At 57.0% G+C, this 141,696-nt stretch overlaps 1 protein-coding gene across 1 annotated transcript; it reads right to left on the bottom strand.

Moving 5' to 3' along the window:
• Positions 1-42,087: 42,087 nt before the first annotated feature.
• On the bottom strand, positions 42,088-131,863 carry ANOS1 (anosmin 1). The gene is made up of 14 exons (XM_045855804.1): positions 131,633-131,863; positions 105,988-106,035; positions 79,612-79,674; positions 68,998-69,220; positions 63,146-63,330; positions 60,717-60,846; positions 58,048-58,253; positions 55,457-55,601; positions 52,073-52,219; positions 50,851-50,948; positions 48,241-48,424; positions 47,153-47,382; positions 46,072-46,216; positions 42,088-44,618 (listed from the first exon to the last, which is right to left on the bottom strand). The coding sequence occupies exons 1-14, from the start codon at positions 131,837-131,839 to the stop codon at positions 44,560-44,562; spliced, it is 2,070 nt and encodes a 689-aa protein (XP_045711760.1). The 5' UTR covers positions 131,840-131,863; the 3' UTR covers positions 42,088-44,559.
• Between the last annotated feature and the right edge of the window lie 9,833 nt (positions 131,864-141,696).

Raw genomic sequence — 141,696 nt, 5'->3', positions numbered from 1 at the left:
GAGCAAGGGGATGACCGAGTCTAAACCCTGAACCCTCGTCGGCACTGAGGGCAGGGGGCGGTGAGAGAGACGGGGAGAGAGCGGATGTGGCTGGACGGATGCAGAAAGCGCGGTCATAGGCACGGAGAGCCGGGAAACGGGTGGAAAGCAGACCCTGAGGACAAGCGTTGCTTCAAACGCTGCAAAGCTGAGCGGGTTAAACGTGGTGAGAAAACTCATCTGGTGAAGCACACGCCCTACACCGCTTCAGGTCTACAGTAGAGATAGCCTCCGAATCGCAGGACGTGAAGCGTCTGGAGGAGGGAAAGGAGGAGGCGTTATGGACCCTCGGATGTTCTTGGACAATATCACTGTTTCCTTGAGGAGGAGGAGAGCGAATGTGAACATGTACACAGAATGGTGGAATTGAGCTGGGATGCTTTGCACGGTCGAGCAGGCCCTCACTTGGGGGGGAGTCAGCAGCGGGAAGGGGGTGGGGGAGGAGAGCCAGATGGCCGGGCCAGCAGGACTGCAGGAAGGTCCACGGAGCAGGAGAGGAGGGAACAGATGTGGGTTTTGTGTCCACGCAGAGAGGGGTTGTGAACTCTGCTCCCGTGTGAACGCAGGGGGCCCAGTATGGGGCACATCTGAGCTGGAGGATGTGCTAGATAAAAATCGTAACCTTAAAACGCTAAGTTCACGTATGAAAAATCCAGTTCTAGAGCCCTGGCTGGCGTAGCTCAGTGGATTGAGTGCGGGCTGGGAACCAGAGTGTCCCAGGTTCGATTCCCAGCCAGGGTACATGCCTGGGTTGCAGGCCAGAACCCCCAGCAACCACACATTGATGTCTCTCCCTCCCTCCCTCCCTCTCTCTCTCTCTCTCTCTCTCTCTCTACCCCCCCTTCCCTCTCTAAAAATAAATAAATAAAATATTTGAAAAAAAAATCCAGTTCTTATGGGTCAGAGACATGTGCAAAACCAGAAAAATTTGGGGATAAAAACTACATTCATTTTATACTCAAAACTGAACAGCAATGATTAGCACCATATATTCATGTATTTATTCCATGATACAAAACTCGTTTGTTATTATACCGTGAAAGAAGATATAAAACAACATACGCTCACTTAAAAATTAGAAATGCCGGCCCTGGCTGGCATAGCTCAGTGGATTGAGCTCGGGCTGGGAACCAAAGTGTCGCAGGTTCGATTCCCAGTCAGGGCACATGCCTGGGTTGCCGGCCACGGCCCCCAGCAACTGCACATGGATGTTTCTCTCTCTCCCTCCCTCCCTTCCCTCTCTAAAAATAAATAAATAAAATCTTTTAAAAAATTAGAAATGCCAAGAAATGCTGGTAAATATTGGATTTCTTCAAGCACATTATTAATTTTTCCAGTTGATATGGTAAGAGCAAGCAGGAGTGGGGAAATTGGCATAGTTTCTGTAATAAAACGTTCAGATGGTGTGGAATTTTTTGAAAGAGCGGAACTAGATAAAGTGATTTTACTTCAATGTTCAGAAATATATGCTTAGTCTTTCAGCCGGCTGGTAGCAATAGATTTTGGTTCATTACTGCTAATTTGCAGGAATAGTCATGACCTGGGACAATAATGAGACTCCAGCACTCGTTAGAAAGAGAATCAATAATGCACTGCACCATTGAACGTGAGCTTGGAGAGAGCAGTTAGTGACCCCGCAGCCTGGTGCGCGGGAAGGCCTGTGGTACAAACCCCTGCCTTACCCACCTGGCACGCGGTGGACCTGGGAGGGTCGTGGGCCACACTGACCCATCGGTCTTCCTCGGGAGGACACAGACTCACACCCAAGACACAGAATTCTGTCCTCTTCAGTTATCCTGGGAGAGGAGCTGCTGCATGTCTTACCCATTCAAAAGTCTCCCAAGAGACTCCTTTATTGCATTTCAACACATTATGTTTCATAGGTTAAAACAAATTCTAAACTCGCTCCCCTCCAAAACAATGAGGGAGCAACACCCAGAAAGTAAGAGGCTAAGAAGATATTCTGCAGTCACATTTTTTCCAGACAACTAGGACTATTTATTTTTATTTTCCTGTTTATTTTTCTCTGGAAAAAGTGCATTTCATTCTTGAAGGAAAAACAAGGCTTAAAAATGTCATCGTTTCTGTGAAGTGAAGGAGTTGGAAAAGTCGCTTCTCATTTTAACTCGAACGCTAACAGCATCAGATTGCAGATTTAGAAATAGTAACTGGATATGGAAGGACTGTCATAGTTTTTGTTCTCCCGCAACGTTGCTCTGGAAATCTTTGCTTTTATGTTGTTTGTCCTAATTGCGTTGCCTTCTGGAGGAGTTTGAACCCCAGCAAATACCATTTCAATCATTAGCATGATTCCAAAATTAGGCCAATCAAAAGGCTCATGGGTGATGAGAGGGGGGAAGGGAACCAGGCACAAAAGGAAAAAAGGTTTCAATTTACTTAAAAGGATGGCATATGGCATGATTCATTCCGCCTAATTTTACATTAGTTTTCCTCATTAAATTCTAAATTTGCAGTGCTTTTAAGGCATGATTATAAGTTCCATTTCAAGTTATGCATATTTAATTCAGAGAGTTTTAGGATTAAATAGAAACCATAGTATACTCTTTTCTCTTTTATTATTGATTGTATTCCAGGCATAATTCTTGATGGCTTTACAAATATCGTAAAGATATGAAGCATTGTACCTACATTTTAAAAAAAATGTATTGGGTTGGCCAAAATGTCCATTTAGGTTTTTTTCCATAAAATAAAAGGCATGTTTTCCCCTTTCACCAATAACTTTATTGATTTGGATATTTTGAGTATGGTGGAGCTCTCCCATGTAGGAAAACATTGATTTTTTTTCTCAATTAATGTCTCGATTTCATTACCATCAACTCCAACTGGTCTCCTGGACTGTGGAGCACCGTCCAGCGAGAAACCTCCAGCACAAAACTTCGCAAACCACTTTTGACACGTCCAGTCAATCGTAGTACCTTCCCCGTACGCACACTACACAAATCATTTTTTGTGTTTCGGTTGCATTTTTACCTTTCTTGGACAAAGCATAACATGCAAAAAATGCTGTATGTTTTCTTCCATTTCTAATATTAAAATGACTACACAAAAATTCACCAATTTTGATTTTTTTTTAAGCACGCTGATAGGACAGCTGTCACAATGCAATCTGACAATGTTGTTTTAAATGAAATTAAAGACAACTAAGCGCTACCACAGCCATCAAACGGAAAAACAAAACAAAAACTGAATGAACGTTTTGGCCAACCCAATGCATGAACAATTGGCTTTTACAGCCTTTCAAGGAGGTCCAGGAAAATCCATGAATATTCAAATATCAATTTTATTTTTGGGTCAACAGATAGGAGGACATCTGTGCCCACTTTTAAATTATCCCACCCAGTCAGTAAGAGGTGTTTTTCCATTCTCACCAAAGAGAGAAGGTAAGTCCCTTCCAACCTCCTGGGGAAGGACACTAAAACTGGCCTTGTGGCTTCTGGCTTTGAAAAATAACATGTGGACCTGGCTGGCGTAGCTCAGTGGATTGAGCACGGGCTGTGGACCAAAGCGTCGCAGGTTCGATTCCCAGTCAGGGCACATGCCTGGGCTGCGGGCCACGGCCCCCAGCAACCGCACATGGATGTTTCTTTCTCTGTTTCTTTCTCCTTCCCTTCCCTCTCTAAAAATAAATAAGTAAAAATCTTTTTTTAAAAAAAGAAAAATAACATGCGGACATTCCGATGCGACAGTATGGCGAACAGTCCCGTGACCTGGCTCACACAGACAGTAACATCTGATGTTACTGCGGACAGTTTGCGTGGCTGTGTGGTCTGGCTCCCAGTCCGCCTTTCCTCCGAAAATGCCAGGGATTTCTAAATAAAGCGTCAATCTGGTTTTTGCTTCACGATCCACTTTCCATCAAAGCCTAGTAACAGCCCAGGCAGCTGGACAAGGGGGCTCTTGTTCATGTCGCATGCTTTGCTTTACTTTCCAGAGACAGGAGAAGGTGTTTGGCGATCATCTGGTTACTCTGGCGGGACATGTGAACCGCTGCGTAGGTAGCATGCTAGAGTGTGTGCCGAGGAGAAGCACGTGTGCCTTCTTAGGTTTGGTTTCCCTGTGCATATGGGCATGTGTGCGTATGTATTGCATGTGTTTTTGAGAGTGCAGTTATGCATTTGGTGAGTGTCCTCAGAACTTCAAAGAAAAAGACCCGGTAACATCCCTCAACTGCGTGATTCATGTGCCTCCTTTTCCTCCACATAAAAACCTGCCGTGGATGTTCACAGAAGCTTTGTTCATCGTTGCCAAAATTTGGGGGCGACTGGATGTCCTTTGGCAGGAGATGGACAAGCTACGGTGCATCCAGGCCGAGGAATATTACTCAGCGCTAAAAAGACACGAGCCACCAAGCCATGAAAAGACATGGAGGAACCTTAAATGCATAGGACTAAGTGAAGGAAGCCACTCTGAAAAGCCTGCATGCTGTGTGATTCGAACTCTACGACGTTCTGGGAAAAGGCGCAATGGTACGGAAGGTCGGTAGTTGCCAGGGGATGAACGGCGTGGTCTGTGTGACCCTCCAGGGGTGGACCCCTCTCGGGGTACATTTGTCCAGACCCACAGCCTGCACAGCAGCAAGGGGCACCCCGCTGGCAACTAGGGCTTTGCAGTGACAGTGGTGATGTGTCGGTGCGGGCTCACTCGTGGTAAAAAATGAACTTGCGTGAGGGTGTTGGTGGGGGGGGGGAGGCTGCACAGGGACCCAGGCAGGGGGCGTGTGGGGAATCTCTCTACCTTCTCGCCTCATCTTGCTGTGAACCTACAACAGTTCTACACGATAAATCTACCTCAAAATAGAGAATTGTGTCTGTTTTACAAAGGGAGACAAAACGACAGCTTTCTAGGTCATGGTAATGAAATAATAATTTATTAAGAAGACAAAACAACCTTTGCTTCCTGATGGAGATTTGGGGAGGACGCAGGCCAACCCACCTCGATCCGCTGGCTGATTCTGAGCCTCTGTACATAGTACATTTTGCTTCATTTCAACATGTATTGAATTTGAAAACGCCGTGGATTAAATATATTCTGGCCATTTTCTTTGCCAAACTTCCCTTTGGCATTTAGCTATAGAATCAGGGGCAAAGTTCACAGATCAGAAACGGTTGCCCAAGTCTTTGATTTTTCGATAATCTTGTGGAGATTTTATTAATAGTTTTTTTTTTTTCCTGCAAGTGGAAGACAAGTGTTTTTGCAGTGTTCTGAAGTGTTACCGTCTTTGGGAAGCAGGTGGATCGTTGACTCCTTCTTTCAAGAGTCGGTTGTTGCCAGTGAACCCACCAGGGGATGATGAAGGTGGCATTGGCGCTTGGTGGTCGCTGACTGTGGACGCCCACCAGAACAGGAGCTCTCTGCGTCAGACACGCCCCACCGACCCCCACATGGCCCTGGGTTCCTGGCTCATTCAGCTGTGGCACCCAATCTACTTTTTTGTCTATTTATCCTCACCCGAGGACGTTTTTCATTGCCTTTAGAGAGAGGGGAAGGAAGAAAGGAAGGGAGAGAAACATCGATGCAAGAGAGAAGCATTTATTGGTTGCCTCCCATATGCGCGTGGGTCAGGGGTCTTCGTGCCTGGACCAGGGGGAGAACATGCAAGCTTTCGATTACGAGATGGTGCTCTGCCCACCTGAGCCACACCAGCCAGGGTGCATACCCAAATACTTGGGTATATAATTCTCCTGACAACATCCCTTGGCAGTAATTGATGGTCCCGTCTCTTCCCTTGCCAGTAGTCAGTGGGTTTTTACAAAAAGGCTGCTCTGAGCCCTAGGATACACCAGTTCACGCCCGCACTGCCTCGCTCATCCTTGCATGCATCCAGCAAAGCGAACTTGTCCCGTGAGCAGGCATTGCCATCTTCCGTGAAGGTCACGGCCGTGAACGTGACGTGCCGCTGGCCTGGAGAAATGTTTGCTCTGATAGGAGACCAATCGTATTTCAAGAAGCAAGTAGTCCTACTCCGTGGCCGTGTCGCCTTCCCCAGGGGGGTCAGAGCACCCCCCACGGGGTGGAAATTGGGTCTCAGAGGTGAAAATTACGCCCTTTTTTATGTACGAAATCAGTACGTGTACAATATATAAACAGATATATGGAACGTCAACAGTATTGAAGTGTCTTTGGGAGTGGTCATTAGAGAAAAGAATGCCTACAAAGGTTCCTTGGGCTGGTAATAATGGGAAAAATAGTCTAAGAAACACCAATTTGACCACTCTGCCTAGAATCAAAAGGCCCGTTCCAACAAAATGACCGACCTGGATTATCAAGGGTTAGTCCCATGGTTCGCCCGGGTATCATCATTTTTGGTACCAATGTCCTGGGCTGGGTGGCAGGATAAACAATGCAGCAGTGCGCTGGTTTTAATGAATCTCCATGGTCGGAGGAGCTCCCTGTCCCCAGAGGTCGTCACCTGGCCTCAGACCCCTGGCCAGGGGTGGGGAGGTCAGACCCAGTCCACGCACGGGCGGAAAGATAGGCCTTGGAGGACCGTGTCTGGGGAGTGCACTCGGAGCTGGACTCCCCATGCCCAGCAGCTGCCTTGGTCCTGTGGGTGCAAAGCTCCCAGCTGTCCGGCTGGGTTCCATTCACAGACCAGAGGACGAGCGCCCTCTGTGTGCGTCAGCGGCCTCGCACGGCGCGTTGTGTCTCTTGAGCGTGGCACACCGGAACGGAATGCACACTCGCTTACCGCTGGACTTGGCTCCCTCGGAGTCTCTGTTTCCCAGTGTCACTGCTGCCCGTGTTCCTGACGCACCGCCCACTCCGTGCGTTGCAGTCGAGTGGACTGCGCACAGCCAGGGAGCCACGGCTGCACCCGATCCTGCCGCCAACTCCACGCTCGGGGCGAAAACGGGCATGTGCGCGTAACTAGTCGTCTTTAAGTCAGACGCCCCTCCAGTTGTTATATCACGTGAGCCCGCACCCAGCGCCTTTAAGATCTGCTGTCCCTTACATCGTGTGGACATTACGGGACACCCCCTTGGAGACACGGGTCCAGCCTCCTCCCTGGACCCTGACGGATGAGTGAGGCCCGTCCAGCACCATCAACACACAGCAGCAGCGCCTTTGAACTTCACGGAGCTGATTCCCAAATAGCTGAGTGAGATTTGAGAACCCTGATCCGTGTTTTGTTTTATTTTTTCCCAAAACTGTAGGTTAGATTTCGGTATTCGTGAGCACGTATTATCTTTGCGGGGAGGAAAGGGTCTGTTTACCCTGACCACTCATTTCCCAGGTGAGGGAACTGTGATCGAGCAAGGTGCTGGAAAGTAACCTAGGCCATGACATTTGGGGGAGATCATTGCGACGAGCAGACATGATTTCCTGCTTCAATCTCACGGGGATTTAAAAGCCGTGACGCCGTGCTACGAGGCACTTGAGTGGTGGCTCCCTGTCATTAGGCATCTGTCAAACCCCGTAGGCTGCACACCTCCAGGGGTGGCCCCCAATGGGGCCTGCGGACTCGGGGTGACAATGGCGCGTCCATGAAAGTTCAGCCTCTGTGACGCAGGCACGGCTGTGGCGGGCGATGCCGGGGCACGATAAGGCTGTGTGTGTGTGTGTGTGTGTGTGTGTGTGTGGTGCCGAGTGACATGGGACCTCTCTGCACCTGCCGCTCGGGTCTCCGCTGAACGTGCCACAGCTCAGTAAAATGAAAGAAGTCCTTCCTGCGACAGCCCGCCGCCCACCACGTACGGGCTGCGTGGTAACCGCGTGAGCCGCTGCAGCAGAGCCTGGGGCTCCCTGGATAGTCCTCTGGCCGTCCCGGGGGCACCTGCCGGACGGCTTCTCCACCCGGTCTCGGCTCCGGGCCTGCGCACCGGCTCTGCCCGCCCAGCGCCCCCTGTGGCTGCAGGGAGCCCTGCTGGCTGGGAAATACCGGGAGAGGCGGCCCCCTGCCCAGATGTCCCCACCGTGGAGGGAAGGAAAGCAGAGGTTGAGATCGTAGCTGAATGCAGATAGGATGCCGTCGCCTCCCGCAGGGCTTGCTCCCCGGATGCGGCCCCTCCGCGTCAGACTGTCCTCTCCCGGCGGTTTGAACTGGTTCCCCTGGACGGGGTCCCCTCCTCTCCTGTGAACGTGGTGCGCGTGTGCGACCCAGAAAGCTACGCCCCCTAACTGAGTGCCTGGGGCACCGCTGAGGCTGCCGCCGGCCCCGTCTGAAACGCACGGGCGGCCTCTTGCGGCTGAAACCTAGCGCGCAGCAGTCTGCTGGGGGCCGCATCTCAAGCTCTCGTGCAGCTTTCGGAGCGTGGAGGGCACATCCTTCCTGCCACAGTGAGCCCCCGAGTCCCCCTTGCCAAGGTCTGCAGGGAAAGCAGGAACCGCAGGAGGCCACTGGCCGGGGCCCCTCCTCCTTTTCAGTCGCTTAGGTCACACTCAGCCCTCCGTGGTGTGCACCTCTGTGAGAAAGGCTGCCTTGTAGCGTCTCCCTGTAAGGAGCCGCACCTGCATTGTCGCAGACGGGCAAAAGCAAAACAGACATTGCTCTCGACGGAAAAAGGCGTCCTCCTTCAAACTGCAAAGCAACTCTCCTTTCACGTTTCTGACGGAGAAGGAGATGGAGGCAGAGCAGCCCCGGAGACGGCCTCCTGGGCCAGCGGCCCCCCCCTGCCAGCAGCGCGCGCCCCGCAGACCAGGACACAGCCCCGGGCGCGCCCTGCATGCGGTCTCTTGGGACTCCTCATGAATCAGACCCGGTCGGTGTCGGACCCTGGCCTGGGGAGAGGCCGGCTCCCCGGGCCCCAAACCGAGAGTGTGTTCACAGCCTCAGCTCTCTGCAGCCCGAGCACGGGCCTCCCTGGAACCTTGGATTGGACGCGAGCTCCTTCGACTGATTCTCAGGAGCCACCTGCCACGCGGGGCTGTTGACGGGATAGGTGGGTCATGCGCGTTTCAGGGACGTTTTTCTTTCTTTTTTTTTTTTTTCAATGTGTGTGTGTGTGTGTGATTTCATTCTTTAGCCGCCAGGGCTGATGCTGTGTGTGTGGGCATTGCGTCCACATTGCAAATGATTCCCATCAGCAGATGCTCAGCGCACTGGACGCGTCTTCTCCCAAGGGACGATCTAGTCGAGGCAGTAGGTGTCCGTCAGAGGGAAAGACCCACCCACAGACCTTGGTTATGGGCGTAAGGATGATACCCACTGCGTGTACGTCTGCCCTATGGGGCGGGAACCCTGGCCCAGGAGGGTTCTCCTCCCCCCACCCCAGCGTCCTGTGTCTTCACGCGCGCGGACGGGCCCGGCCCACGAACAGGCTGCCCATTCAGCCCTGGAGCCCCGTCCCGTAGGCCAGGCTGCAGCCAAGATGAGAGCCTGCACCCCGGCGCGCCCCTGCGAGCGCCCTCCAGGAAGCCCCAGCACTGGGTGGTCACCACGACTGACCGGCAGGGTTGGTGAAGGCCTGTTTCCGTGCCATCCGCCCGCTCCTGCTCCCAGAGCTCACTGGGCCTTTGTTGCGACGCCGTCACCCCAATGGAGATTTAACAGGGCGACGGGAGTCCAACTGGAGTCCTTCCAGGGGCCCGGCGCCGGCGTCGGCTGCCCGGTGGTCGTGTGGGCTCCCCAGCCTGCCTCCCACGGATCCCCGGCCCCCGCGGCCGCCAGCCCTGCGGCCTGCAGCGTCCCCTTTGGAAGCGGAGCTCTAGAACTCGGTGTTCTCGGCGGCCAGGTCCTCTGAATCGGCTCTGTGTGTCCAGCTGGCACGCCGCACGGCGTCCTTTGACATGCTGATGAGAGGTGCTGGACAAGCGCCCCTTTCATGCACCACAAAGACGCACAGTGTGCGTGGGAATGGCCCCCGCGGGGCCCGGGTCGGACCAGAAGCGACGTGGAAGGTGGGAGACAGGGCCTGCCGAGGAGCGGACCAGGGGAAGACAGCTGGGTCGCGTCCAGGAGGCGAGAGGTGGCTTCATGCAGCGGGTAGGTGCGCCAAAGACAGGGGGCGTCTTCTGGGAGTTGGCGCTGAGACACAGGAGGACGGCAGGGGTGGGGGGGGGTCCTACAGGGCGGGGTGGGGCAGTGCAGCAGGCGCTGATGGGTGGCTTTACCTGGGGCTGTTTCCAAAGGGACTGGTGACTCCGGCCAGCTGCCGTTGGCAGCAGAGTCCTGGACACAGCACTTCCAGGCCCTAGAAACTGATTCTCCTTCTCACGTCCTAGAATCTGGGGCAGAAGACGGCCCTGCATTCTAAGCAAACACTGTGTTTGTGACGTGGCCGGTACAGGCTGCCCACGGCCGAAATGTCACAGCGCCTGCCGGTTCTGGGTGCTGTAAATACAGAAGGGCCAGCTCCCTGTGTCCCTGCCTCCTGTGGAGGTGTGGAGGCACCTCCCTGGAGCTGGGCTTTTCCTGGAGTTAGCCAGGGCTCAGAAGTGTTTTAATAAAACTTATTCCATGAAAAGGCCGTGAGGAATAGTTGATTCTCAAGAGTTTCTCCTGTGGATCTCAACGCTGCCTGCGGTTTCCAAACAAAATGGGTTAAAAAAACTTAGAGACCATAAATGATAATATGTCTGCATTTGTTGGTTCCTGTGGAAATCCTGGCATTTATTCAAACGAGGAATAAAGCCCTGGCTGGCGTCGCTCAGTGGATTCAGTGCAGACTGCGAACCAAAGCATCGCAGGTTCGATTCCCAGCCAGGGCACATGCCTGGGTTGGAGGCCATGACCCCCAGCCACCGCACATTAATGTTTCTCTCTCTCTCTCTCTATCTCCCTCCCTTCCCTCTCTAAAAATAAGTAAATAAAATCTTAAAAAAAAAACAAAAACGAGGAACAGATATTGGCAGCCACCCACTCTGAATAACTACTCTTACTCATTTCTTTACGCTGAAACAAACAGTGTCTCCCATTCCCGTCCATATATAAAGATCTTACACCTTTTTAATATACATAGGCATACATATGTCTATAAAATTTGTATACTACGTATATAAAATATGTATGCTACAGGTGCATACTATTTTACTGTGCAGCTTCTCACGGTTCCCTTAGCAACTCCTGTTCGTGGACACTCACTGTCAATCGTCGGCAAGTGCCCAATATCGCCTGCCTGTGGGGGAGCCATGAGAGCTGCTGTCCCCGCCCCCCAGCAGTTACGGTGTGTTTGGAGCTGGCGTGCGAGCTGTCCCTTCTAGCGAGCCCCCTGCAGTGTAACTCGTCGTCCTCCCCCGACTGCGGAGACGGGCGTGCAAAGGAAACGCAGATCTCGCTCCGCGACTCCGTCCGGTGTCTGCTCCTCCTCCGTGGGTCTGAGGGTTTACGTCGCGGCCAGCTGGTTTGGAAACCGCGGAGGGCGTGCAGCGTGCGAGGCGACTTCCCTTCCCGGGCGGGCCGAGTTTTACGGAGGGCGCGTCCTGCCCGCCCCCCTGTTATTTTTAGACGTGCGAGCATCCTGTCGCACGTTAGCGCGTCCGGGCCCATCTTCATCCAATTTGGAGGCGGGAAAGGCCTGCCTCCCGTGCGTTCTAACGCCGCCTGGAGTCACGGGTTGGGAGGGAGCTCTGGGGGCTCCGTTCTCACGGAGGCTGGTCCGTGCCACTCTTTGGTTCCCTGTGAGTCCTTCACGCCGGAAGCCGCCTGGACTGTCAGCCCTCGCGTGCGTGCCTCTGTCTCCCGATTCCCCTCCACAGTGTACCCACTGAGCTCAAAATTCAGCCCGGGCACAGCAAGAGGGAACCCCCAGCTGCTTGGGACACTCACAGCCGACCCTTGAGTGGCCCGCGGGGGGTGGGGGACCTGCCCTGGGCCCCAGGGATTCGGGTCACTTCTCAGCGAAGAGTTCCGAGAAGGAGTTCTTCGGTTTCCGTGTGGCTGTGAGGCCGTCGTAGCGGCTGCACTGGGGCATCGTCAGCCACGTGTCTTGCTGCTGCCTCACGACGCACGTCCGTTGTCAGACCTGGAAATGGGTGTGAACTTCTGTTTCCCTTTCTCTTTCCATTTCGATGTCTAGTGGTAGACTGTACATATCACCGCTACAGGGCTTTGCACCCTGTAAGACAGTGCAGATGCAGGTGCTGATGGGGCATGGATCTAGGAAATAGAGAACATGAGCTTAGGGTATCAACAAGTACAAGTACAGTATAGTACGGGGCTGTCTGGGGTCCCGATGCAGGGATGGAGGGCTTCCCAGGGCCCCCAGTCTCTGCCTGTGGGATCAGCGAGGCACCGGCCGCTCGGCCAGGACCTACCTGTGCAGCAGGGAACAGCATTGCACAGCACTGCACAGCTGCTCCTGCAGAGCGGGAACTCCGGGTCTCCTGTAGCACGAAGAGGATATAGGCTCTCTTGCTCACACACACGTGACTGTCATGGCCCCTGCCAGCACACAGCAGGTGGCATGGCAAGGGTGGCATGGACAGTGCTCTCCGTCCCTAAAAGACCCCGGAGGCCACCTCTGCTCTGGCCGAGAGCCAGGGGGAGGCCCTTCCCTTCCTGCAGCCGGACGCGGTTCTCACCCTGCTCACAACCCCACCCACGAGCCCAGGTAGCGCCCACGGAATGTCAGACGGCGCACACGCAGCCCAGCTGGTCCGGGCCGCACACGTAGGAGCCGACGCTATGACTCCGGTCCCGCGAGATGATGGGCGTGCATTTTCTTGGTCTGTTTACAAGTAGTCTTCTTTACAAGGCCTGTCTGCTTCCAGGCACCATGTGCACGACCCCCCCAGGGTGCACAGAGTTCCCACGCGGAGTCGTGCGAGCGGACGAGGGAATGGGGTGCTCCGAAGCCCCTTGGCAACGTGACGGTCACCCCCAAAGTGCCCGGAACTGTGTGCCCCAGACCTGTGCAGTGCATGGCCAGGAAGTCCCGGGAGCCTGGTGCACCGAGCACTTGGGTGCACTTGCGAGGAAGGGACAAGAGAGCACGCCTCGCTCCCACGAGCACCCATGGTCCGGGGCTAACGGAGGCTGGGTGATGACCGTTCTTCCGTGTCCGTGGACGCCGGGAACCCTGCACCCCGAAGGAGTCATCCTCGGCTGTTGTAAATCTCTCAACAGCCACCCCCCTCCACGCCAGGCACAGCGGTGCTGCGTGTGGCTCAGATTCCACGCGTCTCGTCACGGCCCCTCCTTGGCACGGCCAGCAGGTCGGGAAGGGAGACCCCAAATCTCCCCCCTCTTACTTACTCGGTGCCTGTCTCTCGACCCTTTAGACAAGGGCTCTGCGTCCACACCACGAGACCGCTGGTGCAGTTCTCTGCACGTAAGAGAACCACCTTCCTCTTCCTCCTCTGCTGGGGGACAGAGAGCTGTCAGTCCCCATTGGCTCCTCGTCTCTCTCCTCCCGGAAAACGTCAATGGATACGACCTCTGCGTGGCTGTAGGGGCAGGTGAGAGAGAGAGGGCCATACGGTGACCCTGCCTCGTCGATGACTCTGTATACATCCTCGTCAAGCATTTGGGGACCCTTCTCCGGGGCTGCATGGGTGCTAACCTGTCCCCTCGCAGAGGCAGGGGCAGCAGGCACAGGAGCGCAAACTCAGATTGTACCTGGGAACCAAAGCAGCCACAGCAGCTGCTGTGGGAAGATAGACCATGTGCATTTCCCATAAAATGACGTGAAGGAACTTCTGAGCCCAGGCTCCTGGATCTTGTGTCTTTTTATAGGAGGGTCATTTTTTTTTCTTTCTTTTTATAGGAGGAGCTGTAAAGCGAACGCATCTCTTCTTGCAAAAACAACATTTCATCGTTGTTTTCTGGGCTACACGTCGGGGCCCGGTCTACCTCCAAGGACTGGAGAAATACGCCGTTCCCATTGGAATTGGGGGGCGCTCTCTCGGGCCAGGAGGCAGACTTCCTGTCTTTTGCTTGAGGACGGTGGAAATTTGGGCCGTTCAGTCAGCCTCCAATTATAGTAGAATCACCTTTGCATTCTCGCGGCTTCAAATTCTGCCCACTCTTGGCTTGCAGCACGATCCTCAACGGTCTAGCAGGATTTAAAACTTTCAAACAAGGCTCAGATGCGAGGAATGTTTGACTGAAAGAGAAGCCGTAGAAACTGCCCCGGGTGAGCTATATTTTCCGAGGACGTTCAAGTGAGGGGCCACCTCCGAGCACCCCCAGTTTGGGATTCCACGGAGTAAGGCACGTGGCTGCGAGGTTGTGAACTAGCAAAGGCTGTGGAGTAAATCCCGAGCTTTGGGAGCTGCTCATTGAACTGTGACTGGACTCCCAGTGGGTCTCGATGTGCGGCCGGAGTGCAGACACCGAGGCGTGAAGCGGCCGCTGCAACCGGTCCGATGCCGATGCAGTCACTTCTCCTGGCTCAGGGGCGCTTCTCCCTCGCGCGGGGCCACGCGTCAGAGCACTGGGCTTCAATCAGTGCCCGAGCCAGCAACGTGTCACTTCGCCGGGCGACAGGATGATGCTCAGGGAGTTATGTAGCAAAGTCCATCACTCTGCTGCATGCACGGGGAGAACAGAGTCCAACTAGTCGTATTTCATGTCACCGATGTGTCCCTGAACTATTGTGGGGCCCAGCCACGGTCCTTAGGGGTCCACTGTATGAAACGCAGGTCTGGGTGCAAAGGTAGGAGCGTTCTGAGGACCGGGAGTGAGGAGGGAGGCCTGGGTGGGTGGCAACGTCCCCCCACCATGCTGCTCTCCGGCAGGGCCTGGGGCGATGAGCCTGGCGTGCGACCCTGCGGCCAGCCGCTGGGGAAGGGGTGGCAGGTGTCTCATCTGCTCCTGGCGGGAACCCGCTCACGGGACACGCAAACCGGCTTTGGGGCCCACTCAGCGCGTCACTTGGGGGTTGGGACGGGTGCGGCCCCTCGGCTGAGGTGTCCCGGCGGTCTCTCACCACGCACCCATCGGTGGCGCTGATGTTCCCTGAGACACTCTCGTGCACACGCTGCTGTTGTCGACGCCCCCGGCGCGTCCTGGGTCCTGGGTCCTGGGCCCCGCCTTGCAGGGCCAGCAGGAGCCACGGTGTGACGTGCCCGGTGGCCGGAGACCGTGCCGAGGAAAGCAGGCTCCCGGCGGGACGCAGCTGGGGCATGGCGACGGGGGAATGGAGGTCTCCAGGAACAGCCAACAGGGGAGCCACGAGGCAGGCGTTAACGGAGGAGGAGGAGAGAAAAAGTGAGGGCGTATGGAGGGCAGAGAGGGGGCGCTGGGGACCCACTGAAGGCTCCCACCCTGACGTCGCCGAGAAGTGCTGGGAGGGTTTGAGCCCAGAAGGCATCCAACTTCACTGACCTTTCCACGGGTTTCCTGCGAGTTCGGGGCAGGGAACAGGTTGAATGCAGCAAAGGTGGTCCCGCCAGGGCCTGGACCCCCGCCCCGAACCCCTTCCAACTGCTGACAGAGCAGACACTGAAATGCGTCCGCGTGAAGTTGAACGGGAGAGAGGAACCTTCCGCGAGCACATTGCAAACAGGGAGACAGAGAGAGAGCTGTTCCCAGCGATGTGTGTTTTGGCCGTGGCTGCTCTTGTCCAAAACACACACACACTCTCTCCCACTCCGAGTTCCAACACCGGCTACATTGCTTTCTGTACGGTTCAAGTGTAAACTCTCTGACAACTGAAACGTAAACTGTGGAATCCAGGGCGCCTGCAGATGTCTCGAGTTCGGCCATTCGAATTCACTTAACGCCTTCTTATTAGCTATCGTATGTTCTCGGAGTGGGTCTTAATACTGGCAGCATAAACCTGATCTCTCTCTTTGGGGATTGAACTCACAGCCTCGGCAGGCGCCCCACACCGGGGCTCAAACCTGCAAACGTTTTGGTGGAGGGAGGGAGGGAGCTCCACCCAACTGAGCCACCCGCCAGGGTGCTGGGACCACTGCCCCCCCACACACGCCTTACCCCAGACCTCTGCTGGGGGCTTTGCCTCGACTGTGGCCAGCGATGCAATTCCTAAACAGGAATTAGCACCTTCCGCTGGAAGAACGAGAGCGCAGCTGGGTTTGGGCGTGAAGGCAGCGCCTGAGCTCCGTTTCCCTCTGGGTTCAAGGCCGAGCATGCAAGATGCGTACCTCGGGCGTTTTCTGAGAATTGGGTGCCTGGGGCGTTGCAGGCCCTGGGTCCCGCGTGCGCCCAGGGAACGGCTGCATGCGCGTGCTTCCTGTGCGTTCGCCCATCCTGTGCGTTCTCCAGACGAGCCCTCCAAACGGGGGCAGTGGTGTGACCATTGCGTATTGATTGACATTATGCCAGAAGCGCAAGCGTACCGTTCCTGCCTAACAACTGTGAGTCCATAGATCATAATATAGGCAAGTGTATCACCTTGTTTCTGGGAAAGAAATGAACGTCCACACTGAACAGTCAGTAATGCAGAAATAGCGCTGGGCATCGCTGAAGGTTTGTTACGGGAGACGCTTCCTGAAAGTACGTTGGCGTTGTATGAACACCGCGCGCCGCGGTTGGGAATTCTAGCACGGCCGGATTGCGCGGAGGGTTTGTGGGCGGGGCGGAGCTGAGGCCCAGCCCATAGCTCGGGACTCGCTGGGTCCAGGCGGGACACCCTCGCTGCCGTGAGAAAGGGCCCCCGGGTGCTGTCCACGCTGCTGGTCTGGTCCACATTTTTAAAATTTATTTTTAGACAGAGAGATGGGAGAGAAACATCCATGTGTGGTTGGCTCTCTGGCGCCCCCTACTGGGGACAAGATCTGCAGCCCAGGCATGTGCCGTGACTGGGAATCGAACCAGTGACCCTTGGGTTCACAGGCCAGCACTCAGTCCACTAAGCCACTGCACCCAGGGTCACTGCATATTCTAGCACTCAACGTACATGTGATTTACAGTTATTGAGACGTGCAGCTAAAATCTGAAAGAACGGACTCGTTTTAAGAAGAAGCACATCCCAATGATTAAAATAAAAATAAAAGAAAAAAAAAAGAAGCAGCACATCCAGGAACAGAAAGCTTGTTACTGTGAAACAGGTGTCTATTAGACGGAGCAAGTCATTTTACCCAAAACAAATTATTCTAAAAAAATGAAGTCACCCCAACGTTGCTTTTATGGCCGGCTTTGAAAACGTTTGCGTGTCCCTCCAGAGAAGCCAAACCACTTGACATCTTTCTCCCATAACAGATGTTCGCGGGGAGGCTTAAGAATCCGTGAGAGCCTCCCATCAGGCAAGCGAAGGGAATGTAAATGTTTTCGTGATTTGTGTAGAGTCTGAAAGTAATCCAATAGGGCCCTGGTGTCCCAAGAACGGGGGCCGGTGTCCTGCCAGCCCCTCGTAGCCAGGGGCCGGCTGGGACGGCACCAGCAAGGGGGCGTCGGAGCTGGGGCGGCCCCGCTGCAGGACGGTGGTGTGATTGGCAAGCACACTCCTCTTTGTGAGGAGCACAGGACGTGTTCCTCTTCAGAGCCAGTGGTCCGTGCGCCCTGACAATGAAGCAGGACTGCCCAGAAAGATGCCGCGACGACCAGTTTGAGTCCCCGGCCCTGCGTCAAGGACGGCGGGTCGGCTCTCCCCCACAGAAGCCGAGCGCAGCTGCCCTGTTAAAACGGACACACAGTCAGAAGGCACACGATGCAGCCGTAATGCACATGCTCATTTTCTGTGGCTGCTTCTCAGAGGTTAGGGAAAGCGGGTTTTTTTGTGTGTTGTTGTTGTTGTGGGTCCACTTCGTCACGTGCTCATCGATCGACTGTCCCGCGTTCCCTGGCCAGGCACGAAACCCACATCCGCGCTGTATGGAGAGACGCTGCTCTAACCCACTGAGCCGCCCCCCCCAGGGCCAGGGCCCACAGTGTCAAAGGCAGCTTTGCGGAGAGCTGGGTGTGGGCACCTCGTCTCTGGGCACCCCGACACCACACAGATGCTCACCCTCTGTCCACGTGCGTGCTCCTGCGCACGCTCCCTGGTTTGGTTGTCCAGGGGCGCTGAGAAGGGAGTCGCCTGGGGTCCGCGGCGGGAGGCGGCGGCTCAGCGCCCCCTTCAGGCTGGTGCGGCACGCAGACGTGTGTGTTTGCGAGAGACGGGCTTCTGTCGGCGCCCGGTGGGTGCAAGTCAGGATGCTCCCAGGTGTCCCTCCCCGCACAGGACACCACACAGGGACAGTTGCAGGGGGAGAAAACCTATCCTAGCGGTGGGCTGGCTCTCGCCGTCCGAGGCTGTGCCTTCTGGTCGGCCACGCCCACCCCGGCGGTGACCGCCCCCCCGCCCCCCCACCCCCCTACCCCCAGCCTTCCTGGAAGGCGCCGGTGGGAGTCCAGGCCTACCTGCTCTGCACGCAGCCCAACCGCAGCGAGAAAGGCCCAGCACGCTGCACTCCAACTGCGTCTGATGTCGCGCCAACGCGGCCCCGAAATCCCTGCGCGGGAGCCCACCCGAGTGGAGCTTCTCTGTGCCAGACGCGGCTGTGCAGCTGGGGTTTCGCTCAGGTTGTTTGGGTCAAAGCTGGGGCCGTCGGCCGAGTCCTTGCAGGACATGGGGAACTACTTACGTGCACGGACTCCCCAGCGGATCTGTGTTGCTGTATCGTTTTCACAGAGGGAAAGGAGCTGGCCGAAGCAGGGTCTTGGCAGAACAGACTTAAGGATTTTTAAAAAAGATTTTGTTTATTTATTGTTAGAGAGGGAAAGGAGGGAGAGAGAGAGAGAGAGAGAAACATCCATGTGCAGTTGCTGGGGGCCATGGCCTGCAACCCAGGCCTGTGCCCTGACTGGGAATCGAACCTGTGACGCTTTGGTTCGCAGCCGGCGCTCAATCCACTGAGCTATGCCAGCCAGGGCCTGTTTTATTTTTTAATGTTTCTACGCCGATGAAATTTTTTTTGGCCTGGGACTGAACACCAGACGTTGAAAAAGGCACTCAAGAACGTCATGGGGACACCCGATTAATCTCTTTGTTTTTTCCCGAGCAAAGAGCTTTGCCCTAAAGAAGTCCACTCAGGGTGACATCAGGCACAGCCCTGACTCAGTTTTGTCAGCCTGCAGTGCATGGGTCAGGAAGAAACAAATAATGACACTCTCGTGAGTAAGGAAAGGTCCACCAGGAAAAAAAAAATGAAAGGATGATATTTTAAAGCCTCAGGACATCCGACACTATCCCTTGCAAAATACGTTCCATGGTGTTATTTTGTGGAATGCTCAGCATTTTTTAAAAATGATTTCATGGGGGAAGCCGCAGACACGCAGATAGTACGAGCTCCAGAGACAGCGCGTGGGTATTTTCCCCTTCGCTGGGTTTACGTACAGCCCCGGGCATTCCTAGCGTGAGGCGTCGTTCCAGTGGAACAACTGGTTCTGCAATAAAAATGTCCTTCAAAATCGCCAACTGCTGTGTATCATCTCCGGTGTTTGTGCTCCCCTCCCTCCCCCCAAAACTGCAAAAGCGGCGGCATCCCAGCCCCCGAAATGAATTACAGCCAAAAGTGGCCTTCAAAGGATCTCCCTCCCACCTAATCTCTCTGCTAAAAGGCGCTCTGTGAAAGCCCCAAATCCCGCAGGGATCCCACAGCCCCGAAGACATAAGTAAAGTCTGAGGCGCCTGCCAGGAGTGGGCAGACCTGCCCTACGGGTGTTCGGCGTGGCTGGGGGCTGCCACCCACATGGGTTCTGAGTGTCGTGTGGGGTCTACACCTCCGACGACGGCCAGGCCGCCAGGCTCCGGCTCTGTGCTGCGTCTCCTGAGGCCGCACATGCACCGTCTCCCAGCGTCGCCCGTGCAAACCGTCTGGGCTGCCTGCCCTGCTGATGATGCTCTAAGTTCAGGAGTGAGCTGGGGGACGTGGGGGACGGACGGATGGACAAAATCGACCTCTTCTCCTCGGTGAAAAGGGGCAACCACATGAGTGGCTCAAGAATTCTGACTCAAGGCGGGAAAAAAAACATTTCTTGAAACCACCAGGCCTTGGGTTGGCGGTGGGGTGGGTAAGGGTTCGTCGGTCCCCAGGCCAGGAAAGGGTTCTGTCATCTTGAGTTTGCCTCAGGCCATGTGGTCCTGTCTGTGTCCTTCTGCATCCTGAGAAACCAAATGCAATTCATGATTCACAGCTTGCGTCTTCGGTTTCCATGTGCTGTGGAGGAGAGGGGGCAAGTGCATGCTGGGAAGGGAGTCTGGACCCCGGTCCCTTCCGATGGCTGCTCACAGGGCGGACGGCGCGTCCTCACTCCCACGGCTGGAAATGCAGGCGTCTGCGTCTCCTCTTTGACGTGCCTTCTTTGAAGGACCGTGTGTAAGTGTTTGCTTTGGGGGTGGGCTTCCTTCCGTGAGAAAAGGCAGCTCTGACAGCCACCCTGAAGATCCACTCTCTAAAGTAACAAAGATGCTAGATTTTCACGTGTACCCGGACTTGGTGTGTGCGACGCCTGTGGTTTCACTGGAAGGATGCATGTGGGTGTAGGGACAGGCGCAGGCGTGCTAATTATGTCACAGCGTTCACGGTGGACTGCTCACGTTTTAAGGAAGGAAGAAAATGCCCACGTATTTACCATAATGCTCCAAATGCCTTATCTGCTTTAGCCCTGAAAAAAGTCCACCCTGGAGTTAAAGGATGGGACATAGGAGCAAGAGTTACAACCACAAACTATAGCACGAGATTGTGTTCACGTGATATTTGCTGTGTGACCTCTGGCAAGTGTCTTAACCTCTCTGTACCTCAGTTTTTTTTTCCTGTGCACAACAAGGCAACGCCAGCACACCTGCCCGCGGGGTTGTTGTGAACACTAAACACAGACCACGAAAGGGAATATTTCTCCGTCCCAAGCGCAGATTCATGCTTTCCACTTCAGCGAGAGACAGCGACAGCAGACGGCTCGGTGTCTGGAGTGGGCGGCGCAAAGAGGCAGGATGGGTTCAGAAATATTCTAAGGCCAACCTGCAGTTTCCAGGCAGGTAAAAAATAGTAACCAAACCCCAAATTTGGGGTGCATACCCTGATCTATTCCTGGCAAACGTAGCCTTCTGCCTGCACGGCATCAGATGTGAGCAATTTCTGGACATGAAGTCGCTGATAAAAAAAAAATATTCTCCGAGTTGAGCGAGGCAATGAGCAAGAGCCATACGATATAAATTTCCTGAAAATCCTCTGGAGTGTTGAAGTCAAAGGAATTTTGACTTTGGCACCGAACGTCTCCCAGCGGCCGCAGCCAAACATATTTCAGAGACGACGCGAGTTTGCCGTTAACCCTCAAACATGCCTTTTTCCACCAGCCTCAAAACCATGTCTTGTTTTACCCAGAAAGTGCAGCTCTTTGCCTCCCACGGGAACTGTACATGGGGACACACGTGGAAGGCACGGGGGCGGGGAGGGGGTTTCGGTCGTGGTGAATGATCTCTGAAATGTGTCTGTCCCTGGCTGGCATAGCTCAGTGGATGGAGCGCGGGCTGCGAACCAAAGCATCGCAGGTTCGATTCCCAGTCAGGGCACGTGCCTGGGTTGCAGGCCACGGGCCCCCAGCAACCGCACATGGATGTTTCTCTCTCTCTCTTTCTCCCTCCCTTCGCTCTCTAAAAGTAAATAAATAAAATCTTAAAAAATATATCGGCATCCCGTTGGTCCAGAAGGATCTGCTGGGTGCACAGTCCCGCCCCCAGTGAATTGCTCCGCCCCTTCTCCTGATTCGGTTCCCTGTCCAAACGGCTGATCCTCCCGATGGGGCTGGGTCCACGGGTTCTGGCCGACTCTCGTCCTGGTGTGTGCTGTTCTTTCTCGCTCCGTGTCTTTTGCAGAGACGGTGTTCCCGGGTCAGGTACTGCGTGTCTGGAAACGTGGTAAACTCGGCTCTTGGCACGTGGTCGCCCGGATGACCTGGGCTCACCTGCGCCCTCGCCCTTCCCGTGCGAGTGTGAGAAGTCGGCTTCTCGATCGCCGCAGAAGGAAAACCTCAAGGAATGTGGATACGGATTTCATTAAACCTGTACATCACCCTGGCAGACACGGGCACCTTACAAACAGGCATCCCTCAATCTGTAAACATGATCCATTTCTTTATTCAGGTCTTCTTTGAATTCCTGCAGCCTTGCCTGTCGGTTCCTATGTAAAGATTTCACGTCCTTCCACCACGCCTTGGTGTTTAGTGCCTTTTTTTTTTCCTGTTGCCTATTCCGTGTTGGCATGTCTCCTTGCACGCCGAGTTGTAGCTCGCTGCTGTCCACATCTGTCCCGGCCTTCACCGACCCGGGGAAGAGCTGCGTGGCCAACCCCGGGGGCGAGCCAGTAGCAGCCGCAGGAATGTTTGCGCTCTGCTCTCGGCGCACGGACATGCATCGAGATAGGGAGACAGCATCCTGCAGGCACCTGCTTCTCTGGGCTCGCTCGGCTCTCCAAGTGTTGCAGACACGGTGTTTCTCAGTGAGCTTTCCTTGCGGTCCCTCTGGACGCCGCCCGCCCAAGCTCACATGCTCCGACCGCAGTCCACCGCCGGCTCAGTCCTCGTCCAGCCTAGGTCGCACGCACCCCTGCATTTTCTCACCGGACCTCCGTGGCGTCCGCGTAGTCCCCTCTGCCAGAGCTCCTGCGTCCAGCTTGGTCTGTGTCTTCCTCCAGGCATCATGCATGTGCCGAATCACACCGTCCACCGGAACACACCTGAGACACGGCCTCTGTGCGGCAGTTTGGTGCTCCTGCCCCTCCCTGCACACCTGTCCCTTCCCTGCGCGTCCTCGAGAAAGTAGAGATTGCAGCTGGGTTTAGATAAGATGGGTGATGAGCTGTCAGCCCCTTCTAAGCAGGTGCTGCGTGGAGATCAGGTCATGCTGTGCCCTCTGGCATCTTGCAGCGCACGTGGTTCCGTGCACGCCGTAGACCGCTCTCTGCAGATGTCCCCAAACTTCTGACATCATTCAATCCGACTGTGTGTCCCCAACAGCTCCCTGCACGGTCTTTGGCTGACACTTCATACATCGAGTTAAATGCAACTTCAGCAAACGCACATAGAAACCCGCAACGCCCTGTGCTGTCTTTTCTGAGGTCTCCCCTCCCTCCCCCGCCGTGGGATCCTGAGAAAACCTTTTGAAGAGGTAAAACAAAAAGTAAAGCAAAACTCCCTTCTGCTGTGGCTAGACTATCATTAGAGAATTCTGCGCCTCCCCTTTTTTTTAAAGCATATAATTTATGTGCATTATAAAACAACGCTCTGTTTTCACACGCCGACATTCCTAACGCGAGCTGTCAAAGCGCCTTCTCAGAAACCGCTTTGATGAACGTGCCAGCCCAGTCTGGGTTTTTTTTTTTTTCTTTCCTTTTTTTTTTAAGGGGAAGAAAAGAAAGAAAGGAAAAAAAAAACCCACAATGTTTGCAGCAGCAAAAGAATAAAGTAAACAGAGCAGGTCTAGACTTTGCTACATAGTTTTACATCCAAGGTTGCAACTAATTTGGCTTCACAGGCTCCGTGAGCCAGGCTCTGCCTCCCAATTTGCAATTCAAAAGCTCCGTTTCTGTTTTCTGGGAGATACTTAGTGCCCATGGGAGCGTCTGCCCGGAGTAGCCACCCACGAGCAGGTCCCGCCCGAGCACGCACAGATTTGGTGTGATTCTAAGTGTACGGCGCGGAAGGCAGCCCACAGCTGACACCGCGGAGCCCAGCCCGCGGAGGTACCGCTGCAGTGTCTTGCCCCTGCACAGCCACCGTAGGGTCGCACCTGCAAACCAGTGCTGGGTCTCGGGGAGCTCTGAAATGACTGGTCTGTATGCAGGGGTTGCTGCCGCTCCTACGGCCGAGTCACGCTTCCTAGACCGCTTACCGCAAAAGTCTTCGCTCCCCTCCCCCTCTGGAGGCGGTGGGGTGTTCTGTGCCAATGTGGAAACACAGGGCGGCAGGGAGACCCGTGTGCTGTCTCTGTCCTAACAGGAAGTTTTGATGCACTGAAACTTAGTCTTAAAAAAAAAAAAAAAGCAAAAGCCCTGGCTGGCGTAGCTCAGTGGATTGAGCGCGGGCTGTGAACCAAAGTGTCGCAGGTTTGATTCCCAGTCAGGGTACATGCCTGGGTTGCAGGCCATGGCCCCCAGTAACCACACGTGGATGTTTCTCTCTCTCTCTCTCTCCCTTCCCTCTCTAAAAATAAATAAATAAAATATTAAAAGAGAGAGAGGGTAAAGGAAGAGGATCCGTGGGTTTTCGTTGTGTGGACACGGTTCATCCTGGTGACATCTCCCAGCGCATGGCTGGGTACCCGTGTCAAGCAGACATTTTCGTTTTCCCCCCCGTTTTCCCACCAGGAAAAACCCCCACCGTCTCAGGGCAGCGGCCCAGCTCGGGGTCTCAAAGCCGTGGCTCGGAACTCGTTTCCGAAGTGCAGGGAGCAGCCGCAGGTGGGTGCCGGGGTTTGGGAACCATCCCCAGGAATCAGGCAAGGGTGGGGGAGGGTCCTGGGAGCCAGGGGTGGTGGAAGGACCTGGAGCCCCGGGCCCATCCCCTGGCAGCCCGCAGGGGGCGCACCGCCGGGCACGCCCTCCATGCAGCGATGCTTTTCCATCCCCCTGCATCGCCTCTGGTGCCTGCGGGTCCCTGCGGTGGAAGAACTGCAGACGCCTTCCGTGGAGGTGGCAGGCTTCTCAGCATGCCAGGGGGAAGGGGACAGAGAGAGTGTCACTTTCAGGAGCACACGGGCTGCTCAGCCCTGCTGCCCCCTGTCACTGCCCATCACAGAGCCCGGGTCAGCCTGCCCAGGTCACCTCGGCTGCCTCTCAGGCCTGCAAGGTCAAGTTCACATCCTCCCAAGCACATCCTGCCCCCAGGCAGGACGCCAGCCCCTCTTTGGATCCTCGACCTGCAGCCCACGACGGCCCCACCGTCATCAGAGCCCGTCAGAACGTCCCCCAGCCAGGCCCTTGACCCCCCCCCCGCCCTTCCATAAGAGGGCTGCTCTGCACGCATGCCCCCTGACCCCCAGCACCCACCCCGAAAGGTGGGGAAGCCCAGGAGACCGGTCCAGCCTGGCCAGCCGAATGGCTGTCACCGGGCGACTTGCAGCCTCGTCTCTCCGGAATGAGGATTTCTTTAGAAGAGGGTGTCGCTTCCCTCTGTGCGGATACGAGATGCCGGGTGACACGAGGTGCCGGATGGCCGAGGGGTTGCCTCGGTGGAGCGGTGCGTCCGGACTGAGCGGCCGTTTCCAGAGGGGCAGAGCGAGGAGGGACAGGCAGGGCCGTGGGTCTCTGGCCAGGACCCTCTGCAGCTATTAAGCCGGAATGGCCCACACCTTGACACCTCGGAGGGCCGCCCGGGGGTCACCCAGTGTCGCTGAACTGGCACCCAGGGCTCCATGGATGTTGCCGAGTGTTGCGCTTACAGCACCCAGCGATGGAAATGAGCTTTTCGCCCCCCTATCGGGCAAACGCCGCTCGAGGGAATGAGCAGAAACGAGTCCAGGTGGGAGCGCACGGGCGTCCTGCTGCGGTCACGCTGCTCTGCGTGGCAGGACAGCGGTGCCCCCGCGGCCCTCCCGACCGTGATTGGGGCAGGCCCGGGGGCAGACACAGGGGTCAGGGCGGGAATGGATGGCCGTGGGGTGGAGCATTCTTATCCCCCTTGCACTCGATGGAACTCAGTCCTGGGGACAGACACAGGTTCCCCAGGGGTCGTGGAGGTGGCGGCAGCCTGCTCTGGACCCACAGGCACCCGCCCCAAGGACGTCCCGCAGTGACACTGGAGGACCAGCCAGGCCAGCCCCGCCCTCACCCTGCGCAAACCCATGGAGCCTCCAGGAGTCTGAGGCTCACACTCTCTCCCGCCCTTGCCCTGCCCCTGCTCATAGGGGGCTCATCCTTCCACGTAGGTGCAAGCTCCAGAGGCCGGGGCCATGGCTTTGTTTTATTTAATCCCCCTTGAGGATATGTCTGCTGATTTTCCAGAGAGAGGGAGGAGAAACAGAGAAACATCCACGTGAGAGAGAAACGCCGACTGTCTGCCTCCTGCATGTGCCCCCACCGGGCATCGAACCACAGCCTAGGCGTGTGCCTGACCAGGAATCGAACCCACGGCTGTTTGGTGCACGGGATGACGCTGCAACCCACTGAGCCTCCCGGCCAGGGCAGTTCTGGTTCATTCGCTACAGTCCACCTGCCTTGTATACATAGACCCTCCTTTAGTGCCTACTGATGTGTTTTCTTTCTTTCTTTCTTTCTTTCTTTCTTTCTTTCTTTCTTTCTTTCTTTCTTTCTTTCCTTCCTGCTTTCTTTCTTCTTTTCTTTTTTTTCTTTCTCTTTCTTCTTCTTCTTTCTTTCTTTTTTTTTCTTTATCTAGGCTTTGTGGTTTGCTTGTGAGGGGCCCCTCACTTGAAGAAATTGGGAAAACCTGCGACAGGCTGCACCCACACCTATGCCGCAATCCCCATGGCGACGCGTGGCCAGGCAGGTCCCCGAGATGCGTTCCTTCTGAGCGTGTGCGCGTGTGGCTTGGGCCCAGCGTGCCCTCGACGTGACCTGTGACCTCAGCGGTGGCCGGACTTCTCAAGCCCAAGCAACTGTCGACAGCGACGTGTGCTGTGGCCGCAGCACCGCCACAGAGCGCCGTGGAGACTCCTCCCGCAGGACGCCCAGGGAACCCAGGCGGGCGCGCGTCTGGGCGGGTGCGGGGCCCTGTCCCGGCTCCCGCGGACCCGGTTCTGGAGTGTGGGCCGCCTCGGTCAAGTGGGGCTCGTGTTGGCCTTCTTCAGGCTGTGCTGGCCTGCGTGCTTCACATGGTCCCTCGTGATGAGTGTTTGCCACATACTTCGGCTTCCTAAGATTCCTGCACGGCCCGGGAGTGTGGCGGGGGGCAGCTTGAACGCCACCGGGGCGAAGGGCTTTGCACATGGGCAGCCAGGGGGAGGGCACTTCGAGGCTCAGCCGCGGCCAGCCCGCGGCACAGGCGACTGGGAAGCTTCTGTGTTTATAGCTACGGCCACTGGGTGGGCCTCTTGGGACCCAGTGAAACGCCAGGGGCCTCAGACCCTCCCATTAAAAAGGATTAGAAAGGATTACCTTCGCTGTTGCTCCCAGCGTATCATCCGTGATTGATCTGTGGGCGGTGAGCTATCCAAAACCTTATCCACTTTGGAATAGAAAGCGCTCGCTCTGATCAAACAACACATTTCTCCTTCCAAACCCCATGGCTTCTGGGGGGTGAAAAATGCTGAATTTCTGCTGGAATACTAAGATGTAAAGAGGCCTTTTTTCAATTGCTCCACTGGAAAAGATTCGTTCCCCAAGGGGTTGGAGGTAAGCAGTGCTGTTATATGAGTAAACACAGGTCCTCAGACATCCTTTTATCTTGGGCATTTTAGCACCTCGCAAGATGATTCACAGAAGATTAGCCACGGGCTTAAGTCAATACTCCTAACGAGCCGTGCATGAGTTCGTAGATCTGCAGCAAACGCCCCGAGTTGGTTCAGTTGCTGATCAAACAGAGACCAAACACTCATGTATTCATGCCGCGGAAACATTCTCTGTTGGACTCCGGGGAGGGCACTGGGGGGCAAGTTCAAGTTCCAGGGGCCTGTGTATGCGATGATGTCACCGGAATGCGGTCCGGTTTGCTGCTGCAAAATACGGTGCCGGAGACCCCAGTGCCCAGGGAGGGAGGCTGGGACCACGTCTGTGTTCTCGCAGGGATGGCATCAGCCACCCGGAGACGGACACCCGTAACACTGGATTACAGGGGACCCTCCACGTGTGCCCGGTTTGAATGAGTTTTTCCGTGTCGTGTGCCCATTCGCTCTGTGTGTTTAGATCTTGCATGTGAGGGACATCGTGTGGTGTTTGTGGACCTGGGCTCGATTTATTTCCCTGAGCGTGACACCCTCTCAGCCCCTGCATGCTGTCCTAAATGGCCAGCTTTCCCTCTGTGTTGTGGAGGAGTGGTATTCCCTTGTCTATAGGCACCGCATCGCGTTTATGCGTCTGTGGGGGGGCTCCACCCACAGGGCCCCCCCCACCCGGCCACCACACATGAGAATAAGTCCACCAAGACATGGTCTGCTTGGGGAGGAAAGGTGGCCAATATCTCAAAGGAGAAGGACCAGGAGCCTGTTCCTCAGTGGGCTTTTATTGGGGTCATTTGCACAGGAGTTGCAGGTAAAGCTCATTAATCATTGCCAGGCAGTGAGGGTCAAACAATAGATAACAAAGAACTCTGAGGGCCTATCCTGAGTCAGAGTCTATTAGCTAAAGGGCTACAAAACTTTGGGAGACAAACTCATTTCCTGCTTGGACCTTTATCAGAAAACGGAGAGTACTTTTACCAAAGCAGGTTTCACAGGATTTTACATGTTCTTTCTTAGGCCTGATGGCCCGGGGAACCCGCCCTTTCCAGCACAGGGCTGCACCGCCCTCTGTCATCGTTTCAGGCTTAGGAGGAGCAAGGGAAGTAAGGCCGCCAGGAGATTAGGAGATTTTTGTCTCCTTGGTGGCGTAGGTCCAAGGTCACTCCCTCAGCCTTAGCCTTGGCGGAGGTTACAGCTTCTGAAACCAGGCAGGGCGGTTCCCAACATGCGTCCGCCTATCTGTGGACACGCGGGTTGCTTCCATGTCTCCGCTACTGTCAGGAATGCTGCAGTGCACATACGGATGGTTGCCACGTGGGAGAGAAGTGGGGGAGGGGGGAGAAGAGGGAGGGAGGGAGAAGGACGAAGGGACAGCTCTGAAGTGGCCTCGGGAATGAGAAGCACAGCACACGGAACGCAATCAATAATATTGTCACAACTGTGTCCGGCGCCAGGTGGGCACTAGATGTACCAGGTGACCCCCTTCTTAAGGTAAACGTCTCATCACGGTGTTGTGCCCCTGCGACTAAAATAATGTCGGATGCCAACCGTAATTGAAAAACAGATTGGAAACAAAAAAAGAAAAAACAAGCCAGTGGGTTACAGGCAAATGTACATGATTTCCTCGACTGTGGTATTTTATTTATGTGCAGTATCTACCCATCACCTATGTCAGATACGATCTCATCTCTACACACCGACACAATTTCATTCCTGGGGGGCAGCAAAAGAGACAATGTGGAGGACCAATGATGTCGAAAAGGCGAGCCAAAGGCTCTGAGAGGTCAAGGGCACTTTCGTCCCCCACGCCCTGCTGGGCAGTCAGCACCCCCCACGTTCGTAACTGCCGGTAGCGTATCGGCAAAGGTCACGTGTGCTATAATTCCGGGATTCCGTTGCGGTTGTCAAATTCTGAGCCCCATCGCCGGCCTGACCCCAATGAGGCCGTGTGTTCCAGAGTGTGGTCCACGCTGTCACATGCCGTCACCCCCAGCAGGAGTCCTCGGGGAATGAAACGCAGACAGGTTCAGAGAGAGCAGGTTCTCACGGTCCCAAAGCAATGCCAAGACGTGGTGTAAAGCTAGGGAAGGGAGCGGGCTGGCAGCCACCACTGAAATTCTCACCCCCGAATACGAATCTCCAAAAACCTAAAAGAAAGCTTCCAAGACCTGGCTCCATTCAGTCTCTAGAGAGGCCAACACAGCCCCTGACCAGCAAGAACTGATGATTCTGGCTATTGCAAGGACTGGGACGTTTGAATTATCGTTCAGGAAGGGAGTCGTAAGGGCCTGCCTAGCGATTTGTTTCCCATGTATGAAGTCAGCGCGTTTCGACATTGTAAACGCCGTCAGGGTCAAAAACGTTTCTAGGTGCAATAACGAGTGACTCGTGACCGAGAGAGGAATGAACCACCTTTTCTGCGTATCTTCATTGTGTCTCCAAGACTCTTTCATCATCTCCGTCCACTCCTAGTACTTCGCCTACGTCCAAAGGATGCACGCAAGGGCTGTGCTGAATGTAACACGATGTTACTGTGTTCGTCTGTCTACGCTGCTGTTTTTGTAAACAACAGACCTTTGCTTCTCGAAATTCTGCGGGCTGCAAGTCCAAGATCAAGGTGCCAGCAGATGCAGTGTCTGGTGAGAGCCCACTTCTGGGTCCATGGATGACTGTCTTCCCACGGTGTCCTCACAGGCCGGCAGGTACGAGGGGGCTGCCTGGGGTCTGCTTGCTAAGGGCATTCACCCCATGTCTAGGGGCCCCAGCCTTACGACTCATCCCCTCCGGAATGAGGTCGTTACATTGTTACTCTTTCTGATAGGTGTGGCTATCCTACAGGACAGACGCAAACTCAGATGCTACCGATTTTGAAAGTGGGAGTGCCTGTGAGTTCATTCACTGCCCCACCAGGTACACAGTTCAGAACGGTTTGGAGGCCCGGAGACAACCAACACTGGGAGACAAAATAAACGTGCTCACCCCTCCCTTTCGTATTTCCAATTACAAATAACACTGTGGGCTGATGTTCGTGTAAACAAAAAGCGTATGAACATGCACATTTCAGAAGCGAAGGCTATTTACTTGCTCCTTGAAATGGGAGACACGTAGGCAGCTCGCCGTACGTGGGCTTTGAAAACCGTGTGGTCCGTTGTCTGAAAACAACATTGCTGACGTTATTTCCTCAATGCGAAACCGTAGCGGCTGTTTTAAACAGTTAGGATGCATTCATTCCCTTCTGCATTTTACAGGGAGCCCTTCTGAAACACGGACCGTGTGCCAAGGGTTGGGCGAAGCCCTGGGAGAAACAACAGCCAGCAACACGAAACTCCAAACCGATGTCATGCCGCCTGCCTCCAGGAATGTATTGTCTCTCGGTGAGGACCCATCTATGGTAAGCAAATGAGATAAAAATTCGAATTCTGTATCTTTTCCCCGAGTTGGAGGAGTAAGTCACGGGACAGGCACTTGGGGCTCAGGGACTCATCTTCTATGGGAGTAACACTGGAGTGGAGATGAGGAGTCATGTGCCGATCTCAATGTCACGGCCAAGTCGGGTCAGCCAAGCCCGTCACTACACACTGAAGACGGTACAGTTCTAATGTGGCTAAACGACAAGACGCTAACCCCTGGGGTGGAGGCGTTAGCCACCCAACTCCAAGTTCAACTAACTTCCCTCCCCTCCCTGCCCGGTTTTCTCTCCCAATCCACTTCATTCAAGAGAAGGTTTACCATGTTTTATCAAGTTGCAATTTCTCTGGCTTAAGCTTGGAAATTTTCATTTGATTTTCTTCTGCGTAGATTTAATGTTTACGTGTGCTTATCACTTGATGGAAATACATGATCACTTACTCAGAGTCAATTAACCTAATCCTTTAAATAACCCTCTACATGGTTTCATATCATTTAAATACACGCTGTTAAAATAGCAGAGGAAAACACGTCCTTCGGAGAGAAATCACAGCTGAGAATGAACTTGACCTCCAGAAACACATTTGAGAGTGCTGCAATAGGTGTCGTAGCTATTTTTCCCCCTGACAAGAACAATGACACAGTTATCTAGAGATTTATTCACACAGCATGCTTTTGTGGTGAAATGCCCCTGCGCCTAACCTTTGAGATTTATTCAAAAACCAAACAAGAAGCTGTCCGGTCAACCTCTGACAAGTTAGAGCATTTTTTAAACAAACAACGTGCAACCCCAGACGCTCAGTCATCTACGTACGTGTGAGGTGACTCAGCGTTCTTCAGCGAAAGGGTGTTTAGTTCTGCTGCTGCAATGACACTAAGTCTGAATTGTAAAAACTGGCATTCTTCAGCATGAAACATATACTTCTGCTTCTGACCCTGACAGCACAGGAATGGCGAGCGCAGTTGAACTTGGGGCGTCAGCAGACACATCCGCTTGTCCATCTCACGCTCTGATCAGCCACTGGGAGTGGCTTAAGAAGAGAGAGTGCAGGGAAAGCACGGGCCTCGTTTTCCTGTTTCCGACGGACGTTTTCCACGCAGGTGATGGCGTCTCGCTGTGCTGGAAATCCACGGCCGGCTAACACCCAGGTGCAAACAGGACGGCAGGCGCCCCCTTGGTATGCACGCTCAGCCAGCCGGTGCCTGTGTGCAGAGACAGCACCATCGCATTGAAAGCACAGCCGTCTCAGAGTGGCGTGCGAGTGCCAGACTCTGGATGAAGGGACGTGTATTCCGAGGCCTGGAGGGACCGGCCGGAGTCCTCTCCCGGGAAGCTGGCCGGTTTCCAGTGGAAAGGACATAAAAGGAAACGCAATGTCCTCAGGGGGCCGCCAGGAAAGGAGGAAGCAGCAGCAGCACGCTAAGGGGTGTGATGTGCATGCCTACAGTTCAACGCCAGAACTGGAGACGTCTGCGCGTTTGCAGGCCACGGGAGGCCGCAGGGACTCGCTGATGGTCCCCGCTGCATTCCTGCTGTCGATGCCAGCGTGCCTCCCACAGCGAACACGGGCGCAGGGGCCCACCGGCAGGTTCAGAGCGCTCGGCCCACGGGAGCGCTTGCTCTCAGGCAAAGAAAAGCGCAGCAGGCGGACGTGCCAGCGACTGGCGCCCTCGCCCTGGTTCTCTGCCAGCGCCAGCGACCAAGCGTGTCGACAACTTCAGTGCGTCGGTGTTGACACAGATTAAGGTCTAGCTTTGCTGGGTTTTAGGCCATGAAACCTCAGGCATCTGAGCACCGCCCTCCTGCAGCTCCTCAGCGGGGCGCATCACAGCGCAAAAACGTGTGGGCAGACCTCCCACGTTGACATCGATGTTGCGGCCCATTTCTGTCCGGGTCCCTTTAAACATGCGACTGCACTGGTGTCGGGGGCTCCCGTCTCCCTGTCGGGGCATGACCCACAGCAGAGATGAGTCATTTCCAGGAGGCTATTGGGCCAAGCAATGTCCAGTGGGGAAAAGGAGTGTTGGCAGTAGGGGCTGGGCCATGGACAGTTTGCAGGCAAGGGTCACTGGGGGACCAGCGGCTGTCCGTGAGATCCTTTCACGCTGCAGGAATGACATGCAGCTGGGAAGTGTGCACGGTGCACCATCACCTGTCTCCTGGGAGACACCCTCTGCTTCGGGGAGTCTGCCGGTTTTAGGCGCCACACCTATGTGAGAACAGCACGTATGTGTACCGTATCTACTTCTCGGTTTGGGCGACGTGTATTTCGGCAAGCAGACCCGGCTGTCTTGGTGATCGTTGTCTCTTCGAGGAGAAACGGAATGTATTTGCTGCTCCGTGCTAGGCATTTTGCAAAGACCATTACTTAAGAAGGAGAAAATGGATCACAGTGAGACATGACTATCTTACTATCCTCCAGGGGAATAAGCGGCAGGCTAATAACACAGAGCACATCATACGTGCAAGAAAGTGACAACTAGTTGGACACCGGCAGGGGCGAGCCGGATGTTGAGTATCTTCTGTAATTATTGCACAGCTGCTCGGATGATCCCAAATGGCTTGGGAGTCTTGTCCTAGAATGTTCTCCAAGAACTAAAACCCATTCCTTTCAGTGAGCACTTGCACACAAATCTTCTGCAGATGGGTTGGGAATTCTGACAAATGTCGTGTGTTGTCGGAAAACAATTCCGTGAGGGGAAGAGGGTGGGGAATACGACCCAACAATAATCCGTCTTTCCCATGAGGAAGCAGAGCTGTGTTTGAGGTCACCACGGGCCATCGGGGGTCGAGTCATCGTGTTTGCACGGTCGCCGCTGCCGTGCCCCGTCAGCAGAGCTGACCCACGGGGACAACACCTGCGTGTTCGGAGCCCCCTGGAACCCGGGGACCCTGGACAGTTAGAACCAGGCGGGGCCACAGAGGCTGTGTTGTCACAGAGCCCCTTGTTTTAGACGAGGAGACGGAAGCCTGGGGTGGGGTGGCCAAAGGGCTTTGCAGGGCGGGAGTGAATCGGGCTGCAGTTTCGAGGAGGAGCTGAACTCTCCCATCCCCCCACTCAGTCCTGCGGGCAGCTGTGCAGAAGCCGAAGGCCGAGCTGGGACGAATATCTGCTCTGTGGGACGACCCACGCGTGACAAGGTCGTAGCTAAGACATGGGCGCCGACCGGCGCTGGGGGCGTTGCCACATGTTAGCTGTTGTGAATCACACCACGGTGGACACGGGTGCCCATAGTCTTTTCACTGGTGTTTCGTGTTTCTCTGGGTGCCTTCCGGAAGTGCCACCGCTGGATCGTGAGGCATCCCCATGTTTAACGTCTCTGAGGAAAGGCCGTGCCGTTTCCCACCGTGGCTGCAGCAGTCTGTGTTCCCACCCGCGGAGCAGGGGGGCTCCCCTGCCCCCCATCCGGGTCCTCGCCAGCCCCTGCTGTCTGTGGATTCACTGGCAGCTGCGTAAGGGTCTCCCCGAGCACCTGCCAATGACTGGATGAGCAGCCTCCTGGTTATTCTCCACCGAAAGTAGCAAATGGGATGGGCACGGGCGCCGTGTGGGGCGGCACAGGCCGTGTGGGCAGCACCTGCGTGGGGTATTGGGAGCTCCAGTTCCGACTCTGCATCCCAGCCAAGTCCTGTGTATCAATCAGCATGAGCTCCGCCCAAGGGCCACCTCCGTGCAACACTGTTTAACGTGCAACCGGGAAAACCACCTTGGACCCAAGCCCGTTAGGAGAGAAGCTTCCAGATTCCCAGGCAAGCCTGACGCATTTGGAATCCTCTTTGCTCGCGTCACGTGCGCGAAGGACAGCCCCCCTCCAGGGAGGACTCGGTCGGCAGGGAAGCTCGGGGTCCAGAGCCCGGGGTGCCTGGAAGTGTGTGGCGCCGGCCCCGGTGGCGACGGGCCCAGCCAGCCGATCAGTTCGCTGCCCCTGATGTCACCCAGGTCTCCCGGGGGCTCCTGCAGTGGTGTGTATTCCCAAACAAACAGACCTGACTTTGTTGTCCTGGCAACCGCGTCCACGTGTTCGCAGTAACACAAAACAGATGCGGGCGCACTTACCTTGCCCAGCCCGCTCTTGTGGGAGAGGACGCATTCCTTTGGTGTCTGCCTTTCTCACAAAAGGTTGCCGGGTCTGCCCAGCATCCAAGACCTTGCTCTTGAGGCATGACCTCTGGACCCCAGGAAATCCACAGCAGGAGAGCCAATCACCACCCCACACCCCACAAAAAAAAACAGTGCACCTGCTTAAACCATCTGCAGAGCCCAGACAGAATCAATTTCCCTTGCACTTTCTTCATGCAACAGAACTCCCTTGGGTGAAGCTGGATTCTTCCGTCAACACATCCATGGGACACGGCCAGCTCCTCTCCAGCTAACCTGCGCCATTGCTGCCCACACGCACTGACACCCGTGAGAACCTCGCACCGGTGAGCTCATCTCAGGAATGAGGGATCCAGAGCATCAGGCCCGAGGTCACCGGCAGGCAGAACTGTGGGGTGTGTGCCCAGTACTCATGTCAAATTGCTACTCTCAGCCCTGGCTGGCGTAGCTCAGTGGATTGAGCACGGGCTGAGAACCAAAGCATTGCAGGTTCAATTCCCAGTCACGGGTACATGCCTGGGTTGCAGGCAACAGCCCCCAGCAACCGCACATGGATGTTTCTTTCTCTCTCTATCTCCCTCCCTTCCCTCTCTAAAAATAAATACATGAAATCTTTTTTAAAAAAAAGCAGAAATCAGGGTGCACTCCCATGGCTGGAACTAGGAAACAGACTCGAACATGATGCTTTTGGGTGTGATTTTCCAGAAGATCAGCAGCTGAGACATATTTTTACGTACATTCATTGCTGTAGAGGTTGCATCAAGAAGGTGGCCTCTTTGGAAATAAAGCCGCCTTAGTCCTGTAACATTTCCTGAATGCAAAAAGGCAAGGGGTTTGTCTGAGAGGAAATGTCACCAGAGTTTTATGGAACTCCTTAATGAGCCTCTTCACACGTTTTGGAAGTGTCAAGATGACAAATCAAACTTCTGTTTTGTTTGTTTTGTCTTGGATCCCCCTTCTCTTTTCCTAGGATTTTCTTATTTGGATATAATCTCCCAAATTGAGGGCAAATCCCTTTTTTTTCTGTCATTTGGAATTGTTGCTAAAGGAAAGTTTCATTTTTTAAAAGCGTTTCAAGACATTCTGCTCTGGCTGGCGTAGCTCAGTGGATGGAGTGTGGGCTGCGAACCAGTGTCACAGGTTCGATTCCCAGTCAGGGCACATGCCTGGGTTGCAGACCACAGCCCCCAGCAACCGCACATGGATGTTTCTATCTCTCTCTCTTACTCCCTCCCTTCCCTTTCTAAAAATAAATAAATAAAATCTTTAAAAAAAAGATAAAAAAAAGACATTCTTAGAATCCCAAGCTAGGTAAACGGATAGAATTCATATTAACATAAATATCCACAATTCTTCGAAAATGCTTCCAAAAGGGCATTTTTCACCAAAGGTATCCGTGACAGAAAACAGAGATCGCTTGATGCAATGGGGAAGAAAATTACGTGCATCCTTGAACTCACGCCGACGGGTGTGCAGGATGTTTGTTTAACAGGAGGCTGTTGCTCGGCGCTGTCCGGCAGGAAGCTGGTCTGGTGTGACTTGTAACACCCGGAGAGACCCTTGGGAGACGTTGCACACAGATGTCTGGTAGAGCACACAGACCCGGGAGCGCCGAGCGCTCGTGAAAGGTCCACACACCCCTTTTCCGCTCGCTGCAGATTTACGGCTCCGGGGCCCAAAGACAGGAACACCGGTGTCACTGCCGTGGTGACTCGCGTGTGTGAGAAAACACCGAGGGAGCCGGCGTGCAGGCCGGCACTGGGGGTGCTGGGTTGGGCATGAATGAGCTCACCTTCCCCTCTGGCAGGTGTGCAAACCGCTCAGCGTGGCCCATCCCCCACCCCTGTCTCCCCAGGAGGCCGGCAGCTGGCTGCAGCACGGCAGCAGGCAGACCACAGACAAAACCTGCCGAGGTGGCAGGGCGAGCCCTCCTCTAGGAATTGCCTGGTTCTTTATGCACGCCATTTTCAGTGTTAGGCAACAGCGGGTGTGTCCTCGTGGGTGTGACCTTAAGAATACAACATTCTCAGTGCTTCTATTCTAGTAAAATACATACGTGATCCCTGGCTGGTGTGGCTCAGTGGACTGAGTGCCAGCCTGCAAACCAAGGGGTCTCCGGTTCAATTCCCAGTCAGGACCCATGCCTGGGTTGCTGGCCAGGTCTCCAGTAGGGGGCGTGCAAGCGTCAACCACACATTTCTCTTATTTCTCTCCCTCTGTTTCTTCCTCCCTTCCCCTTTCTCTAAAAATAAATAAATAAAATCTTTTAAAAAAAGAAATAAAATACGTGCCATTAAATGAAGAATAAATCCTGCAGTTCTCTGCGTCTCTGTGGAAGCACTATTTCTATTTTAGATTTTAAAAGTTTATGGTAACAGAAGGAGGCAAGCGTGCGAAGAACTCCGTGGGCAGCCAGCCCGGTTCCCAGTGACCACGGCCCAGAGAGGTTCGTGGCCTCGCTGTGATCTCCGTGGGAAACGTGGGAACTGCCACACCCACACCCCACGGGAACTGACATCGACGTGACGGGTCCTTCTCGGGTTCACGTGTCCGGGTCCGGATTGAGGCGGCGGGCACGCTGCTGGAACGCAGGGGAGGCTTCCGTGGGCGAGCCAGGTTCGGAACCACAGCCACCTGCTCCGTGCCCTGTGCCGTGCCCACACTCGGCCCTGGCTCCCAGTGCGGGGCAGGGGTTTCAGACAGTAAGGAGGGCTGGGGGGCTGGGGGTGCGGTGGAAATCTGTCAGGGTTTTAACGGCACCATCCAGCCGTGGGCTGTTCGTGTTGGGGGCTGCATAGCTCACCGTCACCGCTCTTCTGTGGCACCTGGGCGCCGTGCGGCTCACTAAAGGGCGTTTTGTATTGATTACGGGCAGGGCTCCTTCCTGCAAACGCCCACAGTGCTCCTCATCTGGATTCGAACAGCTGTCACAGCGGGTCAGCTCTCCCTCCACACGGCAGCCTCTCGAATATTTGGAGAGAGCTCCTGTTGCTCTCGGCCCGCACCTCCGATTCCGAAGACGGCCTTTCCTATCGCTTTGTTCGTCTCCACACCACCTGCCCCGCTCTGCCGCCCAGAAGGTGCCCGTGCCGATCTGTGGCTCTGACTTTCCGGGCTCCTGGGGTTCCCAGTTCTTTCAAAGACAGTGCTGCTGTTGACTGTTACTGTCTGCCAGGACCACAGCGGGTGGGCGGCGGCTGGTCGCCTGCCCCCCTATCCTGGGAAGGGGGACGGGTGCTCGGGGTATATGGTCAGGTGAGGTCTGGCCAGGCCAGCGTACGTGACCTTAGACGGGACACGAAATGAGTCTCCTAGTGCTACCGGCGTGGAGTGCAGACCCAGGGAGGGCGCCCTGGCAATGCCAGCGCCCACGGGGGTGACGCTGCACTGCTCGCATGGTGCATGACGACAGATTTCCCTACGCCCATGCAGAGGGGTGCCGGAGGAAGCCGTGCAGGGAGTGTGCGTGAGGCCACAGAGAGCAACGCACGTATTGAGAAAAGCCCTCGGACCCTCTTCCAGTCCCTGATTCAAGGGGGCGGAACCAGAGGGTGCAGTCAAGTGTACCGAAAGGTCAACGTGGTAGCCGGGGGCGGTGCCGTGCTGGGGTAAGGCCTGCCAGTTGAGCCGGGGAAAGCACGGGATTGGCTGGGGGAGCTGAACAGAAGTTTGCAGCCAGGGAGTTCCACATCAGGAAGGCGGAGACCCCTGTGGCTGGCACAGTGGCCCCCTGTGCACACGGCCAGCTGCAGCGGTCCGCAGGGGCCAGCAGCAGCCCCAGGACCCGGGCCTAGGAAGCCACGGCGTGGTGATGGCGGCACCAGCCCCACACGCAGCCTCCAGGGACCGTGAGGCCGGAGAGCCGTCCACCGAGCAGGCTCACGCTCTGAAGTGCAGATAAGGACGGACCAGGGCTTCTGGGCATGGTGTTTGGGTTTCAGTCTTTTGGGGGAATGGATGGGGTTTTTCTTCTGTGTTTGCAGGAAGAGACTGGCCTGGAGTCAGGGAGTCCCCCGCTCCCCCAAACTGTGCAATATCTAAATAAAAACCCCTTCTCTTTTCCACCAACCCTCATCTTCCCAATATGCTGGCGTCTGGATAGGTATCCGAGACAAACTTTGGCTGTGAACTGCGTTCGCACTATGCCTCCGTGCATTGCACGCACACCCAAACCCACACCCGTGTCTCGATGTGTGATTTACTCAGACACGTGGTTGGGGGGAGGGACCTACAGTTCACCGGGGTGCAATGAAACCAGGTGGCTTCTGCACGACTTTTAACCCCTTCGGGTGTGCGAGCAGGAATGGGCATGCCGCATATCACGCCGTGTATCTCTTCCCAGCTGGGAGGACTGGTTCGCACATATGTGAATTATCTGGGGGCTCTCTCCAGCTCCAGCCCCACCTGCAGGAGGCTAGAGTCACTGCTCCTGCTGAGAGCTCCCCTGGGCACCGAGAGGCAGCCGGTTTTGCCAGCGCGTGACCCGGGGTCAGGCCGACCATCAGAGGCAAAGGTTCAAGAGTCGATCTGCAAAGTGTCACGTCCACCCGAGACCCCACGTCACTTCCCTGCTCCCCTGGCAGTGACGAATTTCCTGTTCTCACTTTCTTCCTCGAATCCACTTCCCGACAGAAGGGCGCACGGGCATCTGTCTCCGCTGCGGAAGCGACTTTTCCATCCCCCCGATTTCCCTGAGCACATAACGTGCACTTCGTGGGACAAGACAGACCTCTCTGGGCGGACTCCTGAGGCACGCGGTGGTCGTGCGGGGAATTACCCCCTGAGTGAGCGAGACCGTAGCGGCTGCGCATGGAGTCGACCGCTTCCACAGCACTGAAGGTAACACCAGCCTGCAACAGGCGCGCCCACCTGTGGGCCCCGTGCGGAAATAGGCGACGCGCCCTTTACAACGCATTGAAGTCATCGGGAGTCTCTGAAACGGTCTGCTCGCGCTCAGTGGCATGCACACGTGGTTACAAAAAATGGCATAGAAACACACACACACGGATGTGCGAAGTGTACGAGTGTGTGAGCCCGAGCCCGGTGCGATCGGAAGGAACTCTGCGGGGGGGGGGGTGGGGGGCCTGGGGCCCGTTTCATGCTCCCTGTGCACCTCGGACACGGAAGCCTTCAGCTGGCTGCGTAGTGTGGGAAAAACAGACGCCGTGCGCTCTCACAGATGATGGCTGGTGAGCGCTGCTACAATGTAGCGTTTTATGGATACAGCCCGGGGGTCCGGGTCGGGGAACTTGAGGTTGCAAACTATGGATACAAAATGCACCACCCATGCATCAGCACCGAGAGTCGCAGGTGTGGTTCCGGCAGCCTGAGGTCCATTTGGTCGGAGTCCAGCACCAGCACCCTGTCCGCAGAGCGAGGTGCGTCTTCCGGCATTTCCCAGGCCCGCGCCGCGGCACTGCTCACCCTGGCGGGAAAGCTAGGCTGTTGGAATCCCCCCTGGCAGCCCGGGAAACGGTTCCTCTTTCTTGTGTTTTTTAGGCAAACAAGAAAAATGAGCCAGGTCCGGTGGGCAGGCTTCGGGACCCTTTATTACTGGATCAGCACGTACAAACGCTGCCATGAAAATGCTGTGTCGCAGAATCTCAGGCTACGTACAATACGTTTTTGTGGGGTTTTTTTACAATTTTTTTTTACAAGAGGACGTCTCTGAATAACATGTCAGATACACACAGAGAAATCAAACGTTTAGCACATACATAAATAAATATGGACTCCCAACGGCCCCCGGAAGGGGCGTGGTGTCTGCGGACCACGGGGATGAGAGTGTAGCGTCTGTTATCTGAGCCGGGTCACAGAATGAAGCAAATGAAAATAGTTCTCTTACATGCAGACCCCTGCTAATCACCTGTCTCACTCGCCAGAGCTTTCCGGAGAGGCACCGAACTCCGCCTGCTACGCCACAGGCGAGACGCCCCACCTCTCTGCCCCCTGCGGTGTTCCCGTGAGTTTGGAAGTGCACGCACTAGACGTGTGGCGTGTGCATCGCGGCCTCCACGCGCGAGTCTGCGAGAAGACGGACAGACACCTGGGGGCGTGGCAGGGAGTCTGTGCACAGGGGTCGGAAAGGGCGGGGACCAGCCAGTCGCTCCCACAGGGGACCAGGACAGGTACGTCCGACGTTCCTAGCTGCGCTTGCATGGGGCACACCCACGTTACAAATGCCACCTATTAGGCAGGTGTGTCGGTGGGCAGAAAAGACACAGTTGGGGGCTCTGAAGCCCCATGGAATAAGCTCCCGGCTGTCCCCCCTGCCCGGTGGGGGGGTCCTCCTACAGGGCAAATGCTCTTCTCACCGCTACGATGCAGGGGCTGCAAACCAGGGGCGACCGTCTCGCCCCACAGCGGGGGGAGGCGTTGGCAATGTCTGCAGGTGTTGTGGTTGTCACACCTTGGGGGGTGTGCTTCCTGGCTCTGGTGAGCAGAGACCAGGAGTGGTGCTCACCACCTCGCAATGCACAACGCCATCCCCACCGCGCCCAGGGCCATCCCTGCAACCCCCAGGGCCGTCCCTACAGTGTCCAGCACCTTCCCTGCCATGGACACCCGTCAGCCCCGCCACACATCAGCAGAGCCGCGGTGAGAACCCTCGCTGGACGCTTGGTTGCGGGTTCTGGTAGGTGTCCAGGACGCAGACGCCCTGGTGACCTTGGAATTCCGTTGGGCGAGCATTGGAACATGGGACCTGTCCTCACTGTGGGGTCTCCAACGGACCCCACGGAAGCTGTGAAGGGTTAGAAAGGGGGCGTGCGTTCCATTAGGAAAATCGCTCCGCGTGGCCGTACTTTGGAGGAGAGGGACAGGCGGGTGCATCCGCCGAAAAACGCTGAGGGTTGTGGGTGAAAAGCACGCCCACAGGTGCCCCGGGGATCGAGTCGGCCCCCGTATTGGGCGCGTTTGTGGTTGGACGGGCTCGATTTCTTTCCAGAGCAAAGGCTGTTCCTGAAGATACGAGGTTGGGCAAAAGCAGGTTTCCAGCCGTGAGGACACAAAACCAAGTTCATTCTCGTATCGTTTCCCACATGAGCTGCCGACCTGTTGTTGCCCAACCCAGTACTTCTTCATATGAGAAATGCACCTACTTTCCATAGAATGTATTAGAGATTTCACCGTGAAAACTGTTTTTATGAAAACATAGATGTTCATCCCTTCATGGGGGCACCTGGATTTTTATAACTCAACACACTGCAATTAAGGCCCTGGCTGGCATAGCTCAGTGGATGGAGCTTGGGCTGCGAACCAAAGCGTCGCAGGTTCGATTCCCAGTCAGGTCACATGCCTGGGTTGCAGGCCACAGCCCCCAGCAACTGCACATGGATGTTTCTCTCTCTCTCTTTCTCCTTCCCTTCCCTCTCTAAAAATTAAAAAAAAAAAAACACTGCAATTAAATTTTTTTTCTCACTTGACTACTACGGATGACTCCTGAAATGCATGAAAGAAGCTTATGTTTCTTTTGTTGTGTAATTAACAGCATTTTTCTTCCAGTAATAGTAGTGCAGTTTAATTGTAGTGTAATTACTGTCTATTATAGCAACATTAGAAGCCGCTAAGAGGACCTTGCGATTCCCTGGGGAAGATAAAAGCTTCAGACCTCCATTAGAACGAAGCATGTATTTGCTCAGTGTCTATTACGCAGACAAAAGAAACATCATTAAGTTTTATAAATTTAAACTTATATAACAAGAATATTTTTTTGTAGCCATGCACACACGCCCGCATGGTAAACTATACAAGTCTGCGAAAACTCGCTGGCAGGAATTCTGGGATTTGTTTGTGACAAATTAAGGGGGAAGATGACCTTGGGAAGTTGATCAGGACAACTCTTCATTTCCCAAGTCCTAGGAGTCAGAGATCCGGGCGCTGGTCGTGGCGGCAGGATACACGGTAGTGTCAGAGGCGCGCCTCTGTGCCGTGGACCGAAGATGGGGTGGGCGGCGGAGGGGTGGGGCATTTAAAAGAAGGCCCGTCCTGCTCTCCGGGGTAAAAAGGGGTCATTCTCGGATGGGCTGACTTTGCACCCCTTGCAAGAAGCACATCCCAGACCACGTTCAGGTCAGAACGGGCACCCGCTGCCACTCTGAAGTCCCCCTCCACGGCGCCCCCTGCAGGCAGGCGCACCACCATGAATTTGGACACGTGGGGCGTGGTTCTCTGTCTGCTCTCCGGCCGCCAGCTCCGGGGCTGCGTCCTAGAGACGACAGGGCGGGGCCCATGGGCCCGTGGACAGCCTCTCTCTGCCATGTGTCACACCCGCAAGGAGACGCCAGCCGCGGGTGCTCTGAGCAGGGGTTCGGGGGGGGGGCTGCATCCCCCACGTGCCTGGGGGCGCCGTCACCAACTAGGACCGGTCCTACCGCAGAACCTCATGGGAAGGTTCCCGAGAACGTCCTCGATCCTGGCGGGTGGGCCAGGACACGAGGAAACCGTTGTCTTCCAAATGCGTCCTTCTGGTAAACCGCTCTTTTCTCCTAGAATGGACACGGGTGGGGAAAGTGGGCTGTCCGTGGGGCCTGTGGGAGAGCTGTGTGTCTTTCTGCACCGCCGGGGAGCTGCCCAAACGATCTCCTCAGGGTGCACGTGGTATACCTCCACCTGTGTGTGTGTGAGTAGACACACGTGGACACACGCCTGTAACTGTGCAGGCACACTCATGTGCTTAGGCCACACCACGTACGTGGGCATCATCATCGCCTTAACAAACAAGGCTGCGACTGGACATTTCTGGGACGGAGGTGGCCTCACTACACACGGACAACACGCTACGACACGTGTTCCTGCGGTCACGCACGGGGTAGCTGGCAGCCTGGGACACTCGCCAGCGGGAATGTGGAGCAGGTTGGGGGCAGCAAAGGCTGGAGAGAGGGACACAGCTGTGTTCTCGCGAGGAGAGCCCCCTCCCCGGGGCCTGCCACGGAGACCACAGACAGGCTCAGGGCGCTGGCCCAAGGCGGGTCTCGGTCAAGACTGGGACGCTCTCACGCTCAGCAGGAGGGTTCGTCCGCTTTCACACGCGTGAGGTGGAGAGCAAAGCGAAGCGAAGCAGCAGCCGTGTCCATGAAGGAAAAGGGGAGCATAAATAAGAAAGCGTGCCCGGGGGAAATCTCTCGGGTTATGGGTCGAGACAGGAGACAGCGGCCCAGAGAAGCGCTTTCGTTTCCGCAAGGTAAACCCTGGACACCGGCTCCTTCCCCGCGTCCCTCCTGCTTTAGACGGGGCTCAGCCATCGTAATGGACCGACTGAACTCTCAACGGTCTTTGTATGCAAGAAACCATGCGGTATTTAAAGGGGGGACACTTTTAGATGCACGCGACCTCGGCACACTTCAGGTTAAAATTTTCTGCCACCACCCACGTGTAATAACAACCACCTTGGGCGACACTCGACGAAACAGGGCCTGCACACGGCGTCGCCTCAGCTGGCCCTGCAGCCCCGATCAATAATTTAATCGGACGCCTGTGTGGATGCACAGCAGGCTGCATCTGCGTGTGGCCTGTGCGCAGGCCACGCGGATGCGTTCTGAGATCTTGCCGCGTGCGCGCGGGACGCAGGGGAACGCCCGCTCTGTGTTGGCTCCGTGGAGACGAGCAGACGCGTCCGTGGAGGTGGACAGGAAGCCCCTGGGCAGCTGGGCTTCGTCTGCGCTTCCCGTGCGCTGCCGGAGCCCTGCAGGCCTCGCGGAAGGAGACGGGTGACCTGGGGGAGGGTGGAGCTGCGGGAAGGAATCGCTGGGCTCCTCCCAGTGCGAGGCGAGCCCCACGTCCGTCTGTCCGGGCGGCGGCCAGCGGGCTGGCTCCTGGGCGCACGCGCCTCTGCGGGCGGGTTAGTGTCTTTCTGGGGGAGACTTGTGAGGGTGGGGGTGGCGGTGCTTCAGGACGGGCCCTGCGGACACACGGGAGACACCGCAAGGTCACCGCGCCTCCTACGCGCGCGCGGTCCTGAACTTCAAGGGACGCCCCCCCGGCGGCTCACTGTCCCTTCCTCCAGTCCCTCTCCCTCTCCCCTCCTTCGCGGGGGAGAACCACACACCCCAGGAAGAAAAAAGACTGCTCCTGCCCCGAAGCTCACAGTTTCTATAAGCAACCCGACAGGAGGAAGGACCGTGAGCCCTCGGCCACAGGGGTAGATGTCGATTTCCTTCAAATTCTAAACATTAATCAGCATCGGGGCCTACTCCATCTGTCACTTTTAAAAAAAAAATCAGAAGTTAAACTAGGATGACTTCTCGATTATTTTATGAACACACAAACCATTCGATGTGGCCTTTTCAGTTTATGTATTCATCCTCACCCAAGGACACGCTTAGAGGGGAGAAGGGCGGGAGAGGAAGACGGAGAGAGACATCCATCGGCCGCCTCTCTCACACACCCGACTGGGGATCGAACCCACGACCCGGGCATGGGCCCAGACCGGAATCGAATCCCTGACCGTTTGGTTTTCTGCATGGCGCTCCAACCTGCTGAGCCACCCCAGCCAGGGCCAGAGATGTGGCATTTTAAATGTAAGCTGCATAAAAATAAACAAAATACTAGCCCTGGCTGGTGTAGCTCAGTGGATTGAGCGCGGGCTGCGAACCAAAGCATCGCAGGTTCGATTCCCAGTCAGGGCACATGCCTGGGTTGCAGGCCATGACCCCCAGTAACCACACACTGATGTTTCTCTCTCTCTCTCTTTCTCCCTCCCTTCCCTCTCTCTAAAAAGACAAATAATAATAATAATAAATAAAATTTTTTAAAAATTAAAAAAATAAACAAAATGCGTCTTTAAAAATCAGCCCGACGCTACTAGTTTTTGTACAGCAGGTAACACTTCTTTTTTTTAAAGAAAATGTTACTGGATTTAGCCAGATGGATTGGGGTTATAGTTTAAAAAGAACTCATGGGATATATTCCCTTATAATATGTGTACGATAAGAAAATACGTTCCTTAGCAAAAGAGTGTGTCCTATAGTGTCACTTTTGAAAATGCAAATTTTGAAAAAAATTCCTGATGGATAGGATTATAGATTTTTTTTCCCACATGCATGTATGGTTTGAAAGAGAAGGAAATGGCCTCCACGATATACAAAATCCATGGAAGGAGAAAGAAGAAGGGAGGAGAGAAAGAAGAAAGGGGAGGAGAGAAAGAAGGAGGGGTGGAGGGAGGGAGAAAGGAGCAATGAGAACTCAGCCACGCGACTTCTGGCAGACGGAGGCCCCGCAGGCGGACGGAAGCGGGGAGGAAGAGCCCTGAGACAGAGAGGACCCCGTGGCCCAGGAGCCTGCGCTGACTTGGGTGAGCCTTGCACCCCACCCACTCTCGGTCGGTGGGTCGGGAAGACGCGGCGGGCTCTTACTGTGCACCGCCGGCAGCAGTGGCGGGTCGGGCGTCCGGAAGGTCCTGACGGTGGCGGGCCCCTCCCCGCCTGTGGTCAGCACCTGCACCTCCAGCCGGTACAGGGTGGACGGCCTGAGGTTGGACACCGTGAGGACATTGTGGTCCTGAGGGGACACAAGACGAGAGGCGGCGGGTCGGACGGTTGGAGAAACGGCACACGCAGGGATGCGTATTTGGGGACCAGTTCTCCCCCCACACCGGACCCCCGTGGAATAGTGGGGACACCGTGGCTCCTACACGCGTCCATTGCGCGGTGTGTGGGCAGCCAGCCCAGTCCCTGGTGGCCTGAGACCCCAGGCGGAGCCCCGCCTTGGGGGGCGCCAGATCTCGGGGCTCACGATTCACTCCTTTCTGCCAGTCTTTCCCACGCCCCCCGTCACCACTGGCAGACGCCATGACATGCATGCTCGATCACCCCGATTTCCGTGCCCTTCGAAGGCACAGTACCTGCCAGAGCCTTCGGAAGCATGTGTGTGGGGGCCCGCACCCATCGACAGAACAACGGCTTTCTCATCTCATGGAATCTTTCCTTCTGGGGCTTCAGTTGTGTTTTATTTTTTTTTTCTCTTCCTTTCTGGAGGCCAGACTAGGGTACAGCGAGGGCGTTTGGAAGGAGGGCGCAGGCCCACACACACACACGCAGGGGGCGTTTATGTCCGAGCCGACGCATGAAATGGCCGGGACGACCGGCCGCACGGGGCCCGGGCAAATGAGGGGAAGCCACGAGGTCACTTTTAGCTCTTCTCTCCCCAGTGGACACTGCTCCCCGGGCATGCCCGCTTGGCCTCGAGGGACGGAGGGCCAGCAAAGGCCGCAGAGACAGGGAAGGGACTTGTCTCCAGTGGAGACGGGCCCCGGGCTCTACGATCCGGAGGGGAGTTGGTTCTGCTCCCCGGGAGAGCCTGGTCGGCTCTCTTGCAAAATCAAGCGTTTACGAGGAGAGACGGCGGAACTCAATGATAACCCGGCGTGTGGTGACAGAGAGCGCGGACGCTGGCGGTCCCTGGGCGCAGCCGGGGAGGCAAGCGCAGGGCACCTACCGCGGGCAGGACCTGGGACCGGGACACGACGCTGTTGGGCAGGCTGTTCTGCCGGCTCTCCGCGGTCGTCACCTCCGCCCACGTCACCTGCAAGCCGGTCCGCGGCGGGGACGGGGACGGGCCGGCCGGGGCCAGCGCCCAGGAGAAGCGGCCCGTGACGTTTGCGTCCCGGATGGCGAAGGAGGCGGACAGGTTCTCCGGCTTGGCCAGCACTTTGGGCGGGACGTGACCTGCAGGCATTGAAGGGGGAGGAGGAGCAGGGTCAGGTTCCCGGGGACGGAGCGGAGGCGGCCCCTGTCTGACGCTCCGGGCAGCAGTGCTGGGCAGAAGCCACGAGACCTCGGTGGTCCCTCTGAGCAGCTCCAGGCGCTCTGCTCTGTCATGCACGGATGGTGGGTGAGCAGGACCCCTCCCCACCCTCACTGCACAGCTTCCTGCCAAGGGCTCCTAACCGTGTGGGGCTGTGTTTTAGAATCCGGCCGTGTGGAGGGGAGACAGAGGAGGGATTCTGAGGTCTGGTGAGGCCTGGCCATTGCCAACAGAACGGACATGACCACCATGGAGAGTGGAGAGACTGCGGTTATTACGAGTTACTAGGGGAGCCAAGGGGACTCGGTGCTTTGCAGGGGCCTGGGAAGGTAGTCCTCACGGCTGACAAGGCCTTTCTCAGGACAACGGGATGAAGGGGAAGGCGAAGGGTGTGGACAGTGTGGATTGACAGCCCACACAGGGAGGGGCAGGATGAAAGTGGAATCGCCCCCGTAAAGCACGCCCAGACACAAGCAGCCTACCGGCATTAGTCTTTGCATGTAGAAGGACCACATCGCCGGCCAAGGGTGTCTTTGCAACACTGTAACCATTGTGGAATCATGCATCACATGTACATATGCATTATTGGTTACAGTGTTGCAACCATTCATAAATGTTTCATATCCATCTACGGAAAGCCTCCACACTGGGCTGTCGCCTGGCCATTCAGACACTGGGGTACTCTCTGTCCAGGGGTGCTGTGAAAGCACACGGGACACGTTTGCAGAGTGGCCAACAGACACCGAGGCCGGGTGCTCAGAAGCCCAAGCCCGACGCACCTGCGTGTGCGTGTCCGTGTGCGGGGCAGCTGGCGTGCCCGCGGCTTTTCCCCTCCAGCGCGGAGCAGGGCGGCGTCCTGAAGAAGACCGTCTGTGCCTTCAGGCGCCCCTTCGGCCCCGCGGGCTGCACGGCGACCTTGTACTTGCAGGAGAACGACAGGTCTTGCAGAATGATGTAGTTTTCCTGGAGCAGGAGGGAGGAATGTGGGGGCAGTGAGTGTCACTGGGGGTGAAGGAAACACTGGCAGGCGATGAGGTCGGCTCCAACAAGGACATCTGCCTACACATGCCATGGCCGCAGTGTGGCTCTGATGACGAGGACGCAGGAGGCCCTGCCCACGCTTTGAGGAGCCAGCCCTGGGGAGCCGCCTCCCTGGCCGGACCCGCCGGGCAGGATGAAACTGAATCGCAGGAACCCGCCTCAGAGCAGCCACGGGAACCCTCGCCGCCAGCGCGGACGGGGCCGGGCAGCCCTGAGGACCACTCTCAGTATTTCCGGGAGCCAAGAGCCACCTCCGGCTTCTGCCAGACACAGCTTTGCTTGTCTGCTGATTTTTCTTTCCGGAAAAACGAAGGCACGCTCTCGCGCCAAGTTCTCCCCCTTTGGGGAGGGCGGTCACTGAGGAGGAACCGCGGAAGCGTGCCGAGGGGAGGGACTGGCCCTCTCCCCACAGGTGACGCAGGTGAGGGGAACGGACTGCAGTTAGCAGCCAAGAGGGACCAGGGGCCACTGTGCCTGCCTCATCTCTCCCTCGTCAAGGGTTTGCACTTTATGGAGGAACATACTGGAACCCTGAGTGAGGGGCCGATACTGCCTATGCTACATCGATGCTCAGGAAGTGGTCACGGTCATGTCCAGAGTCTGTGAGGATGGTACACCCAGGGTGTCTGGCCCCTGGATTCCTCCTTGTCCAACGTCAGCTCCTTTCTTTCTTCTTTCTTTCTTCCCCGCCCCCCGTGTCTCTGTCTCTCTCTCTCTCCCCCTTTCTTAGTCAAGGTCACAACTGATAGGAAGAGGTTAAGGATAAATGGAAAGAACATCTTAGGTAGAACAGCTCAAATCCAGAAAAAAGAAAGAAAAAAAAGGTGTGCATTTCTGCAAAGCCAGTGACGAGTTTTGTCCTACCATCTTCAAGTTATGTGGTAACATGGGATTCTCAACATACTGCACTTGTTGCTCTAGAACATGTTCGAAAGAGAAATGTCACCCTGGTTGGCGTAGCTCGTGCAGTCGATGGAGCACGGGCTGCGAACCAAAGCGTCACAGGTTCAATTCCCAGCCAGGGCACATGCCTGGGTTGCAGGCCATGGCCCCCAGCAACTGCACGTGGATGTTTCTCTCTCTCCCTTTCTCCCTCCCTTCCCTCTCTAAAAATAAATAAATAAAAATCTAAAATAAAAAAAAAACTTCAGAAAAAGAAATGCCATGGTTCAGTATCACCCATCAATCCGTCGTTCCGAAGGGGCCGTGCCTCGGGGACGGGAAGGGGCCCTCCCGTCCCACGTGCAACTGGCTGCCGTCACCCCATGCACTCAGTGTCCCGCTGAGCCTGCCCATGGTTTGCTGACGCAGCCCGCAGCTCCTGCCCCCACCCCACCCCCAGGCATTTGGAACAGTGCACCGAGCATGTCACATAGACTCCCAATCTCCCTGGAGTGTCATGGTCTCCTGAAGTCGAAGAAACACAGCCGCACGGGCACGGGACGGGTGGCGTCTGTTCTTCCTGGGGGGGCTGGTGGCAGCTGGGCGTGCAGCCAAGGGAGACACTGAATCGTGGGATCACCTAGAGCTTTGCTGGGAAATAATACCTTTGGGTCATGGTGCCAGTTGAAACTCAGGAAATAATTCAGAGCTTTTGTCCAGTGAAGATGAAGCACAGAGACCAGAGCAGCTCCCTGAGACCCGGGTGCTCCCTGAGACCCAGCTGCTCCTTGATACATGGGTGCTCCTTGATACATGGGTGCTCCCTGATACATGGGTGCTCCTTGATACATGGGTGCTCCCTGAGACCTGGGTGCTCCCTGAGACCTGGGTGCTCCCTGAGAGTCCCCCTGGGTGCTCCCTGATACATGGGTGCTCCTTGATACATGGGTGCTCCCTGAGACCCGGATGCTCCCTGAGACCTGGGTGCTCCCTGAGACCCGGGTGCTCCCTGATACATGGGTGCTCCCTGAGACCTGGGTGCTCCCTAAGACATGGGTGCTCCCTGACACCTGGATGCTCCCTGATACATGGGTGCTGCCTTGAGACCTGGGTGCTCCCTGAGACCCGGGCGCTCCCTGATACATGGGTGCTCCCTGAGACCGGGGTGCTGCCTGAGACCCGGGTGCTCCCTGAGACCCGGGGGCTCCCTGACACCTGCACTCGGCCCCGCTGCATGCCGACAAGGCATAAGCTGTCGAGGACGGTGGTGAGCAGGCGGAAGGCAGAGGGGGCAGGGGGACCGTCACGTTTCCCATCTCCCTCGAGTCGCCGGTTCCACAGCGAGTCTGTGAGCTGGAGGCGCCCACGGGCCAGACCACGGACACGCATCCCGCGGAGCAGTGTTACGCTCAGACCCCGGGAGTGCGCCGACTGCTGGGAACGGGGCGGCCTGAGCGCGGACTCACCTGCGTGGTGGCCGTCGAGGACTCCGGCCCGGCGGCGGTGCGGTTGTGCGCGCAGACTTCCGGGAGCCAGTGCACATGGTAGCGATTCACGCCGGCATCTGCAAGGTCAGGACACAGCGCAGAAACAGCGGTCAGGAACCCCAGGCCACTCAGGGCCACGGTCTCCACGCGGGGCGGCAGGGAGAGCGAGGAGGAAGCTCAAGTCCTGCCGGGGGTGCCCCCCCCTGCACCCACCCCCCAGAAGGGGCACGCACTCGGGGGTCCCGCCTCCTGGGTACCGTTTCGTCAGTAAGACTGGAGTCAGCCACAAGTGTAACCCACTGAGCCCAAAGAAACCCTTTGCAATACGAGAACTAGATAGAAAAAAGTTATTAGTAAGTCTTAGCAAAATAACTCCACTGATGTGTCTTTTTTTAATGCTCACCGGAGGACTTGCTGGTTGCTTTCAGAGAGAGAGAGAGAGAGAGAGAGAGAGAGAGAGAGAGAGAGGAGAGAGGGAGAGGAGAGGAGAGGGAGAGACAGAGAGAGAGAGAGAGGAGACAGAAGCGCCCTGTGCTCTGTTCTCCAAACCATTTCTGTTGTGGGCGTTTTGGAAAACAGACACTTCACGGAAAACAGCAATTGCAGGGCCGACGGATGGGCACGTCGCCCGCTGCGGGCGCGAGCCCAGCCTCGGAGAAAAGAAGAGAGGGTCGCTCGGGAGCCCTGGCGGCCAACACTTCCGCCGTGAGTGCTGCTGGTCTCAACGGGTGGCACGGACTCCTGGGTGGGAGAGCCCACTGGCGCTCCAGAGGAACAAGGCTTTCAATTTATTTCATTATTTTATTTTATTTTATCATTTTTTCATCGCTCAAGGATGTTTTTATCATTTTTAGAGAATGAGCAACAGAGAGAGAAAGAGACAGAAAGAAGGAGACAGAAACATCCATGGGTCGCCTCCGCGTGCACCCCCGCTGGGGACAGAACCCACAGCCCAGGTGTGTGTCCTCACCGGGGTTCAACCCCGCACCCTCCTGCTGCACAGAGGGTGCTCTAACCCGTGGAGCCCCCCGGGCAGGGCAGAACGGCCAGGCATTCAACACAAGCCAGTGTCCTATCCAGCTGCCGCTCCCCCCCCACCGCTGAATCCACGCCGCGTGGCCCGACCCCAGCTCCCCCAAAGGACACGCCCATGCCCGGGGGCATCAAAGCCCGTGGCGGACAGCCGGCGCCCTGGGCATACCTTCAGTCTTCTTCCAGTACACCTTGACCTGCAGCTGGCCATCCTGGTAGAAGGGCGCGCCGATCTCCAGCAGGCGAGGGGGGCGGCGTCCCTGCAGGGCGGCCTGTGCCCCCAGCACGCCCTTCCTGCTCTTCCCGGGGTGTCCTTCTGCAAGAAAGCACAGCGCTCTGGTTTCCTCAGGGGGTGGGGGGGGAAGGATCGCAAGCCCTGCCGTGGGTCCCAGGGGATGCGACATGCCGGCGAGTCCTTCCCACTCACTGCCCGCACCCTGCCGTCCGATGTGAGGCCCCTGCCTGGGAACCACCCTGCAGGACCCACAGTTCTCACAGATGCGACCCTCCGAGAGCCCGAGGGCCCTCACTGTATTCCCCGGCGCTTGAGGGAGGCCCTCGCTGAAACCACAGGTACGGGCAGCGTTTCTTGTTGTACAGTTTTTGCAGCGGGGAAGGCAGTCAACCAAGGGGTATGCAACACCGTTTCCAGAAACGGTAGAGAGAGGTTCTCGCAGAAGTGCCGTCAGCAGCCGCCCTTCCCAGGTACCCGGCCCTCGGTGGGAAGGTGGTTCAAGTTGGTGACATTAGCCTCAAAGGGCAGAAGTTCCATCAACCCAGTGGCTTCGTGAGCAGCCTCAGCAGCCAGCAGCCGAGCTGGGTGCTGGTTGGAGAGTGACAGACACCCACACATGGAGTGGTGTTAACAAGAAATATTAGCCCTGGCTGGCGTAGCTCAGTGGATGGAGCTCGGGCTGCGAACCAAAGCGTCGCAGGTTCGATTCCCAGTCAGGGTACGTGCCTGGGTTGCAGGCCACAGCCCCCAGCAACCGCACATTGATGTTTCTCTCTCTGTCTCTCTATCTCCCTCCCTTCCCTCTCTAAAAATGAATAAATAAAATCTTTAAAAAAAAGAATGTGAAAACAGTCCCTTGGTCTCACACCGCTCCCTCCCTGCCGCCTAGTGCTGCAATTGCACGGTTAGCAATTCTGCCCTGTGGCGTAAGAGTCCTGTGCTTGGCGAACTCCCGGTGGCCCTTGGAGAGAGAACAGGGTGTAATCTTTATTACGAAGGAGATAACTCAGCACCGGCCAGATGGGAGAGGCCGGGGCAAGGAGTGTGGAAGGGGCAGACGGGTAGCAAAGCTCCGTGCCCATCTCGGGCACCCCACTCGCCCCAGATCTCACGTGGTCAGCAACCCCAGACGCTGCAACCCCGCCCTGGCATTCTTATGGGGACTTCATGACACAGGCCTGATTAACCCCGGTCCTTGGAGATTCTCCCCGACATCCAGCCCCTCTCGCCTCCCCAGAACGGGGTGGGGGGAGGGACTGAGAGTGCCCACCCTCTCACCGCACAGCAGGGCCGCCCACTCCCGTCTTTGTTGCCTCCGGAAGCCAGCTCATTGCCACAGCCAAAAGCACCTTCGTCCCTCTCCAACTTAGGAAATTCCAAGCGTTTTGGGAGCTTGTGTCCCGAAAGCATGACAGAGGGCCACACACAGATGAGTGACTCTGAACCACCGACCCCGGCCATTTGTACTTGGCAGAGGTGGAAGAATACTCCAGTTACAGGGGGCAACTCTACAACCCTTGGAACCTGTCCACAGTGGAACTACCCCTCTTGCCTCCGAAAAAGCAAGGTGCATTTGCACAAAGACAGTGGGAGGCCCTTCTCCCCCCGGGGCACCGTTTCATGAAAGCTCCCACCTTTCCCCGCACGGGACTGTTTACCAGTAAAACACCCAGCCGTGGCCGGCGCACCTGGAAGGGCGTGATTCGCTACGCCATTTCCGTGCTGGCATTCACGGCTCTGCCTCCCATAAAGTGTAACGCCCCTGGCCGATGCCGTAAAGCGGTAATGACTCCTCATTTCCAGCCGGTTCCCCATGACACACGGAGTGTCCTTGTACCGGTCGTGCCCTCGTGTTTACGAGGCTGTAGATCGCCGCACGGCTGTGAAACCCTGACGTGTGCTCAGCTCCACCCTGCGTGCCCCCGGTGCGCAGCGGGCCCCTTCTGCGGGCCCCCCACCCCTACCCCCAAGACCGGAGCGATGTGTGTTCTGGCAGGGGCTTGGAGCCCCGGGTTCTGTTTTTCATTTCCTTCTATTACGCTTCTGATCTGCGTGAGAGGAGTCGGTTCATCTTTACAACAGAACGGTCTTGGAGAGGTTAAGAGGGTTGGAATGTGACGGAAACACTAAGAATGAGCCTAATCCTGGGGGGGTTGGCCGAGGTTGCAGGGAGGAGGGGCGTAAGTGGGTTGCGGCTGCAGGTAAGAGGTGAACCAGGTGGTTGAGGCCGCAGGTAGGAGGAAGTGAAGAGTGAGCGACAGTTTCGCACATGCCTATAGGGGCCATCCTGTGGACGATGCACAGGCTGAGGCTGCAGGTAAGACATGAACCAGGTGGTTGAGGCTGCAGGGAGGAGGTTAACCAGGTGGTTGAGGCCGCAGGTAGGAGGAAGTGAAGAGTGAGCGACAGTTTCGCACACGCCTCCAGGGCCATCCTGTGGACGACCACAGGCTCGTGCTCCACGGAGGAATGCACGAGGTGCACCCAGACAGACGGTCCGTGCTCTCTGAGCGACCCGAGAGCTCAGTTCCGGGGATGCAGTTTTCCGAGCAGGAAAGAGGTACATGAGGCCCCACACATGGAGCTCCCACCGTGCTGTGGAGAAGGGAGGGTGCCGCCCCTCACACCGTGGAGCACCTCACGGGGTGGGGGAGGGGGCGGGCCCATGTCCTCTGACGGGTCAAGGTGAGGGGGAAGGTTCCTAACCGCAGCCGAGAGGCTGGGAGGAGAAGGGCTCAGTGAGCTCACGGGGCTGCGTGTACACACTGAGTGGTGGAGAAAGAGCAGAAACAAGGCTACTGGTTCACAGGTCATTCCAGCTGCATAAGAAAGCGGTGGCCTGAAAGGGGAAGGACGGGGCCGGCCCCACAGAGCACGAGGACTGAGGGACAAAGGGGGTGTCTGGAGAACCGGGTCTGGGAGCGAAGGGAAGGACAGGGAGGAGAATGGCATTCCCATCTCAGCTGCAGCGGAACGTGGAGCCCGGCGCGGTGGTGGGGGGACCTGGGCCAGGACCCGGTGTGGGAGCGAAGGAAGAGTTTGGGGACGGTGCACTCTGGTCCCTGTGGAATCGTGCTCACACGTCTGCCTCCCAAGTTCAAGGGCAGGGACGTGGAAGGCCCAGGTGGAAATGAGTTTAGGGCTGGCATGATGGCGTGTGTGTGCGCGTGTGTATTTGCACACAGGTGTGTGCTCACAGTGAGAGCACCGGCTGCATGAAGTCCCCACATCCAGCACCCCCTCTCCCCGCACCGTCCGCCGCCCGATGGCTGGCCCCGTGGCACATGGGACACCGGTGAATCGGAAGAAGGCACTTACTGTTGCCGGCAGCGTGTGAGGGGGTGAAGCGCAGGGCGACCTTGGCACTCTTGAGGCGCGTCTGGCCCCAGTAGGCGACGGCCTGCAGCTCCGCCGTGTACTCCCAGCCCGGCTGCAGGCTGTCCAGGACCACGGAGCTCTGGGTCTGCAAACGGAGGACACCCGGCCCGCCCTTGAGAAGTCGCGCCCCAGGCACCCTGGCTCCTCCCTCCCGCTGGCCGCCCCTCCTCTAAGCTCACATGCGTCTCACTCGTGCTGAAGACCTGAAAACCCCATTTAGCTCTGGCTCCGAATGAGTTTCCTGGAAAGGTTGTTGGAGATGGTGTTCCCAGCCCTCTCGAGGGGCAAGGGCCACGAAGCATCCTGGCGATGCCCCTTTGCAGAGGGCCCGCCTCGCAGGGACAGTGGGGCTGCCTGGGGTGAAGTCACAGAAGCTCAGCTTTACGATGCCGCTCCCAGGAGCCTCGGAAACGGGATTCGCTGTGGGACGGCGGTATTCTCTCCCAGTCCCCTGCGGGCGCATGTCCACCAAGCGCCGAAGGAAAGCGTCAGCCTGACAAAACGCTTTCCCGCGATCCCGCCACCATCTCTGTTCGTGTCTCAGCATTTGTCCGATGTTCTTCATCTTTTAAGCTCCGGCGCTCCTGCAGACGGTGCCGGTCCTGCATCCTTCTGGGCGAGGTTTCTGCTCGGGCTGCGTACCCCTCTCTGTGCACGGCGGTCCTCAAACAAGGGAACTGAAACAACCCACTTGAGAAAGAGCATCTCCTTGGGAACCTGTCCTCGTGGTTACCAAGGACGTCAGGGTGGTGTCTCGGCCAACGAGAAGCCACTGATTGCCAGGAAGAAAATGCCATAGTTTCTCAGATTCGTTGGCATCTTCCTAATTTCTTATCCTGATTCTCCTTTCTCGAGATGTCAGTGTTGGGGACATTAGTGATTCCCGGGGCCTGCAGCAGCCTGCCTCTTGTGGATTGATCGCAAAATTCGTCCTTCATGAGGCGGTGACGGGTGGTGTGTGCCCCTCTGCACCCATGAACAATCCAGGTGAACTGTGCCGTTCACGTCTGGTCTCGTTGGTGTATCACAGGAAGACACTGCAAATTTCCCTACTGATTTCCTGATGGTGCTTGGTTCGTAGTGCACATGGCATCCGGCAGTATGCTCTCATGGTGTATCTTTCTCTAAATTCCATTGATTGTGGCCCTGGCCAGGCAGCTCAGTGGGTTAGAGCATCGATCGTTCCGATACATCAAGGTTGCAGGTTCAGTCCCCGGCCAGCAGGGCACATACAACAATCAAGTGATACATGAGTAAGTAAGTGGAACAACAAATCAATCTCTCTCTATCTCTCTCTCTCTCTTTCTCAAATCAATCAATATATAGATTCTTGTGATGGCAGGAATCTCTTTCTAGATCAGCGTGTGTTAACAACTCTTATGTGCGGCAAAGTCCATCCAAGGTGCAACTGCCGTTAAGTTTCTTAAAAATAAAACCTCAACAGCCTGGCTGGTGTAGCTCAGTGGACTGAGTGTGGGCTGCAAACCAAAGTGTCGCAGGTTCGATTCTCAGTCAGGGCACATGCCTGGGTTGCAGGCCACAGCCCCCAGCAACCGCACATGGATGTTTCTCTCTCTCTCTCTCTTTCTCCTTCCCTTCCCTCTCTAAAAATAAATAAATAAAATCTTTAAAAAATAATAAAAATAAAAAATAAAACCCCAACAGGATCACAGCTAAATATCAGCGATGCCTTTGGGAGACATGTTTTACAATCCTGCATGGCACAAGTCACAGAATCTTCCGTTCCAAAAAAAAAAATTTTTTTTTGGCTATCCTTTTTGAGACACTTTCAAACATGTACCTACTTACAAAACTGAACTTGAGAAATTCGGGGGGGGGGCAGGTGTTCAGGTCAGCTGGAGAACGACACGATAAAGGAGGGTATCCCGAGAGGAAACCTGCTCACTCCCTCCACGCCCAGCATTTCGTGGGGTGCCAACTGGTCACGACCCTGCCGTCCATCTCCCTGGAGAAAGTGTGGCCATGGATATTTTATCTCTCAGCCCCCGGGGACGACGGCCTTCCGCGTTCTGTTCGCCGGCGAGAGAAACGTGTTGTCGCACGCACACGCGTGTCCTGCGCTCTTTCCTGTCCTGCTGATGGCATTACGGTGAAGGCATCCTGCAACACGGAAGCCAGGGAGGTCCGCCCTTCGATCTCCAGGGCTCTCCCACCAATGAGGTCGACAGACCCGCGTGGGAGGGACTTTGTGCACCGTATCCTTCTCCACGACCAGACGCGTGAGGTGAAGGTAAGTTTCGTTCCTCTGGTTTCCAGGGTCCAGACCGTCCTTTGGACGTGAGTAGATCCATGGGCCCCATTCCATGGGCTTCAGAGGGTTTGGGTGCCTGGCACAGGGCTGCGTGCCAGACCCTCCCGGCTCCCGATGGGAGGCGTGGGACCCGGCCTACCATCCACTCCCTGTCCCAGCTCCACACACGCCCCAGCTCGGACCCTCCACCTGGAGGTCGCGTGCCCCCCTCCCCCCAAAAGACACCCCCTTCCCCCCACCCCCTCCAGCTCTCACTCACGCCATCCGCGGTCTTCCTCCGCTTCTTCCTCGTGGGGACGAGGGCCTTGCTGCCCACGGTCCAGCTCCAGAACACTTTGTAGTGGTGCACGGGGACGTCTGCCTCCTCGGGGACGTCCCACGCCAGGGTCACGGTCGCCGTCCCGTCGCTGTGGGTGCTGGCGTTGGCCAGCCGCAGGTTGGCCGGAGCCGGAGGGGCGGATGGGTCTGCAACCCCGGGGCGGGGGGGGGGGACACACATGTGAGGGCCCAGGGCGGCACACACAAAGCACACGTCTCTGCGCGTGTGCTGACCACGGGGTGCCCGCACGGCGGGGCGCTGCCCTTCCCGGGTCCCCCAGCCGCGGACAAGCGGGAAGGAGGATCTCCCTTTCAGCCTCCAACTCACAGGCACTAGAACCCTGCCGCGCATGTCCACCACGCGGCAACCCAGCCAAAGCAGCCTGGTAGCAAAAATAGACACATTTCTATAAACACGGTAGAGTCCAACGTAGGCCGGTTGGCCTTCAATAGGCAAGCAGGGTAGCCTAGTCTTGTGAGGGACGCCACTATTTCCCTTTGTACGTAAATGGGGCAAAAAGTAGGAAGGGGCACTGGTGCGTTAGGCCGTGACAGGACTGGCCATTTCTTTTTTTTAATATATTTTTAAAGATTTTATTTATTTATTTTCAGAGAGGGAAGGAAGGGAGATAGGGAGAGAGAGAAACATCCATGTGCAGTTGCTGGGGGTTATGGACTGCAACCCAGGCATGTGCCCTGACTGGGAATCGAACCTGCGATGCTTTGGTTTGCAGCCTGTGCTCAATCCACTGAGCTACGCCAGCCAGGGCTAGGACTGGTCATTTCAATTTCTTCAGGCTGAAGCCAGTTTTTCTCCTCCAGCACAGGGTCAAAGGCAACAGAGAGAGTTTAAGTAAGTGACTGTTGAAATTACCCCAACCTCTGGCCTTTTCACTGCCAGCAAAAATGGACTGATTTTACCCACTCTACAATCGTGCATTTTTTTTGCCCCTGGGGAGAGGTAAGGGTAACCAATAAAGAGCATCCAAAAATAGTATTCCTCTTGAAAAGAAAAAGCATGAAAGCAAGTTACCAATGTATGAACAACTCCCAAGTTTCTATAAAAATAAGTCTTTGAAGGCGTTAGGATTAAGCTTTCAAAAAAAAAATAAAGGCGTTAAAAGGAAATTAACTTACTTGGTAGCCAACCCATCCTGGCTGACCACAGGCTAATTTTGTGTTTCAACCTCACCGCCAAGGAGAGAATTACAAGAATTTTGGTTTTTCCATGAAAATCAAAGCCCGTGATTACAGCAGCGAGCCGAAACTTAATGAAACCCATTTCACCGAAGCGTTTTTTCTTCTTCTACTTCATTTTGCGTTCATTTTCAGAGGTGTTCGCGGTAGGCGGAAAACCTCCCTTTCCGCCTCCACGGAAGGCGGAAAAGTCCCCTTTCTGGACTCCGTCTTTGAGGATGAAGGCAGGTGCCCTGCCCACCTCAGATACACAGAGAGAACTGCTGACCCCTCGGGCAGAGGATTATTTTCGAAGCAGGAACTCTGCCTCCCAGCAATTGTAAACCACCAGGAGCCTTCGAACGGCTATCGTTCCACTTCTGGCCCACAGCAGGGATAGATGGGCTTTTATTGCATAAAAATGCACCATGTAAGCCCTGGCTGGCGTAGCTCCGTGGATTGAGCATGAGCTGTGAACCAAAGTGTCGCAGGTTCAATTCCCAGTCAGGCCACATGCCTGGGTTGCAGGTCAGGTCCCCAGCAACCGCACATGGATGTTTCTCTCTCTCTCTTCCTCCCTTCCCTCTCTAAAAATAAATAAATAAAATCTTTAAAAAAAATGGCAGCTTAGAGCAGCCAGGTGAAACCTTCCATCATGAAAGGCACGGGAGTGATGTTGTGTCTCACGGTGTTCATTAATATCACGGCGCGTCCTGTTTCAAATACAGCTAAGTCTGCAGGCAGGCGAGAGGCTGGCTCCCAATCAGGGAGCAAACAAGTGATTCAGTTACGTCTCCGGAACCCGGTCTTCGCAGTCAGCTGAGCAGCTGGGGGATGCACCCAGAGGGCTCACGGGCGTCTAACGCAAGGGGACGGGTAAACCTGGGGGCATCGTGACTGCCACACCCAATACGTTCAACAATCACTGGCTAATGGAACAGATACTTATCAGATTCCACGGAAGTGTTGAAGTAGCCAGGGAGTGGGAACTTAATAAAATGATAGCAATAATGTGGTGCTGGAGGGTTCTAGTTCTGGATGCAATGTCATAGAAGAGATTAATTCGCACTCAATGTGACCATAGCTTCGAGAAAAGCTACGTAGCATCATGTCCCACGGCCCAAACTAAACCTTCCTTTCCAAAAACCAATGGGACAGTACTTGGTGCAGACTACCCAAGACATAGACTCGCAGGAGCTCATAGTGGCAAACCGCGACGCCAAAGCTGGCAGCACCCCTTCCTAGCATCTCCTGCAACGTCCTGGAGCACCAATCCCCACGGCGCCTTCAGACACAGCGGGTCCCTCGCGCCAGGAACAGCAGAGCCACCTGCCGGCCGACCGTAACCACGGACGCGGGGACACGACGGACCGACCCCACCTGTGCCGGGGTGGGGGTGGGGAGGCGCGGGCTGGGCGGGCATCCGACACTGACCTCTGGCGGAGCGGAAGTGCTTGCTGGGCGCCGTGAAGCCCCGGGTGCCGTGCACGTTGACGGCGGCCACGCGGAACTGGTACCACCTGCTGGGCCGGAGGTCGGTCAGCTGGGCCCGCTCGTCGGTGGTCTGGGGGCGGGGGACACGGAGCACAGAGAGACCTTTCGTTCAGACGCGACGGTGGCGTCTGCTTTAAAAATACACTCGCTCACCGGCCGAGGCGACTCAGCCTTGACCTCCCCCGACCCTTCCGGATGAGGGGTCCCATGCTCGGTTTAAGGGGAGCCATCAGCCCTCGGAGAACTTGTGGGGGAAGTTTCAGTCGCCCCATTCTGTTCACTGATATTTCACCCCTATTCTGTTCACAGACAGTTCGCCCCAAAGACTGGTACACTCAGGGATCTCTGCACGTCAAAAACCTTTTGACAAATGCTAGGGCTATTTTTAAACCTGAGGACTGAATCAGTCAATTATTCACAGGAGCGAATATACGTGTGAGCTCATCATGACATCAGAGACAAGAAAATGAAATCGCCTTCAGCTTACTCAAAGGAAGTGCTTCTTTAACTGGAGTGGCTGGTATAACTTGGGACGTAGGTATGAGAAGCCAGGCACTAAGACAGTGCTAACCCTTGCTGGAACTCCACTGCAGCCCAAGACTTTTTTTTTTTATTTGAATATATCATGTAAGGAAGGCAAGGTGTATTCCTATACCTTCATCCAATAAAAAGTCCAAAGATAAAAGTGGGCCCTCGGGGATGATCCATGGCCTTTGCTCTCTATACCGACACCGTCCCCAGCAATATCAAGTACTGGTGGCAGTGCCCCCGCACCCCACCTGCATCAGGCTAAGGGGACAGGCACCTGCTTCCAACACGTTCTATACGGCACGTGACAATGTGGGCTGTGAATCCCAGGAACCAACAGCTCAGTGATACTAGTGCTGAACTCGACGTGGGCTCGGGGCATGAAAATGAGGAGGTAGAATCGAACTCAACCCTCTCTCCATTTGTGGTCACTTACTGAAAGGGAAGTCACGTTTGCTTTCGTATCTCAAGGAAGCTAAACATTTCCGAGACCAGAGAGACGCTAGGAACCCTGAAACTCGGGCTTTTAGCCTCATTGGCCAGGATTTCAGATAACACCATCACCGGCTTCACCATTCAGAGTTTCAGCCCTGAGTCTGAAACCTGAAGTCAGCATGATAGCCACAGCGCTGAGCAGCCAAAGAAACAAAGTATCCCACGTGCTAACTATCCAAAACAATGGATACAACAATACTTCCGGATATTTTTCCCTCTCTGGAAAAACACAAGGGATGAAAGAGATATCACCAGTTCCTTTCAGAAGTCTTAAAAGAATTTAGAAATGTACAAATGATATTGGCCCATTGCTTAAGGGAGTCTACTGTGAAAATCGACTAGAGGTTTAGGCTGAATTCTGAGCATCTGTATGTTTTACTAAAGCCATTTTTTTTCTTTTACAAACCACATATAGAATGACTCAATTCATTTGACCAGGGGTCCCCACCCCCCAAGAACTGAATGTATCTCTTTTACACCCAACTTCTCATTTATCTTGGGGTCTTTAAATTATTGTAGTGTTTATCCTTTTTGGGGATGGTGTGATTCATAAAAGCACCAAATTTCTCTCGTAAATAGCGGAACACTGAAATTTACTTTCTATTTCCTGAGACACGAGCGTGGGAATGTAACCCTCGGGGGAAAAGCACGTGGGACTGTTCCCGGCAGAGGCCCGTGTAGAGAAAGCGTTTGCGTTGTGGACAAGCACGAAGCAGTTTCCTAGGGAGAATTTATTCTTTCCCTGTCTCCTGCGGTTCCCTGGCAGCTGGTAGTCCACTTAACAGCTCTTAAAAAGAAAGACAATATTTTGCTTTTCTCCCCACCACACAGAGAGGAAGCGGCTGCTGAGGTCGCCGCGGGGTGCCGCGGATCAGGTGGCCCGCTGCCCGGGACCCGATGGAAGCCCTCGGCACAGGCGTGTGAGCTGCCGGCTCCTTCCCACCCGCTCTGCGGCGACAGGAATCTCACCCACGCCACTCACGTCCTTGTGTGGAAGGAATAAGGGCTCAGCTTAGGAGGAAGGGAAGGAGTCCTTCCCGTGATCAAATATCACACGGACTAAGGCCCAAGTGGCTTGCATTTCCTTATCTCCAGCTCTCGGCCGGAGTTCATGCGAACGCTCAGATGAGAAAATGATCTCCTTTCAGGCAAAGCCAGCCGATGGGCAAGTCTCTAGGTGTATCGGGTTCTGTGTACGGGGGTCACACTGTCTTCCGCAGACGTACTCACGATAAGCCCCCGCCGGCGTCATTTCAGGCCGTTCTGGCTGTCGTCCAGCTCTCCAGTTTCCTGTCTGCAGGTGTGCAATGGACATGACCTCCCGGAACAGCGCACCAGGCACTCACCTGGGCCACCGTCTGCCAGGGCGTGGCGTCATCCTCACTGGGGTGGATCCCGTAATTCCACCGCCTCTGCACCACGTAGATCACGGGCTCGATGGAAACGTTGAATTTGGAGGACCACCTGATCTCCAGCGGCCCGGTCTGCAGCTCCGCAAACCGTAACTCCTTCCGGGGCTTCAGGGGCACACCTGCAAGAGGACCACCTGCGTGACCGCCACCTGCACGGGACGCACGCGGAGGCGCGGGGGCGGGAGGAGGAGGAGGAGCTATGGACGGGTCTCCCCCCATGACCAGGATGCTCAACTGGCTTTCATAAACGTGGCTCCTCCCCTGGCTGGCGTAGCGCAGTGGATTGAGCGCGGGCTGCGGACCAAAGCATCGCAGGTTCGATTCCCAGTCAGGGCACATGCCTGGGTTGCAGGCCATGGCCCCCAGCAACCACACATGGATGTTTCTCTCTCTCTCTCTCTTTCTCCCCCTCCCTTCCCTCTCTGAAAATAAATAAATAAAATCTTAAAAAAAAAGAAGTTTGTAAGACAGAATAGTTTTATTGGTTGACAGTAGAACCTCCCGCAGTGGAAAAACCATTTCTGGTGAGAATTCCAGATACGATGAAAGTCCCCAAAGTTAATGGAGGATCGGTCTTAATCCAGAAGTAGCTCTCTATTCCTTTTAGGCCAACGAAAACAAAACTTGCCCAGAGGGATGAAAGTCCACCGTCGTGTGCACAACACGACGATCCTGTGTCACTCTTGCACGCTAGGTGGGCAGGCGGCCACCAGACGCACATTTGCACCAGCAGGTGTGCACATCGGGGAAGCGAGGGCGGCCCGAGCCCAGTGCCTGGGTCACCCGCTTCCCGTGGTCGCAGTAAAAGGTGACCGCTTGCCTGTGTGACCTCGCCCGGCACGCTCCCCGAGAGGGCACGTCCGTCTTTCCCATCCGCTGTCCCGTGAACCATCCTCCCGCGTAAACCCAGGCCCCGCCCACGCCCCAGCTGCGGAGGGGGCCGGAGCGCGGCAGGCGCAAACCCACACGGCTGAGTCCCGCGGCTCCGGGGGTTTCATCTGGAATCCCCACCCACCCACCCTTGAGAGCCTTAATGGACTGTGACCAGCATCAGGGCAATGTCAGCTCCAATGTCTTCATCTGAAAATCTCCTTAATTGTGACGAGCCTCGATCCTGCGATGCGCGGGTGGAGGAACGGTCCATCTGCTTCGCATTAGCTTCCTTGATTGCGAGGAACTCCCGCTCTCGGCGGGAGTCACGTGCAGCTGGGGCCCAGGAGGCCCCCCCCCAGGCCGTGCCCCCCCTTCCAGGCCCCACGGCGCAGCTCCCCACCGCGTCTGCCGGTCCCCGCCAGCATCCAGATTACATAAGCAGATGTGCGAGGTGGAGCACTCCGCAGCTGCTTGCCAGGAGGTCGCGGGCCCGAGCGGTTCTTCTTTATTACTTCTGAGCACATCCATCATCCGCAACCCAAACTCTTCCGCGCAAGAGTCAAAGCTACTGTTGCACAGCAGACCACGCCACGTGGAGGACACAGACGCAGTGTTTTCCTCGAGAGGGCGGCGTGCCTCTTGCTGAAACCCCAGGGACAGGAACCCAGTGCTTTCAGAAATGTTGCAAGTTCTACTGATAGCGCGGAGAGAGGATAGGCCCCCGGCAGTTGCGGGTCACCAGGAGGCTCCTTTATGTGTAGCAAAATCTCTCATACGATGATACATGTTACAAAAATGTAGCAAGACACAGTGTTGCGAAGGCTCAGCAGTTAAGGATTCTCTAATATTTCTCCTAAACATAGCCACGACTCCAGCAACTTGGGTTTTCATCACACAAACGCATTTTGCCTGATCACTTTAAAAATGTTAAACGTCCTGGCTGGCGTAGCTCAGTGGATGGAGCGCAGGCTGCGAACCAAAGCATCGCAGGTTCGATTCCCAGTCAGGGCACATGCCTGGGTTGCAGGCCACGGCCCCCAGCAACCGCACATGGATGTTTCTCTCTCTCTCTCTTTCTCCCTCCCTTCCCTCTCTGAAAATAAATAAAATCTTTTAAAAAAATGTTCAACGTTAACTGGTGAAACGTGGTCTGAGTCCATCTCCCAAGGCCTGAGGTTTGAATGTTTCCCGTATTAAGAGGTCACAGGCACATTAAATCAACACCACTGCAGGTTCTTTTTGAGAAGAAACACGCGGATGCGTGATTCGTCCTGGGCGTGGGCACCACAAAGGCCAGGTGGACATAACCGAGAGCCACACACGGACGTGCATCTCTCCACTTGGCATTTGCACTTTCCTCCTTCCCTCCCCAGACCCAGGGCCACGGCTGGGTCTCCGGAGAGGCCGCCGTCTGGGCAAGAAAAGAGTAAAAACGCATCGTCCTCTGGACGCAGGAGAGTCTAAGCCACACACCAGAACGAGGAGAGGAAAGGAGGGAACGGGAGGGAAGCGGAGTCAGCCAAGGGGCAACAGTTGATGGTTTACCTGCGTGAGATCAGCCTTTGAACCCTGCACACGGGCCCAAGGCGTGCGCGCAGCCGCACTGACACGCTCACGGCTTTGAAGGCACTGCTGCTGCTGCTGCTGCTAACTTCCCGTGCTGGCAGAGTCAAGAAAGGGCTCCCTTTGCCGTGCCTTTCCTTTGCCGCAGGCGACGCCCCCAGCCTACAAAGCGAGCTCACGGGAAGGCGTCCGCTGAAGACGGTGATGATTGCAGACACCCCCAACCCCAGGCTCCGACCTGACGGAGCAGTGGGTGGGTCCTCTTATCCAAAAACGCGCTTGGTTTTCCAAGCTCCCGTGTCTGGCGTGGGAAGCTGTTTGCCGCGGTGCCGTGCACAGGCCCCCGGCCACCCTGCTGCCAACACGGGAGGCCACATGGAAGGCACGTGTGGGTCGCTATCTGGTGGCATTTTCTCCGAGACGAGGAGCAGGAAGAAGAGAAACCGGGCGGGGGGTGCTGCGTGTTTGTGTCCTGCGCAAGTTAAAAGCATTTTTACGCATGCAAGCAAGGGTCGTGGGTCTGACCCCTGGATGAGGAGCGAGCGCATAGCATGGGGGGCGAAGTCCCATTGTCTCGGCACCCCCATTTACGTGTCGAAAACCAGCCACACGTCCGTGATTTTAGCAGATGGAAGTGTCCGGTGGGTGCTGAGACCTCTTTCAATGGACCTGCACTCCATCATCCGAGGACGCCCGAGGGCCCTGGATGTTTAGGGTCCCATTTGCATCCCTCCAACCACCACGGAAAATAAAAATGGCAGGAGAGCTGCCTCACGGAGGGCCGGGGCAGGGGGGCGGTGGGGGGAGCTGTGTCCCTACGTCCGACTCCCAGGTCCCCTGAGACACTGTGTGCAGCCTCAGCTCTGCGCTGGTTTAGCGGAGAGCAGGACCGATCACTGAACCAATAAGCAAGCTCCCCTCCCCTCTGAGCAGGTGCACTGCGCGGACCTGGCGCGCAAGCACCGAGGAAGGCGAGCTGAGGGCACAGGTGTTGTTTGGGGCACTGGGAGGTGGCAGGGACCGTGACCGCCGGGATTGGCAGCACAGAGCTGGGCGCTGGGTCAGAAAGGACCCTCTCCTCCCGGAGAGCCAGGGAGCCAGAGGTTTGCAGAGTGAGCCAGTCGTGTGGCGGCTCCCAGTCAGAACTGCGGTGGGGGCCTCCCCACGGCTCAGCAGCGAAGACTGCTGTTGCAAGGAGCCTCCGGGTTGCACGCATGCGCTGAGTTGTGGGGAGGATGTGAATCCTGCCCGACTGCACCGGCTACTGTCCCGTCAGACAGTCTGTGTGTGTGAGTGTGTGTGAGTGTGAGTGTTCAAAATAGCAGCCAATCTTCCTCTCGCTCATCACGCAGAAGGCACGCTCACGCCAACCGACTCTGCTCCCTCCCTCTGTGGTCAGTGCTCCGTGCGTGGCCTCTCTCTGCCGAAGTCCAAGTGTACCCCCCTTCTCCAACAGCAGCACCTCCAAAAGCATCCGTGCGGGCTTCAGTGGAAGTATCTGTGACAGTGAACCACGGGTGCTGGCGGGCCGTTCGCGCCGGAGCTCCCGTAAGCTCCGTGAACCTGGCATGTTGGAAAGGCACCCTGCCCCTTCCACGCTTTTATAGACAAAGCCTGTTTTGAGTCCCATTCCCTCGTCCACACACCCACCTTTTAAATCGCCGAAGGCTTTGCAAGCGCGGGCTCAGCGATCATTCTAACAGCATCCCCGTTTTATGGTAAATGCTCGTGCTTGAGTAACCCACTATCTGCAATAACCGAACAGGTTTCGCCGTAATAGACCTACACGTTCAGTGGCGGGAGATTCTGCAGAAGCAATTTTCTCCAGTGCGTAACCAGAGGCAGGGAAACGACGTAACTGGAAATCCATTCAAGGAACATCCGTGCGTGAGAGGGGCAAGCGGGGACGCTTTTGAACGTGACACAGGGTGCTGAGGCCCAGTTTTTTTTTTTAAGGGAAACCGCGGGGATTACGTCGCGTGCAGGGGAGAGGGTGTCCAGGTGAGACCCGGGCGGAAGTGGGCGGAGCCTGACTTCCACGGGACGTGAAGGGTTACGTGGGGCGATGCCGTTTGATGCATCGCTCTCTGTCAAAGCTCGCCTGTGTTTGGAAATGATATGCATGGGTGTCTGTGAATGCACGGGCGAGAGAGAGAGGGAGAACTGGGGTGGAGATATTGCATTCTACCGGCAGTGAATAAACAAATAGCTAGCGATGGAGTCTCCCAGTTTCTTTTTTTTTTTTAAGATTTTATTTATTTATGTTTAGAGAGGAAAGTGAGGGAGAAAGAGAGAGAGAGAGAAACATCCATGTGTGGTTGCTGGGGGCCGTGGCCTGCAACCCAGGCACGTGCCCTGACTGGGAATCGAACCTGCGACACTTTGGTTCGCAGCCGGAGCTCCACCCACTGAGCTACGCCAGCCAGGGCCTGAGTCTCCCAGTTTCACTCTGCACAGTAGGCTCCGACGGGTAGCCAAGTGCTCCATGCCCCCTGCTGCGCTTTGAGGCCGATCAGAGCGGCACGGGCTACAACTGCAGCGGCTGGGCGTGCAAGAATGCCACTGCTCTGCGGAAGGCAGCGGACACACACTCAGCACAGAGGGCAAAGGGGTCCAGGAAACTGCCTGTGCGTGGGAGCTACCCCCTGGGCTCCGCCGTCCGGTAGACTGAGTCCAGTCTCCTGCAAGAGCGCCAGCCCTGCTTCTGGGGTCTCCTGATTCTCACCGGAATATTTAAAGTCCGCGTGATGCCACTCGTGGGCTCAGCCTATGCTGAGAGGAAAACACCAGCAGACTGGGGCACGGAGCAGGTTTTATTCAAGGGTGCCTCCGCCCAGCCTGTTTCCTGTGGACCCGAACGTGTGTGATTTCCCCTGTATCCGTGCAACCTAACCGATTCCTTCTGGCCAGAGAAGGCCATCTAAGATTTCCCTGGTGGAATACTGTCCTTCCTTCGTGTTACACTTGGAAGTATTAATAGGAAGTGTTGGCTCTGCTCCAATAGGAGTTCCTTTCCCCACTATGATTTTTGTGGTCTGTTAACCATGTTTTGGAAGTTGGGACTTACTGATTTTTAGAGAGAGGGGAAGGGAGGGAGAAACAGAGGGAGAGAAACATCCATGTGAGAGAAAAACATCGACTGGTTGCCTCTCGCACGTGCCCCAGCCGGGGATCGAACCCGCAACCCAGGCTTGTGCCCTGACCGGGAATCGAACCGGCGACCTGTCCCTTTTACAGGATGACGCCCAACCCACTGAGCTGCGGCGGCCAGGGCTGCTGGTCTGCACACGGGAACCCCGGGGAGCGTCAGGGTGCCCCCCCTCCACCCCCCGGGCCCGGCAGGCTCTCACCTTTGTACAGCGTCTTGGGCACCTGGCAGGTGTGCCCGCAGCCATTGGAGCAACACTTCTTCACGCCCGAGCACTCGCCGTCCACCTCGCAGCTCTCCACGCAGGCGGCCGCGAAGCCGCTGGCCCTCTCGGGCGCGGGACAGTCGCCCTGCTTGACGGCCAGGACGTACTGGAGGAACTCGCAGCTGGTCAGGCACTCGTAGTTCTTCTTGGGGAACCGGGGCTGCGGGGGACCAGGCACAGTTGTGCTGGGGACGGCGGAGAGCAGGCTCCGCACGGGACCCTGGGGGTGGCTCACAGACGCAATGTATCTGCTTTCCCTCCCACAGGAGCACAAGAGTGCGCGCTAATTTCCGAAAGCATGGTGAGCCCACCAGTTACAATGTTGCATGCAACACACACGGCACTCACAGCTCGTTACATTGTAACCGAGTTCACGGTGGTGCCAAACCACCAAAGTTCAGCCGTTGAAAACAAGCTCCGTGGGCTCTATGGAGGAGAATCCCTACCCCTGCATTCTCCAGGGCGGGGTGGGGGGTGGTTTCTGGAGGCCGTACACCGTAGCACCAGCCGTAACCCTGCAGAACCTGGGCATTGCTTCAAAGCCACGCCCACGTGGACATTTGGTGACCCAGGGGCGTCAGCCTCCGGGAGCCGAACATGGTTGAGTAACACCCGGAGTTTAGACTCGCTGGGCACGCGGGATCTCTGGTGGAGATGGAATCGCAGGGGAGCGGTGCCGTGGAAGTGTGGGGAGGCCTTTCAGGGCCACGGCACAGGCACTCCCCGGGACACCGCCGGGCTGGGAGGAGCACCGAGCGGATGACCTTTTGGTGCAGCTGTGGGCCACCTAACCGGTAGTGAGAGTGGGGATGCCTGGACTGGCAACAGGAGCACTTTGAGGGCCGGGTGTGGCTCACACACACGATCCCATAGCACAGGGGTCAGCGTGTGGTCATCGCCAGGACGTGTGTGTGGCAGGTAGCGGCCACGGGCTGGCTGCGGCACTGCCCGGGGGAGGGGCTGAGGCTCCCGGTGGCAGCTCTGCTCGGGTGAGGAGGGGAAACACTGTCTCCGTGTTCTGGTCCTTAGGTGCCCGACGTCTCCCCTAAGCCTCTTGGAAGGGCGTGGCCTGGCTAGCTGCCCTGCCCCAGTCACGCCCCTCGGAACCCATTCGCACCTGCAGCACACCTGTCTGGCCAGGGGACATCCCCCACCCCGGGGCTGCGCCCTAGCTTGGGTGGCGAGTGGTCGCTGGTGGGAGGAGGAGTGGTGCCACCGTGAGGCCCGGCCTGTGGGCAGTGCGGGGGGCAGGGTGGGGGGGGGGGCGAGGCCACAGCCCCAGGCACGAGGGCAGAGCCACAGGAGGAGAGGGGCGGGACGCCCACGACAGAGAGAGGACGGCACCGCCAGCAGCCTGACGATGGGTGGGACTCGGAGATGGACACAGAGGGCGCTTTCTCTTTACTGGGCGTCCCGTCGGGTCGGTGACACTAGAAATACACGGCGTGGCGCTGCCGGACACAAGCCCCGGCAGAGAACAAGGGTATCTGGGGGCTCGAGGCCAGCAGGCTGCCTGCGGCTCCACGCTGCTGAGTGCGAACGCCTGCAGACACCTGCGGACACTGGAGGACACTTATGGACACCTGCAGACACCTGCGGACACCTGCGGACACCTGTGCACACGTGCAGACACCTGTGGACACCTGCAGACACCTGCAAACACCTGCAGACACCTGTGGACACCTGCAGACACCTGCAAACACCTGCAGACACCTGCAGACACCTGCAGACACCTGCAGGCACCTGCAAACACCTGTGCACACCTGCAGACACCTGCAGACACCTGTAGACACCGGCAGAATCACACCTGGGAACACTTGCCAGTAGCCTGCTTGCAGCTTCTCACTGACGGCTGAACAGGACTCTCGGCCACCGGGTCCCACCTGGGTCCCACCTGCTCACACCTGCTCCTACCTGTGTAACACCTGAGCAGCACCTGGCAAGGCCTGCTGGTGTCCTGCCTGCTGCTCCCAGTGGTGACAGAGTGTGTCTCCCCACCATCCGGGGACACCTCGTAACACCTGCCCACATGCCGCCTTGCTACTCCTCTCTGCTAATGGATCGTAGGACCCCCTGGCCAGATGGGCAACACCTACGTGGCCCGGCAGGAGACAGGCTCGGGGGAGGGTTGGGACCGTCACCCAGAGAGCCGTTCACACGAGGCTAGAGACAATGACGGTTTAAAAAAGGAAAATAACGGCCTCCCCATGACCCACGTCCCCGTGGGAGGAGGAGGGTGCAGGGGGGAGGGGAGAAGATGAGAAATGTCTCCGACTCTATCCCCAAAAGCGGGCGAACCACAGCGCAGTATTTCTCCAGCTGGCGATGGCTGGGTGAGCCGCAGGAAACTCCGAAGAGGATGGCATCCGCAGGGGCACGTCCCAGTGATCAAGGGAACCCTGGGAACCCGTGGAAACCCGCAGAAACCCCAACACTAGCGTCAAGTATCCTCCCAGAATCCTCTGGTTCCTCTCTCCACACCATGCTGAATCAAAAACCCTGCATGTGCGTGAGCGTGGAAAACATCATGTCCTGCATGTTCGACCACCAGTTTTTAAAGAGCTATGCAAGCGCAAGAAAGGGCTGTGTCCCTCGAGCTGTGTTCGGCGCCCCATAGTGTTCTCTGACAGCCACGAGACTCCTTCTGACGTTGTACATTTAATGTAGGTCACAGCGGCCGCGCCCAAGGACAAGCAGACACAAGAGAAAGAGTTTATGCTGTTCAGCTAATGAACAACAGGGGGAAGCGTCCAAAAGCTACCTGGAAAAACTATAATATCCCCAGGTGTGAGTTAGCACTGTGGAGGTCAGATAAAACTGATTGTTCGTAATCGCTTATAAAATCTGAAAATGACATCGACTCACTGCGCTGGAATGGTGTCTCCATGTAAGGATTTTGCAGGCAGGACGTAGAAGAAAGACCTCAGCCTCTGTACTGAATTACCTCAAATGTGCAACTAGTTATATATTTTTTTAAAAATCTGTATAAACATTGAAAGCATCATTCGAGGCGTTCCTCCCGTGCTCAATTTCACAGTTCATGTTTCTGTTAGCTTTGGAACTCCTCAACTCAGGTCGAAACCCCCGCTAGCAATCAGGGAGGCACGCGGCGGGACCTGTGACCAAGGCCTGGCCAGCTTTCCCCGTGCCGCAAAATGTGCACATTGCGGGTACTGGAAACAGCCCTTCGTTACCAGACTCCCCGGCCCGTGACCCTGGGCTGAGATTCCCAAGGAAACCATCGGACGAAACCTGGCCAGCCTTCCGGGCTCGCTGACTTGGAAACGCCAGTGCCTGCGTGTGCTCCAAGGTATAATCACAGCAGTTCCGTCCAAAACGTCTTCTCGCTGGAAACAGGGCGTGACTGCAGGCTCACCGACAGCAGCACGGGGCCAGGGGGTGGGGGGGGCCTCCGTCCTCGTGATTCTAATTGCCTAGTCCCTGCCAAGCACCGCACCCTTCCTCGGAGGAGGCAGAGAAGGGATCTCCTCCTCTTAATCACCGGCTGAGCCAACGGGGCCACATTAAGAAGGAAAAAAAAAAAAACAAGCAGAGACGGGCTTAGGCTGGCCACAGGTGCTCCGAGAATGTGCAAAAGAAGCATCGTCTCATTAGTGCCATCGCGCCCATCTCCCAGGCGACCCAGAGCTGGCTGGGTGTCTCTACTCACTATTCTCCTGTTTGGCATGGGTTCCACAATGGGGCATGACGGTCGTGATGGTGAGGGCCGTGGAAGGAAAAACGGTCCTCTGGGCACGGGAGCTCTCCTCAGGCGACACGTGAGCGTGAAAGGATGTTTTTAAACACTCATGAGGCGTGTTACGTGAGCTCATGCGTACAAAGGGCTACGTGCTGTTGTGTGACCTGGCCCACGGCAGCTCCTCAGTGGGAGTGGAGTGAGCGGTGTCTTCCCCACCCTCCTACAGTGCTACAAGTTTACTGTTTAATGTTTCTTAGTTAACTGGGTTCTCGGTTCTACCTACTGAAGGCAAATTTCGCTGCTTCCTACAATGGCCTTGGGTAATTCTCGTGAGCCGGGCTGAAGGAATACATCAGTGGTTTGGGTGTCACTGGAAAACATGTCGTGTCTGCACACGGGACTTCCGCCATGCCTTCAGTGAAAGCTTCGTGAGCATTTCCCAGCTGAACGGAGTGAGGACCAAAATGCACACAGGTCAGAGACAACGAGGGAATAGGAATATTGCAGACCTAGAGGAAATGGGTAAAGGGGTCCCTGGATAGCCCGTTGGCCACTCTGTCATGAACTAAAGGTCATGTGGGTATCAGAAGACAATTGTGACCACTGAGGATGCACTATTTCCTGCGATGTGAGAAGGGAAGCGCTCGCAGACTTGTGGGGAGGGAGGGGTGCCCCTGTTTGGGGAAGCTGAAAGTTCTTGGAATCATTGTGAGTATGACGCCCATGGACTTCATGGTAAATACAAATACACATGGCAACACAGACGCGTGTCTACAATATCCAGTTCCTTGTTTATCCAAGGATGTCCGGTCTATTAGGGCACGTTATTCATCACGAAATGGATGGGACTACCATTTCTTGGTAAAACTATCCCTCGGGACCATCCCACGAATCACATCAATGGCAACTTTGGCCAGCTCGCTGGCTGCAGTTTAAAATGGGGACACACTGTGGCTACGATGGTCATGAATTTTTGCTTTTTCTGCCCTTGCTGCATGTGACACAAAGAATGGGATGGACTTCAAAGATTGTGTATTTTTCTAGAGTCGTTAGTATGTAACGGGTGTCATTATGCACCCAGAGAAGTCAATAAAACTAAGTGGTGAAAGGAAATACCCTTGGGTGCATTCGATGAAATGAAAATCCTTCATACTGTAATTAACACAATGTGTAATATGGGTGAGTGCTTATAAATCTCTCCTGCATCTCATCTCTTAGCTAAAATGCTGACGTGTTCTTTAGTGGCTTATCTGAGCAGTGTGCCAACTCAAATGACCTGTGGCGAGTGATCAAAATAAAATACTAACAGTGGTAGGTAACAGCTTTTGGATGCTTTCAAAAAAAATACCACTGTCTTCATTTTGACTGCTGCAAATGAGCGGTATTGTGCCATAAAATAATGTCTGCAGAAATCACGGCACGATGAATATAAAAACATCAACATCAGTACATCAGCTTCATATGTTAGAGATCACAGGAACGTGATTGGAGAAAAGACTGCAGTTGGTACCCAGTTCAGCTCAACAGAAGCGGACAGTGTGCCAAATCTCAAATGGAGCAGCCTTTGCTGTGAGCCAGGGTCTGGGTGGGATCCACTCCTGCTCCAGCCGATATGCACCAGTGCAGCACTGACACTCGCCCCGAAAGGAGTTTTCCATCACCATCATCACCATCACTATCATCACCATCATCACCATCACCATCATCACCATCATCACCATCATCACCATCATTGTCATCAACACCATCACCATAACATCATTATCACCATCACCATCATCACCACCATCACCACCATCATACCACTATCATCAATACCACCATCACAATCATCACCATCACTACCACCATTATCACCACCATCATCACCACCATCACCACCACCACCATCATTGTCATCAACATCATCACCATCACCACCATCATTATCATCACCATCAGCAGCAGCAGCAGCACCATCGATACTATCATCAATACCATCGACGCCATCATCACCATCATCAATAACATCATTACCACCATCACCACCATCATCACCATCACCATCATCTACACCACCACCACCATCATCACCATCACCATCATCTACACCATCATCACCATCATCACCATCATCACCATCCATCACCACCATCACCATCATCTACACCATCACCACCATCATCACCACCATCATCACCATCATCACCACCATCATCACCATCACCATCATCTACCACCACCACCACCATCATCACCATCACCATCACCATCACCACCACCATCACCATCATCACCATCATCACCACCATCATCACCATCACCATCATCTACACCATCATCACCATCATCAATAACATCATCACCATCACCACCACCACCACCACCATCATCATCATCAACACCACCATCATCACCATCACCATCACCATCATCACCACCACCATCACCACCACCACCACCACCACCATCACCATCAACACCATCATCACCACCACAGCACAGCAGAGCACGTCATCACTAGCAGGGGTGGCAGGTCCACCACCCCTCACCCTCTACCAACTGCTTTACTTGCTCATTTCACGTAACCCTCCCAGGTCCCACGACCATTACTACCTGCATTTTACAATGGAGGGAACAGAAGCTCAGGGATATCGTAACACCTCCAAAGTCACAAACAAGCAAGACTGTGGGCCACTCGTGTGGCCAGCGTTTTCCCAAGGACCACCCACACGTCATCGGAAAGTAAAACCACTGAATCTGTGGCTCTCCGCTCCCCTCCCTCTTAGGAGCATCTCAGAGAGTCCGAATTCCTGATGTATCACGGGTAGAGCACAGCCCTGGCTGGCATATCTCAGTGGACTGAGCATGGGCTGTGAACCAAAGTGTCGCAGGTTCGATTCCCAGCCAGGGCACATGCCTGGGTTGCAGGCCATGACCCCCAGCAACCGCACATGGATGTTTCTCTCTCTCTCTTTCTCCCTCCCTTCCCTCTCTAAAAATAAATAAATAAAATCTTTAAAAAAAGAACTCTATCATGTCATCTCAATTCTGCTTTAAAAAAAAAGGTAGAGCAGAGGAAAAAATTGCACATAAAGGTATCTCCACATATGTGTGTATATATGGGTATACACACACATACATACAAGTATATATGCAAATTTTAGGTATGCACATCAAAACACATGACTGTGCTCATGGCTGTCACTTCCCACAGCACAAGGGCACCAAGAACAACCAGGAGGGAAAGGGTGTGTGGGGAGACGTCCAGGTGGAACCCGGGGCAGCCTCTGAGAGTCAGTGCCCGGAAGCCCCTGAGGTGTGCCGGGTTCTTCCAGCCATGAGCTGGGCTAACCCTCGGGAGATGCTGTCAACCAGGAGGCTCAGTAGACACACAACAGGTAGAGCTGCTACCGGGGGCTGCTCACAGACACACCCTCCACCTGCCAAATGCCAAACTCCCAGCGGAAAAGCAGACGTTCAGCAAACACAGCGTAAGGAGTGTTGGGATCCTCCCAGAAATCTAACTTTCTGGACGGCAGCCGCGGGCCCACCTTTGAAGTGGACCGTGGAAGCACGGCAGCCTTAGGTTGCTGTGGGTGCTCTCACGCTCAGGTACCTGTGGCTGTTCCGGGCCCAGAACTGGAAGTAACGGTTGGCTCCTGCCCTCCTGGGTTGCTATTTGTACTCCAGTTTTTAAGGGCGTCTGGACAACGCGTGCAGAAAGAAAGACGTGATGCTATTTTAAATAAATCAGAATCGCCAGCTGGACCCACTCAAAGGCGGCATCAAAACGCTAAGGAGGCGTGAAATTGGAAAAGGCATTCTCAGTGCAAACGCTCCCGACTTATGCTTGGAAATGCAATTATAATCTGCTTGGAAACTCGGTGACACATGCTAATTTATTAGATGTGATTACAGTTTGCTTGGTTCCCAGGCAAATTGTAGACCTTTTTTTTAGAGAGTAGGGGGAATGGAGCGAGAGAAGAGGGAAACATCACAATCAGAAATATTCACTGTGGCCTCTTGTATGCACCCTGAGCGGGAACTGAACCGGCAACCCAGGAATGTGCCGTGAGTGGGAATCGAACCGGCGACCTTCCACTTTGCAGGACGATGCCCGACCCACTGAGCCACACTGGCCGGGCCCAACACTCCCTTCTGAGACCCCTTTCCATGTCTTCACGTTCCACCATTATCAGAACTGCATATTTTTCTGTCTGCAGAGTATCCTGGCACGAAGCCCAAGGACTCTGCAGAATTAGTAGGCAACGGATAGTGAGGGCCTGGTGGGGAACCCCAACACCAAAGGGGGACACCCAGAGGCTGCTGCGTCAAGGGTGGTGGTCGTTGGCCCTGTAGCGCCCCCATGTCCGCATTGGACATGCAGAGGCGCACCCACGCCGACTGAGTCTGAAGCTGCGTTGCAGCCAGACCCCAGCCATCCGTGCACAGGGCGCACCGGACAGAGCTATGTGGATCCTGCGCTGCCTCTGCAGAAGCTGGAGTCGCCCCTGCCTGGGCACTGAAACGGACTCATTCCCAGAAACCTGGGCGTTTTACGCCATGCAACGCCCACGTCACACTATGGACGAAGTTCTCTGCACCTGCGGCAGACGGGGGGCAGGGGCGGGGGGGCGCCCGGGAAAGAAGGGTGCAAGCGTCGCTTCCTCGGAACGGGAGCCCCTGACCACAGCCCGTCTCTGCCTGCGTTCCCACGCGGGCGAGCTCAGAGAGGGCACTCGGCCTTCTAGAAAGAGCCGTGCGCATTCCGTTTGCAGCTCCTGCCTCATGGAGTCCAGTGGCTCCGTAGACGCCGTCTGCCACGGGCTGCTAGTCACGTCCGTCCGCACGACAGAATTCTCCGGGGCCCTCTAAGTGGGGGGGCACAGGATTCCGGGGCGTGGCAGCCTCGGTCAGAACAGCCCCCATTGCCCTGACGTGCGCTAGGACTGAGGGGCGTCTCTGCTCCCCACTCCAGTGCGGAAATATTGGGGCACGGTAGGCCCCACGCTGCTCTCCGAGAAGACGGCTCTTCCATCATGCCGCCTCGGCAGCTCATAAATTTCCGAAACTCATCATCTGCTGTCCCCCCGCTGAGCCTCCTAGAACACTCTCCTCCTCCGCGGCCCATAAAAATTCAGCGAAAACGGAGCGTGGCTATTAAAGAGAGAGAAAAAAAGGAAAAGCCTGCATTCCATCGAGACCCTTGTCTACCTGGTCCATGAATTATGGGACAACCTTACCCAGCCCGCTGATGCTCTTGCTATATATCCAGGAGCTGCATTCTCCAAAACTTTAAAATTCGGTATAGGGACATAAAGCGGGACAGAATGAGGATCATTTCCTCCGTGAGATGATGGGTAAAGGAAATCTCCGAGCAGCTGTAAAACTTCACGAGCATTCCTGGAAGCCCTTCCGTGCCATGGCCGCCGTACAGGCTGAGCTAAGAGGGAAATTTGGATTAAAAAGGGGCTCTCCACCGACACCCAAGCATCACCACGGGCAAGCTCAGCGTCACGGCCACACGGGCCTTGCACGCACTGTTAATCCACAAGGCGAGGATGACCGACCGTACCAGGTCTGTCTCGGTGAATGACGCACCCTAAAAATGCTCCAGCAGGGATCGGAGTTGTCAGGGTCCCGCTTGTTTCAACAGGGTGGTCAGACACGTACCCCCAGATGGAAGGGCAGCCAAGCGACGAAGAACACCCGCAGAGACGCACGAGCGAGCAAAGAAGCACGCCGGACGTCGAGGCGGGGGCTCACTGAGCATCGCACGGGGGTCTCTTGGCAAAGCCGCCCACGTGAGCTGGGCTCTGCATTCCCCGTGTTTCAAGGTGTAATGCACGCTTCCCGCCAGAGCAGATCCCACTTGGCACAGGAGTCCCATCGGAACAAACCAGACGGGGTCCCGACGACTCCACGGTGATTGCAGAGAGAGAGAGAGACAGAGAGAGACAGAGACAGAGAGAGAGAGAGAGAGAGAGCGCGGCCACCTCCCTTGGGATTTCCAGGGAGGAGGTTTCCAATGGCGTCCAGGGACAGCTCCCTTCTCTGGGACCAGACACCATGGTATCAGCCCACGGTCACCGACAGGAAGCCACAATCACAGGTTCGTCAGTGAAACACCACGGCCCTCCTCGCTCCTCAGGACGCTACAGCGGCGTTTGCTAGTTCACCTGGATGCATGGTCTGTGCACCGACTAGAACACAGAGCCGGCCGGGGAGCTCCGTTGGCTAGAGCACTGTTCTGACACACCGAGGCCGTGGGTTCCATGCCCGGTCAGGGCACATAAAAGATTCAACCAACAGATGCATGCATCAGTGAGCAGAACCGTTTCTCTCCTCTCTCTGTCATCAATAGGTTTAAAAGATCTTTACAAACAGAATAGAATACAAAGTATCCTCTTCTTACCAGAGTGTGGACACTGAAGGCGCGGCCTCACTACCCTGTCTCTGCCCTCCGTCCATCGGTACTAGTTTTTTTTACCTGTGAGCCTCTGCTCTGTCGTACGTGTCCAGGGGCCCGATACCCTTCTTCTCGTTTGCTGTCTGCAGCAGACGCGCCCTGAGGGAGCCCCTCGGGGCCACGCCCTGCTGCGGTCCCCTCCCTGCCTGTGTCTGTGTGTTGGGGGCGGGGTAGGGGGACAGGTGCCGTGCTTGCAACCGAGGGGATAGGCTCTCCTGTGTCTGTTTGAACAGCCACGGAAGCCACAGAAGGCCCCAGCATTGCTTCCCTTTGCATGTGCATTGACACACACACGCGCACACACACACGAAACGCAGAGACCGCAGGAGCGCCCTAGGCCCACCGCACCCCGGTCACCAGCAGCCGCGCGCAGGGATACAGGGCGCCCGGCGCCGCTTACCTCGCAGAAGCTGTGGCACGGCTCCTTCCGCAGGTCCCAGGACTCCTTGCAGGGCTCCAGGCACTGCAGGAAGACAGCACAGGTGAGTACGACAACCGGCACGAGAGACCTGCCCAGAGGCAGGAGCCCGCGTGCCCTCGGTTCGGCGTGCCTCCTCCTCCCCGGCACGGGCGGGGCGCGGCTCAGCTCTGCGCCGCGGGGTGCGGGGCAGCCGCTTCGCTCGCCGCAGTGCAGGTGCAGAAATGTGCATTTCCACGCAGCTGCGGAGGCGCGCCGTGGGGAGGGGACCCAGAGGCCAAGGGGTGACGGCCCCCCTCGGGCACAACAGGTTGCATCAGCAATACTTCTCTGAAGCGGTCGTCACACATGACTTGGCTTTTCTGATAAACTCTGATACTAATGTGGTTTGCTCTTGGCCACACAGCGATGCTGTTTTGTATACGGGCCTGCAAGGAGCTGAGTGAAGACGCATTGTATAAAGACATACATATACACAATACATATCTCCACACACACACTGTGGTCAACTTGTGTCTTCAGCTCAGTAAATCAAACAGCATTAACATTCACCCAGTTTAATCACTCTCCTAAAATAGATTGAATACCCCTGGCTGGCGTAGCTCAGTGGATGGAGCGTGGGCTGCGAACCAAAGTGTCGCAGGTTCGATTCCCAGCCAGGGCACATGCCTGGGTTGCAGGCCACGGCCCCCAGCAACCGCACATGGATGTTTCTCTCTCTCTCTCTCTTTATCCCTCCCTTCCCTCTCTAAAAATAAATAAATAAAATCTTAAGAAAAAAAATAGAGAGAGAATAAATATGGTGTGACTTGCCTATGAAAGTTTTGGCGTATGCATTACTGTTGATAAATGCATTTTGATAAGAGAGAATACATACGATCCACTGTTCAATAACAATGATAATAACAAATAGTGTTGTTGAAACAAGAAAGTATGTATAAGCACACGTACAATGTATAGTTTATTGCCATCTGTCGTACGTTATGTAAATAGAACAAGATAAAAACAGATAGCAATAAACAGGAGACAGCAGGTAGGCCTCAGACTTGAAAGGAACGTGTTGGATTCATATGAGTGGAGATTTGATTTTCAAAATTGTCTTTTAACGCAAGTTCGAGTGGGTGAAACTAATAGCCACGTCTAGTTCAATGTCGGTCATGAAATATGGGCCCAGCCTGGCACCCGTGAGCTGGTCACTATCCAGTCCGCATGCTTCCCATTCCCCTCTTGGGGCATTTCTCCATGAGCACCCCAGGCCCGGTGAAATCCCACAGAGGTACACTGTAGAATTCAGGATCCACCCCGATATGGCTTTGTCAGCCCACGTTCGAATAACCTCCCTGTTTTAAAATAAAGATGTAGTTCGCCTGGCTGGCGTAGCTTAGTGCATTGAGCACGGGCTGCAAACCAAAGTGTCGCAGGTTCGATTCCCAGTCAGGGCACATGCCTGGGTTGCAGGCCACGGCCCCCAGCAACCGCACATGGATGTTTCTCTCTCTCTCTCTCTCTTTCTCCCTCCCTTCCCTCTCTAAAAATAAACAAACAAACAAATAAATAAATACAACATTTTAAAAATAAATAAAATAAAACAAAGATGTAGTTTAACGATAAACTGGAAAATCTAGGATCACACTAAGTCTTCAAATACCTCTTGCCATGTTTAGTTAAAATGAAGACCTGAACACAAACCACCACACCTGTCTCACGGCCCATCCATCATGGCCATGCTCCTGCAGGGGTGATGGGCGGCCAGTAACAGGGGCATCCCCCTGCAGGTCTCAAGAAATGCCCATGGTTGGCCTGCTTCTGGCCATACAGAGTCAGGACCCCTGAGCTCGGGGCCCAGAAATCTTCTTTTGTTAAAGATTTTATTTATCTACTTATTTTTAGAGAGAGGGGAAGGGAGGGAGAAAGAGAAGGAGAGAAACATCCATGTGTGGTTGCCTCTCTTGCACCCCCTACTGGGGACCTGACCCGCAACCCAGGCATGTGCTCTGAGTGGGAATCGAACCAGGGACCCTTTGGTTCGCAGGCCAGCGCTCAATCCACTGAGCCACACCAGCCAGGGCACTAAGCTTACATTTTCGAAGGCGCAGGAATAAGAGCTGGTCCTACGGTATCCCACAAGCAGGTCGGCCGCAAGAAAGAGCACTGAGTCCCTGGGGCTTCCCCTGCCACGCCAGCGGCGACCCGTGGGCTGCATTGACAGACACGCCGCCATCAGCTCGTGACAGGGACCTGGGGTGGGCACTCTCAGACGCGTCCAGGGACCCAGCCAACACGGCCAGGTGTGAAGGGCGGGGCCGCGTCAAGAAACAGGAAGGACAGCAGACCCGAGCTGCCCCGACGGCCAGGAAACCGGGCCTCTGGTGGTCGCCGGAACTGCCCGGCGGCTGCAAACATTACACCATGGCCAGGCACACGGATGTCATGCAAACCTCTCCGTTTTCAAGCGTGTCACACAGCCTGTGTGGGTGTCTGTTTATTGTGCTTTCTGGACAGTGTAACTCGGTAGGTAAACTATTTTTTTAAATTGCCTGGTGGCTCTGAGTGGACAGATGCACTCGGTGGACACCAGGCAAGACGTGGGGATGCCCTGACGTGTGATAACGGAGGAGAGGGGCACTGGCTGCCCGTAGGCAGGGGTCAGGGACGGTGCTGAAACATCCCTCAGTGCCCAGGATTCCGCTACCTCCTGCCCCCGGTGCCAGACGGTCTGGCTGCCAGAGCTCATGGTGCTGAGGTTGAGAATTGGTGGGTAAAGCACAGCAGACACTCAGTGCATCCTCCCCAATAACCGAGTCGGGCTCGAGAGCACTGTGCCCTCCAGGAAGACCAGGAGAGGCTCCTCAGCTGGGGCCTCTGATTGCGAAGCGGTTTTATCTATTTTTTTAAGATTTATTTATTTATTGTTAGAGAGGGAAGGGAGGGAGAAAGAGAGAGAGAGAAACATCCGTGTGCGGTTGCTGGGGGTTGTGGCCTGCAACCCAGGCATGTGCCCTGACTGGGAATCGAACCTGCGACACTTTGGTTCGCAGCCCATGCTCAATCCACTGAGCTACGCCAGCCAGGGCATGACTTTGTCTATTTTAGCTGCTTTCCTCCTCCTCGGGCACGGGTTTGGTGGTGTGAGTTCCCTGGTATAGTTAGCCAACAACGATCACATCAAGCCCAAAGCAGATGGGTTTCTGCGGACAACATCTGGGCCACGAGCGAGTCTAACCAGCTTCCTCCGCCTCACACGGACTGCCTCCTCCAAGCGGGTCTCGTCCCTGTTCCCCAAAACGACCCCCTCGTGCCGCTGGCCCGTCCCCCCGTTTCTCCCTCCACGGCACCTGTGCTGCCCCTGCACCCAGCTGCACAGCCGCGCACGCCATCTGCTGCCGACCTCGCTGCCCGCACAGCTCGCACCGCTTTCTCCTCGCCGCCGCCACGGCGCATCGTCCCCAGCTCGCCCCAGGAGCTGCCGCACTTTCTTCGGGGCCAGTGTGTGGGGTCCCTGCGGGACAGGGAAGCCACACTCTCTCCAGCGGACTGCAGACTCCTCGTAGGAGGGGCTGTGTCTGCTCGCCCTGTCTCGTGATCCCTCAGGGGGCGGGCGGGACTGAGCGTGGGAAGGGGAGAGCAGACCCTGAGGACCCCCCAGGGGCACGGCGGGGGGGGGAGAGCCAGTTCACAGCGCAGGAACGGAAAGGCTTGGACTCTCGCCCTAGCTGCCGTGTGTCCAGTCTACGCAACAGGGACGATCACTCAGCCTGTCAGTGGATTCGCACGGGAGCGTGCCATCGTCCATGTTAACTCGGTAAGGCACCACGGAACGGGAGGGGCAGAGAGCTGGGAGCAGGACAGATGCACAGGGAACCTGTAGAGTGACGCGCACACAGACCCTCAGAACAAACCCACGGGGCCGTGTCGAGCTAGGCACTGTTGCTCCTCCTTGTCGGGGACAGCGAGCGGCCACTCAGGGGGGGGCTGGGGACACCAAGCCAGCGGCTCCGGGCAGTCTGCAGGAGTCAGACCAGGCCGTGGTGTGGCCCCGCCAAGGGACTCATTTCCATGACAAAGCCGTGCCCCATTTCTGCCACCAGCCCGCAAGGGCTTAGGGAGGTGGTGCGCAGGAAGGGGATTGGGAAACCAAAAAGGGCTTCGCAAATCCACGAGATTACTAAACACTAGGCTCCCGGAGAGGGCTCAGCCCCAGAATCCCCAGGTGCTGCGGACTCCGGGTATTTGGGTCATCACAACCGATGCGACTGACAACTCTGCGTCCAAGCGGTGCCATTCTGCGACGGAAAGGATGCACGCAGAAGGAAATTATTCATCGTGGCTTGGCTGAGCTACCATCGGGACAAATTCCCTCACGTTCATAGTAGAACAGCACCAAGGTCACATTCCCTAAGCAGCCATCCGAATACATTCTGAAGCCAAAACGCTTCCTTCAAAATCCAAATGTTGACCTATGTCCCGTGTGCAAGGGACCGGAAGCAGAGTGGCATTCTGGGAAGAGAACAGAAACCACGCTACACCCAAGCAACCGGCAGTCCCCATATTTCGGCCTGTCGAAACAAACCTCTGCTCCGTCGACAGGTACGCATTAGCGGTTTCTGGCGTGCAAAGCCCCAAATTAGTCACCAACGTGGGGGGCGGGGGGTGGGGGGGCGAGGGATGCTTTCTGCCCACGTAGTTGATGATCTCCACGGGACAGAGGGATCTCCATAAGGGAGTCTGCGTCAATGGAGCATACAATAAGGGGGAGGAGAGAATGCCCCGTGAGGAACAAGGGGGTGGGGTGTGTTTCCGCACGGGGGCGCTGGCGAGGACGTCGGAGAACCAAGGATTCACGACTTAGCTCAGACGGGCGCTTAGAACTCGGACAGGCGTCGCACGTACATCTGGGGCCTGGGCGATACTGTAGGTGCCCGGGGCCCAGGGCAGCGCGCCGTGAGAGCAAAGGGAAAGAGAGATTGAACACGGTAAATCGCCAGGCAAGGAGACGGCCCTTGGACTTCGATGAGGAGCCACTGACCGTCTCAGAGCAGGCGCCGCGGGCCCCAGCTTCTGTTTAACAGGACACGCGCGCATTACAGTGGCCCAGAGACGGGAGATACTGCCGCCAACGAAACCCGAGCGAAAGGTTTGGCAGGGTCTCCGAAATCTTTGTTAGAAATAAACAAAACAATTACGATGGAAAACAATGAACACGGGAGTTTTTATGGAAAAACAGTGATGTCCAAGAGAAACATCAATTGGCTGCCTCCTCTCTGCACCCCAACCGGGGGTGGAACCTGCAGACGAGGTTATGTGCCCTGAGCAGGAATCGAACCCCCAACCTTTTGGTATGCGGGGAAGGGCTCTCTCACACACACACACACACAACACGTTTTACTATCGTTTGGCTACAGGCATGTGCGCTTTGGCAGCCTGTCAAACCGACCCCTGGGGGAGCCCCAGGGAATGGCAGCAGCCCCACAAAGCTGCCAGAGCCGCGGGTCAGGTTTTAGCAGACAACCATTGTGCGCCCTCAGAACCCCCGCGCTCTCCCGGGAGCGCAGTTTGCATAGCTCAGCGGGGACCGCGAGCCGCCCGCAGCCAGGCCCTGGCCCCGGGGGCAAGCCAGCGCGTCCCCGGCACAGCGGGCCCCCGCCACCGCCGAGCCCCCAGGTTAAAGAACACCTAGCCACACGGCACGCTGAATGGAGATTAGGAGTTCCCTCATTTCATGCTCCGCTGGAAAGTTTGTGCAGGCCTTGCGCTGACCCTTGTCTCCGAATGTACTTTTTCCCCCCCCCGAGACCCGTCTTCTTAGCAACGCACACTTCCTGAGAAATCCTGTCACCGGCAGAGCCGGGGGAGGGGGGCGGGGGGGGGGCGCCACACGGGCCGCCTCGGCCAGCTGGGTGGCCTGCTGCTCTTTCTCCTGCCACCCACCTCAGCCTGGCTGCCTCTGCGGAACACGGAGGCATGTCCCAGAAAGCCTTGCAGCTTGCAATCGGCCCCTGTCTGAAATCTCAGGCCCCCCTCCCCAGCCTGTCGTTTCGGTAATCAGACGGTTGCTGTCGGCAGCATGCAAGAACGCCTCAGGTAGACACACGCTGTCCCCTGATCATTCCCAGAAAGTAAATCTACGTGTCTGATGGGGCCGGCCAGGAGTGGGGCCCCATCCCGCGAGAGCGAGCCGGCGCGGTCCGCCTCCTTCCTGATGGCTGCGCGCGCACGAGGAACGCGTTCCCGCGATTTCTCCGATGCACGAGGCACACCTCTCTGGGCGTGTGCACCCACGGGACCCCCTTCGAACAGGGAAGGGCCGCCTGGCCTGCAAAGACCGGACTGACAGCTAAGAGAAGGCAGCAAAGAGCACATCGCACGGGCTTCTGCTGGCTTCGGAAAGAGGTGGGGAACTGTTTTCAGATTCCAGAGTGGCCGCGCCGGGCCGGGCCGCGCCCCTCCCCTCCCTGGCGCAGGGAGGGGCTTCCGCCTGTCCCACTTTGTGCAGATCAGTAGCCGCTGCTGCGTGGCAGGGAGCCCACCGGTGACCCCCGCGGGCACAGGAGGACGGCCCAGCGCCCCTCTCCAGCGAGCCCCCACCCAGAAGACAGTGCAGTGCAGGGGCACCCCGGGTCGAGGACCCCTGGGAGTTGGATAGACCCCCTCCCCATCAGAGCAGTGCCAAGGGGCGCTGCTGCTGCTGCTGCTGCTGCTGCTGCTGCTTCGTCTCTCCCCGGGGGCCCCCTCGCCGCCCACCCGCATGGCTCAGCAGCCAGAGGCGGGGCCTGCTCCCTGCGAAGGAATTTCACGGTGCGATGCAATGCAGCGGCCGTTTCCCTGGGCAGCTCAAAGCCCTCCTTTGTCCGCCCATTGGGGGGGGGGGTCAGGTTAAGGCTGGCATTTTAGCAGCTGAGTCTGTCTTCACACCAGCCACCGCCACAGAGGTCTGCTGACAGGAGGGGCGCGGAGGAAGGGGACCCCCAAAGGAGCCGGACGCAGCGAGCGCTCTTCTTCGCTCTGTACAGGGCCAGACTTCCATGGTGCGGCCGCGTAAATGGGCTGTGCACGGCCCCATGGCCCCGCCGAACCCCTTGCAAGAAGCCCCAGAGACCCGGCCTCCTCCTCCTTGGAGGCTGGGGTCTCACGTGTTGCTCTAACAAACAAACAAACAAAAAAAGCAGACTCTTTTGCTCAGACTTTTTAATCCGAAAGAAGAGAAAAACAAAAACAAAAAGCTCTGCAAACCAATGGTATTGGAAATATTAAGGATATATTTCTTGGGTTATTTTTATTTTTTATTTTTTGTTACAAATAAAACCTTAGGGCTCAGACATGAGCCCTTCTCAGTGCAGGGGATGTGTTGCGTGTTTAGAAGACATTTGCCATGTGAGACTCGAGCTGGACTCACACCCGGCAGGCACGAGCTGGGCCCCCGATTCTACCTCCCGCCCTGTCCTGTTCTGTCTGAGGTTCAGCAGGAAGGGAGCAGAGCTGGGAAGACCAGTCTGCCCCACACCTGCGTGTGAACCCAGCAGGACCCCAGTCCAGGCGAGGCAGAGGGCGGCCGGGGCCCCGGGAGTCCTCTCACAGGGCCCGAGCACCTGCCGCGAAGGCCAGAGAAGCAACAGCGGGTGGAAAGGCACCGGGGAAGGAGCCGCAAGTCCGGCATCAGGGTAAGAGCCGGGGCGGGGGGCTTCCTCCCGGGCGGAAGCGTGGGCGGAGACCATGGCTCCTTGGCTGAGCCCTCCTCCGACACGCACCGTGGCCAGACGGAGAATCTGGGTCTCCATCCGCCTGGCTGGCGCGGCTCACCGGGCCCTGGCGACCCCCTGAGGCCCCGCCCCACCCGGCTTTTCCCCAGGCCTGAACCGGCCCCGGCGCTATTTCTCCCAAGCTGCCAGTCTCAGCCTGCACCACGCGCTTCTGTTAAATGTGTCGAAGGTCCGCAGTCCCCCAACAAGCAGCAGCGGGCCTCCATGTGCCGGGCACCCTGGCCTCAGCAGCCCCGGCCCTAGCAGCAGCCAGGCTCAGTTCAGAGCCCCGCCCCTCCCAGGTGCCCCCGAGCCCTGGACGGGCAACCAGCAATGACAGATGCCTGTGTGCATCCCAGCCGGTGGCCCCAGGCTGGGCACACGCAGCAGCCGACCTGGCCCCGCACCAGAGGCCCTCCCACGGGGCCCCAGAGGCCACAGATCTGCAGTCCACACCTGCTCACAACCACCAGGGACACACCCCAACTGGGGACTTGGCAGGCACCGGGGACATCGAATCCCGTGCTGAGGGACGGCCCCCACACCGCGTCTCCTGCACCGGAGGCACGGCCAGTCCTCACAGCTGGCCGGCCTGGAGGTCCCACCCGCCCCCTGACGTGCCAACGGCAACCAGACTCCGCGTCAACGGGAGGGCACGCAGCCCACCCCGGGGACAGCCCTGGGTGGGGCACCCGGCTCAGGTGACCAAGGAGGCTGTGCCACTGGGCCCCTCAGGACACCTGCTACCTGAGGCCACCCTGCCAAGAGCTGCAGACGCAGCAGCTCTGCGAACACATGGAAACAAGCCCAGGGGGGCGGCCGAAATGAGGCGACCAAGAAACGTGTCCCAGTGAAAGCGCAGAACCACAACTCCGGAAGAAGAGCTGAAGGGAGTGGGGGCGACGAATCAGGCAGAGAACGGCCCCCACGGCACGCCTGTGTCCCGCTCACGCCACGTCAGCCGCCACCTGGGGCGGGCACAGATTCCTGTCTTTGCTGCAGGGGCACTCCAAGGGCACTCGGTGCACAAGCTGGGCTACTCCACGGACGACCACGAGGATGCAAGACCATCCGCCTGCACTCCAGCGAACCCTGCCCTCTCAAACTGCACACACACACACCCCCACCCCCCCCAGCAGGAGGGGGCGCCCCAGGGTATGCAGACACATCACAGTGTTCCAGGGAGTGCCCGCCACCTCTGAGCTCCTCCTGCCCCGGGCGGCCAGAGGCCGGGTCCTGCGTCCTTCAGGGACCACGGCCCACGTCCCGGGAACTGGCCAAGCGCCTTCAAGGCCCCTGCCTCCAGGCCCTGGGAGAGACCCTTGCAATGGGTTCACGCGTGAAACCTGCAATGTTAGCTGTTTGCATGCGCCTTTCTGAAGTCCATCGGCTTCATTCCCACACCCCTCATGGTGTGGTGGTACCAGTGGAGTTTTTTTTGTTTGTGTTTTGTTTTGGGGTTTTTTTTTTGGCAAAGGCTGGCCAGGGTGACTTCTATCTGCTGCCATGACAGCTGCAGAGGACCAGCCCGGCTCCACGGGCCCCAGCCCTCCTGTGGCGGAGGCTGGCACCTTTCTCCAGAAGCCCCAGGGCTGCACGCGGCCTGTGCTGGCGTCCCTTGGCTGCTGATCTGCACCGCGGCGCCACTCCTGGACCTGCCTGCGGATGCCAGCCGCTGACGCCCCGCCCATTTATGGCCCGCCCACTGATGCCCCGCCCCGCTGACGCCCCACCCGCCCGGTGGGCTCTGTCCCAGCACCCCCTCTAAGCAGCAGCAGCAGGAGGCCGGGGACCACCAGACAGGCGAACCGTGTTCTATTTCTCCAGGAGACAACAGTGTGATGAGAGCTTTTGTTTTACATCCTCACCTGAGGCTGTGTGTGTGTGTGTGTGTGTGTTTATTCGTTACTGATTTCAGAGAGAAAGGGAAACAGAGAGAGAAACTTCCCTGTGAGACAGGAACATGGACCCGTTGCCTCCTGTACGCGCGCCCCAACCAGAGATCAAACCCGCCACCGGGGTGCGTGCCCTGACCGGGGATCGAACCCACAACCGTCCAGCGCACGAGACAGCGCGCCGACCCCCTGAGCCACCGGCCAGGGCAGCGCGGTGAGGACTTGGGCGGAGCTGCCGGCTGGGCGAACTGGGCACGTGCTGCAGCAGAAGTGGACAGAGTGGGGCAGAGAGGAGGAGGAATACTGCCGTGAGCGGAGCTGGCACCGGCCTGGCGACCCCGGGGAGGTGCCCTTCAGCCACACTGCCCAGTCGAAGGGACCACGGAGGCGTGGGGAGGGACCCCGTCTGTGCCCGCCCGCCGAGGGCGTCCTGGGAGCGTGCAGCCCGAGAAAGAGGGAGCCCCCGCTGGACAGAACCGGTTTACCCGTGAGAGACAGTTTGAAAGCCTTCAGGAGCCACGCTCAGGGCCACTGCTAATTAACGGTTGCATGGATTCTCATGCAAATGCGCCCCAGGGCTGTGATGGGCTGACACCAGAAAGAAAGCCAGCAGTGTCTGCAGATGGCAGTGAGACGGGAAGACGTGGCCCCAAGGAGACACAGGGAACCCGGCCCGGCACCCTGGGAACTGCGGGGTGGGGCGGCCCGGGGCGGACAGCAGCGCCGGCTGCAGCCCACCCGAGGGACCCCAGCGGGCCCTGTCGCCGTGTGCAAAGCACCCCCCCCCCCGAGGCAGGGGACGTGCAGGTCAGGCAGCGGCTACAGCAGTGGGGTTGTCCTCAGCCAGGATTCCCAATGTCACGCACATTCATGAAACAGACAAACGCTGGCTGGCCTAGCTCTCAGTGGATGGAGCGCGGGCTGTGAACCAAAGCGTCGCAGGTTCGATTCCCAGTCAGGGCACATGCCTGGGTTGCAGGCCATAACCCCCAGCAAGCCCACATGGATGTTTCTCTCTCTATCTCCCTCCCTTCCCTCTCTAAAAATAAATAAATAAAATCTTTAAAAACAGACAAACAACCCCCATCGGAAGGTAATGGGCAGACATGTGAGGAAGGGGGGACGTGTGGTAACCAGTGAGAGATGAACAGACACTCCCCGGGGGCCTCAGCCGGCCTTGACCGCCGGTCCCAGCGGCCGGCCGCAGCTCCTGCTGGCCGCCAGGAGGAGAGCTGGGTCACCCCACCCGAGCCCGGTGTGTGGGAGGGGAAAGCAAGCGGGAGGCCGGGGAACAATTACTCCTGGTGCGTACCCCGCAAAGCGTTGTCTTCTGAGGCCCAGAGACACCCCGTCCTACTAATGGGACACTAAGGGGACGAGTTCATATCTGTGAAGACAGATCTTCCCCCCAGCCTGACCCTGACCCTGGCCCTGACCCTGGCTGCATGCCTGCCTACAGGGTCCCTGCAAAAGGGTCCCGTCTCCCCGGAGCAGCGTGGGCGACCTCACTTCCGTAGGGCCCGATGCTCTGTGTCCACAGCCAGGATTCTGCGCAACTGCATCAACTCCGTCTCCCCCGCCTCCCCCCCGCCACACCCCGTTCAGAATCCGGGGCGCAATCCACAGCAAACACACCAAGACTCGTCCCGTCCGTTCTGGCCTTCACCACGCGCCCAACTCTTCCTCCCACCTGTCTCAGGTCTGGGGGTGTCCAGGCGCAGGGGAGAAGAATGGGGCGTGGCTGACAGCCTCCGGGGGCGGGGCCACAGCACGCCCTGTGGTTCTGTGGGGCGCTGTGACAGGGGACGTGAGAGAAAGTGGGCCGTAGAGGGTGGCCCAAGCTCTCATCCTCGGGCGGGCCCTGTCACCTCCCACTTTCCAACGCGTCCCCACAGCCCTGCATCCCCTCCCCCAGCTCCTCCGGGAGCCAGCTCTCACCTGCAGGTACGCCCGGCCCTGCGGGGTCCCCTTGGGTGGAACGAACCCTCCCCCCACACACGCCCCCTCCCCCGCACACAGCTTCGTGTCTCCGCCTTGCTCTCCTCGCCAGCAGCCACATCGAAATTGGCTTCTTGTGCTTCCCGGCCGTCACCCGTGTGAGGAGGGAGCTCCACTGCATCTGCCTTTCCCGTCGGGCGTCTCAGTCTGGGGCACACAGTAGGTGCTCAACAAACGTTCAGAGCGCGAGTGAGGAAGGGGCGGCCTGACGAGAACGCCTGGGCACAGAGAGGCCGCTGCTGACTGTGCTGTCCAGCTTGGCGATGTGGAATGCCGGGCCGTGGCAGCAGGGGCTGGAGAACGTAAGTCGACCAAAATAGACCGGGCTGCAGCCCTCGGGGGATTATCCGGCTGAATCCCTGGGCCTCGGCCGCGGCAGGAGCGCCCCTCACAACCATGAGCTTCGGGCCCAGCCTCAGGCCCCGCCTCGGGCCCTGTCTTCCAAGTCCAAGGCTCCCAGCCCACGCCCCCAGTCCTTGAACTTGACCCTGTCTCCCCGCCAGCCAGCCGGCAGCAGGAGGTCATACTCTCCTGGCAGAGGATTAGCAAACCGTGTTTATATGCAAACAGCCCTGAGTAACGTTAGCTACCAGCCCCCCGCCCCCGCCGCCCCCGGGCTGACAAATCTGTGCTCTGAGCCTGGGGCACAGGACACCGTGAAACAAAAACCGGCTGCGCGTGACCCGGTCACACAGGGAGAGATTGCTCGCAGCAGCAGCGGCAGAAAAAGCACTTCTGACCTTGTGCCAAACACTCACCCTGATGGGGACCCAAAATGGCCCTTTTTCAGCAAGCGAAGAGGATGGGGCATTCCTGCCCTCCTGCATTTACCCCCCGCTGACCCACCTGGTGCGGGAAGAGGAGCAGGTGTTTGAGAATCACGCGTGAAAAGCCTTCAGCACATGCGTGACCTCAAAGTGACATGCAGCCTGCTCTGCGGGGGGCGGGCCTCCTGTGGCAGCAGCTGTCACGACCCACGGGCCGCCGTGACTCACTCTGCTGTTCTCCCTGTAGAACAGCTGAGGAGCTGTCGGAAAGATCTAGAAGAAATGTAACATTGGCGCGGCAAGGGACGACCGTATGAACATGAAATGGCGAAGTCCAGAAACAAGGTTTTATGGGCACACAGAGCCATTTGTGGACATGCGGACCACGCGGCGTTGAGGCGATGGGCAGACACATTGAATGGAGATTGGCACCATTTACAATAGCCAAGGGCTGGAAGCAACCTAGGTGCCCATCACTAAGTGAGTGGATCAAAAAGCTACGGTCTATTTACACAATGGAATTCTATGCAGCAGAGAAAAAGGGAGCTCCTCCCCTTTGCAACAGCTTGGATGGAGCTGGAATGCATTATGCTAAGTGAAATAAGCCAGGCGGTGAAAGACAAATACCATATGATCTCACCTTTAACAGGAACCTAAACAACAAAACAAAGAAACAAGCCAAATAGAACCAAAGAAACTGAAATAGAGGACAGGCTGACAGTGACCAGAGGGGAGAGGGGAGGGAATTTCAGGGGAGAATGGGAAGGGTTTACAGGAACAAATATAAAGGACACATGGATAAAAACTGGGGGGGCGGGTGCAAATGGGAGGGAGGTGGGGAGGGCTGGGTGGGTGGGCTGGGATGGGAGTAAAAGACAGAAAGCTGTACTTGAACAGTGATTAAAATAAGATTTAAAAAAAGAGAGAGATTGAAACAGGATGTCCCACTAAGCCCCGAGTCCTCGTTAGCTGGCCCTTTTGGAGAAAATAACCGCCAACCCGCGCCCTGCTCCCTCAACCCCTCCCCAAAACACAGCAGGGGCCAGGAACCGCGGGGTGGGCGCTCACCCCGGGTTCCGGAAAAGGAACGGAAGTTGTCCGCCAGATTCGGACCTTTTGCAAGGAGCCGGGCAGGTCGGAATGGTCCTCTCTGATCGCCTAAAGCAGTGTCGGGGGTGGGGAGTGGTGAGAAAGCAAGTGTATCTCAGTAGGAAGGTCGCTGCTGAGGCGGAGCAGAGAGGGGGGTGCTATCAGAAGGGGGGGCCTCCGTCCCACCCCCCGTAGGGTCGGGAGTCAGCGGAGCTGTGAAAGAGGCCCTTTGAGGCCCAGAAGGCGGGATTCGGTAGCACGTTATCTTTGACACCAGCCCGGCCCGGGGGGCTCGCCAGCAATAGGACTGGGGAGCGTGTGGAGGAAACAGGAGTAGCAGTGAGGAGGCTGGGGGCAGCCTGCAGGGTTTGCGCCTGCACCCCATGCCCCAGCCCGCTGGCAACACGGCCGGTGGCGCCCCCGCCGACGCCGCACGCTGGGAAGAAATCCCGCCTGGGGTGAGGGGGGCCCCGCCCCCTCTGCACCAGGGACCCAGCAGCGGTGCCGCAGGCCCCTGGCTGCCGGGCGACGCTGTCCTGTGGACAAACGCCCCGTGACCTTGGGAAGATGGCGGCTCCTCTGTTCTCCCCGCTTCCCCGACGGCGGGACTCTGGCTTGCTCACGCCTCACGGGGAAGGGAAACGCAAACACTGCACCCAGTTCTTCCTGCAGAAAAACTGGAAGAAGAAGAAGAAGCGAACGCCGCAGGGAGGGAGGACCGGTGGTCCCCTGCCGGAGCGGCCGCTCCCGGAGCTGTGTCTGGAGGTGGGCTGCCCCCGGGATCCCCAGAGCCTCGGGCCCCGGCGAGAGGTCCCAGCGCCCCAGGCCCTGCTGCTGCCAGAGGAGCACGTGGGAAGGAGACGCACCCGGGGAGAACATCGGGGTGCGTGGCGGCCCAACTGTGGGGTGAAGCAGGGCGCTTCTGTTTCCTTCCCCACGGACCTGGGCTGGGTGTGTGCTGGCTTCCCCGGAAGCAGGGCGGTTGGTCCTCTGCGCTCGTCCAGACAGCAACAGCGGAGGTCTGAAGGACCAAATTGTCTCCTCCCTGGGACGGCTCCCTCGCTGGTCGCCGAGGCCCCAAGGCACTTAGGGACGCGTGAAAGGCTGCCTGGCTCTGGGCCCCAGGGAGCCCCCCCCCCTCGACATTCTCCCAAGTCCAAGGAGCAAACTGGACCCGTGGGGTTGGCGCTGGATGAAGCGGTGGCCCCTGTCCAGAAGTCGGACACGCACACCGCCCGCGATAAGGGGCCCGTGCGCCTGTGTTTCCTGCCCGTCTCCAGACTACCTGATATCTGGGAAAGTCAGCTCTCGCCCGGGCCCGCTTCCCCCAGCGTGCCCTGGGGTGGGTGCCAGCGGCGCCCGGGACCTGACGGCATCAGCCACGCCGGCTACCCGCCCTCCCGCCTCCCGCCCCAAACTGACACGCGAGCCGGGGCCTTGGGGTGGATGCCCAGGGAGAAGCTCTACACTTTAGAAGGTACAAACTCCGCCTGTGGTCTTTCTCCCAGCCCTACCCCGTGGGGTGCTCGGAGTGGCCAAAACGTCCCCTTAAAATTCTAGCACGTACCAGGGGTGCCGGTCCAGGTGGGGGCATAGGTGAATGCTGTGCTCACCTCCCTCCGACGACCACTTCAAAGTTACAACGAAATTATAGGACACCCACCCTGGACAGCCAGCTGAACAGGAGCTGGATGTCACTCCTGCAACATGAACAAGAAGCTGGCCCTGGCTGGCATAGCTCAGTGGATGGAGCGCAGGCTGCGAACCAAAGCGTCGCAGGTTCGATTCCCAGTCAGGGCACGTGCCTGGGTTGTAGGCCATGACCCCCAGCAACCGCACACTGATGTTTCTTTCTCTCTCTCTTTCTCCCTGCTTTCCCTCTCTAAAAATGAAAAAGTAAAATCTTTAAAGAAGAAGAAGAAGAAACAGCAGCAACCAGGTGGACCCAACATTCTGGACCAAAACACACACCTTAGCAAACTCGGAAATGTAAGCCTCATCAGTGTCTGCCCCACAGCACACCGGCATTGAACCTAAAACTGAACAACAGCAAGAGGACTGGAAAACCCAAAACACACGGAGAATGAAGAACACACTTCAAATGAACACAGGGGCCACACGAGACACCTCAAACTAAATGTAAAATTATTTCGAATGAAAGGGCAGGAAAAACGCAACTTTTCCCACACGTGGGGCGGGGAGCGGAAGCCATGCTGACGTCACACGGCCCAGCTCCCGCCCGGCAGAAAACAAGAAAGATAGGACATCACCACTCTATGTCCCTGCCCTGGAAAATGAGAAGAGAAGATAAATCACATGCAAAACAGGCAGGAGGAAAGACATAAGAAGCATCAGAGCAGAAGTCAATAACCTCGGGAACAGAAAACCAAAAAAAAAAAAAAGAAAGAAAGAAAAGAAAATCAGCAAACCCCAAAGCCGGTCGTTGGAAAAGACTGGTAGGATCGTTCAACCTGGGGCCAGCCAACAGAGAGAAAAAGAGAGAACGGTCGTCACTCACACCACAAACAAATCCGCGGCCATCGCCACAGATCCCACGGGAATTAAAAGGGTGGTAAAGCAATACTGGAACAGTTCCATGCCCGCCAAGCTGACCATCCAGATGGAAGGGACTAACCCCTCAGAAGACGCACGCAGTCCGCCAAAATTCACACGAGGAGAGACCGTCCGGGTAGGTCTACGTGCATCAAAGAGACGGAATCGAGAGTTAATAGCCTTGCAAATCGGGCAGCGACACTCCCAAAGGGGTTCCCTGCTGAGACGACCACACACGTAAGCGAGGAATGATACCATTCCTCCACGATCTTTTTTTTTAGAAGACAGAAAATGAGGGAATGTTTTCTCACCCATTCTGTGTGGCCGGAGCTACCAGGCTACCCAGACCAGACAGCGATCACACATACAAGCACCTTACAGACAAGTCTCTCGGGGACACAGACACGAAAATCCTCCAGAAAATATGACCCCCTGGGATCCGGAAATGGAGGAGAAGAACCACTCACCGCGACCCAGTGGGACTTACCCCAGCGATGCACGGCTGGCTCAGCCGAAGCCCCTCTGGACCGGCAGCCCCAGAATCCACCGGCAATCCCTTAAAAATGCGGAGTCTCGGGCCCGGGCCCCACCCCACTGAGCCAGAACGCCCGGAGGTGGGCGCCCAGCATGTGTCTCTGCGAGCGCCCACCACGGCTCTGAAGCGTGCCGATGTCTGCAAGGAGTCCCTCCAAGGGCTGGGGGGCCGTCAGAGAGCCCAAACGGGGAGCAGGACAGTGGCCGTGGGGCCCGCCTCGTTCCCAGAGCGCCCAGGCCTGAGTCACGGCGGACAGGGTGACCGAACCCCCAGAGGCGTGACTCTGACCTCTGCGGAGGGACAGACGCGACCGTGAGCAGGAGAAAGCCTCGAGGAGGATTCCGAGATTTGTAGCCCGGGGCGACACGGAGTGAGGGAGCAGTATTGCTCTCCATTCCGCCCGAGAATCAGGGACAGGGTGGGTTTGGGGAGGGCAGACAGGGACCGGCAACGCGGCCCCGCTCACAGGGCCCAGGGCTCACGGCCTCGGCCCCGAACCTGAAGCACGACTTCGGTCCCGGGCATTGCTCAGTGCCTCTCACGCCGACGACGGCAGGGGAAACGCGTTGAAATCAGCGCCCCGTGATGGGGAGTTTTCAGGGGGCCCGTCCAGCGGAAACGACCAGCCAGCCGGGGGCTGATTCGGAGCCTGGGGTGCAGCTGGCTGTGGGGCGTGCACCCGCGCGGACGGAAGAACGCCAGGAGGGGCAGGAGAGGAAGGGGAGACATCGCAGACGCACAGCCCGCGGGCCGCCTGCCCGGGCGCAGAGGGCCAAGGCCGGCGTCTCCCTCCCGTCAGTGTCTGGCGGGGGAGCTAGAGGCTGCCCACGTGCCCTCTCCGCGTGGGGAAGCGTCATGTCTGCGGCTGGCAAGGCACCACGGATACGGCGTCGCATGGCCCCGGCCAAGGCCCGACGAGCAAGTGCGCGTTGAGACCAGCCGCCAGCCCTTAATCTCCCTGCCGTTTAAGATTCCCCCGGCGTCCGCGCCTCCTCCTAATATTCTCCATGACCGGAGGGAACAGGCAAGTGGGGAGGCAGCTCATTGTGTCTTTGTGTCCATACGAGACACACACACACACACACACGCACACACACACAATACGACGAGGAGACAGGCACGGGGGCGCGGAGGACAAAAGGGGAGGGTGGGGAGCAGAGCCCAGCCCGGCGCACTCCTGGGCGAGAAGACGCAGCACCCCCGCATCTTCGAGATCCCACCCGCGTCTCGCAAGGCCGGCGACAGGCTTGCCGGGGACCGGAACGCGTCCCCACCCACCCCGGATCACGGGACACTTGCGAGACGGCCCAGATTTACAGCTGATCGAGGCCACACAGTCCCGGGCCTTTGTCAGCGGCACGGCGCTCGGAAGGGATTACCCCGGCGCCCGGAGGGCCCCGGAGGGCCCCGGCGCCCAGGCAGGGCCGCCCGCGCGCCGCCGTGTGAATCCGGGGCCTCCGTACACTGTGCTCAGTGAGGCAGATAAAACCAGGTTAAAGGCTCATTTAGTGCCTCAGAATGCAGCCCGAGGAGGCCTCGTCCGGGGGCGGGGGGCGGGGGGGGGGAGGGTTATCCCCAGTGCCAGCATTGTTCGCCGGCACAAAACGGGGAAACGGGCGTACAGTGGGGTGTCAAAGCCCACGCCCGCCTGCCCCCGGGACACCCCCCCACCCCCCCCCCCCCGCCCGAGGAGAACTCGCTGAGCACGCCCTCCCCGGCGGGAGCCGCCGCATGAATCTTCCCGGGGTCCTCGCCCGCGCCCCCCACCCCCCAGCCTTTGTGCGGCTGCTCTTGGGAAACGGGGCATTCGTTCACGGGCAGCCACCCAAGTTCAGTGTCTCGGCTGTGAGAACGGGGCCCGCACGCTGCCGGCCGGCCGAGGCCCGCCCTTTGTCAGCCAGCCTTTGCGGAGGCCCAAGGCCCGGAGGCCGAGCCAGGCAGCACCCCCGTTTCCTGCCAGCAAGGCCCCCACCCTGCCAGGGCAGAGGAGCCCGCAGGGGCGGCTGCGCCCCTGAAAGGGTCCTCGCCGGCAGGGCACGGGGCCGCTGCCAGCCCCGCGGCGTCCACGCTTCGGGTACACGGCCCCCCACGCAGAGTCTGACCCAGACTCGGTCCCCTGCCGCTCCGCACAGCTCAGGGTTTCACAGGGGGGTGTGGTGGCGGGGGGAGGCCGCTCCCCCACCCACAAGTGAGCTGCCCCTGCCCCAGCCTGAGTCTGCCTTGGCCCCCCGCTGTCTGCAACGGTGAAGTCGCTCGTCAGCGTGAACGGAGCTGTCCTGTCTAACGACAAGGTCACTGCCACTCCCTCCCTGTCGCTGGAGGGGCGGGGGGGCGGTGACCAGGCTGCCGCCCGGCTCACACACCTCTCTTTCTCCAGGCTTACATTTCCCGGGCCAACCCCTAAGGCAGATGGATGGAGAAGGCCCTGCCTAGAAACAACATGAGCATTTCCTGCTGACCATCATCATAACGAGACAGAGAGAGAGAGAGAGAGAGAGAGAGGGAGAGAGAGAGAGACAGGGAAAGAGAGAGAGAGAGACAGGGAGAGAGAGAGGGAGAGACAGGGACAGAGAGAGAGGGAGAGAGAGAGAGAGACAGGGAGAGAGAGAGAGGGAGAGAGAGAGGGGGGAGGGGGGGGGGTAGAGAGAGAGAGGGAGAGAGAGAGAGGGAGGGAGGGAGAGAGAGAGAGAGAGAGAGAAAGACAGGGAGAGGGAGAGAGAGGGAGGGAGAGAGACAGAGACAGAGAGGGAGAGAGGGAGGGAGAGAGAAGTCTTTACAAAGTGTCCCCTTTACTCATTCCTTCCCCGCCGCACAAGGAAAATGAACTCACCCGCACGGGCTCTGAAAAGGCCCGATGAGGGCATTCCTTTCTTCATTGTCTGCTTTTAAAGACTGTTCTCTGACCCCCACTATTTATGGCTTGGGAGCTCTGAGGCCGGGGCCAAACCCCTTTGGCTGCGAGTGCCGAGCACGGACAAAAGCTATTCACCTCCGTCCCACTTACCTCCTTCCCCGCGCCAAGGCCCAGCGCGCCCCGCTCCGTGCCTGCTCCCCCCCCAGCCGCCGGTGTAAGCCCCGGCCTCCTGTGGGCCCACCTGGCCCCTCCCTGTGCGGACAGGGGCTCCTGGCCCTTGCGCGGGGACGGGCCGAGGCCCTCACCCTGCAGCCGGGCAGGGCCGGTGTGCGCCCAGAGGTCCCGGGGCCGCCTCTCGGCCGACCGTGAAATCGTGCATGAAATGCTGCGGGGAAGCTCAACAGCCCCTCGGGGCTGATGTATGGCCCTGTCTCCCTCGTCAAGGGGGGGTCAGGGCCATTCATTCACGAAGATTCGTAGGACGCGGCCACAAAGCGGCGCCCCCGTGGGCGAGGGGAATGAGAGAAAGGGGAATCCAAATGTAAAATAATGGGAGAAGGCCCCAATACAGGGAGTTGGGGGGGCAAAGCCCGTTCCCCTGGTCGAGGAGAGGCTGTTTTAGCTTCGACCTTTGTGACAGCCCATTCTAAGGGGGAAACGCTCTCTTTGGGGGTGCCGTTCATGGGATCCGTGGCCAGGAAATGCGACCAGTGTCTAGGAGATCCAAAGTACTGATTCTGCACCCAGAATGAGCCTCTCTCCGCGTTTCCTCCCAAATACGGCACGGCACAGGACAACGGAGAGACACCCCAGCACATGCCCGAGTGTCTGGGTGTGGGCGACGCTCGCTGAGAATGTCACCCACGTCACAGCAACACATGACCCCATCGTGGGGGCCCAGCGCACTTGGTAACAGTATACAGCTGAGTCTCCGGATCCAGGTGTGGATTTCAGGGCGTCTGTAAACGAGGTGTCCATCACGCACGTATCCATATTGTTTCTCTCCGGGGCCTGTTGGTGCCACAGGGATCCAAGGAGCTCGATGCTGGGGTCCGAGGCACGTACGTGTCGCCAGGCCACGGCTGTGTGCCCAGGTCGTCACCGCCGCACAGCTGGCGGGGCCGTCGGCAGCTCTGACGCCCGCCGTGAAAACGAAACATCGTAAAGACAACGTGGGTCTGAAGAAAGGGCCGTGGGACCTCCGGGCAGACGTGCGTCCGAGGTGAAGGTTGTACCGGACGAGGGTCCACCTTAGAAAGAGTCGTGGTCTCTCCCGACCAGAAGACGACGGAAGATACAGCCTCTGTGGTAGCGCCCATCCACACCGTGGCCATAATCCAGGGAGCAAAAATCATGTACAACCAATGCTTCGTGTAGACATCACACACACACACACACACACACACTTCACCTCGCCCAAAGAGCATCATGTTCCAGGCATCAGATCTTACAAGCTGGTTCTCTGGCCCACACTAGTTCCAAAAATACCAGGGCAGTTGCGTGTGATTATGGCTAGGGCGAGAGCGTTTCTTCCGATTAAAATGAGTAAAAGCTTTCAGAATCTTGAGGAAAGAAGATTATCTTAGTTCACCATAGTGACCTGTGTCCTTTTTATCAGGAAAGTTGCATAGCAAGAGTGTGTCTCCCTCGCCCAGGGAAAGCAGACCCTGAAATGGAAACCTAGGCGTGTTTTTCCTGGAAGGATTTATTCTCCTAGCAACACAGAGAAACAGTGTTTCCCAGGTGCTCCCCTAGCCACATAGGGAAGCATTGTTTCCCAGGTGCTCTCCTAACCACATAGGGAAGCATTGTTTCCGAGGTGAGCCTGGGGCACCCCAATTAGGCTGCTCAGAGGAACTCCTGTGCTGGGTGGGGTGCAACTGGGCCTCACCCCCGTCAAACCAAAGATGGCCCGCAGGATAGAGGCGAAACGAGGAAACCGGAAGAGCGAGGGGGGACCCCCTAAGTCCTGGGAAGCGTCTTCACCCCAGGAGAGAATCTTTTGACAGGGTCCTTCCTTGGGTACGGCCGGGCCACAAGGTCCACCCTCATGGTCAGTGTCTCCGAAACCTGCCCCACCCCCAAAGCTGTGGACACCCCGATCTGTCCCCTGCAGAGCACACAGGCCTCAGTCTCCGGTGGACCTCGGCGTCCCGGGCCAGCTGCCACGCCCAGCACGCGGAGCTCTCACGGACACGTGGCAACGTCCAGACATCTGTCAGACCGTCCTCAGCATGGGATGCACCCTGACCGACATGCTCTTCACATGTGCAAACCGCGCTCCGTGTCGAAAGCCAAACTTGAGGGGGCCTTCTCCGACCTTCAATGTCAGAAGCGTCTTGGCTTGCCTGCTCCGTCCTCCGGCGCGAAGACGGGTGGACGGCGAGAGCTCGGGGAAGGGCGAGGACAGAGACCCGAGGGGAGGTGGGGGGGCCCCTCCCGCCACAAGCCCGTGCTCTGGAGTGGGCCACAGGTGGACGGCTGTCATGCCCGTGAAAACGAAGGTAGAAAATTAGAAACACGTTTCGCTTTTCATATGTCACAGGTTGGACTAAAACCTCAATAAGGATCTGTGCTTTCCCTTCCATAGTGCTTGTGTGGGAGGCCCGGCCTGGCTCGCTTCTGGCCGGAATGTTGCAGCCACCGCACGCTGGCCATCACCCCCAAAACCCGGGATATCTCTGGTGACAGCTCTCAGCGTGCGGGCAGAGGGCAGCTACCCTGAGACAACAGCAGACCTGTGAGGGTGTTCAGGTGGCGTCCCACGCCCCCGGCTGGGATTAGAACCCGCAGCCTGCTGCCTTCCAGGGCCCCTGACAGGTGGAGGAGGGCACCGGGGGGCGGCAAACCCCCCATCGCTCCCATCGCTCACTCACCCGTGCACCTGCTGTCCTGCCAGACAGGGGCCCTGCTGGGGGCCCTCAGCGCTGACACCTCCCTGCCTCCCTCCCTCCCCGCTTACCTAACGGGGCTTCCACACGGGGGTTTGTTCCCGATCTCCGTTGCACACGCCCGTCGTGCCGTCCGTTTCAAACTCCTCCCTCTGCCCCTCCCCACCCGTTTACACAACAGGCGCTGCGCCCCCAAACACTCTTGCCCAGTGACCGGGGGCCGAGTCCTTGACAAGTCTGGTGCACCCCTCTGTCCTCACTCGAGCCCGCTGGTCATGGGACTTTCGGCCACGTACAGATGGTCAAGTTCAAGGGCTCGGGCCCCCGGAGAGGGACATCTGGGTAAGCACCAAGGAGTCAAGTCGTCGGGGCACTTAGAATCGTGCCACTTACACACATGGTGTCACGGGGTCATCAGGGAGAGCTGCGTTTAGTTAAGCACGCTGACACGGGTGTGCACGCCCACTGAGCTTCTCAGGAGCACGCTGGCGGGACCGGCACAGCCCTGACAACCTGTGCTCACGTGCCGTGCACGCAGCTGTCCGCCCCGGCCCTGGTCTGACACATTCCTCTTCCCGCACCATCACAGGCTGCTGACTGCCCCCGCCCCCCACCCCGAGGAATAACTCGATGATCTTCATTTACGGAGATCAGCACGTCGGTGTCCAAACCAGAGGGACTTCATCGGTCCGTTTGAGATGTTTTCTCCAGCAGCCTCTGCACGTCCCTGGAAAATCTTTGTCCAAGGCGGGTCTGCTGATGGACATACTGGTCATTTCCCCGGCACATCTGCACGATGGACAGTAAACACGCTCACTTGGCATCAGCTTTGTCCTCGAAGTGGATGGCGTCACGTCAGGGGAAATCGTGCCAGTATCAGTAAGTTTTACAACAGCCTTTCAATGTCTTCAAATACAGAAAACACCACGGCTGGCGTAGCTCAGTGGATTGAGTGTGGGCTGAGAACCAAAGCATCGCAGGTTCGATTCCCAGTCAGGGCACATGCCTGGGTTGCAAGCCACGGCCCCCAGCAACCGCACATGGATGTTTCTCTCTCTCTCTCTCTCTCTCTCTCCCTCTCTCTCTCTCTCTCTCTATCCCCCTCCCTTCCCTCTCTAAAAATAAATAAATAAAATCTTTTAAAAAATACAGAAAACATCTGTTGTTGCTTCGAATCGCAGAGAAATACGGGGCGTCCCACACAGCCCATTCCCACGAGATGTCGTTTTCCCTCCCAGAGACGGGTTTTCTTTGGCACCTGCCTTGCATGTGGGGTTGCGACCGCATACATCGGGAAGCGTTTAACCCGACACGAAAGCCGTGGTGAGCAGTCACGTCCGATCGCTGCGGCAGCGCTCCGGCCCTGACCCCGTGAACCTCGCAGCTGCGCGGCGACGCCGGCCAGATGTCCGTGCGGGCGCCGGCCCAGCCCTCCTCGCCTCCCCAGCGGGCTCTGCGGGGCCCTGGGAACGGACCGGGAACGGGGAGCCGGAGCCCTCGCAGCCTCCAGACCGCCTCCGAGATCAAAGCCCCCGGCCCGGGCACCCAGGCCGGGTGGCGGCTCTGCGACACGCACCCTCCGAACCCAATGGGAGACCCGCCAGGGAGACAGTGGCCACCCCCGAAAGGAGCAGAGGAGGAGCGCGTGTGCGGTCCCCAGACTGCACAGGGGGACACAGGGGGACTGCCGCCAGGGTGCCACCCTGAGGCGCGAGGTTCAGAAGTCATGGAGCACATCACAGGATGAGGTTTTTATAAAGTAAACGCGTGACTCTCCTGCAAACAGGCAAGGGCGTGGGTCACAGACCCGATGTAACTCGGAGGCCGCTGCAGGCACCTGGCAGGCAGGCGTTGCCTGTGGGGCCAAGGAGACAGCCAGGGAGTATAAACAGAGGCCCGTTCCGAGGCTGGAACGGACGGACAAACAGCTGGGGAAGGGCCTGTTTATTCCCGGGACGAGCGTCTTGGCTCAGGACACCACTGGCCTGCCTTCCCAGGGACCAGGCCGTCCCCATCAGCGCAGCTTTGCACGCAGCAGAGGGGCAGGAAAACAGCTCCGAGAGCTGCCTCGGGGATAGGGCCGGGGGGGCAGCGTGCTGGGGGGGAGGGGCAGTGGGGGGGTGGATGAGCTCACGTTCTGGACAGAGGCTGCCAGTGATGGGGCTTCCCAGCGAGGAGCCAGAAATGGGCAGAAAGTGGGCAGTTTGTGTAAAATGCTACATAAACCTGACTTTTTAACACGCATGCAGAAAGCTCTATGAGCGATGTCATTTCTGGGTGTTTTTATTCTGGTTCTTTCGGGGTTTTTTTAATCTCCCGTCGCCATGCTGGTGCAAAACAGTCTTCCGCGGCTGTTGACGTCTACGCGGCGCGAGGCAGGCAACCGCGTCCCAAACTGCGGGGCGCGTCTGCCCGTTCGCTGCAGCTGGCCCCAGGGGCACCACCCGCTGCGTGTGTGTGCCTACGTGTCCTCACCCGGGACGTGAACCGCCCGTCACTGCCCGCTCGCCCCTGTATCCTGAAGCCCCGGGGGGAAAGCCCACCTGTGCTCCATGAAGCTCAGAAGACACACACATCATCAAGCTTCTGTGCAAAGGTCTGTAGCGACGATAGCATCCAAAGCAGGCCACGCTGTGATTCACACATAAGAGTCCTTCCCAGGGTTTGGACTAAATACGGCCCTTTGTAACCTGTGCCAAAGCTTCCGTTGCAGTTAGCTGTGGCTTGTGGATTCACCCGGCAGCTTGCAGGCCAAAGGAATGGGTTTCTGTTCTGCAAACCTCGGTCGCGAGGGTGAGCCCTGGCCGGCCCGTGGCACACGCGGTTTCACGGCCCGCAGCGCCCAGAGCTGCGGTGTGTCTCACTGGGGTGTTTCAGACGCAGCGCCTCGGGGAGCTGCAGGGATCAGGGGAGACAGCTGGAGACCCAGGCACGGAAGAGAACTGGACAAATAAAGGGAGCCTAGTTCCAACGAACCTCTTTCACTCAAGTGGCAAGCGGATAAGAAAGGATCAGTGCACTTTCTGACGGGGTGAGGAGACAGGGGGGTGCTTGAGTGGGAAATGATAGTGAGACAAACAGTTGTTGTCTACATGACACCCAACAAAGACAACATTGAAACGCACTACTTAGGAAATTTAGTCAGCTTCATGGAGATATGTGTGTGTGTGTGTGTGTGTGTGTGTGTGTGTGAATATGTATGTGTATGTGTATATATAAAATAAATTAACCACAGTAGGAAGTTAGCAACAGTGGATTGAGCGCGGGCTGCGAACCAAAGCATCGCAGGTTCAATTCCCAGTCAGGACACATGCCTGGGTTGCAGGCCACAGCCCCCAGCAACCGCACATGGATGTTTCTCTCTCTCTCTCTCTTTCTCCCTCCCTCCCTTCCCTCTCTAAAAATAAATAAATAAAATCTTTAAAAAAAAACCTACCTCTTGAGTGGAGCCAAAGAGCCTCATGTTGTGAGGTTTGGGGAGGGAGACACAAAATGTGTGCCCTGAACAATGTGCATGAGTGTCACGACACGTGGAGAGCTCATGTGAGCAACATGAAACGCTCCCCATGGAAAAGAGACCGTGCACTTGAAGAATCAAAGTATTTCACCAGCAATTCTTCCACGCAGAGAAACCATCTACAAAATAACTTAAGTCTAAGTAAGATGTACTACATCTTCTGGCCTAACCAGAAGGTGCTACCTCCTTAAATTTTTTTCATTCAAAACCTCACAGAATAAAGAGAGAAATGACGGGGGAGGTGCAAATGATGATCCACACACCCCTGGACGCTAACAAACACGCACCCTACATGTGTGCCACGCCCCACAGAGGTACAGATACATTGTAGCAATGCCAGCGCCCAGCTTTCAATTTCGTTCCACAAAAAGCATACAGTGTAGCCATGGCTGTGGACCGGGTGAGCAGTATCCTGCATTTCTCTGTGCTTCGATTTCACAACTTCCAGGGACTCTATAATTATTCCACAATGAAATGTTGTTTTTTTTAAAAAAAAATACAAACACAGTCACAAAGAACCTACCTTAGAACATTGCTTGTGATTCTGGCACCAAACCAGGGAACCATTGTTCTGCGAAAAGAAAAAGAAATATCGACCCGTTACAAACCCTTCTGAGGAAAAACGACCAAGACATTTAAGGGGTGTGAATGGGCTTTTTTTAATATTTGCCTGAACCGGACGGAGACCAGGGTTGCGGCCCTGAGAGCGGTGGTTAGAAAATGCGTTTCTAACGGAAGTCCGGTTGTACCCTCGACTTCACGACAGAAACAAAGACGATGTATAAATGAATCAGGCTTCCGAGCCGTGCCCAAGGGAGGAAGAGTGGGCAGGAAAACGCACGCTCAGACCTGCCCGTCGCAGCGGCTTTGGCGAGGTCTCACCCCCGCGGGGGGGGCGTGGACACCCAGCAGGCGCTGAGCTGCCCGGTTCGCAGCACCGACGGGCGGAGCCTGGGACTCCGCCGTCCCCGGAGAAGCCTCCTCCTTCCCGTTCACTGGGCGAGTGACACGGACCAGGGCCGAACCACCCCCGTGCCCCAGCGTATCCACCTGTAGGGCAAAGGGACAAACCTCACGCGGGAGGTCGCTGGGATGAGTCAACAATATAATGCACATGCATCGGCATCCCCGTGTTAGACAACAGATCTTCAGACCCATCTCCAACGTGCAAATGTCTGCCTAGAAGCTTCTCGTCCCACACGATGAAGACTTTGGTCACCACTCTTCCTTTGGCGGTGATGTTTTCCGCCCGATGATGCTGGGCGGGGGCCCTCGGGAGAGACAGAAGCCACCATCTCCCAGTGATGAAGATGTCCCGTCGTGACCTCCGGGTCTTGGAAGTTCAAGCTCGGGCATGGGGTGAGATAGCCTGCATCCTGTGTGAACCTCTACACGGCTCATTTTTTAATCGGTTTTAACTCTTTTTTTTAAGATTTTATTTTTATTTATTTTGAGAGAGGGAGGGGAGGGAGATAGAGAGAGAGAGAGAGAAACATCCATGTGCTGTTGCTGGGAACCTGGCCTGCAACCCAGGCATGTGCCCTGACTGGGAATCGAACCTGCGACGCTTTGGTTCACAGCCCACGCTCCATCCACTGAGCTACGCCAGCCAGGGCTCATTTTTAAGAGCATCAGAGTGGATGTTGGTTTGCAGTTATATTTTTTAAAAAACCCTGAAATAATAACATCTTCAAAAAAATACTTGTCATAACTTTCTTGAGAGAAAAGTCACACGCCTGCACATCCCTTATTTAAAGGGTACGATTCGGTGGCTTTTAAGTACAGTCACCAGACCGGGCGACGCTCTGCCGATCCTTTTTAACCTTTCCATCAACTGGGAAAGAAAGAATCCCCCGCCCCCTGTTCGCTCCCCCGACCCAGCCGCGGGCGGCCACAGGCCTGCTGCCCGACTCCCACTCCGTAGCCTGCCCTCCCCTGCGCATCTCCCGTGAAAGCAACGACCCCGCAGGTGGCCCTCTGTGCCTGGCTGCGCTCGCCTGCTACCTGCTACCTCGCGCTAAGTGCCGGGGTGTTTTTGCTTCATCTCTGTAGCCGCATGCATCGGCAGCTCGTCCCGGGTGCTGTCCGACTCCGTGGCGTGGCGAGGCCCTACTGTGTCTCACTGAGTCCCGTTTCTAATAACACGTCTGCATAACGCGGGGGTCCCCCAAACCCCTGGGTGGGTCTCAGGTGGGCGGGCCGAGCCCTCCTCCTTCTGCAGGGGAAGGGGGCGGGGCTAAGATCTGTCGGGCCCGCGGGAAAGCTGAGGGGCGAAACCTCTCCACCCTGTGGCCCCCCGAGCTCCGTGGTGGTCCCTGCGCGGGCGGACTCCTGCCGGGGCGTCCCAGGAGCAGGGCTGTCAGAGCGTCCTGCCCCCACGGGCGTGTTCCATGCTGAGCACCCCCAAGGCCCTTGTCAAGAGACCGGGTGCACGCCACTTCCAGAAGATGCTTATTTAGCAGGGCCACAGTCTGAGCGCACTGGGCCTGCTGCAGCCAGGTCGGAGGCTCCTGCCGCTTGCTGCGAGATCGCCCGCGGGGCCAGCTCCCCTGCCCTTTCCCCTGCAGGCCTTTCCTCCCCCGGGCGGGCGACCGCAGCCTCTGCAGGGGACCAGGGGCCCTTCTCTGCCCCTGCGTGTCCTGCACGGCTGTCCATGGGTGTGTCACGCCCTCCTCTGCCGGGGGTCTGTGCTGTCTTGGACCTGAACCTGAGCTCCCCAACCGCAGGGCAGCCCAGGAGGCAGGAGGCACTGTTTCCGTTCGGCCCCAGTGACCCACACGGGCCGCGGACCAGCCCCTGCTGGGCGCCAGACACAGATGTCCATCAACGCCGGGCCCTGGGACAGGGCTGCACCAGTGGGCGTGGCCGAACGAGTGGGCGTGGCCAAACAAGTGGGCGTGGCCGCCGCTGCCGGCCGAGGGCGCGCTGGCGGTAATATTACTGAGAGGTCGCCTGATTGTCACACTGTGGTTACCAAGATGCGTGGCCGCTTCCCCGCAGCGGGCCCTGGCGCTGCCATCTGACATGCGCAGTCCCCATCAGCATCGTCCACCCGACCCAGGAGACGGCTCCCCGCTCCCCAGTTAACAGACGAGGGCTTGGCCAGCCGACTGAGGCGTGCGCGATCACAAAGCCAGTGGCGGCAGCCAGCCGCAGGGGGACAGGGTGTGTCTGGGGGCAGGGGGGTGCGATCCCAGGGGGCCTGGGCCAGCCCCAGCCTCTAACCTCGCAGGGGAGACAGGGGAGAGGTGGGCCCACAGCCCCCATCTCGGGGACATCCAGGTGGGTGCATGCAGAGAATACAGCAGGAGATTGGGTGTCGGTGTATCACTGGAAATAGAAATCTTTTAGTTGATGTCAGAGGGTTAAAAAAAAAAATAAACCAGAAAGAGCTGTCAGGAGTTCTCTTCCGGGCTCATGTGGGTAACACCCTTCTGCCCTGGCTGGCGTCCGTAGCTCAGTGGATTGAGCGCGGGCTGCGAATCAGGCATTGCAGGTTCGATTCCCAGTCAGGGCAGATGCCTGGGCTGCAGGCCATGACCCCTAGCAACTGCACATTGATGTTTCTCTCTCTCTCTCTCTCTCTCTCTCTCCCTCCCTTCCCTCTCTAAAAATAAAAAAATAAAATCTTAAAAAAAAAAAAAGGATAACACCCTCCTGCTGCCCCGGACAGGGGGCGAAAGGGCCAACCCCCGACAATGAGCACGGAGAGAAGGCAGCAGCGAAGACTGCCAGCAGGGACCCCGAGGACAACCGGGGTGCCCCCACCCGTGGGCTCAGACGCCTTCCGAGCCCACAAAGAAACCCACATGCGAAGAGTCCGCCAAGCTGCTCCCGAGTCCCTGAGAGGTAACACCAGTGCAGGTCCCCACCCCACGCAGGTTCATCTCTGGACGGATTTCCCACTGACCTCGGGACAGAGAAAGCCCCACCGTTAGAAGGAAACATCCGGGGCGACAGCGGGCCACCCCAGAAGACTGTGTCCTGTGACGGTACCCACTTTTATGACCAAAGACACCATGTCGAAGGGTGCCCGGGGAGATGAGAAACATCCTCCAGGCACCGTGTTTAGCAGGACACCCAGGGCGGGTCGTCGGGGGAGGGGAGAAGCGCATTGCTTTGCCGTTGTGACTGCGTTTACGAGTGGGGGAGGGGCGCCATACCACGTTGGGAACCCCCCAGTCTGACGGGCCACGCGCTTCCACGCTCTCTGAGGTGGCGGCGAGGCTGAGAAGGGGGCCCATCACGCTCTCCTCCCCGGCGGACGCCAGCCCCTCCCCCCTGTTTGCCTAGGTGAGCAGCCGGCAGTGCCGGCATCTCAGACTCCATTTCCTGGGCCTGGCCACTGTCGTGCTTGGACGGGGAACGGTCTGTCTCAGGGGCTGTGAACACTTTCCGGGGCGTTCTTTGTCTTTGGGACCTCTGCACGGAGTTTTTCCACGCACACATTTTCCACACACACACACACACACACACACACACCCCTTCCTCAAAACGCGTCCATCTCCTCTTCGCATTTCATTTTCCTTCCTGGCTCCTGTTTCCCTTCACACAGCCCCTCCCCCTGGTTAAGCTTTCGCAGCGGCTCACACACGCTCTGGCCTTCATCTGTCATCCTTCTCCACACTCTTCCTCTCCACAAAAAACTTCTAAGAAGCCGGGCTCCTGCCGGCACGGGTGTCTGTAAACCGCCCCCCGCCCCACCCCCTCCGCCTCCGCCGCCGTGTTCCGGCCAGGTGTGCGCCCTCCGCCGGGGGCGCTTACCTGCGTGCGCTCTTCCGAGCAGGGGGGCAGCAGCAGCAGCAGAACACCAGCGCCGCTGCAGCCTCCCGCCCCGGGGGGGGGGGGGTGGGTTCTGGAGCACATGCCACAATAGCCCTCAGCAGGTAAGCCACCTGACAACGAGAATAAGACACGGTCTTTGCACGGCCGCCCCGATCTGGCGTGAAGCCAACGAAACGCAGAGGCCGAGAGAGCAGGAGGATGTTGTTGCCTCTGGACCCGGGGCTGGGGCCGGGGCCGGGGCCGGGGCCGGGACCGCCAGGCAGGATCAGACGGCGGGGCTTTTGAAGGGCCGCAGGGATGACATCCCGCGTCTTGTTGGTTTTACCAGATCAAACGCGTGCCCCTCTCAAAGGGTGTGTGCGGCGAGTCCCGTCACCTGCCGCCCACGTTGTTTCCGTGACACGCTCCGGGTTTCTGCAAAAAGCCTTTTTGATTTTTTTTTCTCCTCTCCTTCAAGCAAAACGAAGGCTTCAAAAGCTTCGAAGGAAGAAAACACTCCATTCACTCAGACGCAGCCCCCGAGGAGGAGAGAGAGAGGGGAAGGAAAACTGGTTATCCAGACACCACCGTCTGAAGAGAGGAGAGAATATTGTACTCATCACAGGTTGCACTTTCCTTTCGACCTGACCAGGTGTGGGCGGGGGGCTGTCTCGGGGGGCATCCGCTGGCAGTTTCGGAAAAACACCGAAGTCTTGTCCAGCACAGGACGGAAGGTGCCACCCTGAAACCATCCCAGGAAACCCACAGCAGACGGCACCTTGACTCATCATCCGCCCTGGAACCCTGCAAAGCATCGGCTATTTCTCCCCGATTTTGCTCTTGTTTGGTTTTCATGTCACATGTGAGTGTAAAAAATAAAAGCAAGGCTGCGAACCAAAGAGTCACAGGTTCGATTCCCAGTCAGGGCATATGCCTGGGTTGCAGGCCATGGCCCCCAGCAACCACACATTGATGTTTCTCTCTCTCTATCTCTCTCTCTCCCTTCCCTCTCTAAAAATAAATAAATAAAATCTTTAAAAAAATAAAAATAAAAGCAGGCATTAAAATTTAAATGAATCCACTTCCATCGAGGATATTTTCCTAGACTCTTGGGACCATGGAATAATATATTTGATTTCATTTCTTATTACCAGGATGTTCCTTTCTCTCATCCATACACATGGAAGTTTCTCGTGTATTCCACAGTGGCTAAAAGACAAAGGACACCACGGCGCTAAACTTGAGACTAACCCTTTCCATGGCTCAAAAGACTTTTTAAAAAAAAATCTTTGCACCCTGGCTGGCGTAGCTCAGTGGATTGAGCACGGGCTTCGAACCAAAGCATCGCAGGTTCAATTCCCAGTCAGGGCACATGCCTGGGTTGCAGGCCACGGCCCCCAGCAACTGCACATGGATGTTTCTCTCTCTCTCTCTCCCTCTCTCTCTCTCTCTCTTTCTCTCTCCCTCCCTCCCTTCCCTCTCTAAAAATAAATAAATAAAATCTTTAAAAAATATATTTAAAAAAATCTTTGCTAGTCACCATCTCAACTGTAAACTTCAGTGGACATTTGTCAGGAGCCTTATATGCGTATGACTCGGTGACAGAGGCTGATCTGGAAAAGCTCTGGGCAGTAGGGTTGCAACTCTAGGATGTTCCAGAAAAGGTACAGCTACAGGGACCATCAGATGAGCGGCCACTGGGGTTTGGGGATGGAGGCACAAACAGATGGTGCCCAGAGGGAGTGTGGGGCAGGGAAACCGCTCTGTGAGATGCTGTGCTGGAGGGTACACATCATCACACACGTGTCCAGACCCACACAATGGACAACAGCAAGACGGACCCTAATGTGACCTGTGGACTCTGGTGATCCGGACGTGCCTGAGCAGGTCCATCACGGTGACAAATGTCCCTTTCCGGGGCGGGGGGGGAGGGCGAATGCTGATAGGGGGGCCTCGTGCATGCGAGGCCCCACAGGGGTGTATGGGAACTCCTTGGCTTTCTGCTCTGAGCTGCTGTAAACCTAAAACTTCTCCAACACAGAGGCTCCTGAAAAGGGGGGAAAGGGAGGTGCGTGTATTTTTGGTTCCTGCGTAAGGTTTCTTTCCAAGTTGTGACTCATTCCCAGTGAAAGGCCTGGGCTTTTCATCCCCCACTCCTGAAGGGGGAATTCCCTCGGCATCCCACAGACACATCCCACCGGGCGCTCTCGGGGCACGGTGGTGACCACACCCGTAGGCCTCCCCCCACCCCCCCGAGGCCCGCACTGGAATGCGGCCCCGCACAACCCTGGCGGCTGGCGTGGGAATGAGAACCTCGGCCACCGCTGCCCCTGCACCCGGCCCTTCTGCCTCCACTGGCTCCACTCGGATGCACTGCAAATGCCCCTTCCCCCAGGAAGCCCTCCCTGACCACCACAGGTCTCCCGGTGGCACACCTGGTGGCAACTCCCACACTTCCCTCCCACCGCATTCTATCACGGCTAACGGGACACAGTGTCTTTTGGCTGCCGTTACTCGGTGACCGTCTGTCCCCAGCCTGTCACCGCCATGAACACTCAGTCTACTTGAGTCTCTCTCGCTCAACATGGGGTCACCCTTGAACCTAACAGACAGAATGCAATGAAAAATCAATACATGCCATAGGGAGTCACACCCAGGCATTTTAACTTCAATCCTGAGGCCTCAAGGAGCTGGAAAGTGAAACACATAGAGGGAGCTGACCAAACTTTTCACCTACGGGTGGAGCTTCCAGGAAGTTAGGTTCGTTACTTGGCACAGTATCAGCAGCGGTCCCCATGCTCTTTGGCACCACAGGCTGGTTCCGTGGAAGACCCGGGGCGAGGGGAGAGAGGAGCTCAGGCAAGCCTCCCTCCCCCACCATGGGTGGGACAGGTGGGAGCGAGGGACAGCAGGTGTGGCTCAGGTGAGCTCTACCTGCAGCCCGGTTCCTAACGGTACCCGTCCGTGCCCCAGGGGTGGGGGGAGAACCCTGTCCTGTAAATGCACGAGAGACCTGGCCTGCCAATACTGAAACTGAGCAAAAGCCCGCATGCAGAATTGAATACAAATGGTCTAAGACACAAACAGGCTGACTATGTTTCATAGACGTATACAGTTAGAGTCACCCAAACAGACGTGCCACGCGGGGAAACGGAACGTTCGCCTGTGGGTTGTGAGCAGGAGCGTGCTAGTAGTGCCTTCTCTTTGTGGGAACGCATCTGACGAGGACGGGATTTAGGACTGCAGGCCCCACCACGGGCCCGGGGGTCCCGGCACCTCCTAGGCCTCGGGCCGCTGTGGCCTTCCCAGCCCCACGCCCTTCAGAGGACCCGCCAGGCCCTCCCTCCCTCCTGCCGCTGCCAAGGGTCCGGAGGGTTTCCCCAAGCCGCGTTCCATTGTAAAACTCATGTTCCCAGGGGGAAATGCTGGCACGTCGCGGCTTTTCCACAAGGTCCCACGAAGCCCGACATTGCAAGACAGAAGAGGTGAGCTGGGCTGGGGGAAGAACCCCCCCCTTCAGTAGGCGCATTCCGTGTAGTAACTGGGGTAACTGGGGGTTGTAGTAACTGTAGTAAGCGGCTCCCAGTACGAAGGACAGGGGGCCATGAGCCGTCGGGGCCTGCTAGACACGGCACCACGGCGGCCTTGCTCCCGGGCAAGCTGGGACCTGGACGAATGTCCATGCAGACCTAGGGGACGCAGGCCGACGCAGCTAAGAGCTTGCCACTCCGGCGTGGCTCCCTCACTTGGAAATCGGGCGTGCGTCCCCTCCGCGGCAGGAGGCTGGCCCCGGTCGCCACATGCACCTGCCTGGGAGGTGAGGCAGGCTGAGGAAGGGGAGGGAGGGAGGGTCGGGCAGAGCACGGGTGTTGCCGGAACCGCCACGGTAGCCATGAATGACCGTGTGCGCCCGAGTGAGTGGCTTGTGTCCCCATGGGTCCTCATCGGCCACACCCACAGTCAAGGCGAGTCGACGTGGGGCGTATTTCTCGGAGAAGCTGAGCGCATTGAAGAAAGTCACTGAGCAGTGGCGGGGAGGGACCGCTGAGGGGAAGAGTCGTCCTGGCCGGTGCGGAAGATGAAGGAGGAGTCTCCTCCGCACACGGCTGGGGAGTGGGCGCCCGTTTAGGCCCCAGAACGCGGCAGCTCCTCCATCCAAGTCCCTACAAGCTCTTCCTCCTCCACTAAGACCGTTTAGAACTGGAGACGATCTCACTGCAGCTCGATACATTGTCCCTAAAAATAGCCACTGTTTCTCTTGAGGATGCCCCCCTGGAAAAACCAGCTGTTCTTTCAATGTGTTTCAACTGCTTCTCTGCTATTTTTCTTTTTCATCTGTGCTTTTGCAAGCAACTTCAGTGTGAGGCTAGGTACCAAACAAGTGAAATATTTTGTAAAAAAAACAAAACAAAACAAAACAAAAAACCATGCCTGGCCACTCCAAAGTTCCCATAACGAATCAAAACCATTATCAAAGCAGGAAAAAATGCGAGAGTGATGCAGAAAAACAAGTTAAACACAGAACTTGACACAAGCCTTAATAACAGCCTGCACTAGAATCACAGTGTGCTGCAAATGTACAAGTCGTTACAATGTAACACTTCATGACCGGCGGTGTTTAGGAGCCTCCTTAGGTCTTTTCTTTGCTTAACGGTTGTTGTGGCTACTTTGTTTTCATTGGATAGCTGTTGTGGCTACTTCGTTTTCATTGCACAGTTGTTGTGACTACTTTGTTTTCACTGGATGGTTGTTGTGGCTGCTTTGTTTTCATTGGATGGTTGTTGTGGCTACTTTTTTTCCATTGGATGGTTGTTGTGGCTGCTTTGTTTTCATTGGCCGGTTGTTGTGGCTGCTTTGTTTTCATTGGCCGGTTGTTGTGGCTGCTTTGTTTTCATTGGCCGGTTGTTGTGGCTGCTTTGTTTTCATTGGATGGTTGTTGTAGCTACTTCGTTTTCATTGCACAGTTGTTGTGACTACTTTGTTTTCATTGGATGGTTGTTGTGGCTGCTTTGTTTTCATTGGATGGTTGTTGTGGCTACTTTTTTTCCATTGGATGGTTGTTGTGGCTGCTTTGTTTTCATTGGCCGGTTGTTGTGGCTGCTTTGTTTTCATTGGCCGGTTGTTGTGGCTGCTTTGTTTTCATTGGATGTTTGTTGTGGCTACTTTGTTTTCATTGGACCATTGTAGCTGCTTTGTTTCCATTGGACAGTTGTGGCTACTTTGTTTTCATTGGACAGTTGTTGTGGCTACTTTGTTTTCATTGGACCATGATTTGTGCACAAACAAACTAGAATGATAATCAGGAGAAATTTTAGCAAACACTAAAGGTGGACAGGCAGCCACTGAAAGGATGACTTCACGACATTTCTTAGCTAAGTCAGGGTTTAATCGGCCCTACCTGGGCAGGGTAATGAGCTAAAGATGTTCACAAAGCCATTGGCAACCACTTTCTTTATTATTATCTCAAAACGTAGTGAGAGCTCTTAGAATTCTGACTTCTGCACGGTGACTCACGGCAGACACATGGGCCCCAAAGCCTTCTGCGACCTTCTTCTAAATCCCCCACGGTCACCTTCTGAGCCAACAGTCTGCACCGGCGGGCACGCCATCAGCCCCTCTGTGTGAAAGTACGAGATTCCTTCCAGTCAAGGCTAGGCCTGTTTTCCCGAGCCAGGACAAGGGAGGGGAAGCACCGTGTGATTCCAAACACCCACGCAGACTGTCTGTAAACTGGAGGGTTCTGACGCGGGTGACACCATATAATTACCCATCAGAAAAGACCCTGGAGGGTCATTCAATCCGTCTTCTTGCTGAAAGCAAGACAAATGGGACTCGATAATGACATGTCATTGTCTCATGACACAAGGAACTTTCCGAGGGAGAGCGGTTCCAGTACCCCAGCACGTGTTACGCTGTCTCCCTGGCTTTCCCTTCCCTGAATGGTTGTGCAAACCTCCCCAAAACCCAGTGGAAAACGAAGGGGGGAAGAGTTGCTAACTTTCAGACTTTCTGCCTGCTAACCCTTTATGTTCTCAGGAACAAAATTCTCCGAGAAGTCTCTGCAAAACAGTTGCAATGCCCAAGAACAAGGTCAACGCCAACTGAGAAACTGGACACGCAGCCCGTCCTGCGTACAAATATGAGGAAGGAAAGTGCTGTGTTGTTCGGTTCCACAATACGCAAAGGTGGGCCCCCTGTCACGATGCAAACAAGCCAGCTCCCTGCATGTGAACTGGAACTGGGGGACTCTTTGGAAAATGCTGAGCAGTGGCGGACAGGGGGAGGGGGAAAAGGGGAGAATGGATGGGGAGGGAGGGTGCACGAATCCAGGGAGACCAGGAGACCTTGGAATGACCCAGCCCGGGGCCGTCTGCCCACACCGGGTCCCTCCATGTGGTGGATTTGAAACACACGTGCAAGCCACGGCCCCTACTAGCGGCAGGAGATTCTGAGGGAAATCCTAGATCACGAGCATTGCGAGAGCCCCTCGCGGTCCAAGCGCAGCATTCCGCCTTTGCAGACGAGGACACTCGCGGAGCCCGGGACCTCTACAGACAGGCGGCACGTGGCTGGCTCCAACCAGAAGGCTAGTGGGAGGGCGAGCACGCGGAGCTTGGGGCCCTAAGACCCCTTTTTCACATTGCACGTTACGTGTCCACCCTCAGGCGTGAGCCCCAGTACAGTTCATGGCTCCCTGTCTCCAATGAGAAGAACGGAGTTTGCTGGCTCGTCACAGACTCGTCTGCAGCCGAGGCTGGACAGCTGTGCACGGTGCACGTCGGTGGGTGAGGACGCTCCGCACCCAGGCGTGCCTGAGGGGGATTCAGGAGAAGGTCTCCGAGAGATCGGGATGGCTGCGTGGCTACCGGGACTCGCTGTGCAGGCCATCCTCCGAGCCCCGCCCCGTCTGCCGTGATGCAATAACACAGGAAACGACCTTCCACTGCTTGCGAACACAAGAGCGCCCTGATGACTTTCCGTGTGGCTGGGTCGCTTGCCGTCTCTCGGAAGGCACCATAATTCCCACGGAGGCGTCCCTGCGGCTCCTTCAAGCCAAGCTGTGGCGCACGGAGTTCACAGCCCATAAAGCCCCGTTGGGGGACAGGAAAGCCCAGGAACGATGCCCCGGGCTCAGCCCCCCACCTGGAGGGGGCGGGGGCAGGGAGAAGGGGGCTGTTGGGGGTTGAGCAGAAGGTCGCAGAGGGACTTGGACAGGAAGGCTGAGGACACGGTCAAACAGAAAACCCCTGGGCCCCCAAATAGCCTCGCTTGGGCTAAAGCCCCTGACGCCCCAGCCGGCTGGAATGCCTGACGTCACCGCTGTCCCAACCCCTCCCAGAAACCCGATCCCCGTCAACCACTCTGGAGCGTTCTGGCCAACGCCAGGGAGGCCCTGCGCGCCCCGGACCCTCGCCAGCCCTCCACCCACCCCCAGCAAAGGAACCTCGCCAGCGTCTTCCCCGCAGAAGATGCCGGGTCCGGAAGGAGTCCTCTCTGCTCCTTGGTCAACAGCTCCCCCGCCCACTGGAGCTTCCCATTGACTCAGTGGAAGGCTGCTCTGCAGCAGCACCGACACAGGGCCTTGGAGAGTGGGGGGGCCCCTGCGCCCTGACCACGACGGTGACCGGGATAAACCGAAGCCACGGGGGACAGGCCGAGCTGTCTCCGCCACGCGGCCACCTGCTCCCTGGGGGGTTATGTCTATCCTCGTGTTTTTATCTCCTGTCCCACTGGCTTCCAAACACTCTCAGCGTTTCCTTCCTGATGGTGGGCTGCCTGCCGCCTCCCGGGGTCCGCCAGAGCACGAAGGCGTCTGCACGGCCACGCAAAATGCTGTCTTCCTGCCGATGCGTGGCCCTCGTCCGGGTCCACGCCAACTACTTACATCTCTGAGCGTGTTAGCCTCAGAGGGAGACCGCTGCTAACCATAACGCAGACTCCTTGTGCTCCACTAATTTTCAGTTTAAAAAAAACAGCCCCTCCAGGAAGCGTGGGAGAGGCAGACGGTGAGGGTGGGGGGGTCCGGCCGAGCTCAGCGCCCCCATCCCCCGGGGTCAGCCATCCCTCCTCACTGCAGCGTTCTCTCCGGCCGGCGTCCACACCCCCAGCTGCACGCTCCTGGCCTTCCTCTCCTGGCTGCCCGTGAGCCCTCGGGCCTCATCCGGGACCCGGACGCCCTGCCCGTCCGGGGCCACAGGAAGCAGTGGCGGGCAGGTAGGGGGCCTTTCTCTTATCGACCAGCTGCATGACCAGAACCTGTGTTTGCAAAGACCTGGCAGCCGGCAGGGACACCAGCGCTGTCCTCTGGCCCACGAGGATGCTGACACCGGTGTGTGCTCAGCACCCTGCGGCCAAGGAGGCCCCCGCTGACCGCATGTGAGGAGCTGAGCCTCGGTAAGCAGGAGCTGCAGGAGCTGGGGTGGAGGGAGGCTGGGCAGAGGAGGAGAGCTGAGGCCGGGATGCAGAGCGCGAGACACAGCACGGCTAGAGCCGGCACATCTTACCCAGCAGAGGAGGGCACCATGGAGAAGCCTACAGTGTCCCTAACAGCCCAGCAGCGCCCTCAACGTGGGCCGTGCAGCCAGAGCGTCCCAGGAACCTTGTGAGACATGCCAGAGCTCGGGGGGCACCCCGGACACCCACATCTGGGTCTCCTCCCGCCTCCCGGGCATCTCACAGAGCTCCAGTTACAGAAAAAGACGATCCTCTTGGTCATGCAATAAGATAATCTTTGCGGGGGGTGTGTGTGCATGTCATTTTCAACCACGTCCAGTCCCTGTCTGCTTCAGCACTGCCAAGCCCACGCTTGGGAGCAGAGAGAGTTCAAGGTCACAGCATCCAGCGCAGTCCAGGCCCTGCCCCCGCCCACCCCAGGTCTCCAAGCTGCACTGGCCTCACCCCAGTCTACATGCATCTTCATAAAAAACTGCTGAAGGAAGGTGCCATTTATCGTTCTGGGAGGCAGCGAGCAGAAAAGGCGAAGCGGACTTTTACCGGTGCTCCCAAAGGCCCCCGTGAGCTCTCACACCGGATTCCAGACAGCTGCTAGCCTTGAGAGGTGGGATCTATCACTCGCGGTCAGCTGCTCCCACAAGACTCGCCGAGGCCTGGATCCTGGCACGCCGCCGGCCAGCAGAGGTCAGAGATTAATGTGACATCACCAAGCTAATTACTCCCGGGCACAAACAGGAGCTGGGCAGCATCGGATTCCACATTCCAGAAGCCGAGCCCTTTATAATCAGCGACGATGACTACCGACCATGTCCAAACGTTCTCCTCGAACAGTGCACCATGCCCCACCAATGAGAACTTTCTTTTCCATTGCACTTCTGCAGAATGTGTTAGTAACACACTTAGGAATGCACTCGTTAAAGCCCATGTTCATGTCAGAGCAAAAGCTCCCACCTCCACAGAGGCTGGAAGATTCAAGATTTATTAGCGCTTCACGTGTATTGGCGGGGGGGGGGGATCAAAGCAGGTAAAAGAATTGTTAGAAATACATGGGGGGGGTTTCCATTTTAATCAGCCTTACTACGTGCTGGATTTTTGTCACGTTGTTTCATTGCAACACATGCCTTTTCACTGAGCTGATGGATGCGGTCTTCATTAGAGAGGGCGGAATAATTAATCACACTAAAATAGAGCACCTCAGAGTCTATTAAAGCCTGCCTTATATGGTGTGCCACCTCATTCATCATGCTTCTGAGGGGGTTTTCACGTGAACTTCAAAACGGAGCCTGTGTTAATGAGAGGTCGCTGGAGAAAACATGACGGATTCAAGGTGAGAGCAGAGAAAGAGCGATAGCCCCGGAAAAAAAAATTTGCTCTGCAAAAAAAAAGAAAAAAAAAAGTCAATTCCCAGGAAAACGTGTTACCTGAAGAATTCTAAGCACCGAGCACATGGGAAGTCAGAGGTGTTTACAGACCCCAGGAGGTGACCTAGAATGTGACGGTCTTTCGTCATCGCACAGCGTCTGCTTAGGATTCCAGGTTTCAGTTAAAAATTCTACCTCGTCTCTGTGTGTGCATCAGAGGGGAACAGGCGTCTCTGATGGGAGAACGCATAGGCAAGATGTGAATTTAACTGTCTATCCACAGAACGAAGCACTTGTAAAAAAAACTTTTAAAGGGTTTTTGTCATTGAAAATTTCCCTTTTTTAAATTTTCTGTTTTAGACAAAAGATGGATGTCATATATATATATGACACTTAGATACAGGTACGCACACCTAACCATGACCATGGACCTAGAGACACCTGGTCCAGACAGCTGTCAAGTACAACAGACAGGACTAGACCTAGTGGTGTTCAACAGGGGCGATGTGGGCCCGTAGGACACGCAGCCACATTTGGAGAAATTTGTTCCTGGGCATGGGAGAGACGCACCTGGCACCCACTGGGCGGAGACCAGGGACTCGGCTCGGCACCCTGCAAGGCACAGGGTGGACCCCAGCGGAGAATCCAGGCTGGGAAACCAGCCTCACCTGGGTCAGTACGCACATGGACACGTGCACGGAAATAAAACTGTAGCCCTCATGTCACGTGGTTGTTCAGAAACCAGACGACCCCCTCCTCTTTTCCCAAAACCGTGCAGCCATCAATGGCCCTGAAGCGTGGAAATCTTGCCCTACGAAAAATATCTCGAATATATTCCACCAGCCCAGGCCTCCCGAACGGCAGAAAGACGGAAACTCAGACAGACGCCTGTTCTAGTGTAGGAGCCTCAGCCCTAACGACGCTCTTCTGTCCTGCATGCGGTCGACATGAGACTTGGCCAGCGAACGCGTTCTGTGCAGGTTCCTTTCTCGCCTGCTTGCAGCTGTGCGGACGTCATCTCCCGGATACGAGCGTGCGGAAACAACCTCAATGATGCTCCCCACTTGCTCTTAGATTCTGGCCCTGTGGGAAGCCACGCTCCCAGCTGCTGGCCGTTCCTGGAACAACCGGAAAGTGAGCTTGGCTGTGCTGCCGCCGCAGGGAGACAGCCAGATGTCGGGGTGACAAGGGAGGGAGGGCTCGAGGGAGGGAGTAGGAGGAGGGGCAAGACAAAGGGACAGGGTGCCCTTCCGTCCCTGGACCTGCTGTAAAGAGCCTGCCAACGTCCGCTCGGCGTCCGCTTGGGGTCCGCTCGGGCTAAAGAAGCGGGGAAGGAACTTTGGGTCAGCATGTCAGATTTTCAAGGCAACCTTCTCGTAGCAAAGGGCTGTGCCAGCCCAACACGCAGAAGAGAAAACGGGGGGCAGGGTGTCCCCCTTCAAACGGGGACACCTTCCACCGGGGGGAAGTCTGCCCTTCCTTGGCGCTGCAGAGATGGGAAAGAATCTCAGGGAGCCGAAGTGTTGTCATGGCAACCGGCCTCCTACTTTCTCCTCCTCTTTTCAGAAGGTAGCCGGCACCTTCTGCCTCAGCTTGGCCTTCTCACCCTGCCTGTGTCTTTCAGCTCTGGAAGGCGAGCCCCCAGTCCACGCTCTGACGCAGTCTGAACTTGGCCTCTGTTTGAGGCACCCACAGGGCAGCACTCTTGGGCAGGCATGGGTTGACCAGATGTCCAGACAGCACCTGCTGTCCCTAGGGCTAGGTGGTCTTCTGGTCCTTGTTTCATAGCCGGTTCCTCATCCGTGGTGCACAGAACCCTGGTCATCGGGGGCCACGGACCTCCGGCGACAGGGAGTACATCAGTGAACAGGACAGAGATAAGCAGCTTGCTGTGGAGGAAGACACAGGGAGCTGAGGGCCTCCACAGGAATTGTCTGCACAGAGATTTCTCGGGAAACATTCCATGTCTGCAAAAGTGGAGATGAGGAGGAAGAGGAGGAGAAAGGGGAGGGTGATGATGACGATGATTTTATTATTATTATTCTGCTCATCCATTGGAAAGCACACTGGTGGCCCAGAGCCATAAGGCTCCTTTGCATCTTGCAAGACTTTAACGGGACCCGGGAATGTGTCCAGGAGACAGGGGGACGTGTCAACAAAAGATGTGTGTCCTCTTCAAAATCTCTCTCCGCACTTGAGGTTTGCAAATCTTGGTCCATTTTCCCTGCAGGCCACGAGAATGACCAATAGCATAAAAAGACTACTATCACTTTCTGTGTTATAGGTATTAAAACATGGGAGGGAGCTGCCCTGGTCGGTGACCCACTTGGTGGGAGTGTCATCTCATACACCAAAAGGTTGCGGGTTCGATCCCCAGTCAGGGCTCATGCCTAGGTCGTGGATTCCATCCACAATCAGAGAACACATGGGAGGCAATCAATCATTGTTTCTCTCTCACATGAGGTCTCTCTCTCTCTCTCTCTCTCAAATCAATAAACATATCCTCAACTGAGGATTAAAAAAAAAAAAACAGGAGGGAGTAGAGAGATGTATTTAATTCTAGCAAGGGCTGTCTCTCCCAAATACGTGTTATTGCTGCATGAAACAACAGTTGATGAACTTGCATCAGAAGGACCATTCCTGTCAACCCAACAGGGACCTGTGAATAGGCGAAATCACCGTGAATCTGAATGCTTTATTTTGGTTTGCATTTAGGCTTTTGCAGCTGGTCCAGCCATTCCTCCAGAGAGGGTGTCAATGGCCTCCTGGCTAAGAAGGCAGCCCATGGGGGTTGTCTTTGGATAAGCGTGGCGTTCGCACCGGAGAGAGGAAGACTCCTCAGAGAGTGGGAAGGGTGTCAGACGTAACTTATAAATGCACTGGAATATCAGAGTGGATTTGGGGGGGGCAGGTGGAAACTGAACACAAGACATGGAGAAAACATCTCTAAATGGCATATGGAAATGAATTCCCGTCCTTCCTCCTGTCCCAAGCAGCAGGATGACAAATGGCAGCTTTGGAAGCTGACGAATGACTCGGCAAAATGAACATGTCTTCTTTCACTCAACACGCTCTCTGGGTTACGTTGTCGTTTCTGGACTTATGAAACTGTCCCTCGTTTGCAACTGAGCTGTGGGGATTAAAGTAGCATCAGTGATCGTGGGGGATCATAGGAAGGAGAAACGTGCATTTTTTAAAAATTTTCAAGCCCTGGCTGGCGTAGCTCAGTGGATTGAGCTTGGGATGTGAACCAAAGCATCACAGGTTCGATTCCCAGTCAGGGCACATGCCTGGGTTGCAGGCCACGGCCCCCGGCAACCGCACATCGATGTTTCTCTCTCTCTCTCTCTCTCTCCCTCCCTTCCCAGGGTTACTGGGAAAGTGAAACATAATTCACGTCAGCACGAAGACATCCTCCTAAGATGCACCACTGAGGGCCACGGCTCAGGAACCCGGAGACGCCCCCGCTGTGGGTCCCCCTGCACTCCCTGAGGCCGGGCCCACCGCGCACCAAAGCCTAGGGCAGGGAGCTGAGGTGGGCAGCTATCCCCCCCCTTCTCACAGTCACCTGGGCTCTTTCTCAGGGGTGCTGGCAAGGGTGCCCATGAAGGTCACCCGAAAAGCATCAGAGCACCTGGGGGCTCGCCTGAGGTTCGCCCACGCCAGCCAGAGCCGGAGAATAACGGTCCACACAGCGCCCTGCAGCACGGGGCCTCGGCTCAGGGGCAGCTCCAACCTAGAAGCTACCAGCGGGGCTGCCGCCGCCTGGAGCTGCAGGGAGCCCCCCCACCCGGCAGATGCACCGAGGCGGATGAGATGCTGCCAACGCCCCCCCTCTCAGCCCGTGGGCTGGTCCAGGTTCCAGCAGCCCAGCTTTCCAGGTTCAGCTCTCAGGTCATGTCCCTGGGACGCTGGACCTGCGGGGGCATGCCCCCTGCTCGGGGAGGTCACACAGATGTCTCTGCCTGCCACCCCACCACACCCCACCCCCCACGGTGCTCCTGCTGGGCTGGAAGTCCCTCAGGAGTGGGTTTCACGGTCTCGGCTTCGAAACTGCAGCCATCCATCCACATGAGCTGCAGCAAATGGAAGTGATTAACGCGGTGCCTTTGAAAAACAACAACAACAACAAGATCCACGGTTTGAGATTTACAAGGAGGTGAGCCGTAAACACTGCCGCCATCCCCCTGCCTCTGCTCACTGGCTTTGCACCTCCCCCGCCCTCGGGGAGACGCCTCCACTCCCCGGTGGGTCGGGGGGTGGGGGGAGCCCTTTGAGGACACAGAGGGGTGCCAGGTCCCGGGGGGACAGGGCTCCCCGACAGCCTGCTTGGGACATACGAAGGTGGTGGACACCTGAACTCGTCCGACTGTTCCCAGCTGTTGCCAACCTGCTCCGAGAGGATGCGCTCTGCCCGGTGCCCTGAACTCTGGACCGTGGGGGGCCACGGTGGGCCTCCGTCCTGGGGGGCCGCACATCGGGAGTCTTGGTGCTGAATCCCTCAGGACAGAGAAACTAACGTCAGGTCCCAGGAAACACTCTCAGTCCGAGCTGGCTCCCTGGGCGCAGGTCAGAGACGGGGCGCGCTCTCAGGTTCTTTCCAAAGGGACGCCGGCGGGAGAGGTGTGGGCTCCGGGGGCGACGGTGTTTCTCCTTTTCCTCCCAGCTCCGCCCTGCGCTGGACGGCGGCCTCTCCCCCAGAGCGTCAGGCTGTCTGGTCTGAAACACGCACCAATGTCGGAGGAGACCGGTGTCTCTGAGACGGCTTCCTAGCGGCAGAGGCTGCAGGGGCAGCGGTGTGTGTGTGACCCAGCAGGCCAAGGTCTCCGCCCGAGGCAGGGAGGCCGGTGGGCGGAGCTGAGGGGCCGTAGCCTCAGCCGGAGGCCCGGATAAGCCTGGTCCCCTGACCCTGTGCAGCCTGGTGGGGAGGGGAGGTGGCGGGCCCCCTCTGTCCCCTCAGCAGGGAGCCCAGGCGCACGACCTGCCCTCCTCACAGCGGAGGACCCCTGGCCGGGCTGGCAAGGGGTCGCCGCAGGCAGAGGTGACCCTCTAAGGGGGACCAGCGGTAAGCGATCAGCAGCTGGCACAGCCGAGGGCTGGGGTGAGTGGGGGGCCGCCGGAGCTAGGGACAGGTGGCCACCAAAAGCATCTGCTGAGAAGGAAACGGTGTCTTGGACATCCAGAAATACTCCTTTCAGTATTTCCAAGAATCTGAAACACATCCCACTTTCTCCTGAGATGACGGCGCACAGCTCGCTAAAACGCCCAGCACATCGACTAGTTTTATGGGTCCACTCTGATGACGAGGGGACCACGGGCAGGTCTGCGCTTGAAGGACGTACGGGTCCCTCAGATGGACAGACCAGGGAAACCAGGTCCTGCTTACTAACCAGTGTCATGCGTGGATAAACGACACATTTTCAGAACTGGGACTCTAGGGGGAGTTGTGAGGGGGCCCCTCCGGGATTCCAAAGGGCTGCGAGCTGAGGCGGGGCACCCATGGCACACTGGGCACCCGTGGGCCCCAGGTGGGGACGGTACCAGACTTGCCCCTTCCCTGACCCCACTTCCGTCCATCAGAACTACTTTTGGGGTCCTCCAGACCTGCTTCTCCAGTACTTGCCGGGAGTCCCCGCCCACCCTCGCAGCTGTATGCGTCTGATTTGGGGGAAGCGAGGCCCAGTTCCGTGCGGTTACATCCTGTTACCGAGGTCACACCCCTGCGCCCCTCGCCAGGGCCCCACAGGTCTCTGCCCAGCCCTGAGGTCCAGGCTCACGCGCCCACGGGCACGAGGCGGGGAGGGTGCACTCGGAAATCGGGCAGCTCTGAGTGCAAGAACTACCAACGCCCTCCTCACGGAGGAGGATGGAGCGTCCTCAGGTGTGAGCGCCGGGCCGAGAACATTCGCTTTTCAATGCACGCCTGCGCACACACACGAGTCTCCTGAGGACACGCACAAGGACGTCTATGAATGTTTACAGCCTGCTCAGACACATAAATCTCAATCCATAGAAAGCATTTCTGCTCCAACGGCGTGGAGCAGATGAGAAACAAGGACCGGCGCACGCGGTGCTTCCGAGTGCATTCCTGAAATGTTCCCCGAGAGTCGCGGCGAAGCCGGCCCTTTAAACCGCACTCGAGAGGAAACACTGTATCACAAACGCCAACATCGGCCGTGAGGAGCCGAACGTTTACTTTGGGTCGGGTTCAGAAATTCTTAGAAACGCACGCAGCCAGAGATCCCGGGACCCCCGGGGGGGGGGGGGGCCAGGAATCTGCAGGTCAGACCTGGGGGTGGGCGGCCTTTGCTCCCTACCCACCCCCCGTCACCCTCCGAACACCTGGCCTCCGGGGGCCCATAACCTGAAACTCAGGGGCACACCCAGCGGGAACCCTCCGCGCTAAAGCACTCCTGCACACACCCCGCACGGCCTGGGGCCCAGGCGTGGCTGGCCGGGGGCTTTGATGTCTTCATTGTTTGTGTACTTTTTCTCCGAGGACAGCCCGGTGCTCTCTGGAGAAGCAGCTAATCACCAGCTTAGGCCTCCGCTTTGCCAAGACAAACAGCTCGCGGTGGCTGCCAAGGAAAAGCCGTCAGATCTCCCACGAGCTCCCTCCGCGAGCCTACCGGCGCTGGCCTTAGAGGGTGGATTCCGTCCCGTTAAAGCGAGAGTCTCTTAACACTAGGAAAAAAAAAGTCTGCAAGTCCAGGGGCCAGCCCAGGCTGCCGGCAACCTGCTACGTATCTTCCAAGGCAAGATCCCGCCCTCTTCTCCTGACGCAGCCCCAACCGCGGGCACCCTCGCCTTCCTCTCCTACTCCACCCGCCACACCCCGTCCCACGCACCGGGCCTGGCCCCGCCCCACCGTCCGCGCCCCCTCGCCGAAAACACCGGCGGAAGGGTCAGGCGTGCTCATCCGCGGCGCCCAGCCCCCGGATTCAGTTCCTTGTTGCCACCGCGAGCCGTCTCCCCTGTGAATGTCCCAATGGAGCCCGAGAGGGGACGTCACCCCCAAGAGAAACCAGCGTCGCCCAAAAGGACGCAGGGCCTTCTCTCCAGCCATGGTCTCCCTGTTCTCCCCGCTCTCCGATCTTCTTCTAGTGCGTTCGTTACCCAAGTAACTCTCGTGAATTCCTTAGCGCTGCTGCGCGCGCGCGCGCGGGAGCTGAGGTCAGTCCGGCAGGCTGGCACCAGAGGGGCGGCGCTGCGTGGGACCCCGTGTCCAGCGCATCCAACCTCTCCCACGGCGTCTGCGCCCTTGATGCGCACAGACGCCCCGCGGCCCACGCGCACAGGGACACCTGCGCCTGGGAGGTAGCGCCCCAGGCCCTGACCACCCTATGGAAATTCCTAAACGTTGGTCCCTGGGAGTTGGTGCTTTCTACGGGAAGTCTGATGGAGTACGGGGGCGTGTCTGGACATCCGCAGCCGCACGTCCCGCGTGACGCTGCCGGCCCCGCCCCCTCCCTCCCCAGGAAAGCGTCTTGGCTCCCCACCCCCTGGCACCCTGGCACCCCAGGGCTCACGCAGCTCCTCCCTGTGCAGGCCCAGCCCCAAATCCCTGTCACCTTCTGCCCCCGCAGGGACCTGGGCGTGGGTGCACGGGAGGGGGGTGGGGATTGAGAATGCATGCCCCGAACGTCCCGCAATTCAGTGGGGCTGTCCCCGCGCCATGCTGCCGGGTGGCCAGCCAGAGCCCACAGGTGCACAGGGACAACCCTGTCAGCCACCCTTCGATGCGGGTACCCAGAGGCATCCAGTGAGGACGCCGCAGGGCACCGGGCTTGCCTGGGTGCTACGGGCCGAGCAGCGGGAATGGCCACACTGCCCAGGGCTCTTCCAGGACAAAGGGCAACGCCATCAGTGCGGCTGCGGGCAGAGCAGGCACCAGGTGCGAGTCCTGCCTGAGCAAGAGCATGCGCTTTCCAGGCCCCGGGTCCCCACAGAGAGGTGCCTCCACGCGTCCTGCCTGCAAGACCCCCTCTCGGGCACCCGCTGGACACGCCCCACACTGGGCCCTTTGGGGGACGGTCCTCTCTTCCTCCTTCCCACCCTGCTGAGCCTGGCGTCTGCTGGTCCTTCCAGCCACCGCAGGGATGCCCCCCCGCCTGCCCCAGGGAAGAGCCAGGAAGTGCACGCCATGCAGAGCAGGTGCTACAGCTGCGTGCAGGTGAGGGTGCCGATGGGGACGCGCAACCCAGGCACGGCACAGCTGCAGGGGACCGGTACGATCCCACCAACGACACAGGCAGGCAGGCAGGCCTGCGGGCCATTAGCCCACTGACCCATCAAACCCTAAACAGCAGCACCAACCCCCAGCCGGCAGCTGCCCTCCGTGGAAACCTGTCTACTCGGTGCCCTGGGTGACCAGCCCGCCTCCTCAGCACCTGGTTCCCTTGTCAGCGACCGCAGGACACAAACGGACCTGCCTCCTTCATTTGTGGGCGGCACTGAGACACTGCGAGTGACCCCCAGAGCAGCGGCTGGTCCTGAGGCACCTTCCTGTTGGTGTCAGCACTGTGTCACCCCCACTCCCGAGTCCCCAAGACATTCAGGATCTGTGGGCAGCCATGGGCTGGCACTGGACCCAGGAGGGGCTGGCTGGTCAGGAAGGCGACCTGCCTGCCCAGGCCACCCCTCTGCCAGGGGCAGAGGCTGACGCAGAGCGCCTGCCCGGCCCCACCCCCACCCCCCGTCCCTGCTGCACACCCCCAGCGCAGACCACGGCCTCACTGCCTCATGCAGCAGGTCCTCCCCGCCCCGTCCGCTGCAGCATTGCAACCACACGCGTGCATGCTGTGTGTGAACCTCCCACAGCGGCCTGCCCCGGGGCCTGGGCTCAGCATCCCGGGTGGGGCACTGACGGCCTGCGAGGTGCCACCGTGTCCTCTTTCTGTTTGCCCGGGGCGGGAGCCAGGGTGTCCAGAAGCCGTGTCCCTCTTGGTGTGAAATTCCAAGCACCCTCCGGCCCAGGGGCTGTGCCCAACAGTCCAGGGATATGCCGCCACTGTTCCCAGCAGCACGCACGGGTCTGAGTCCCCTGTGCTTTCGGGCGTAGCTGACAGCCCCCCTGCTTGACGGGGGAAGCCAGCCCAGCTCTGTGGACAGGAAGGCACCAGGTGTGCCCCCTCTGCCTACAGGCCTGTAGCTGCTGCAGGAGCTGGCGGTGGGCCCGCAAGCTCAGCAAACCCCCGTGCTGCCCGAGTCTCTCCGAGGCACGCATGTGCAGGCCGCGTCCTCCCCAGCCTGGGCCCTGGCAGCTGCCCCGCAGGGGTGCGCACCCTCGGCTGGCCCCACGGCTGCAGGCCAGTCGGCTCCCATCCTTAAGACGCCAGAGGAGATGGAGACAGGCAGCTGCTCCAGAAACAGCCTGGGCTTGGGCTGCGCTGCCTTAGTGAGCCCGGGTGGGGTGACCCCGCCTTCTAGCGGGGTCTCCCCAAAGCTCGTCCTGCAGCCCACTGATACACACCACCGAGATGCCCCCCCCACCTTCGCCGGTCCTCCCAATGACTTAAAAAAGGGGGGCGAGGGAAAGGAAAGCTCGCTGATGAGCCTGCAGGCTGCTGTCTTTTCAGATCTCAGGGAAGCCTCCATCCCTGCCCTTTGGATGCGCGGGAGAGGCATTGCAAGGCAGGCCTACACCCCGAGGAGCGGCCCTGCCGCCACTGATGGCGAGAGCCGCAGTGATTGAGTCCTGGCTGGAGTAATTTGCAGCTTCCCTGGCCCCAGCTAATTAAAATGTAATCAGGATTGTCTGCAGCGCGCACTCTGTCAGCAGTTTTTCTTCCGCGGGGAAGTCGTGCCAACCGAGCAACAAGAAAAGCCTTTCACGGGAGTTGGCTGCGTGCGAGCTGCGGCTTCAGCTGCCGAAACTGTAGCACAAATACATCACAGCCACTGACACTTCAGTGAAAAGACGACCGGGAGAGAGAGAAAGAGATACTCTTTCTCCCCAGGAACGGGCCGCCCAGGCGGCTGTGTTCTCTGGGGTTGAAACAGTGTAGCATCTTCTCAGGATGGGGGGCCCCCGCGGGGCGGCGGGGCAGGGCGAGCGGCGAGGAGGCCAAGGTGGCTGGGCGGGCGCCCCCTCCAGGCCGCCCGCGGAATGTCACCGCGGGAGAGGAGCCCTGCGTTTCCCCCTCCGCCAAGACCCAGGAGGATCCAAGCGCTGCCAACTTCGACACCGCTGCACACTGCTTCTTTGAGAACAAACAGAACCGCGCGCTCAGGCAAACTTCGGCGGCTGCTTCAACCTCCTGAAACCCCAGGGTGACACGCCCACGCCCGCCCCCCACCCCCTGGAGATTTGTCCCAGACTCCACAGTCAGGACGCTGGCGTCCTCTCCCGCAGCTGCTGCGTTCCCAGGACCCTTGGGAGGCGCCCTCTCCCCAGTCCAGCGTATTTAAGGGCAGAGGACTCCTCTCGGAACCCCCGAAGGAGGACACCCCCACCCCGTCTCCTTCTGGCCTCTGCAGTGCCCCCTGCGGCGACAGGTTGGGGGGGTCTCACAACAGGTGAGCTGCGAAGGGCGTTGGCGAGGTCAGGGAGAGAAGCAAGGCGGAGGAGAGAAGTCAGGCGCCGGCGAGGAGGATTTCAGAGTGAGCGCGCTCCGCTCCGCTGCCGAGCCCCAGAGCGGCTCCCCGCCCCGCCCGGGGTCCCTACTCAGGTCCAGGGAGGGGGGGTCTCCGCCACTACGGACCCCTCCATCCACAGGCGCCAAACACGCTTTCCCCTGAACCCCCTACACACGCCCTCGCCCACACACGCGCGCGGAGTCGGGCTCAGGCTATGGGGGCTGGGCTGATGCTGACCCCAGAACTGTTCTCGGAGCATCCAAACACGACCCCTCGGGTCCCGTACCCGCTCCATCTCTTCCTTTCCCCTCCACGCTGTTCGCTGGCAAGACCCTGACGCTGGGGAGCTCTCGGAACTGGGGCGCGCGCAGCCACCACCGCGCCCTGCCCCGACACACACTCCGGAACACAGGACTCGGCCCAACCAAGCGCCCTGCCCGGGGCTCGGAGGGTGGGCCGCGAGCTCCGGGCCCGCCTAGTGGGAAAGCTTCGCTCCACAGAGACAGAAGGATCGGCCCGCGGGCACCTGCGGGGCTGGGCACGTCGCTCGAGTCCCGTCCCCCCCCCCCGGGCGCAGCCGGACGCGCCTCCCCACCTCGCTCGCAGTGCCTGCGGCGCCCGGAGCGCCAGGGAGTTCCCGGGAGTTCCCGGGACTCGCCAGCAGCCCTAGTCCCGCGCGCGCGCCGCAGTCCCGGGAAACTGCCGACTGCACACACCCACCCTTGGAATCCACAAGACTGCGCTCCCTCCCTTAGTGCGCCGCCGCCACTGCCGGGGAGAAGGGAGTTCGGCAAACAGGCTGCTGCCTTCGTTTTCCTTTCGGGAGCAGGGGGAAGGCTGGGAGGGAGGGTTCGAGCACCCCGACTGTAAAGTCCACGCGGAAGAACGGCGGACCTGCCGGTCGCGCTGGGCGAGAAGTTTGGGCGCCGAGGCCGGAGGCGCGCGCCCCAGTGCGCCCGCTCCGCGCGGCCCGCCGCTCCCGGAGCCCCGGGCGCGCGGCGGTTCGCCCACCTGGAAGTGCTGGAAGAAGGCGGAGATGCGCGTGATCTGCAGGCTGAGGCACCTGGCGGCGCAGCGGGCCCGCTGGACGCTGCCGGCCGACAGCGACTCATCCAGCCGCCGCGCTGCTGCCGCGCCGGGGCCGGCCGCCAGGCAGCCCCCGGCGGCCGCCAGCCAGAGGCAGAGGGTCAGGGCCGCGCCGGGTGCCCCGGGCACCATGGTCGCGGGTCGGGGGCGCGGGCGCCGGGCGCTGGCCGAGGCTCCCAGCTCCGCGCCGGGGCCGCACTGCCGGGGACCTCGCGGTCGGTCGCTGCAACTCGGCTGGAAAGTTCAATCATTCAACTCCAGCCCCCGCGCTCCCTGCCGACCTCCCTCCCCGCGCGGCCTCGAGGGGTGGGGTGAGGGTGACAGACGGCCGCGCCATTGGCTAGAGGGAAAGTGAGTGACAGGGGGGCCGGGCCCAGAGCCGTGGGCAGGTCTTAGAGGCGGCTAGCCAGGGCGCTCCCAGGGAGGGCGACGGCCACCGGGTCGCCACCGCGCGCGCCTCTCCGGTGGCCCGTCTCCCGCGCAGGCTCGCCCACCGCCCGCACCCGCTCCTTCCGGCCCCAGCATCCAGGAGCAATCCTGGGCCGGGGGTTCCAGGTGCGGCGTCGGGAGGGGGGGTCTCGGACCCCGGGGGCCTCGGCACTGGAGGCCTCCCTTCCCGGGTTGCTCCCCGGGTCCAAGCGGCGCGCGCACACACTTGGGCGCGTTTGGATTTCTCTTTCCCCAGGTAGCGGGGGAAGGGCTCGGTAACCGAACTGAAAACCACGTCAGAGGCGAACGGCCAGGCGTGAACATTGGACGTGTTCGCTCTCTCCTGGCTGCCATTTCGTCTTTCCTGGCTTCTTCCCTCCCTTCTGTTTCCTTCTTTTTCTCTCCTTTCTCCCCTCTGCCCCCCCCTCCACCACCGCTTCCCTCCTTCCTCCCTCCTTCCCGTCTCAGGGTGACCTGGGAAACGACCAGAGGACAACCCCCGCCACCTTTGTTCAAGAGCCCCGCGCCCCTGTGTTAACTCCGGCTGTTCCTTTTAATGGCAAGCACTGTGCTCCCGGTGTGAGCCCTTAAAAAAACCCAGAAATCTCTCCTGAACCCCCTCTGCCCCCTATACCTGCCCCCAGCCTCTGGGTTCACCTTTTGTTAGCGGTGACATTGCTGACCCATCGTCCGCTGCCATCTTCCCCAAAGCCTGGTCACCACACGTGCTCTCCCTCCCCAGACAGGGCCGCGCCAGGGAAAGGGGCACGCGCATCTAGGACGCACCCCCCTGTTCGCCAGTCTGTCCTTCCCTGGCTCCAGGGGCAGTCAGGGTGGAGACTCCCCCCCCCGCCCCGCACCAAGCGCAGGGGTGGGAACCCGGAAGCTGTGCATGGGGCTCGCGGAGGTTTACATGGCGCGCAGCGTCGGGGAGACCCCTGTGCGCAACCACTGACTCGCTGGGCGCGGTCTGGCACAGAGGGGCGCTTACATCCGGAACCCCGTGACCTCCGTGAGCACACGGCTGGCTGGGCACAGCCAGGGCGCCCGAGCTCTCAGCCTGCTCGGAGATAGGGCACCAAGCCTCACGCCTCTCGGCGTTGCCTGCCGCTGGTTAACAGCTGCCCACCCTTCCCCGCATTCTGCCGCACGCTTTCCACGGTGCGCTCCGGCGACCGTCCGGCTACATTGTAAGGGGAAGGTGTTATTCTATTACCCCGATGAGTCTTTTTCACGTACGTCACCGCTGTGTACGTCTTCACACGGACGCATCGGGGAGGCCAACAGAACTCATTGTCTGGTGTGTTCCTTAATGATTTGGACAGTCAAAGGTGTCGGGCTCACAAGGTTCTCTGGGCAGAGAGAGGGTGCCCTGAAGCACCACGGTCCAGAGCCCCGCCTCACAAGGATCCCCACTGGCCCAGGGTTCTCCCACCACCTCATCCCGGGGCTGAGCGAGGCGAGAATCCACCTCAGCCAGGAACTCAACAAACGCAGGCGGGGGCTCACCTGAGCTCAACCGTGCGTTTCAAACGGTGTGCAGGGCTGCAAAGGGGAACCTTTGAAACGCACATGAAGGGTACTTCACATGCACCAAGGACATACAGAAGCTGATCGTGGTGACCCCACACAGGAAGGTGTGTAAAACCATGTGCCACGCCCTGGCTGGCGTAGCTCAGTGGATGGAGTGCGGGCTGCGAACCAAAGCGTCGCAGGTTCGTTTCCCAGTCAGGGCACATGCCTGGGTTGCAGGCCATGACCCCCAGCAACCGCACATTAATGTTTCTCTCTCTCTTTCTCCCTCCCTTCCCTCTCTGAAAATAAATAAATAAAATCTAAAAAGCAAAAACAAAAAAACAAAAAAAACCCACGTGCCAATGAATGGGGCCGTGACGCCCAATGATGGAGACTGGCCTTCATGTCCCCACGTCTGTCTGGTCATTAACAAAGACATTTCCCAAAGCCCCAGGGGACCCTCCCGTGGTGCCTGTCTGAGTTTCCAAGTTCAGCAAACAGCTGTTCTCAGCGAAAGCCAGGGTCTGGCGCACGTCTGCCTTTCCCTTTACGGTACCTGCGTGCGTGTCCTGTCATGACATTTATATTCCGGAACGTGACATCGCGGGAGGACAAATAACGCTGAGCTTTTTCAAAGCAGCTTTTCAGCGTTCAAAGGGCTCCCTGTATTTCTTTGTTTTAAGCCAGGTGTGGGCTGCTTAGACGGGCTGCACGGCGTATTTATTTCCATGAAGAGACACATTTTATAATCACACTCTCTCACACACACACACACAAATCCAGAGTGCAGGTTGCACAGAAAGCCTGGGGCGAATTCACCACATAGGGCCTCTTTGTTACCCACGTGTTCCAACAGTGCCTGCGCTTGCGTTGCTTTCTTCTTTTGCCATGATCACAGCCACCCTCTGCGATTATCCTGGCCCTTTTCATGGGACTTATTTTAACGGCCGTCGAAACGTAGCTTTTTTTTTTTTTAATCCTGCTCAGATAGGCCCGATCTCTTAGGCGGCTTTCCCTGCGAGGCGGGACACGGGCACGCCGTGACTCCGGCGGGTCTGAGAGGCACGCCCTGAGCTCGCGAAGACCCGGCGCAGGAGAGGGGGGCCCCGGGTGTGTGTCGAAGGAGGCGCGGATAAATACGCACGCGATCGTCCGGGTGGCGCGTCAGTAAGGAAGAGCGTAGCGCGTTCCTCCGCGAAACGCCCTTGAACCCCGTGGTCTGAGCTTGTCTGGAGAGGACCTGAACGTGCTGTTGACTTCGGTTTGACGGGGGCAGACGACACCCGCAGGTCAGTCAGTGAGGGGGAGCAGGAGCGCTTGCTGTCTGCGTGCGTGAGCAAACCCAGGCCGGAGCGCATGGCGCGTCCTGCGGACCTTCCAGAGGACACCCACAAAACAACCCTCTCTCTCCCGTCCCTCAGAGTTAGCTGTGCTCTTCCGCGCAATTTACTTAGGTCGTCAGTCTCTTTTTCCTGTTCCCCCCTTTTTTTTTCCTGCGGAGAGTAAGAACCCCCTGGGAAGCATGCTGAAGCCATACTGTGGACCCCCACAACCTGAGATCTTGGGTCCACATGCCTGGGGCAGCCCTGGCCGGATGGCTCAGTTGATTGGAGCATCGTCTCACACACCAAAAAGGTTGTGGGTTCGATTCCCAGTCATACCCGGGTTGCAGATTTGATTCCCAGTCAGGGTGTGTACAGAAGTCAGCCAATAGACCTCTCTCTCTCTCTCTCTCTCTCTCTCTCTCTCTCTCTCTCTCTCCCTCCTCTACCCTAATTCCCCTCTTTTCACTCTCAAATAAATCAATAAACGTACCCTTGGGGGAGGATGAAACAAATACATACATCTGGGGTACAACTGGCGTCTGACTTTTTAAATGACACCAAGCAAGTGAACCAGGGACTGGCTCAAAAGACCACTGGTTTAGCAAACATGCACCTCATCGAAAATGGAGCAACAGGTTTGATTTCGGCACCATCCACGACCTCACTCTGTGGAAAGTCCTTTCTTAGGTGCGGGCGTTGGGAAGGGCCGGACATGCCCGCCTACTTCTGAGTGACCACACGGACATCTGTTTTCCAGTGCATTTCCCTGACACACTCTTAGACTCATTTTGGGGGGACTCATGGCTTGCCTTTTTAAAAGCTTCCAAAGCCGTGGCTGGCGTAGCTGAGTGGATTGAGTGCTGGGGGCTGCAAACCAAAGCAGTGCAGGTTCGATTCCCAGTCAGGGCACATGCCTGGGTTGCAGGCCACGACCCCCAGCAACCGCACATTGATATTGCTCTCTCTCTCTCTGTCTCTCCCTCTCTTCCCTCTCTAAAAATAAATAAATAAAAAAAGAGAGATTCGTTAAAAAAAAAAAAAAGCTTCCAACAACACTTGCCATGGAGGCAAGACGAAGAGAGCAAACATGAGCTTCCCTCTGGGGAAAGCAGAGGGAGAACTCCCTGTAACTGGACGGCCGACACTCTCACTGGGCGGCATTCGCGGGTCTTGAATGGAGTGTGGTCCCTGCGCACTGGTCACCGCCGCTCACAGGGCACGAGGACGTGAGGAGAGGGGGCTGATGTGTGAGGTCCAGTTTCCCCCCCACGGCCTTCACTGCATGAGGAAACCCCACGCACCTCCCCCCAGAAACTACAGATCCCTTCCAGAAAGGGACACATGAGGAAAGGGGGGGGGGCCACCCTGCCAGAGCCCCGCCCAGGCTCACCTCCGAGTCTGCAGGACCGCTCACCACGGCTCCCAGCTTTCCTCTCTAAGTGACGGAGCTTTCATCCGCCTCCCCACTCCACGCCCGCTGCTCAGCTCTGGGTCCCCTGGTCCGGGGACCACAGACACAGCTGTTAAGAGAGAAAAGGGAAGAAGGACGCGATTAGCTGAGCGGATGACTATCAGATCTGCATGTTTTTAAAAAGATTTTATTTATGTATTTTCAGAGAGAGGGGAAGAGAGGGAGAGAAACATCAATGGGTGGTTGCCTCTCGTGCGCCCCCTACTGGCGACCTGGCCTGCAACCCAGGCCTGTGCCCTGACTGGGAATCGTACCGGCCACCCTTTGGTTTGCAGCCTGCACTCAATCCACAGAGCCACACGAGCCGGGGCAGCTTTGCATCTTTTATAATATGATTTCAGGCGCAAATGGGGCAAACCTCTATGGCACTGTACTGACGCGATCTCTGGGGGCTCATTTAATCATTGTACGAACAAAAAAAAAATTAGCTTTTTGCATAAGTCCCCTGGATATACACTCTAGTTTTCAGAAAAGAATGCCCACGTCTATTTTTAATCATCTGCTTTCTTTTATTATCTTGCAATGTAGATATTCTATTTGGGGATAAGTTGAGCGTGGAACAGGTTTTTCTCTTGAGCTAGATCATAAAAACGTAGCTGCACTATATACAGGTGTAGAGGTCTTATTTGTGTCCATCACTTCCATGTTTGTTTACTTGGATGTTACTAAGGAGTATTACAAAGGTGTTTGCTGTTACTTTTGTGCACCAAAGAATATTTTAAAACTTTTTTTTTGCAAAATACACCCTTTCAAACAATTGTCAAAAAAACACATTTTCAGGCTACCACTTTTCAAGAGTGTGCCTCCTGGCCTCTTTCCGTCCCCTCCCCCAAACTTTGTTCTGCTAAGAGCCTGTTCTAGATTAAGTCGTCACGAAAGCTTTGTTCCGTCACTGCGATGCTGACTAAAATTAATGGCGAAAGCATAAAATGTATCGGAATTTGCATCTCCAGGCTGGCAGGTCCAGTTGTACGGGGCGAAGGTCCCCTGTGAAGGCCCTTCCTTGCCCCGCCCCTCACCCCGGGAGTTTTAACGCGGGAGCCCATTGGGGGCCTCTGCTGACGTCACTGTCCCGCTCAGCCTATCGCGGTGGGCCCTGCACCGGGGAGCGCTGGGTTTCCCAAGGCCACGGCTTCCCGAGGGTGTTCAAAGCCAGTACATACTTGGTCTCGCCCATCAGGCCACTAACTGATCTCACCTGAATTCTCAGGGCAACCCCAAAACCTTCAGCAAAACCATGGGGAGTCTGGTCTTATCTCTGGCTCGACACACACAAGCTGTAGATTTCAAAAAACCCGAGAAATAACTGTAAAAATCCTACTTGGTAGCCACAATGCAGGAAACTAGTGAAAATATACAAAGGAACGTGTGTTTCTGGTTCTTGAACACGAGCAAAATATGACCACTCTGTCTCCAAACACGTTTTAAGAAACAGAAGGAAATTAAATTTAAATTATATAATTTTCACCTCAGTCCGTTCAATACAAGAGTTTAAAATGGTACTTTTAAATATACGTGAATGAAAAGGAACTTTTTTTTTTTGCCTGGGTTGTGGGAAAACTAAGACATCAAGTAAATTAAGTGTACATTTTCGTCTACTTTCATAGAGAAAATAATATATTCTTGCTTCTCAAATATGGAAATTTCATATCTTTCCGATTCTCTCTGTATAATTTGAGCTCTTTCCCAGAAATGCGTCATATCACGTTTCCCTTAATAATCTTTGCATTCTTATTAAAGCCATTGTTATTAAAATAAATAAATAAATTGATACAATTTTAATGAAATCTTACATGATATGACTTTTAAAACTTAGTTTTCACTTCAGAGTGGCCCACTTTTCATGGGACATGAATGAACCTTTCGGTACAATTTATATTTAATATCTTGTACAACGTAACGTGTAAAAAGCTTCTTTTTGAAAGGGTGTTCAAATCAACAATCACTCTTGTATTCTGATTTTCATTCCTCAAGCTGAGAAGAAACCCACAGGTGCTGTTCAGAAACACGAAAAGTCGGTCCTGTGAAAACACGGTTTTCGTTGGATGTTTTCAAGCCCAGCGAGGACCATGTTTACAGGGAGCCCTGTAAATAAATACGGTGGATTTGGGGGAGAAGCTACTGACAATTTAAAAGGCAGCTTTTAACAGCAGAGAGCGCCACATGCTGGCCAGACAGAGACAATGCGAGGGAAACAGCCGATTCTCCATCTGTGATAGATAACCTTTCCCTTAGGGCACTAACGGGACTGCGATCATCACGCAATATCCTCAGTTCCTACCGACTAAACTAGCCTCGTGCGACTCGAAGCACAGGAAGGAAGGCTTTCCTTGGCAAAGACTCTCGCGCCAAACTAAAGGGAAGCAAGGAGCAGTGCCGTCTCTGAATGCATTTTCCCCAGCTTTTTGCACGGAAAACTAGTCACTACGAAATGAAATGACCAAGGCAGCTGAGTGTGAATTACACTCCAAGAAGCTTCTGTTCAGGGCGCCTTCTGTTCAGCTCATGCACGGCCCCCTTGAGTTTTTATAATAGGTGAGAATATGTACATAAAATTCAACATGGTGAGACACTACAGCACAGAAAGGGAGTGGGCTTTACCCGCAGAAACTGCCTTGCAACCAACACTCTCAGGCCAGTTTCGGCGAGAGGAACCGACAGCCCAGAGAGGAAGATGAACACATTCCAGACCTTCAAGGTTGCGGTGGGAGACCCAAGACACAAAGCAGACAGACCAAAGAAAGCAACTGAGGCGCAAATGAACACCTTTCTCTTCAGAATCCGTGAGAGCTTTAAAGAAAGCTACTGGTGTAGCTCCGTGGATGGAGCGCGGGCTGTGAACCAAAGCATCGCAGGTTCGATTCCCAGTCAGGGCACATGCCTGGGTTGCAGGCCATGGCCCCCAGCAACCGCACATGGATGTTTCTCTCTCTCTCTCTCTGTCTTTCTCCCTTCCCTCTCTAAAAATAAATAAATAAAATCTTTTTTAAAAAAAGCATTCCCTAGGACCAGAACAGGACAAAAACAGGCTCCCAAATTGTGCTTGATGTCCCGGGTTTTCTAACGTGAGTAAGTAGAATCGGCTGGAGGTTATGACTCTCTGACTCAATGTGGGGCATTTCAGAGAGTCAGAAATCAAAGCTCATTCCCTCTCCCTTCCCCTTCCCTCCCCTCTCCTCCCCTCCCCCCTTCCCCTCCCTTCCCTTTCCTCCCCCTTCCCTCCCCTTCTGCATTCAATTGCTCCTGGACCTCCTGATGCACACCCCTCATTCATACACTCACACTGAATGTCAAGTTTGAGTTCCAGAGAGTGAATGCCATGAGGAGGAGCTCACTCGAAAGGTTTTGGCAAGATCGATAGGGGTCTACAGCCATGCCGCCCTGAGCGTGCCCGATCTCATCTGGAAAGCTTGGTGTATGGGCTTCACTGGTGCCTTAAGAGTTGCCGAGATGATTGACGCCCGAAACAAATGGAAATGCGCCAGACAGTGCCTTGTCTCTGCTTCCCAGAATGCAGTTCGGCTGCTTTCATGCAGCCACCCCGGTGACAGCAGCCTGCAGGGGGCAGCAAAGAGCTAGAGGGCAGGAGCAGCATGGGCATTTGCCCCAGAGTCGGACAGCTGGACCTGGGTTTGGAAGTCACCGCCTCCTTCCTCCATTTCTCATATTTTCTAGGGGGCGGGGGGTAGCTGGGGCAGTGGCGTCTGGCGCTTGCTGGGTGCCTTGCCCTCCCATCCCACATGGGCTGTTCCGTTGGTCCATCACCTCCCACACCTTCCTCAATTCAGTTTCTTCTGCTTTAGACACTCAGGGTGCTTCCTGTTTTCCTGCTGGGTCTTGCAATACACAATTGCTTTTCTTCTGGTTTCCAGCCGAAGTCTTGGGAGGCGGGCCAGAGAGACGGAAGGCGGGCCATGGCCATGGCCATGGCCATGCTGAGGACTCGCCACACAGTTAAACCAAATAACTCGGCAGCGCCATGGGACCAGCAGATAAATTCTGCTTTGAGAGGTTTTCTTCATTACGGTAGGAGAGAAGCGCATAAATCACCCACTGGCGACAAGTGCCTTCACCTGACGTACAGTAGAACCACCCTCACATACGGCAAAGTCATTCGTCAGGAGGTTTTAATTACAGGGAGAGACACATTGTATTGATCTCTGTGCCCTCCTCCTCCAGCCTGGAATGGAAGAGTTGGCCGATGAACGCTCACTGAGCGATGACATGAATGGGCTGAAAGAATTAAAAAGTGCCCGCCCGATGCATCCCACGTGACAGTAGGAGACAGCGCAAGAATGCTGAGCTTGGGAATGAAGAAAAATGCCCCTAATTTCCAGCCACAACTAGAAAGCAGAGGATGGATGTGTTGTGTAGACGCATGAGACTCACTGGAAGAAGGACTTTCTGGTGAGCTCTCAGGACATCTGGTCGACCAGCTTGGACCAGGCAAGAGTGATTGACTGATGCCCAGAAGGAGACAGAAACCCTCCGCGCTCAGATCTGCAGGTGGAAGGTCACCCCTCTGAGTTTCCAGGCATGTTGAAGGGCACTGGTGCCCAGTGGACAAACGCTGATGCAGAGAGAGGACAGAGCAAGATGCAGACAGACACAGAAAGACAAAGGAACTCTTTTTTCCAAGATTTTATTTATTAGAGAGAAGAAAGGAGTGAGAGAAATATCAACGTGTGGCTGCCTCTCGCATGCCCCCTACTGGGGACCTGGCCCACAACCCAGGCACGTGCCCTGAGTGGGAATCAAACCAGGGACCTTTTGATTTGCAGGCTGGCCACCAGTGAGCCACACCAGCCAGGGCCCAAACTCTTTTATTGCATTGCCCAGGGTGTTATCTCCAGGCCTGTCTGAGGAGCCAAGAGTGATCACAGAGACTTGATGAGTTCTTCCCTTCTGTCATCGGGAAAGTCTCCCTTCCACTCTAAAAAGGACACACTGCCACCAGCTTCCCAACGATGAAGGGTAACGCAGTTGTGTGTGTAAGGCGTGGTGACCACCTGTCAGAACTTCAAGCCTTGGCTTGGAGATGTGTCTTCCCCTCTGACTGGAAATTTCCTAAGTCGCGTGAACATTGAGAACTTTAGTTCCTGCTGTCTTACGTGAGATGTTTGTATTTTGGGTCCAGTGTGCTAGTCTGGCATTTCTTTACGGGCACGTTAAGAGTTACCGGTACACTTGACCGCATTGCTGGAAAGATTCAACATGTTTTCCACGGGATAACTTATTCCACGTGTCCC

Source organism: Phyllostomus hastatus, unplaced genomic scaffold (genome assembly GCF_019186645.2).
Source record: "Phyllostomus hastatus isolate PE091 unplaced genomic scaffold, TTU_PhHast_1.1 phas_scaffold_12, whole genome shotgun sequence".
Classification (NCBI taxonomy): domain Eukaryota; kingdom Metazoa; phylum Chordata; class Mammalia; order Chiroptera; family Phyllostomidae; genus Phyllostomus; species Phyllostomus hastatus.
The sequence above is the reverse complement of the archived record's forward strand: the minus strand, read 5'-3'. Positions and strand labels throughout refer to the sequence as shown.

What these genes read in the sequence shown, in the direction of transcription:
- ANOS1 (XM_045855804.1), bottom strand. Translation starts at nt 131,839, where the DNA reads ATGGTGCCCGGGGCACCCGGCGCGGCCCTGACCCTCTGCCTCTGGCTG. An exon ending in CGTGCCACAGCTTCTGCGAG is followed by an intron (nt 69,221 to 79,611) that starts GTAAGCGGCGCC and finishes GGTCCCCCGCAG; the next exon opens with CCCCGGTTCCCCAAGAAGAA. An exon ending in ACACGGACACGCACACGCAG is followed by an intron (nt 47,383 to 48,240) that starts GTGCGTCGGGCT and finishes CAATGCCTGCAG; the next exon opens with GTCACGTCCCGCCCAAAGTG.